At 33.8% G+C, this 144,179-nt stretch overlaps 7 protein-coding genes and 5 pseudogenes across 10 annotated transcripts; 5 read left to right on the forward strand and 7 right to left on the reverse strand.

Moving 5' to 3' along the window:
• Positions 1 to 10,383: 10,383 nt before the first annotated feature.
• On the forward strand, positions 10,384 to 13,413 carry LOC145954949 (uncharacterized). The gene is made up of 5 exons (XM_083069643.1): positions 10,384 to 10,514; positions 11,237 to 11,301; positions 11,376 to 12,217; positions 12,260 to 12,406; positions 12,502 to 13,413. Exons 1-5 carry the CDS (start codon positions 10,384 to 10,386, stop codon positions 13,411 to 13,413), a joined length of 2,097 nt encoding a protein of 698 aa, XP_082925769.1.
• Positions 13,414 to 15,861: 2,448 nt separating this feature from the next.
• On the reverse strand, positions 15,862 to 27,633 carry LOC109805083 (stomatal closure-related actin-binding protein 1). Of its 2 annotated transcripts, none has more exons than XM_020367032.3 (13): positions 27,385 to 27,633; positions 26,708 to 27,007; positions 26,378 to 26,506; positions 24,851 to 24,943; positions 23,636 to 23,776; positions 22,449 to 22,517; positions 21,611 to 21,694; positions 20,979 to 21,159; positions 19,003 to 19,119; positions 18,771 to 18,829; positions 17,480 to 17,611; positions 16,762 to 16,911; positions 15,862 to 16,190 (listed from the first exon to the last, which is right to left on the reverse strand). In XM_020367032.3, exons 2-13 carry the CDS (start codon positions 26,987 to 26,989, stop codon positions 16,146 to 16,148), a joined length of 1,482 nt encoding a protein of 493 aa, XP_020222621.1. In that variant the 5' UTR covers positions 26,990 to 27,007; positions 27,385 to 27,633; the 3' UTR covers positions 15,862 to 16,145. The 2 variants fall into 2 exon arrangements, with proteins under 2 accessions (XP_020222621.1, XP_020222622.1); XM_020367033.3 differs by lacking the exon at positions 27,385 to 27,633 and adding an exon at positions 27,215 to 27,356.
• A 5,869-nt stretch (positions 27,634 to 33,502) lies between these two features.
• LOC145949271 (putative disease resistance RPP13-like protein 1) lies at positions 33,503 to 34,729 on the forward strand. The gene has a single exon (XM_083069644.1). The coding sequence runs from the start codon at positions 33,503 to 33,505 to the stop codon at positions 34,727 to 34,729; it is 1,227 nt and encodes a 408-aa protein (XP_082925770.1).
• Positions 34,730 to 34,830: 101 nt separating this feature from the next.
• Positions 34,831 to 37,898, forward strand: LOC109805144 (putative disease resistance RPP13-like protein 1). The gene is made up of 2 exons (XM_029272764.2): positions 34,831 to 37,313; positions 37,516 to 37,898. Exon 1 carries the CDS (start codon positions 34,831 to 34,833, stop codon positions 37,123 to 37,125), a length of 2,295 nt encoding a protein of 764 aa, XP_029128597.2. The 3' UTR covers positions 37,126 to 37,313; positions 37,516 to 37,898.
• A 3,203-nt stretch (positions 37,899 to 41,101) lies between these two features.
• LOC145954284 (putative strigolactone esterase DAD2) lies at positions 41,102 to 43,365 on the reverse strand (annotated as a pseudogene). Its single transcript, XR_014431481.1, has 2 exons — positions 42,842 to 43,365; positions 41,102 to 41,657 (listed from the first exon to the last, which is right to left on the reverse strand). The product of XR_014431481.1 is annotated as a putative strigolactone esterase DAD2 (transcript).
• On the reverse strand, positions 41,102 to 45,881 carry LOC145954283 (pentatricopeptide repeat-containing protein DOT4, chloroplastic pseudogene; annotated as a pseudogene).
• Positions 45,882 to 53,794: 7,913 nt separating this feature from the next.
• On the reverse strand, positions 53,795 to 54,226 carry LOC109804932 (putative strigolactone esterase DAD2 pseudogene; annotated as a pseudogene).
• Positions 54,227 to 66,246: 12,020 nt separating this feature from the next.
• LOC145954950 (putative disease resistance RPP13-like protein 1 pseudogene) lies at positions 66,247 to 71,669 on the forward strand (annotated as a pseudogene). Its single transcript, XR_014431862.1, has 2 exons — positions 66,247 to 70,062; positions 71,250 to 71,669. The product of XR_014431862.1 is annotated as a putative disease resistance RPP13-like protein 1 pseudogene (transcript).
• A 4,940-nt stretch (positions 71,670 to 76,609) lies between these two features.
• Positions 76,610 to 78,652, forward strand: LOC145954285 (putative disease resistance RPP13-like protein 1 pseudogene; annotated as a pseudogene).
• Positions 78,653 to 85,854: 7,202 nt separating this feature from the next.
• Positions 85,855 to 92,511, reverse strand: LOC145954287 (putative strigolactone esterase DAD2). Its single transcript, XM_083068276.1, has 3 exons — positions 92,376 to 92,511; positions 91,304 to 91,775; positions 85,855 to 86,606 (listed from the first exon to the last, which is right to left on the reverse strand). Exons 2-3 carry the CDS (start codon positions 91,675 to 91,677, stop codon positions 86,162 to 86,164), a joined length of 819 nt encoding a protein of 272 aa, XP_082924402.1. The 5' UTR covers positions 91,678 to 91,775; positions 92,376 to 92,511; the 3' UTR covers positions 85,855 to 86,161.
• On the reverse strand, positions 92,482 to 94,887 carry LOC145954286 (pentatricopeptide repeat-containing protein At3g03580-like). Its single transcript, XM_083068275.1, has one exon. The coding sequence runs from the start codon at positions 94,730 to 94,732 to the stop codon at positions 92,624 to 92,626; it is 2,109 nt and encodes a 702-aa protein (XP_082924401.1). The 5' UTR covers positions 94,733 to 94,887; the 3' UTR covers positions 92,482 to 92,623.
• Positions 94,888 to 98,172: 3,285 nt separating this feature from the next.
• LOC145954952 (uncharacterized) lies at positions 98,173 to 101,025 on the reverse strand. The gene is made up of 5 exons (XM_083069645.1): positions 100,826 to 101,025; positions 100,521 to 100,649; positions 99,390 to 99,402; positions 98,744 to 99,229; positions 98,173 to 98,648 (listed from the first exon to the last, which is right to left on the reverse strand). Exons 1-5 carry the CDS (start codon positions 101,023 to 101,025, stop codon positions 98,484 to 98,486), a joined length of 993 nt encoding a protein of 330 aa, XP_082925771.1. The 3' UTR covers positions 98,173 to 98,483.
• Between the last annotated feature and the right edge of the window lie 43,154 nt (positions 101,026 to 144,179).

The following is a 144,179-nucleotide window of genomic DNA, read 5'->3' on the forward strand; positions in this document are numbered from 1 at the left end:
ACGCCCAACGATGGAGGGAGTTGGCGGCACAGATAGAGCCCCCGCTGTCGGATAAGGAGACGGTGTCCTTATTCATCAACTCGTTGACTGGTCCCTATTACGATAAAATGATAGGGAACACAACGACACTCTTCTCGGACATCATCACCATTGGGGAGAGAGTGGAACAAGGACTCAAAAGTGGGAAGCTGGCTAAGCCTTCCCAATCATATGAAGCTAAGAAGACCTTCGGGAAGAAGAAAGAGGGAGGAGTCAATGCTATAATCATACCCTCGGCTACTTTCACTTCGAAGTCGGGAAGATCGCAATTCACCCCTGTGAAGAAGTTTGATAAACTTCCGACCACTTATAGCGATCTTCTGCCGAAGCTAGTAGAAGCCAAACTTCTAGCTCATGTTCCACCAAGGAAGATCGACCCACCTTACCCCGATTGGTACAAGCCACAAGACAAATGTTTATACCATTCGGGGGCACCAGGGCATTCAACAGAGAAATGCCTAGCTCTCAAATACAAGGTCCAAAACCTTATTGATGCCGGGTGGGTCACCTTCGATTTGACAGCGCCCGACGTGAGCAAGAATCCTCTGCCAAAGCAGGAGTAGAGAGAAGAACAAGCCACGATAGGGCCCCTTCATTTTTCTCTTTTAGGGACTCATGATCAGTACCCGAGATCATGAGAACCTTTTCATGTAAATAAGGGTTTTTCTACAGTTTTAATACATATCAATAAAGAGGCATTTTTACTCTCTTTTTTGTTCTTTTCTCTCTTTCCTCATTAACATTAATAATTCTAAACCTAAACAGAACCAATAAAATAATTATGTCTGTAATTGTTCGCTCTGACCGGGATCCGAAAAGTTGAGGATAAATGGGTTGAGTTGGACAGTGATGAGGAGACCATTTCTCCGGATCTGCAAAGATTGCTAGATCAAGAAGCTCGTCAAGAGAAATTGGAGACCGCGAATTTGGGGCAGGGCCGAGAGATAAAAGAGGTCAATATTGGGACCCATATCAGTGATGAAATAAGGACACATGTTTCCGCTATGATTATAATAAAATCATTCTTCATTGCTTCTTTTCTTGCTTATAATAAAATTCTAAACCACATTATAAACATGAATGAGGTTAAAATCATCTTAATAATAATAAACCCGCATCATTCTTTATGTGGAAGTGTGTGTGACAACTTGGAGCACCTTCCCTTGGCCTCGACAAGTGCCATCATGGATAAAAATAAATCCTTTAAAATAAAAGAAGCTCGGCAGAAAACTCAAAAAGGGGACTGCGCAAAAATAAGAGCAAAAGACCCGCTAGGAATCCCACGAAAGGGTGACCTAGGCAAAAGTTAGGGTTACAAAAATAAACAAAAACAAAGGTCCGCTAAAACGCCACAAAAGGGTGTTTTAGGCAAAAATAAGGACAATCAAAAAAACAAAAATAAATCCATGATGGTACCATGAACCGAATTCAAAAAGAAAGGTTCAAAGGAAGCTATCCAAGTTGTCAATCACAACACGACTTTTTAACTTCATAAGTGTTTAATCAAACAAGCCTAAACACATAAGCCTACCTTGGCCATCCATTCTTACAAAAACCATTTTTGAAAAATAAATCCCCTCTAAAACACAAACTTCAGAACAAAAAATATCTTTCCTTTCTTTTCTCTCTTGTCCCAAATGATTTTAGAATAATCTAGTGGAAGCACGGAGAAATAAATCATCACTGATAATGGATCTAATCTGAACAACAAAATGGTGGAAGAACTGTGCCAAGAATTCAAGATCCAACACCATAACTCTTCCCCATATCGGCCAAAGATGAATGGGGCAGTCGAGGCAACCAATAAGAGCATCAAGAAAATAGTGCAAAAGATGGTTGTCTCATTTAAGGACTGGCACGAGATGTTACCCTTCGCTTTCCATGGTTATAGGACTTCTGTACGCACATCTACAAGAGCTACTCCATTCTCCCTCGTCTATGGGATGGAGGCAGTGCTACCCGTCGAAGTCGAAATACCTTCCCTAAGGGTAATCATGGAAGCAAAACTTTCCGAAGCAGAATGGGTTCAAGGCCGATACGACCAATTGAACCTCATTGAAGAGAAACGGCTGAACGCCATATGCCATGGTCAAGCCTATCAAAGGAAGATCAAAAAGGCTTTTGACAAGAAAGTCCACCCTCGAGTCTACCATGAGGGAGAGTTGGTAATGAAGAAATTGCTACCAACTCAAAAAGACAAAATCGGAAAGTGTGCCCCAAATCACGGAGGACCATACGTAGTAAAACGAGCCTTCTCAAGAGGAGCACTGATCCTCACAGACATGGATGGAAAAGAACTTCGATACCCAGTCAACGCTGACGTGGTAAAGAAGTACTATGCTTGAAGACGTTGCTTGCATAGGCCCGCTAGGATGAAAACCCAAAAAGGGCGTCCTAGGCAAAAGTTAGGGCAAAATAAAAAGCCCGCCAGTACAAGGGTACTAGCCAAAACAAAGGCGAATTTATCCCCGCTAGGATATGTCTTAGGCAAAAATTAGGGGCAAAAGAATAAGATACAAAAACAAAGCAAGCAACGGTCACTTGAATCGAAAACCGAAAGGCGGTTCAAGTGATTATCTTCTAGAAGCAAGCGTCTTGCAGCATCTACGCTCCTGGCTCAGGCATCTCACCCGAAGCAACTAGGGGAATGTAAAGAGCAACAATTACAGATATAATTGTTAAGCCCAATGTATATAGCCTACCCTGGCCAGCCATTCTTCAGAAAAACCTTCTGTATATCTTTCTGTAAAAACACTTGTGAATATCAATAAAATATCTATTCATTTTCTCTTCTCTCTTGACCATGTGATTATGCCTCTAAAATTGGTATTTCTAAAAAATTGTATGAAATTCCTTAATAATCGGTCAATAAAGAAAATTGGAGGGGTTCCTATAAAATCCATAATCTCCTGCATAAAAGGCTCACAAAAATATTCCCTCACGTCGATGACAGAAATTCCTCCAAGAAAAGGAGGATAGGGAGAGCCATTCATTTTTCTAAAAACATTAAATAATAAAACTTGCATTTGTGCATCACACACATTAGTTGCACATTCAAAGACCTTATCATGAGGCAATTGCATAAAATAGAAAAATAGAAAATTGCTTGTGTATGACAGCAGTCAACAAAAGCCGAAAACGAAAAAAGGCAAGGATACAAACAATACTCCTCAGTTTGTACAGAATAATTGAGCCTGGAGAGGCTTGCTGAAAAAATACTTCCTCAGAATAATTAAGCCTGGAGAGGCTTGCAGAAACAATACTCTCTCACCATACAGAATAACTGAGCCTGGAGAGGCTCGCCGAAATAATACTCTCACAGAATAATTGAGCCTGGAGAGGCTCGCCGAAATAATACTCTCTCAGAATAACTGAGCCTGAAGAGGCTTGCCAAAATAATACTCCTCAGAGACATTTCTGTACAGAAAAAGCCAAAACCAACAAAAGAGGCAAAAATACAGAAAAAGCCAAAATCAACAAAAAATACAGAAAAAGCCGAAATCAACAAAAAAGGCAAAAACACAGAAAAAGCCAAAATCAACAAAAAAGGCAAAAACACAGAAAAAGCCAAAATCAACAAAAAAGGCAAAAAAATACAGAAAAAGCCAAAAACGACAAAAAAGGCAAAAGATTTAGAAAATCAATCGCCTCCCACAGAATAATTAAGCCTGGAGAGGCTTGCCGAAATAATACTCTCCAAAAGACGTCTCAGCTCGCATTCTCGGGCTGAACAAAAAACAATACTCCCACAGAATAACTGAGCCTGGAGAGGCTCGCCGAAATAATACTCTCTCAGAATAATTGAGCCTGGAGAGGCTCGCCGAAATAATACTCCCCAGAGATATCTCAGCTTCCACTCACGGGCCAAATTCCCCAGTGAAAGCTATCAAAGCGAGATCAGCAAAATTCCCCAACGGAAGCATGATCCAAACAAAATATCCAAGTCAAAGGACTTAGACTTCCTCAGTGGAAGATAGCTTTCCAACTCAAACGAAGAGTGAAGCTAAGCCTGAAGAGGCTTTCTAAATAATACTTTGGGATACATAAGATCCCCAAATCCCCAGCCGCCTACTCAAGAGGCATTCCTACAAAAAAAAAAAAAAAAAAAAAAAATCAAAAGATCAATAATCATTCCCCAAGTGGAATCCGGCTCTTGGCCAAACATCAAGCATCAAGATGATCTGCCTAACAGAAGAGGCTAATCACAATCAATGACAAAATCCCCCAGCGGATAACAGCCTACACAGAGGCGACAAAACCAGAAAAACAAAAAGAGTCACCCGAATAAGGATAACCGGGATACTCCACCATCGTCGAAAGGACGTCAGCCAATCATAAGGCACCGCTCATCTCAGAAAGAGCATCTTCGTGTCTACACCCCAGGGAAACAGAAATTCCTCAATGGGCACCAACTATGCAAAGGAAAGTTGGGACACAAGAACCTATGAGTAACTGCACATCCCCTAGACGGATCCCTGCGTTATCCAGCCCTCAGTGGCACAAAAATCAAAAACAATCGTCAAAGCAGCATCGTGGACTGTGGAGACAAAATCAAAATCAACATCCAGAACCCTCAGTGGATAATAGCCTACACAGAGGCTACAAAAATCAGAAAAATCAAAGAGAGACACCCGAATAAGGATAACCGGGATACTCCACTTACGTCAAAAGGACGTCAGCCAAACATAAGGCATCGCTCAAATCAAGAAGAGCATCTGTGTCTATACCCCAAGGAGTCAGAAATTCCCCATGGGTACCAACTATGCAAATGCAAGTTTGGGCACAAGAACCTATGAATGAATGCACATCCCCTAGACGGATCCCTGCGTTATCCAGCCCTCAGTGGCACAAAATCAGAAAAACGTCGAAGCAGCATAGTGGACTGTGGAGACAAAAAAATCATCTCAGATCCCTGGAGAGGGTAAACTCGCATTGCCGAAGTGATCAGAAGACACGGACGCAGACCCTGGAGAGGGCAAACTCAGTTGCCTAGGTCATCAGAGACCAAACAAAGTCTGGAGAGACGGTACTCAAACAAAGTCTGGAGAGACGGTACTCAAACAAAGTCTGGAGAGACGGTACTCAAACAAGGTCTGGAGAGACGGTACTCAAACAAAGTCTGGAGAGACGGTACTCAAACAAAGTCTGGAGAGACGGTACTCAAACAAGGTCTGGAGAGACGGTACTCAAACAAGGTCTGGAGAGACGGTACTCAAACAAGGTCTGGAGAGACGGTACTCAAACAAGGTCTGGAGAGACGGTACTCAAACAAGGTCTGGAGAGACGGTACTCAAACAAGGTCTAGAGAGACGGTACTCAAACAAGGTCTGGAGAGACGGTACTCAAACAAAGTCTGGAGAGACGGTACTCAAAGAAAGTCTGGAGAGACGGTACTCAATCAAAGTCTGGAGAGACGGTACTCAAAGTCTGGAGAGACGATACTCAAAGTCTGGAGAGACAGTACTCAAGGTCTGGAGAGACAGTACTCAACCATCAGCGTCGTCAGAGGCACGTTGGTGTTCAACTTCCGGCTCGGGCGTCGAGTGAAGTTGACCCTGGAGAGGGTAAACTTAGCTACCGAGGTTGTCAGAAGCGCCGAGGTATGCAACAACCTGGAGAGGCTACTCAACAATTTTCCACCGGAAGACGCTACAAGTCAGAAGGTTGGCACATCACCCGGACAATTGGGTCAACTCCTTTACTTGTCAGCCGGTACACCAAAAGGCCGTCCGACTAAGTAAAGGGGGGGCAGCTGTAGACCCCTAAAATTGTCCGGGTCGGAAATAAAGCTTGAAGACTCTCGAAGACTGAAGGAAGATCAGCCAGAAGGACTTCCAGAAGGCCCAAGGAGGGTTCTCTATAGGTTTAGAGGTCTTAGGATAGCTAAAATAAGAAAAGTGGGAGGAATGAAGCCCAATACGGCCTCCCAGAGGTTCAGTACGGCCGTATTGAACATTTTGAACTTCAATACGGCCGCACTGAACTCAATACGGCCGTATTGAAGTTTCTGGACTTCAATATGGCTGCATTGAATTCAATACGGCTGCACTGAACTTCAATACGGCCGCACTGAACCTCAATACGGCCGTATTGAGGTTTTTTGAACTTCAATACGGCCGTATTGAATTCAATACGGCCGTATTAGTTCAAAATTTCAATGTTGACCGTATTGACCCTCATAAACCGTATTGAGCCTCTTCCCTATAAATATGACGTCAATGGGACGTCATTTTACACTTTTGGGCTGAGTTTTAACCCTCTTCTTGAGTATTCTGGGTTTTTTTGAGCAGTGCTCTGCCTAGAAATCACTCGGAGAGTTGATCCGACGAAGTTTTTGAGTTCTGAGCATTTTGCTTGAGTCTCAAACTAAGTCGAAGGGAAATCCATCGGATTTCCAAGTCAAAAATTATTTTTTAGGAGGGAGCGAGCGGTTTTGTAGAGGGAGGGAACGCCAAAACGCTTCCCAATTTCTGTCAAGATATATAAGAAAGCACGCTTCAAAGGTTTATCTCTTTAAAGTCCCTTCTTTTACCGCTTTCTGTGTGTACATATTTAAATTGTCATCATGTAGATAGTTAATTTACAATTGCTTAGAATAAATAGGGGTAATTTAGTAATTTCGTACTATTATTTTTAAATAATCTGTCATAGGGAACCCGAAAGGGGCGCTGTAGGGTGCTAACACCTTCCCCACGCGTAACCGACTCCCTTACCCGACTCTGGTTGTAATGGCCGAAGTCGATTTTTGAATCGATTGCCTTAAACCTCTTTTTCCAATGTTTTGAGTAAAACATTGGTGGCGACTCCATGAACCCTTCCTTTTATGAAAACCGCTAATCCATGGAGGGTCCCGCTTGGGATTAACATGGATTGGTGAGCCTTTTAATAAAATTGCTCGTTTGACAAGGTCTCAGTTTGAGAATAAGTCATTCTAGCAATCCATATTTTCAAACAAATAAAAGAGTCCAACCATCCTTCGCGAATGCCGAAAGCCCGTTTCGGGCCGGTGGCGACACCCAAGACTTCAATTTATAGGGATCAGCAGTGGGCCAGAACGGCCTGTTCTGGTTTCGGAATGGCCCGTTCTGGCCCAATTATTATGTGTAAATTTCGTACCCTGGAACGTCCCGTTTTGAAAACGGAACGGCCCGTTCCAGAGTAGAAAGTAACACAAATTTTCCTTTTCCAGAACGGCCCGTTCCATATTTGCCTTGTTTGGAACGGCCCGTTCTGGAATTGGAACGGCCCGTTCCACCCAAAATATTTAGTTGATTTCAGTTACGTTGGAACGGCCCGTTCTTATATTGGAACGGCCCGTTCCGGGGTTCAGAACGGCTCGTTCTGAGTTTTTTGAACGGCCCGTTCCGATTTTGGAACGGCCCGTTCCGGGCTACTGAAACCACCTTATTTGGCCTTTAGGCCTTCTGATGTCTTGTCTTGTTGTTTGCCTACTTCGGAAGCCCCTTCCCTTCGTAATGGAGGTCCATTTCTTTGTTTGTGTGCCCCCCGGACGAAATTGGGTGTCTACAAGGTAGAGCCTATATTATTATGGGAACACCCTAAGTTAATTATCTAGATAAGAAGTTTTGTTGAGTTGGTGGGTTACTATCGAAGATTCATTAGTTTCTCCAAAATAGTAATGTTTATGACTTAGTTTACTAGATAGGATTAGCCTCTTGTATGGGCGAATGCCCGTGAAGAAAGTTTTCAAGAGTTGAAAATGAAGTTTACTAATCATATAATGTGTAAAATGAATCTTGTGTAAGCTTACCTTTAGCTTAAAACTTTGTGCTTTTAGGTTGAAACTTAAAAAGACTTTGTGCATAAAGAATATTGATACTTGAGATGAACTAATATAAATCCTTTGTGTTCCTTGTATCATCTACACCCTTCAGTTTGTGTTGAAGTTTTTGATAAACATAATTATCCCCTCCCTCTTATGTGAATGTCTTAGCTTCACAATTCGGTATCAAAGCTCAATATTTTATGGGATTGACCATCTAACCATGCTAAAGGAGTAAATCCAATCATGGGGAGCAATGGAAAGAAAACTTCTACTCGAAGGAGTTTTTCCCACAAGGCCCTGAACATTTAATGGAGAAAACTACCATGTATTAGAAGATAAAATGGAAATGTTCATTAATTCCACCCAATATTAACCTTGGAGGATAATCACAAATCGATACATCTTTGCCTTAAAGCCTCAAAATGAGTACACTCAAGAAGACAATAATACTCTTCAGCTTAACACAAAGGATAGGTACACCTTGGCATGCTCTTTGTCAAGAACTAAATACAACAATTGCAAAAGAGATGTGAGGTACCAATGGGGTAACTCATGAGGGTTTTAAAGATGTGAACTTCAGAAGAGTTGTCACTCTTTAAAGACACTATGGGTTGTTCATATGAAGAAAAATGAAATAGTTGATAAAATGTTTGAAAGGTTCCAAGCTATTCTTGCCGGACTAAAATCCTTAGGAACTAAGTTCACCAAAGCTTAGAATAATTTAAAGATCTAAGACAACCTACTCACACTACAAGAATGTGGGTTATTAGTGTCGGCTTTTAACCGATTCTAACTTAAAAAAGCTGACTCTATCGTGTAATTAGCGTTGGCTCTGCGTCAACATAATGGCCTTCACTAAATTTGTTGACACTAAATATATTGTGTCAGCCTGACAAACGGACACCTCATAGAGACGGCTAAACCGACTCTTAGTTATCGTTAAAATATGTCGTGTTGCTTTTAAACATTAAATAAATTTTGTTTAGCGTTAGCCATAGAGACAATAAATTACAATATTTTTAAAAATTAAAATTAGTTAGTGTCGGCATTATCGACAGTAAATAATATTTTTTTTAAAAATGTATATTTTTAGTGTTAACAAAGCGGACTCTAACATAATTTTTTATATTATTATTATTTTATTGTCCGCTAAGTTGACACTTAAAGTCAGTTATGTTAGTTGGTTAAATTCGTAGAATAAGGTTTTTGTGGGCTTAACCGACACTAAAATTTTATTTTATTTTTGTTTTAGAGTCAGCCTAATAAGGGCTTGGCTGATGCTATGAGTAGTTTATTTTTTAATTTTAGAGTCAGCCTAATAAGGGCTTGGCCGACGCTATACCAATTTTTTTTTTTAATTTAATGTTAACCTTTGTTGTGTTTGGCTGATCATTCTTTAGTATCAGCCAATGCACATCAACAACCCGTGAGCATCACAGTGCAACTATTTTCTGTGTTGGAATACAGTGAGGTACAAATACAAAATAAGGAATTACACCAGCATGATTCAAACCTATCACATCTATTAATCTGTACGTAAGCTAATTCTTTTCCATCTTAGAACATTATTTTTAAGATCGTTATAGTATATGAATGCAAGTTTTGAAGAATTATTCTCACTTCAATTGAGATATAATTATATTTTAGTGCATGTACATATGGGATGTTGTAGTTTAAGCGCGTAGCATTCTAAACATTACTATTATCTACATGAAATTAAAGTACCAAAACTAATCAACTTTTGATTTCTCAAATTAAGTACCAAAACTAATCAACTTCTGATTTCTCAAATTAAGTACCAAAACTAATCAACTTCTGATTTCTCTTCCAGGATATTATCTTCAGTTGTTTTTCCTTGCAGTAGAAGAACCAAGTTTTGGTTTGGTAGCATTAACAGTAGTCCCAAGACCTACAATCATAAATGAAAAATACGAGTTTGCAGTTTTTACTACCATTATCATTACATAAATATTTCAGGACAGGGATGACAAGATCAAATAATAACTATAAGATGTTATGTATGGTTATGCGACTAAATTTTACTATTTTTTATATATTAATAACTATATATAAGGCATATAGGATGAAGTATTAATTTGTACGAGAGAATGAAAGAGTTAGAAAAGAAGAATGACAAACAAATGTTTAATGTTATCTTCTAATGAATTTGATACGCAACATTGTATTAAAAACCAATCTTGTACGCAAGTGAATCAGCTAAGTCATAATTGAAGGACTACAGATTTCAGGTATACTAGCTAGGCAAAACTTCTGGAAAAAAAAAAAAGAGTTTTATTTGCATTGCATTGGTTATGATGAGAAGCAAAAAATGAAAGCTAATAAAATTAGGAGCAACAGCCCAATAGAGTCAACTAACAAAGCAATACCAAAATTATTCATGCTATCTAACCTTTCCATATATGAATATATAAAATGGCAAAGGTGCCTCTAAAACCTCTAAGCTAATTATTTAAGATAAATTCATATAAGAAAAGGATAACTTAATTTAGCAAAACTAAACTTTCAAAATAATAACAAGAGAATCGTCAACCCCTGAAATGTTCAGTATAGTCTATTCTATTATATCTCCTATTATAGAGAACAACTTTGGAACTCCAGTAGTTTACCAGGAACACGACTTCATCATTTTTAGACATGCAGACAAGCAAAGGCATCACTATTATATGAGGTGGAAAGTGATGAATTAAAAGATGCTCATAACTCACCTTCAACAACTGAGTCCAAGATTTTCCAATGGAAACTAAACCCTAAACCCAATAATTGTTCATGCAGTATAAATTATTGCCTCTTCAACAGCCTACAATTTAGATCAAACATCATGATACGAGCAAGAGTTAACATTGGCCATTTATCAGTTGTATAAAAATTACAATGGTCACTCTCACACACAAACAAACAAAGGCATAAGGATCACATACAAGAAGGCCAACAGCTCCAAGTCCAAAGATGGCAGCAGAAGAACCAAGTTTTGGCTTAGCAGCATTAACAGTATCCTTATTAAGCTAGCAAACACCAAGACAAGAGATGCATATATAGGAAACAACCAGAGAACTTCAGATTTAACAAACTTAAAACAGTAAGCACCAGACTTGAACCAAGTGACCAAAATAGAAATAACAACTCCAGGGCAGCTCTAGGTCTAAAATCAGATAAAGAAAACATTTTATAACTATCAAATATGATGGAAATTAATACGTGAAATTTCTGTGTGTCAATTAATCTAGCATTTGCATCCCTATTATGTAAAGACAAGAGAGTAGTATAGCGGAAAAAATTCAAAGTTCACTTATTTTCATTTAAAACTTCATATTTTTACAAAACCATACAACAATATTAATTTAAATTTTATACATAATTGTTATTACTCTAAAATTCTTCTTATTCTTGCAGTACTCGTTTAGCACGCATTGATTTTCTGAAGTTCAATGGTGAAATGTCAATCAATGGATTTATCGGTGTGAAACATATTTTTCAATTGATTCAAGCCCTGAAGAGTATAAGGTAAAGTTAGCTATTGTTCAATCTGAAGGAAAAGCGTTACAATGGCACATTGCCTATGCTAAAATCGTAGGAACTGCTGTGTTACCCTCTTGGCCTCAATATACAAAGATCCTGATAGAAAGATTTGGAAATGTTTGTGATGACCCTATGTCAGAGCTGATGAAATTAAGACAAAAAACTATAGTTGTTGCTTATCATGAAGAATTTGATGCTGTGATCAACAGACTCAATTTACCAGAGCAGTATACCCTCAGTTGTTTTTTGGGAGGACTGAAACAAGATATACAAATGATGGTTAAAATGTTCCAACCAACCACAGTTCGAAAGGCATTTACATTAGCAAGGTTGTATGAATTAGCTAACACACAGCCTAATACAGTACCCTTTTCTTCAAAAACCCTTAGGCCTACCCTTGCACAAAAACCCCTAAACACGAACCAAATAGAAAAGATACCTACCACAAATTCTTTATTACCTAAGCCTAAAACACAAACCACCAGAACCCTGACTCCCACTTATATGAGTGAAAGAAGGGCTAAAGGTCTCTGCTATTTTTGTGACCAACCTTTTACCACAGAACATAGCCTCACCCACAAAAAACTACAAATACATGTCATGGAAATAGGAAGTCCTACTGCGTCCGAAGAAGAAGAACAAGAAACTGAGGAAGGAGGAATTGAGTCAGTTGAACCTCAAATATCTGTAAATGCCTTGACTGGTGTTCCATGCTTTAGAACGATGAGGGTGATAGGCTACTATAAAAAGAAACCTATCCACATTCTCATTGACAGCGGCAACACACATAATTTTCTTGATGTGGAGGTGGCTAAGAAGTTAGGGTGTAAAATTGAAGATCTTAAATCCTTACATGTAACTTAGTCTATTGTTAAACAATTTAAATGGACAATTCAGAATACTGCATTTTACTCTGACATGATGTTGATTCCGCTAGGGTGCTGTGACTTAGTTTTGGGCATAGAATGGCTAGTTACTTTGTGGGATATCACATGGAATTTTGACAAACTGAGTATGGAGTTCAAGGCACAGGGAAGAAAACATGTTTTAAGAGGGGCATCATCCTCTAGAGTATCTACAATCAAACGGCAACAAGTGAAAAAACCTTAGCTAAGGGTGTACATATATCCATGCTACAGGTTTGTGATGAAAACAATAGTCTTTTACACTCCCTAACAACTCATGCAGATTCGCAGTCCACCCCTGCGCCTATACAACAGTTGCTATCTGGGTTCCATGATATTTTTCAAGAACCAACTCAATTACCACCTATGAGGCAAGGGTTTGATCACAAGATACCATTAGTGGAAGGCAGTAATCCTGTCAACAAGAGGGCATACAGATATGCTAAGAATCAGAAGGATATTATTCATAGCCTGGTTAAAGATTACTTGAAGTCCGGAATCATCCAGAAAAGTAATAGCCCTTTTGCAAGTCCAGTTTTCTTGGTAGGCAAGAAAGATGGATCTTGGCGGTTGTGTGTTGACAATAGGGATTTAAATAAGGCTACAATCAAGGACAAGTTTCTTATTCCTTTAGTGGAAGATTTATTAGATGAGTTGCATGGTGCAACAATTTTTTCCAAAATTGACTTGAGATCCGGGTACAATCAAGTGAGGATGGATCCTATGGACATAGACAAGACAGCATTCCGAACACATGGGGGCCACTTTGAGTACCTAGTAATTTCTTTTGGGCTTACTAATGCACCAACAACCTTCCAAGGGTTGATGAATGAGATCTTTAAGGAATATTTGAGAAAGTTTATTTTGGTCTTTTTCGATGATATTCTGATATATAGTGACTGTTTGAACAGCCATCTGAGCCACCTCAAGCAAGTACTATCCACTATGAGAACATATTCATTATTTGCTAAGATGTCAAAGTGCTACTTTGGTGTTCACCAAGTAGAATATTTAGGCCATTTCATATCTAAAGAAGGTGTATCTACTGACCCAAGAAAAATAGCTGCAGTGCAGAATTGGCTATTGCCGCAAAACATTAAACAACCCTTTTTAGTGATGCAACCGCTTAATCATTTAGTTAGTTAAAGCTTATAAGTAGAAAAGCTCAAGTCCTGAGCAGAGTTAGTTTTTGTAAATGAATTCTTGTATCCTCTCTTAATACTCAAATCAATAATATTTCTCGGATTCCTTTCTTCCATAGGATTCCCTATTTTCTCCTTTCTTCCATAGGATTCCCTATTTTCTCTGTTCTTCGAATTCAATAAGAATTCCTAGTTCATACCTTTACACATAACACATGGCCACTTCCTCAATATACAATATTGATCCAGTATACAATATTGTCCCTTAACCTCAACCCCTAGTCCCCCACGAAACGTACAAAATTTAAAATCCAACACATATTAAAACAAAAATAAAAAATAGTAACTCAACAAAAAGAACATTTTTTCTAAGGTAAGTTTAGAGAGAAAAGTGAAAAATACCTTTGTTATCGAACTTAGGGTTTTGGGAAACTAGTACGATTTTGTCCGAGGAGAAGAGCCCGAGCCTCAATCAGGACCAAGTCAAGAGGTGAGTGTTGCTGGGAAGAGTGGCGAAGGTCGTGAGTGTTGCTGGGAAGGGGGCGTCAGCCACATTAGGACTTGGTTCATATTCTGCTTTTGGGAAGGGAAAATTTTACAAGCTAGGGCTCATTAAGAGTGAATACAGAAGGGGCATGAGCCATACTAAGGCTCACGGTTCATGTTTTTCTTCCGGGAAAGGGAGAATTGATGAGTTAAGGTAGATGAAGAAGGGGGCGTGAAGCACTCAGGCGCGGGTTCTGTTTAATGTGCGAAAGGTTTTACGAGTAATTTCGACCCTTTTCAGGTTTTATTATTATAATTAGTTTTATTAATAATTTTCAATTCTTTATGTCAGCTAAACGGACACTAATATTTAATATATTATTTTTTATAAAATAAACTAATTGACAAATGGGCTTCTTCCATAGATATAAATTTTTAAAAATATATAGAGTTCGCTAAACCGACACTAACATCTATTATAATATATATTAAAATAAAATTTATTATTTAGCGTCTGCTTTGACCGACGCAAATGAAATAATTACGAAATAAAAAAAATTACATAATTATAAATTTTTAAAAAGATATAGAGTTGGCTAAACCGACACTAACATCTATTATAATATATATTAAAATAAAATTTATTATTTAACGTCTGCTTTCACCAACGCAAATTAAATAATTATAAAATAATACAAAAAAATTACATTATTTTTGTTTATTGTCTGTCTACAGTTGCCTTAATCGACGTTATATGCGTCTGTTCCACGTCCGACGCTGTGTGGCCAACGCTACTTTCGTGCATTCTTGTAGTGTCAAGGTGTAGGAGTCCAAAGTTACTGGTAGCTTAGAAGCTCATGATCATTTGTGTTCATTAGATCGTTTGAATCCTTCAATCTACATATTTAAATTCATTGCTTGAAAAAAAAAAAAAAGAAGGAATTTTTTTTTATAGACACAATTCAATCCCCTTTTATATTTATACTATCTCCACAATTTGAACTAGAGGAATCAAACAAGTTAGGTCAATCCAATCTAATGAGACAACACATATAAAGTGAATTGGATAGGGTTGACATGAATTTTCAACGACCATTAATTCTTTAGCTTGGCCTAACTCATTGGCTCGACAACCTGGGCTAAATTGGCCCATTATTTTTTTCCTATTTTTACTTAATTTTTATAGAGAAAAAACAAAATAAAACATTGGACCAACCAGGTCTAGTAGGTTTTGGGGTCTAACAAATTTGTCTATCCTAACCCTTATGATTTGACCTAACTCTTACAATTTTTTTTTGAAGTCAATATGACGAATCATTTTTGACAATGCTAGTTTAAATTAGACTTAATTTTACTTTTACACTCCTTATAATTATCAATATGCAATTTTGATTCTTCATTTTTAATTACAAAGACTAGAACTCGTGTCCTTTACTACCAAAATCATTACTAAAACCACCAAGCTACTTAACTTTTATAATTATAATTTGAAGAATATATTATTTATAACATTAGAACTTGTGACCATATCTAATGTTAATCTAGTTTAAATTAATAAATAATAAATTTATTTAATAAAAATACTACATTTTAGTAAATCAATTATACAATATATTATTTAATATATTTTATAGTCTCTAAAAAATATTATAAAAAAATTACAAATAAAATAAATAATATAATATTAGTATATATTATTCAATATATTATTATTTTATATTGTATATTATATTGTATGCTACACTAACAAGTGGACTATTTTATAAAGTTTTAATTTAAATTAATTTTTTTCTGTTGTTTTTTAACTCTCTAACACCTAGTCAATGTTTGATTTATTTTATTCAAATATTGCCTTGAAGAAAATGCAGCTCTAGAGCATTGCATATTGAGGAAGTCTCACAAAAACCCCTGCCCACGAGATGCAAGTATCCAAATACAAATCCAATACAGAGAATTTTCACAGTACTTGGATCAATCAAATACAATCAATTAGCACCTCAAACGTATGCTGGACATAGCTTCCACCAATTCCATAATGTAAGCTCTAAAAATTTCATCAAGTGTCACTCACAAAGGCAAACAAAAACATGCCCTGGTGTTGGTGAAAGAAAATTGAATAAAGGAATTCAGACCTCGAGGTATGAATCCTTAGCACAATTTATCCAAAGGCATATTTCACTGTTACACACTTATAATACAAGGAAAACTCAAATAATTACAGTTGAGAAAATAATATTGAAGGAGGTCCAATTACGTTTCTAAAGGAGCTTTGTGATCAGGTCCAGCAAGAATAATCTGCATTAGAAATTTAGCAATGAGGCCCAATAAGTTACAAAAATCATAGAAATGAATGATGAGTGCTTAAATTCTAAAAGACATTAGTCTCATTTGACTCCTCTAAAATGCAGGGTGCACTTCAAAGAGTAAAAGTGTAGATGAAAGCCATTGATTGAAAAATTAACAGAGATTGTGATAAAATACATGCACATGTATAAAAATAAGAGTAAATTGTATCGATACCTCCTCATATGAGGTTCTGTGAGATTGCACACATCCATTACTTTTTAACATCTACAGTAACCTTATTTTCAGGAGTTATAGTGTAATGTTTTTCAAACAATTAAAGGTGTTAGTATAAGTGTAGAAAAATAGGTGTGTGTGCAATCTCACGAAACTAAGAGGAGTGTTTATGGAATTTACTCTTAACAATAATGCATGAAGCTGTTGAAATCTTAAGTGTTGCTTGTCAAATCATAGTAATCAAAAGCTATCATTCTGTACTTAACATTTCCAAAGTGCAACCCACTTTAAAATAGTCAAATTTGTCTCAGCATAAATCTAGTGAAAATAGTTTAGGGAGACATACATTACAATCAAATGCAAACCTCCTTGCAAGCATGATGGCTGCATTCCTCTCTCGCTCTGACTCAAAAGCTAATACAAAAGAAAGACCTTGCTTCGGTTGCCAAAACACTGCCTGTGCTGCAGCATTCCCACCTCCTCGAACTCCACAAAGCTAAAGAAAACAAAAACGCACCATATTTTAGTGTATAACAACAAACTAGACAAGGGAAGGAAAATATGAAAATCTTGAACAGAAAAAACTAGAGATATTTCACAAAAACAATGATAGCTAAATTGCTCAAGGTATATAGATTGCCAGATAAAAGGTTAAAAATGTATTTATCACTCAATAAATGTAAGGATCCTTTCCTTATTTATGACCTTTTTGGGTAAAATTCTCCGGAAGTACTTCTAGAAGAGAAAAATAAAAAGAAAAAAGGAAATAAGTTTTTTCATAAACTGAAACTAACTTATGCATAAACTAATTTGTAGAAACTCTCTTTCATTAACTTATCCAAAATCTTATTTTTAACTCATGCATAAGCTAAAACTACTAGCTTATAGATAAACTTATTTCAATTTTTCTTCTTATTTTCTTTCCTTGAAATGCTTATAGAAAAACTTACACAAACAGGCCCTTATTAAGACAACAAAAGCTGAAGAATGATAGAACAAGAAAAACTAATTTCTGAGTTGTCTCTGATAATTATCTATCACTGAGTGCCCACAATTTGAAATACCTGCATTGAACTAGAATAGTATTCTTTGGTAATTGTTGTCTTTCCTTTACAGAGCTTCATTCTCATCTTTCCAATATGAAGTACATGAATAGATTCAATTGGATTGTCTGAGCCAGTCTGAGTTACAACCACCTGCAATGTGTTAAATTAAACTATTATTATAGTCACTGAAGCTGACCATTTTCCAAAACTTCTAACATTGAAATTTTGACAAAGCAACACACAACTACAGTTTACTAAAACCAATGAATCTGATAATATTTTAGTAAAACTTGTTGCATTGAAATGTTAACGGAGTGCGAAACAACTATAATTAACAAAAATCAGACACTACTTCAAATTGAAATTCTTTTACAAGACTGGAGGGACATGACAATCATAACTGAACAACAAGCTCACAACATACGAGCACATCTTGTACTGATATTTTAAATATGATTGATGGTATCAAGGATGGCACAAGACAACTCAATCAAAGAGACTCATATCATGTCAAAGAACTATTACACTTCATAGTTTAAGCAAGTGATAATTCTCAAAATCAGACTCACCTGGTAAATCATACTTTGATGCATTGTCAAGGAATCTCACAACTTAGAAGGTTAAATTTAAAGTATTGATCCCCGAATTAAAGAAAATTGATTTTCAACAATAACACCCTCTAAATCTAAGAGTTGCTTGTTTTGCATTATGTTATCACGAGAATTACTTCTATAGAAGGCTCCTTTGCAAGAATCACAACCACAACAAAACCAATTCAACTAGTATCAACTTTAACTTTCTTCTATTAGCAAAACCCCCAAATAATTGTCTCACATCCATAATATAGTACGTAACACAAGGCAAAAAATAAACGCAAATTTGATTGTTGGTCAAGTTCCCATTACAAGCATAAAAAAAGAATGAGCTGTTGTTTACTTATGTTGGAATTAAATTATATGTTAGCATATGGGCCTGTCTATTAAGGATAATATTACATGGGCCCAGCAAGAGTGTACTACATCTGTATTTAATGCAATCTGAATAATATTAAATAAAGGAGTCAGAGGCCTGACAAATTGAGCCAATTTAGAAACTCTAGCTTTCTCTCACTTCTAAAAACTTAGGAGTACTTTATGCTCCACAATCACATGTTAAATGAGCTATAAAATAGATGTCACAATTAATGAATGACAAGCTTATATAACAACTCTAATAATTAAAATGACAAATTCAGATTGGTGGTTGCATACAATTAGCTAACTATCAGAGGAATAAAAACATAAGAGTAAAAAATATCATAATGACATACATTGAATTCAGTGTCATGTTTTCGCACAAGTGCCTCTACATAGGTTCCCAAACCAGCAGCTGAAAAAAAATTAAAATCATTTTAAGTTCAACTTCGTTGGCTAAAGAATCAACTCCATCTCTTTATATTGGTAATATAAAAACGTATAATTTAAATATAAAAAAGCACACAGAAATAATTCCTGTTAATGAATACTAAATCAAAAGAGTACTACTAAGCATGGGAACCAAACCTGGATCAATTGGACCAGTAGTTGACAATGTAACCTTCTGGCCTTCTGAAATAATATCAACTTGCAACATACGTCCAACATCAAAAGGTTCGGGAGCAAAAACTGATTTGGTAGCTCCTGATAACGGGAAAATTATATTACAAGATAGGCAGGGACAGAAAAGATTCTATATATGACATTTAATAAATCAATATTCCACCACAATGCATCCCGAATGGCATGCCTTATAGATTAGGCTCTTCCAACAGTTAAGACTAGCTAACAAAATGTATAATAGCCACAGAAATAAAGCCACATGCTATGAATTATAATGAATATAGTTGTATAACCAGAGACAATCAATGTAAACATCTACAATAACAAGTTTAACCAATGAGAATTTCACTTGGCAAAATCAGACTTGTCCATAGAGGCATGACAAAAAATTTGCTCCTTGAACAAGGGTATTGGTGATAATCTGAGGAACATCGAATTTGGGGAAGTGAATGGCAAAGCAGGTAGGTATAGGCGTACAGCTAATGTGGAGCAACTGGTGGTTGTTTCAGAATACTTTGGAAACACAGCTTCGTTTATCTTTTACTGGTGCAATATAGTTTTGCATGGAATCTATTATGCAGGGGTAAATGAAAACATGCTATAATTTATGTTCAGAAATTAAACATGTAGAGAGCAGCCAGCAGGTAACTTCACCTAAAGCTGAGATTGAGTGCTTCCTTACACCTTAAATACAGGAAAGCATATGATGCATTGTAATTGACTGGGATAAAGGAATTCACACTTGTGTTGTACTTGTCATCAGTAGATTTCAACCGTTTGCATTTAATAGTACATACTGATAGAGTAAATAATCAGTGTTATTATTATGGCATTGTACAATAGTTTTCTATACAGTCTGGTGTTGGTTATGTTTGTATGATAGGAGTCTCTAAGTTTAGAGACTAGAATGACATATTACAGATTTCATATCAGAAACCTTTTTGTCTCACTCTTGAATTCTTACACACATAGACCAGTGTGCGGAGCTTTCCAAGAAAAGATAAATGTCCCATTCAGCTAATTTCAAAGAGAATTGTTTTGATACGACGCAAAATAAAATCTGTTGCTTGAACAGTGATCCTTTTCCCATCTTGTTGTCATATAATTGCCTATTCCTTTTTCACTTTGAAGTTTGGAGACTTGCGTTCAGTTTATGGTTTACAGGGTTTAATACAGGAAGGTGGAACACTTGAGAAGCAACCTGATATACACAGAATAAGACAGTGACAATGTACGCAGATACTCCAAAGCTTAAAAGTTTATTTGTCAGAATAATAGTTTCAGCAAGTAGCAAAGGAAGTTGGACTCTTTTTTTTTTTTTATTTTGGAAAAAAGGATACTTTTCTTACTATAAAGCAATAAATATGATAATAATCATAAGTTGTTACTTGTTAGGTAACCCCAATTAGTTGGCTACATTACTTACTACTTAGTTAGGTGAGATAGTTTGAATGAGACCTGTTGCCTGAAAATAAGGGAGGTTGAGTGGTTGAGAGAGAGATCATTCATTTTGAGAAAGGATTGTACACTTAGAGAATGGAGAATGAACAGCGTTCTAAAATACCCTGAGGCCTGAGTACTCAAACAAAATTTATTCCTTTTTTCTAGTTTCTGATCCAGTTCCTATCAGATGTTTGTAGATATATTATCAAAAAGAGTATATCAATTTTATTTTGAGAGTACTTTGTATCAAAAAGAGTAGGTTAGAGGTTGCTTAATTTGCTATAATTCTATAAACACTATGGACAGAAATCTCATCAAAAAAAATGTTATGTTAATATTAATACCCAACCGTGGTATACCAGAAGTAGATAACAACAGTGCAAGTAATAAGTCAACTGATTTGCATGATAAACATTAAAGAAAAAGGAAATCCAACAGAAAATGTTAACTTCAAAAAGCTATTAATATTCAAAGTGCAAAACCTTTGGAATTTGTACCTGAAATAAATTCCTTTTTAGCACTGTCAGTTGATACACGATACCACTGAATTGAACATGTTGACAGTTCAGGGGCATGATCAGAACAAGGTTGAATTTGCAAATAAGAACCTAATGTTTCAGTTCCTTCTAATTCATATAAATGGGGAGCATTTTCCTCTCCTTTCTTTGTCCTTGCTATCTGAAAAGTGAAATGAAAGAAAATCAGTAGAATTTAATATGGAAGACAATCAAATTGCTCCTGAATTTTATCAAAGAAACATATCAATTACTTCAAACAAAAGTAAACTTTAATAATGATAAATTGATAACCTAACAATAACCATTACCACATATCTCACCTTATAGCCTCAAGGAAGGAATATGGAAGATTAGAATATTTTTTATTTCATTTTATTCATTATTGCCAATAAATGAAGCCCATCAGGTGAGAATTTGACAGTAAGATACTTGTGTGTGTATACAGACACAATCAACATACACATACTATACACACACATATTGCATACTGCAAAATAAACTATCACTTCCCAAAGTCTTTTACATCAAAGCAGTGTATTTCATAGAATCAGTCAATGGCAATAAATCACAATCACTTCAAAATGACATAAGTGATAAGATCATGGGCATACCTCCTTTTGTAGTCGAAGATAAAGTCTAGATTTCTCTGCAAGTTGAACTCTCAATGCTCGAAGCTCGTGTTCCATATCCATAACCTAAATCAATATATAAACAATGCATTTATTTCCTTCAAATTAAATAGCAGTAAAAAGTGTTGATATCATGAAAATATAATGAGGCTAAGAAAATAGTTGGAAGAAGGCAATTCTACACAGGAGAATAATATCAATAATGTATTGAAAAAATTACTGCAGCCAAAACAAAACACATTTCCAAAAATGCCCTGTTTATGGATCCATTCAACACCTTCATACTCAGATGTAATATCTTGCACTGATTCAAATTCTTTGTTGTTTCGCAAAATTTAAGTGGCCATACATCATTAGTACATAACAGTACAATCGACCAGATTAGTAGCTACTCTTTAAAACCAGAAAGACAAATAAATTGATGGTATAATACATACATACACAAGATAATTACAGTGCTTAAGAGGACTGGGATAAATCAAACTTTAACCAAATAAAGAAAAAGGGGCAAGAAAAATTATAATATAATGTACTTCACATACTGTATATAAATAGTAAATACAACATATTTTTCTTATATATCAAAAATTTCATCACTGCCTCCAACCTCTTTATAGTGAATAAGAAAACAAAGAGACCAGGCATACCATAATATGGTGGCATTAAGTATAGAAGAGAACATACAAAATACAACACCAATAAGTATTGATGAAAACTTAAAAAGTAGAGATGAGGTCAGGGAACTACAATGAAGAAAGAAGTTAAAATAATAACAATTGATCTATGAGAGATGAAATAAGAACAAAGGACCAAAGTATACCTTGCTTGGCTGATGCAGCATTTTGATTCTCCGAGCCTCTTGAACCTCCTTCATTAATTGTTCCAGGTCCTAAAGTTCCCATAGAACTAAATTTTGTTAAAATGAAAATTACTTAGTAGATACAGCACTGCAATATAAAAAGTTAAATATTTCAATGCAAGCAATCAGTATTATGATTAGTAATGAGTTTTTATTTGATAACTTCTTATAAAATAAAATAATGTACAAGAGAAAGTGAGCAAAAAACTAGAAGAATATTGAGAAAAAAATGGGGCAAAAGAATCAAGTTATGCATAAGACTGTTCAGTCTCTCCATACATCAGAAATGATGGAAACACATTTGAAACAGACATCAGCATAGCACAAAAGAGAAGCAATAAGCACTGTGACAAAGCAAACTATGGTCAAAGATTGGCCCTTAAAAAAATGCATTTTTTCCCAACTGCATACACCACCAGACATCTTATTCCAAAGGATAAGCCGCCCTACAAATGCAATCTAGAAATATATGGGCCACTAATTGAGTATTAATATTTATTCAGTAATGCAGTATAGACATTAGATGAAGACCCATGCCATACAGGGAATTTTAGATTTTCAAATGAGGTTGTCATAAGAAAACTTCCCCATGTTACGAGACAGTACAAGAAATTGAAAATACTCAGGACTTGAAACACACTCCAGAAGAAAGAGGGATTGAATCACACGCTGCCAAACATTCAGTTCTCTTCAAAAGTGAAAATTCCAAGAAAGATAAGATTACAATCATGAATACCAATATACTGTATTTTTCGTGATGAACAATGTAAAGAAGACAAAGATATAGACATGGAAATACCTCTAAGAAGTATTATGCCATACTAAGAAAACAAACAGAAATTTGGCACCCAAACATCATCCAAACCAAAAGAAATAAACAATGCTCTAAAAGAACTAGATTACCATCAGATAAATTTGCAAATAGAGGGCAACTGAATATTAAAGTTTAATTAACTAGTTGGAAATATCCACCAAGGACCTACCTCAATAAAGGACAAAATCAAACTTGAAGCAATTTATATTCACTGATAATTTTGTATATCATTAATTGTTTAAATTTAAAACAAAATAACAAATCTATTTGAATTGAAAATAATTGATATTAAGTCAGATGCACTTAACATTATGGCAGAAGGAAAGATCCAAACCTGCTTCCCTGAAACACGAGACATACTCTCATGCTCCTGAAGTGCCTCTTCCACTCTTTGCACTGCTGCCCTGGCATTTTCTATTTCAAAACGAGCAAAAGCTCTTTCCTCATTCACAAGTTTCTTAGCATCTTCAGAAGCCTACAAATGAATCTAAACTCTCAACAATGGAAAAAAGTTTCTTTTGTCACTCTGCCTTTCATAAATAATGAAGGATACATAATGCTAATAAAATGTTGAATAGACTTTGAGAGGTTTAGTTCCCTGGACAAATTAGGTAGGCAATAGACTGATAGACAGACAAATTTGCAGCACAAAACACTTTGTTCATTGCGTATACATTGTTATTTTATCATATGAAATAACTACAAATTTGCTACATGTTGATATTGAGATCACAAATACACTAAGATCATAACTGCAATACTCTAGTCTCTCTAAGACTCGGAAATATTATGCTCCTTAATACATGACACTTCAAAGTTTATGTTGTCCTTTGATGTCTGCAGTTGAAGCAAAGCACTTAGAGGTCTTAAATGAATGTTTACATAAATGCTATTGTTGGTCTTCTTTTGCAGCTGAGTTTAGAGCAAATAGCCAAATATAATACTTTCCTTCTTAAAAAACCTTCTTTTATTTAAATTTCTGCTTAGCTGCTTGAGGATTTATTAAATGCAATACGGATGGTGGTGCTTTGGACTTTCTGGGACATGTTTCTTGTGGTGGTATGGGATAGCTTGGGCACATTTTTTGGGGGTTTTGCATCTTATATTGGTATTCACACCGCTCTTTATGTTAAGCTAGTTGCGGTCATGATCACAGTGGAACATGCATATGAAGTAGGTTGGAATAGACCTTGGGTGGAATGTGATTCTATGTTGGTTTTAGCTGCTTATGATAATCCACAGTGACCTGGAGAATTCATAGGTGGTGGCTTAAATGTCTCTCCTTATGTGGTCACGAGGTTTTATATATCACACATTTTCAGAGAAGGGAATCAATGCACAGATAAATTTGCTAACTTTGCATTAGTTAATCGTTCAGTGTTTGTCTAGTGAGATTTTTACCAGCTTTTGTTTGGGACTCCTTTTTCCGTAATAGGAATGGATTTCCAAATTTTAGGTTGTGTTGATTCTTGCACCTTGATCTTTTTATTTAAAAAAAAAAAAAATCTGCTTATATCGCCCAAAAAAAAATCTAACAAGTTAACATCACCTGCTTAAGAAAATTTGTTAGCTTCTTAACCTCAGCCTTCTCTTGTATTAGTTCCCCTTCCCTTTGAGTCAACTGAACTGCTAGAGCTTCAACCTACAGAATGTACCAAATAGGCTACAGTTGATTAATCACAAATAAACTGATGCAAGAATAAATGAACTACAGAAGATTGTGACTTTTGCACAATAGAGGTGGAGCAATGAATCTATTATGTACATGAGAACATCAGATAATGCAAAGTTTAAGAAAAACTATCCTATTCATCCCTACCATGAACTCACCCTCTCCCTCCTCTGTATTTATTCTGACCATTCTTCACAGAAAAAATAAAAATAAAAATACAATGGCTCTGCAATCATGTTGAATATTTGTTATGAAAATCCTCAAGAAAACTAAAAACACTCAGAATAATACTTTGATGTATATTATATTATTATACAAGAATTATTATTCACTCCTTATTCACCAACTACACCATACTGTGGCAATTATTTTGCACTATGAAAGTTGCCAATGACCCTAAAATGAATCAGCAACTCAAAAATTAATGGGATAAGTTGCTGTACCCTAAAATAATCTATTATAAATACATGATGAACCTAATCAATGCTAACAAAAGACCGTGACTCACATATTAGGCCAACAAGAAATTGGTAAAGTAAGTCCAATCACTTATCAATCAAAATTGAGTTTAAAGAGCAGTCAACATTCTGAAGAAGTCTGACAATATGGAAGAAGTACTCACATCTTGGTGAACAAAAAGGAACTCTAGTAAGGACTATTGAAGAGATGCTAGTATCCTCAACTATCTCAAACATAAACTCATGCTCATACTTTAAGACAAATAATTATCTTCTCAAGCTAAAATAATTCATAAACCAATTCATTAGCCACCATCCACTACCTATAACCCAAAAAGCCTCTAAAATTTTGTTGCCAGATTGTAGGTGGTCTTCCCCGTTGGTCTACAATACTTTCCACTCAGCTCTCCTAGTCCTACAAATATGAATCTAATCATTCTAGATTATGTCTGTATTGTATAGCATAAAATTATATCAAATACAGTCATCTATGATTTTAAGCATTCATATCTTCTCATCACCAACTAGCAGTTAGCATTACATCACAGTTTTGTATTTTATTGTTTTCCACTTTACGCAATGGGATTCACACACAACCCTGGTGTCAAGCAAGAAAATGTTGCTATTTAGATGGATCCTTAAAAATGAAGAAAGAGCACAATATATGAAATTCTCGCATATTCCAAATAATATTTTTCCCTTCATTTTGTTTCTTAAACTTTAAGGATACAGACTAATTGAGCCTAAAAATACCCCTTCCCTCCCACTCCCCAAAGGAATTTAACTTTTACAGAGGATAAGGTACCTGTTGACTGCAGTATAATGAACATGACTTTATATTATAATATCTACTTCATATGAATTCTTTTTCAAATAACAGGATAAATATGAAAATAAGTTTGTTAGGTATAAGTACAAACAATGCACATCTAAAAAAGGAACTAACCATAGCAATAGCTTCCGCTACATCATCCTTGTTTCTTCCTGCCACTCTCCCTTTTAAGGATTGCAGTGCATCTCGGAGCTTCTTTAAAAGAACATGCTTTTCCAGTGAAGCTGCTTCTCTGAGTCTAGCCTGAATTTCAGCAGCATACAAGAAAGCTTAGTTATGATAACAACATGAAATTCTTTGCAAATTATGAGTACTTATAATTTCAAATGAAAATATTAAAAGAAAAAACAAATAATAGAATCCTCAAGTTGAAATGCCCCCAAAAACTAAGCATTACATTGGTATTAAAACAAAGTTAGATTTAAAATATAAAACAAGGATTACCTCTTCAGACAACTTGGCAGCAGCAGCCAAACCCTTCTCAAATTTACTGGCAAGATCGCGAACCGACAGACGTTTCTGCTGTTCCAACAGCTGTGCAGTCTCGCGTGCAACAACCTCCTTCATTGATAGCACTTTTGGATCATCCTTGGTCTCCATGATCTGATTGTTAGCTCCAATTTTGTAATTAGGAAACCGAAGGGAGGCAAATATTACATCTGCCGACACGGCTGGCACTGCATCCTTCTGCATAGTGTCCCCAAAATCACGGGTCATCCTCGTCATTTTCAGGATCTATTACCTCTGCCATTCACAATAAAAATGCAGTCTTTAGCAACAATAATTGAGCAGATTGCATTCCATTTAAAGCAGTGCAATGAATTTTCAAAAACTAACCAAAAGAAAAGAGGAACATTCACTCACAGATATGCATAAACAGAATAAAAAAACAACCAAAAGCATACCCCAAAATTAGAAACTAATAAATTGAGACACCACTACTCCACTCACCCCACTGAGCTTATTGAAATCAAAAGCAAAATCTGACAGCTGGTAACAATGAAACTAAACCCTAATCCTACTGCTTATAACATTTTTTTTTTTTTTACTTTTTTTTTCTCAAGTTGAAGCTATCAGGGAAAAGCTACCCAAAAAAAGACAAAAACAAAACTTGAACTTACAGATCATGAAATGACAAAAAATGGGTACTTGAGCTTGGGATTCTTAGATCAGATGCAAAGGGGTTGCTGAAATTTTGCTATCCACCAACAGGGTAGCAATGAGAGAGAGAATGTGGAAAGAAAGCTGGTAGCTTTGCTTTTTGAAAGGAAAAAGAGAATGGCGCCCCAGAAGGTGGCCCCTAAACAAGTTTGTGTTTTAAGTGTTAACGTTTTCGGTTGTAGTGTTTGCAATTTTCCATGTTGGATTCTCTCTTGTCCATGCCTTACTTATGCTTTAAACTCAAAACTCTTTGGCGGGTCCCAACCAACCCTCTCTTCGGTTTACTTCACCGTTTACTCACACTTCTTTCCACTGTTTTTTTTTTTTTTAATGAAGTCTTCAAGTTTTAAAAATTTGAGAAAACATACAAAATTAGTCCTATATTTGGATTGCAGAATACTATGATATTAATCCTTAAAATAATAAAAAAAATATAATATATTTTTATAAGTACAATTCACAATCATATTATCGATTTTCATTAGTTTAACCAGTATTATAGTTGGTCTTTAAAGTTTTAAATTCAAATTTTAAGTTAAAAAAATAATATTAAGAGAAATGAATTTATCACGGTGAATATTTTGAAGAGATTAGCCACTGGTCATAATCGAGAAGTTAAAATGAATGATTACTTTTATAAATTTTGATGGATATAATTATCACATTTTCTTACTTACTTTTTGGTCCAATTCTTTTTTCTCTTAAAACAATATAACAAATAAATATAGGGAAAAAAATCTTATAGAAAATTAAGGAGTTTAATTTTATATAAGAGGGGGAAAAATTAACTTTTAAAAATAAGTTGTGTGTATTATTGATTTCTCTCCCTCACCCGATCCAGGTGTGGCAATAAAATAAAACTTTTAAATTCATTAAGGACTAATTGGTTGTAATTTCAAAATCAAATTAATGCACATTATCACTTTCAATAATAAAATTACTTTTTGCTTGAAATAACACTTGTGGCAATCTTTTTTGTTTTATCCGTAATTATTATATAACTGAAGCAATTGGCTATTTGACTTGGCTTTGTTTAAAGAAAGAAAGGTGTTTTGAATTATTTTGTTGAAATGCATAATAATAATGTCAGGGAAAACTTCTCCAAATCATGAGTTACTATATTCTTCTGGAAGGTGTTGTTTTCATTGTGTATTCAAATTTCCTTGCACTTCTTGCTTTCAATCATCATCTATCCTCTATCATAAAGTTGTTACTTCGTTAGTACCAGATACTCTTGTAGCTTTCTCTCTCACTCTCCAAGTCCCTCTCACTATTAATTTCTTTCTTTCTTTTTCTATAATTTTTCCAACTTTACATGACCATTTTCACTTCATATTCAACTTGTTCTTTCTATATATAAAAAAAATATATATCTTTTAACAGGGAGCTCCGGGTTATTGGTAAAATTGTTGGATGATAAAATAATATCTTTTCATAAATGATTTTCAAGTATTATTATAAATTCAAGTTGATATATAATTCGCTATATATAAATTGATAATTTGTACTGTTTTTATTCTCCTGGTAGGATAAACTAGTATTTTAAAAATAAAATTATTTGAAAGTTCAAACATGCAATGTTGTATGAACATATTTAACATGTATAAAAATAATATACCATACAAAATTCTAGGGCTCGCATTCTTTTTTACCATTTGATAGAAGTATTCTCAAACTTCGTCAGGACTCTTTTTTTTTTTTTTTTTTGAACTTTAACTGTATTAAAGTTATTGATCATAACATTTTTTTTTTATTAAGTTCAGTATTCAAACTTGAAACCGAATTGTAAACTAGTTTTATTTCATAAAATGAAAAATTTTTGCAACAAACATTGAAACGATGTAAAATTATAATTTTCACATCAATTAAAAATATAAATAATGTTAAAATGTGTACTTTTCACATTAGTTAAAAACTTTCATTAATATAAAATGTTACATTTTTTACGGGTTAAAAACCTTAATAAATAGAAAGTGACACCTTTTAAATCAATTATATTTTTAATCAACATATAGAAATTTGTAATCTACAATAGTTATACTTATAAGTGATATAAAAGATTTTTATAATATTTTGTCTATTTTTAAATTCTAACTTGTACATAACAAAAATACAACAAAAGTAGACTGTGTATCTTCTTTAAATACTAAGAGCATCTCTAATGACTATTGCTTGGAAAGTTGCTTAATCCAAACAATAAATTCATCAAGAAAAATTTATCATTTGAAAGAATCCTACGTGGTATGAGAGATGCTTAAATTTTTCTTTGGATTGTTTGTATAAGCAACAATTGCTTAAATAAAATACTATTAGGGGGTGTATTAGATTAGGATTTTAAAGGACTTTTTTAGTTGAAAAAAGTCCTGTGGATTTTAAGACTTTGCAAGATTTTCATGACTTTTAAGATTCTGCAGGATTTCACAAGATTTTCAATCAGGATTTTAATGGATTATGCAAGACTTTTAAGTTAGGATTTTAATGGATTCTACGGGACTTTGTGAACTTTGTAAAATTTTATAAATTTTTTACATAGGATAAGAATTCAAGATTTTTTTTTCATACATTCAAATTTAAAATGAGTCAAATATAAAAATAATAATAATTTCTGGATAAATAATATAATAATTTTTTGTAATATCATGTCGTTCTAAATAGAATTCACCCACATATTCATAACTATATTAGTCCTCCAAACATTAGTATCTTTTCGCTCTTGCTCCCGTGTTTTAATAATAGACTCAAAACTATGATTTTCATTAACCAGTAATGTTGAAGATGAAGGTTCGTTCATTACTTCAATTGAAAATTCATCATAATGACATTTTTTTACGAAAAAAGTTATGTAGTTCCAAACATGCTAAAAATTATTCTAAACAACATTTCAAAATTTTTATAATTTGTGATTTAAAATATTTTATTTATAATTTTATAAATGATTAAAAAAAATAGTGGGACAACTACCCTACTCTCTTATAACTAAATATGTCCCTTCATTTTATATCGGTACTAAAGTAGAAATTTACAAACATCAATTGGGAGAAAAAGAAATATATCTGAAATTTGTTACAGGTACAAAATAATTTTTTAAATTTTTAATTGCTTTCAATTATTCACTCGTGAAGAAATATTTTTAGTATTAAATTATAAGATATTGTAATGTCTTATGTTAATTTTATTTTTTAAAATATAAAAATCCTAATTTCATAATATAAAAATTAATAATAAAAAAAGAAATAAAATAATTATTGTCATAAAAGGGGAAGGATAACAATAACAAATTCAAGAAAGGGAGAGAGATCGCAGTTTTTGTGCTGAGAGGGTTTTTCTCCCAATTAAGATTCATTCTTATCTACTTCTACTTACATAAACCCTAACTCAAAATTCATCTTTTACACACACACACAAACATATATATATATATATATATATATATATATGTATATATATATTATTCTAATAAATCTAAATTGATTACAAGGTCTTGAAGATCTATAGTTGATTATAATGATCATGATATCAATTTTAGCTTTCACCTTTCCTTTTTCTTGATGCGTGGTATAAAAAAAAATTACTACTTAAAAGTTAAAATTTCAAGTATTTTTTTTGTTATATAACTGAGGAACAATCTCAATTAAATAGAGCAAAATAGAACAAATCAATTAAAGAAAACGGAGAGAAAAATAGAGTAAGTTAATGACACTATTATTTACGTATAGAAGTTTCACCAAATAGGGAAATGGAATGGGAATAGTAGTACAGTATTATATATAAGTAGTAGTGCGGTATTATTAACAAGAGAAAAAAAATAGAGAAGACATGAGCATAGAAAAAAAAATGATGAAAAACTCACTTGAAAATTCTTGAAGCACTTGAAAAGTCACTTCAAACAATCCTCCAAAATCTTATGGGTTTGGATGGGGTTATTTTATGAATTTGATATTTATAGATACTACTAAAAAGTCCATCAAAATCCCTCTAATACAACAATCATTTAAAATCTCTATATTTTTTAATACCAATAGATTGTTTTTAAATTGTAAAAAGTCTCAAATGAATACCAATGAATTTTAATGGACTCTTTAAAAAATCTTGAAAATTTTGATTGAATACCATTGAATTATTTTTAAGTGACATAAAATTCTGATTGAATACCAATGGATTTTTTTACTAAAAAAAAAAGTCTTTTAAAATCCTATAAAATCCTAAATCAATACGCCCCAACCTCAAGGGTGTGGTTCAGCGGTAGGGTTGATCCACGCTTAAGCAAGGTCAGGTGTTCGAAGCTTGCCTTGTGTATGCAGCTGCGTTAAATCTTGGGGCCAGCTATCCCACCCTTTGAGGTGCCTCCAACGTAGCGAGGAGATTAGTCATTGCTATCGGCGGTGGATACTCCAGGGACGAACCAAAAAAAAAAAATCAATACGCCCCCTAATTTTTAACTGAAAAAAGAGGAAAAGGGGAAGAGAAGAAACTCAGCGACAGTGGAGACGGGGTTAATAGAAGCGTGGTGGTGACGAAGGTACGACAGGAGGCTTGGGAAGAAGAAAGAAAAGGAATAAGAGAGAAGAAAGAAGAAGAAAAGAAAAAGAAAGAGAAAGAGAGGCGTGGGAGAAGAAGAAAAAAAAGAAAAAAAAAAACCATTGGTGATGGTGTTAGAAGAAAAAAAAATTAAAAAAAAAAATTCGTCAATGATGGTAGAAGAGAAAAAGAAAAAATAATATTGAGTAAATTTTTAAGTTAAAAATTTATTATATATTTAAAATATTTTTTTAAAATTAAATAAAATTATTACTTGATATGTAATAATTAAAAATAATTTTTAATTTATATGTATCTTAATTTCAATGAAATTCAACATTAAAAAATTATAAAATATCAAATTCATTAGAATTGTTTGAAGAAATTCACTTAATAAAAAATAGAGTAAAATTATTTAATAGCAAACATCTTTAAAGAGTTGTTCCTATTAGAGATCTGTACTATATATTTATATACTAAACAATCTTTAGTGTACCTAAATACAATTCAATCTGGCAAGGACCTTGTTACCATAAGACCCAAATGAATGAGTAAACAACTCAAGGACGTGATATGTTAACCCATTTGGAAACTCCAATCGCCCTCCCTTAATCCATAGTACCATTTCCCCCCTTCTTGGGCCTTTCTCCCAACCTTTGTCTTTACCCTTAGATCCATGGCCATTCTTTTCTTACTGCCACCTCCTCCCTTTCCCTCCTTTATAAGCAAATAAAATATTATCACTATTCACCTATCTACTAACTTATAATGTGCATCCTATTTACAATGATACATACTATTGGTCAGTCAATATTTTATATCAAAAGAAATGGTTTACGCATTTGCATCACCGTGAAATCAAATCATTGACACCACTTTAGCATTATAATACCTCAATTCCTCATGAGTCACAACCATATCACCTTCAGCTTTTGACTAAAGCTTTAGAGTTCTTATACTATTTTCATAACAAGAGAAGAATTGCCCTTTGCTATAGTTGGAGAGGCACTTATCCCTGCTTCTGTGGAGATGCTGTTATACTAGATAGTTTCTAAAGAGTTTGGAAAATTTTCCAGCAGAATTTCTAGTATTAGAACAAGAAAAAGAAAAGTTTTATCCGTGAAATGGATAACATAGAATACCACATACTTGAATCGTCGAGTATAACAATTAACTGTATTATAATCAAGACATAATTGCTAACTGAAAAGTTTATTTTATTTAAAACAAAAAGTTACAATCAAAATGTTATTAGAATATATTTTTGCTTAAAGTATATGTTCTATATACAACATTTCGCAGTAAATAAAAAATATACAATCATGTGACTACACATGCAAAGATGCCATGCTGTCGGTCAGTCAACATTTAAGCAATAAAACAAATCCAAAATACATAGAGATTCACGCATTTAGAGTACTGCTGAATGTGAAATCAAAACATTACTGGCCATTGTTTATATATAATACATCAATTTCTCACTAAGCCGAGTCCCTATCACATTCAACAAACTAGCTAAAGCTGCAGAGTTCTGATACTATTTGCATAACAAGAGCAGAAATGGCCTTTGCTATGGTGGGAGAGGCTCTTATCTCTGCTTCAGTGGAGATCTTGCTGGATAGAATTACTTCTTCAGAGTTTCGAGATTACTTTGCCAACAGAAAGCTCAATGTTTCTCTCTTGGATGAGCTGAAGATAAAGTTGTTGTCACTCAATGCTGTGCTGAATGATGCTGAGGAAAAACAGATCACTGATCTTGCAGTGAGGGCATGGCTTGATGAGCTCAAAGATGCTGTCTTAGATGCTGAGGACTTGTTGGATGAAATCAACACAGATTCTCTGAGGAGCAAGGTGGAGGGAGAATCTAAAACCTTAACTACCCGGGTCAGATCATTACTTTCTTCTCCCTTTAATCAATTTTATAGTAGCATAAATTCCAAGCTTGAAGCAATATCTACAAGGCTAGAACATTTTGTGAAACATAAAGATATTCTTGGTTTGCAAAGTGTTTCCAGGAGAGTATCTTCCAGAACAGTTACAGATTCATTGGTTGAATCTGTTGTTGTTGCTAGGGAGGATGACAAAGAGAAGCTATTGAGAATGCTTCTATCTGATGAAGATGGGAAGAACAATCATATAGAAGTGCTGACAATATTGGGCATGGGTGGTCTTGGAAAAACAACCCTAGCTCAATGTCTTTATAATGATAATGCAGTGCAGAAACATTTTGATTTGACAACTTGGGCATGGGTATCTGATGATTTTGATGTGTTTAGAGTTACGAAGACAATTGTTGAATCTGTCACTTCTAAAAAGAGTGATAGTAGTAATTTAGATGCACTTCGGGTTGAATTGAAGAACAACTTGACTGATAAAAAATTCTTGCTTGTGCTCGATGACCTTTGGAATGAAAAATACAATGACTGGAATCATTTAATAGCACCTTTTACCAGTGGAAAGAAGGGAAGTAAGATCATTGTAACAACCCGACAACATAGAGTTGCACAAATAACACATACATTTCCCATATGTGAGCTGAATCGTCTAACAGATGAAAATTGTTGGTGTATACTAGCAAAACATGCATTTGGAAATGAAGGATTCAACAAATATCCAATGCTAGAAGAAATTGGTAGAAAAATTGCAAGAAAATGCAATGGCCTACCACTAGCAGCTAAAACATTGGGAGGTCTTTTGAGATCAGTTGTTGATGTAGAGGAATGGGATCGAATTCTGAACAGCAACTTATGGGCACATGACGATGTTACACCTGCTTTACGCATATAAGTTATCTTCATCTTCCGGCACATTTGAAAAGATGTTTTGCTTATTGCTCAATTTTTCCCAAACAACATTTGTTGGATAGGAAGGAATTGATTTTGTTATGGATGGCTGAAGGCTTTCTTCAACAAATTCATGGAGAGAAATCATTGGAATCAGTAGGTGATGAATGCTTTAATGAATTGTTATCTAGATCTTTAATTGAAAATGACAAAGCTAAACCAGAGGAAAAGTTTCGAATGCATGATCTCATCTATGATTTAGCCAGACTAGTATCGGGGAAAAGTTCTTACAACTTTGATGGTGATGAAATCCCAAGAACTACTCGTCATTTAGCATTTCCTATGAAATTATATGATGTCTCTAAAAGATTTGAGGCCTTGTATGAGCTAAAGTTTGTGCGCACCTTTCTACCACAGTCCCCATATGTATATTATCATTACTTAACCAAAAGGGTATCACATGGTTGGCTTCCTAAACTAAGATGTTTGCGAACACTGTCATTGTCAACATACAGAAATATCACTGAGTTGCCTGATTCAATTGGAAATTTGGTGCTTTTGCGGTATCTTGACCTTTCCTCTACTTCCATCAAAAGACTACCTGATGCAACCTTTACACTTTACAATTTGCAAACTCTGAAATTAGCAAATTGTAAATTTCTTATGCAGCTTTCAGGACAGATAGCAAATTTGGTCAATCTACGCCACCTAGATATTAGGGACACAAATTTGAATGAGATACCAAAACAAATATGCAAACTACAAGATCTTCGTACATTGACTTCCTTTGTTGTAGGAAGGGAAGACGGATTAAGGATCAAAGAATTAGGAAAATTTCTTTTTCTACAAGGTAACCTTTCCATTTTGAAGCTACAAAATGTTGTTAATCCCATGGATGCATTTCAAGCCAACATGAAGAAAAAAAAGCAGATTGAGGAGCTTACACTGAAGTGGGGAGAAGATCCACAAGATTCACAAATTGAGAAAGATGTATTTGAGAACCTACAACCATCAACAAATCTAAAGAAACTCACCATCAGATACTATAGTGGCACAAGCTTTCCGAAATGGTTAAGTGAGTCTTCGTATTCGAATGTTATAGTCCTTCGTATCAGTGACTGCAACTATTGCTTGTCACTTCCACCATTTGGACAATTACCTTCACTTAAGGAGCTTGTGATTCAAAGGATGGAAATGGTGAAGACAGTTGATGAAGAATTCTATAGCAACAATGAAAGATCCTCTTTATTTCAGCCATTTCCAATGTTGGAGAGTCTCCAGTTTGAAGAGATGTTAGAATGGGAGGAGTGGCTACCATTTAAAGGTGAAAATAGCGAATTTCCTTTTCCTTTGCTGAAGCATTTGAGTTTATCCGAATGTCCGAAGTTGAGAGGAAACTTGCCCAACCATCTGCCTTCATTAAAAGAGGTTAGTATCTCAAAGTGCAACCAATTAGAGGCAAAATCATGTGATCTACACTGGAACACATCAATTGAATCTTTAAGAATTAGTGAAGGGGGAAAAGGCTTGTTGTCTTTTCTTGACGAATTTTCGTATGAGAAGCTAAATATTTTCAAATGGGATAGCTTGTCGTGTTTGCCAAGAATGATACTAGGTGCCAATTGTCTTCAATGGTTGACTCTTAAGAGGATCCCCTCTTTGATTTCCTTCCCAAATGATGGTTTGCCCACGTCATTGAAATCACTTGAGATTAATTATTGTGAGAACTTAGAATTTTTATCTCATGAAACGTGGCACAAATACACATCACTTGAATCTCTGGAAATTAGGCATAGTTGTCATTCTCTTACGTCCATTACATTAGATTGTTTCCCTGCTCTTGAACGTCTAAGCATCATCTCGTGTCCCAACTTGGAAGTAATTACTACTCAAGGTGGAGGGCCTGCTCCCAAATTAATAAATTTTGAGGTCCGTTATTGTGAGAAACTTAGGTCACTTCCAGAACTGATTGATCTCCCTTCCCTTAAAGACTTAAGTCTCTCTAAGCTTGCAGTGGTAGGATCATTGGGTGCAAGGTGTTTGCCTTCAAGTTTACAATCACTGAGGGTTGATGTTGGAATGTTATCATGTATGTCTAAAGATGAGTTAGGTTTCGTATTCCAACGCCTCACTTCTCTATTTGAGCTTTGTATTGAGGGTGGTGGGGAGGCAGATGTTGTTAACATCCTGCTGAAGGAGCCGTTACTGCCCACTTCTCTCCAACGGTTGTCCCTTGAGAGTCTTGATGGTTTGAAGTGTTTGGGAATGGAAGGAAAAGGGCTTCAACATCTCACATCTCTCCAGTCTCTCTCCCTATGGGGTTTAGATGAATTGAAGGGAATGGGCTTCAACATCTCACTTCTCTTCGATACCTTGAGATCAGTTATTGTGGAAGCCTAGAGTCCTTGCCAGAAGATCACTTGCCATCCTCTTTTGAATTTTTGACTATAAGGAACTGTCCTTTACTAGAAGAAAGGTATCAAAATCAGAAAGGGAAATATTGGTCTAAGATTGCCCACATTCCTTCCATCTCGATAAAGGATGAAGTGATAATATGAGTGGTTGGATGACTAGAAATCATCGAAAAGGTAAAGCCTTAAATTATTTCCACAAAGTATGATGTCAATTTAATATCTCACTATACACATATAAACACGACTCTAACGCTTGACTGCTGAAATTATTATCTACATATAGATTAAAGCGGTCGTGAACTAATCTTATTGATAATTTTGATCTTGAAATTTTTACAAGAGATGAATATATTTTTCTTTTCCTTATTAAAAGCAGTTGGTAGCTGAGGTGGTGGGCACATGATATTTGTCGGTTGTGAAGGTTCCAAATTGCTCTATTAGTTGCATTGAATCAGCTTAACCAAACTCTACAAATTTCCTCGTTATCATTTGTAATTGGTCAAACCAAACTTGTGGTTTGTTGATGTTGAATGTTGATGTCCAATTAGTTAGTTTTCTTTCGATGAACTATCTTTGTTTGTAAAATTAGAATGTATTTGATTATATTTGTGATGTTGGTGTAGAATCATCCAATTTAATGCAAATTAGAAACTAAATTTTGTATTCAATCATTTCCTGATGACTAACAGTGTTTTTTTGTAATAAAATATATGTAAACCCTATTCTTTTGTCTTTGCTCCAAGTTGAATAGATATTCCAAAGAACCTATTTTGATTATAGTACTAACTTGCAAGCGATAGATTGATCAGATTCTTTTATTTACTGATTTTGAGTTTGTGATATATTTAATAAGTGATCAATGACTTGATTTCTTCTTTCATTTAGTTGCTGTAATTAAAGTCTTAATTTTATTTTAGAGCCCAGAATCATTATCAATAGTTGATAAATTTATTGTTATTAATTATTAGCTAGATATTAGTCAGTGTGGTGCACGGATTGATAAATCAATACATATAATATTTTTAAAATTTTGATATTTCATTTTAATTTGTTATATTCTTTTGTGTAAAAAAAGTGAAGTAGATTGATTTATAATTGTAGAATACATTCTCATGTATATGTAAAATTTTATAGAATAATCAATTTAATATGATAAGGTAACAAAAGATACATATTGAATTGACAGTTATATGTACGTTACTTTTAAAATATAATGATGACTTTAATTGATATTTCAAACTCTTAAAATAAAAAATTAAATGACACTACATTTGCAAAATGCTTATTTTGTATTATAAAATTATTTGAGATATCAATAGGATAAAAAATATATTGGATGAATTTTATATGTATTGATAATGATATTATAATACATCATAAAAAAAATTCTAGTAATAATGAACTATTATAGACAAATATTTATCATGCTTCAAATGATAAAATTTCATAGTATTAAATTAAATGATTTGAAGAATTAATTTAAACCAAAGTTTATTAATAGATTGTGTATTTTTTTTACTGGATATAAGTCTTTTAATTTTAGGTATATTATAAAATTATAAATTTAAAATGTAAATTTATCTTATTTATTCAAATTATATGTCCTCATTTCTCAATGCATCTCATTTCAAATATAAATAATTTATTTTCATTTTTATTCAAAATACACGACTTGATTAAATCAATAAAACATATATTAAAATTTTATTTAATTAGACAATTGCCAAAATAAAATTTTGAAATCTATAGATAATTAGTAACTGATAATTGTAAAATACATTTAGTTGTTATAATTGATGATCAGTAACATGTGGTTATAAATTACATTTAATTAACAGCCAAATATCAATAATTAATTTTATAATTAAAAAATTATTTTAATTGATATTAAATCAAATATGATAGTATTTTCTTCCAACAATGATTTTATTTATATGTTTCGAATATCCATCCCTGCTCCACTACTCCATTGTTGTATATTTATTGGTGATAAAATTTATTTTAGATTACAATTCCTGAAACATGAACATTTCTAGATAAAATAAAATTTATTATTTAAAATAGGACAAAAATTCCTCATTAAAAATAAGAAAGAAATCTCATAATGAATATATTTAATCATAATTTAAAAAAAATTATCTAACTTAAAAAATCTTATGCAACATAGATGTTAGATACTAATATTAAAAGAATTGAGGAAATACTCTATATAGAAAAATATTATTGTTGTATTAGGAATTAATACACATAATTTAATTTGAAAGAAATATTTATTTTATTCATTCTTTTCATGTGGTGTGTTAAGATAAAAATTAATTTAGAAACTTAATCTGAAGGAAGTAAACATATATATCATGTCAACATTGAAATTTGTTTGCCTCTGCGAATTTGTTGAGACACAATAAAAAGAAGTTTAAATAAGTATATTTATTTTACATTTAAGTATAATTGATTTAAGAAGGAAATGAAGATTACAAATCTAGCTTATTGGATGCTTGTTGCATGGAAAATAAATAATATTTTATTGTCCTTTAGCATATCCATCTTCATGTATCCCAAAATTTTATGGTCTCAACTATTCTCATATGATTCCCCTTTTGTAAAATAAATTATCAAATCTCAAATCATGTATAAGTAAAAAAAATTAAAAGCAAAAAAAAAAATGAAAGAATATATATCACTTTAGATTTTCTATGTATCGCAAAATTTGATGGCCCTAACAATTCTCATAAGATTCTCCTTCTTTTGCAAATTATGTTTGAGAAAAAAAATTAAGAGTGAGAAAGGAGGAAGAAAGAATATCACTTTAGATTTCCTATGAAAATTGCAATGTGAAATAAGAATTGGACAATATAAGAGTGAATGATTAAATAGGTTAATTTAGGTAAAAATTGATAATGAAAGGTGGATTTCTTATGTGTCTCAAAATATGATGGCATTGACAGTTTTCATAAGATTCTCATTCTCTTGCAAAATAAATTATCAAATCTCAAATCATATTTGAGAAAGAAAAAAAATTCAAAGTGAACAAGGAGGAAGAAAAAATATCACTTTAGATTGCTATGTGAAATAAGAATTGGATAACATAACAGTGAATGATTGTGAAATAAGAATTAGATAACATAAGAGTAATGATTGAATAAATTAATTTAGATTAAAATTGATAATGAAAGGTGGATTGAATAGAATAATTAATAAAAGAGAGATATAATAGAAAATTGTTTAAAAATTGACACAAATAAATTTCTTGAAGTGGCATAGGATAATCCAATCAATGATGTGGCAACATAACATTGAGTAACTCGACTTTTATTTTATAAATAAATTTCATAAATATTTTTAATTATATTTGACCCATTAATTCAACTAATGTCCTACAATTTTAAGTGTCCAAAATTAAAATATAATAAATATTTTGTTAATTATTATAATCTCATATCAAAGAACTTACATTATTTTATTTTTTCTAGAGAGTTTTTTATTGATAGATTAAGATAAATTTTTTTAACTCAAGATTAAGGTAATATTAGTCATTAGAAGTTCTCTATTAAGATTACATCCATGTGTGAATCATCAATACATGTAAATCAATAAATTATTCACAATAACCTTATAACAAAAATTAATTAAAATTAAAATTATAAAGAGACTTGATTATTATATAATCCTTATTATGATAATAAATCTTTAATTTTAATCAAATACCTTATCAGACCAATTATTTAATTTAATGAATACTTTATCATTAAAACTAAAATTTATTACATGATGAATACATATTTACACCCAACAGAACTTCCCATATAATAAACACTTCCACACAAGGCTCAATACCACATTGTATTTCTTGAGCATAGATCTCTTCTTTTTACTATTACACAATTTTCTCAATAGAACAATTGCCACATGTTATGACTTAGGCATATAAAAGGAAGCACACTAGTTTATTAGGTAGAAAAATCTCATTTAAATACACCTCAATTAAACTTGTTATTCTACTAATATGTGAACCTCTTGACCATACAAAAGGGATAGAAATTGATAAAGCTGAATTACATACCAAATTAACTCACTTAAATTTGTGCAGAGCCAAAGCCCATAACAGCCTTCAGCACATCAACTAACTTAAGATGTGCAGTTAGCTGAGGGAAATGGCCACTCATGTCTATGATCTCCAAAGTGGACATCCCTTTCATTTTCTCCTCCAAATAATTCCCTACGCTTAGTGGAACTGCCGCATCATTACTTGACTGGATGATAGTGCATGGTATCTCAACCTTTTCAAGCATGTCTCTGTAGTCACTGAAAAACACTGTTTTGGCTAAGGACACTGCAACTTCAGCTCCCATTCTTTTCAAGCAGTTTTGGAATTTTTCAACAAAGACAGCGTCATTTGGATCCACAGCAATAGGAGCATAGTATGAAACCCAATTTTCGTATTGAAACTCTATGTTTGATACCAATTCCTCAACATTTGACCTCTCAAAGCCACCTTTATACCCATCTGTATTTATATACCTATACGAGTAATGATATGATGTTATTTGGAAAATAATTCCCCCAAGTAAAAATGAAAATTCAGACATGTCATAGACTTTAATGTTTGATTCTAAAATTTAAGGGAAAAAACATAAATTAGATCCTTAATAAATATTTAGCAAAGGGTTCATATAGGCGTTGTAATGATTTAGATTTGTCGTGATTGGGTTTGAGTAGTAGGTTGGTTAGGATAAATGGGAGTCAAGCTGTTTAATTTGGTTTGGTTTACTGGTATAAGTTTTATGTGGGTTAAGTCGTCTCATGACAGAAGCATTTTCTTTATCCATTAATGGCAAATAGAGTTTATAAGTAGAAGTTCAAGCATACTTCAATGGTGTGGGATTTAATTTACTACGTATGAATATAGTCCAAATTTACGGTGGCAAGCATATTATGCAAAAAAGAAATGGATAAGTAGAGATGGTGGAATTCTCCTGCTGATGAAAACCTGATTAAAAATATAGTGAAGAACAGAGATCACACTTAAAAAATATTATAGATAGAAACACTATTTAGAAGGTAAAGAACTAAAACACACGAACCATTCATAGAGAGAAATTTAAAAACAAAAAAATATATATATAATCACATACTGTATACGCATTCCGTCAATATTTAATAGAAATGTTAGTAGAGGGGTTGTTTAGCACACTTCAAGAATCAAGATACACATTTTAAAAGGTAATTGATTAAGTCACAAATAGATCAAACCTCAAAATATTAATTTTTTTCTTCTAAATTTAACTTTTATACTATCATTGACCTAGAGAAGGCATTATATATCATATAATTGTAGTAATTGAGACTTAAAATATGATTAACAACATAATTAATGGATAGCATAAAACTTGTGTATTTTTAACGGAATTGGCCGGCATGGCCGGTTGTTTGGTTTTTAAAATGAATATATGTAACAAACTTCCAAATTAGAAAGTATATTTGAAAGTATTTGTTCCAAAAATTCAAGTCAACACATGGGAAAACAAAATGTAATGTTTTTCTACAGATCAAACAAAAAAAAACACAATATATATGTGTGGGAAAAATATTAACAGTAAATACTATTAAATAATAAAATTATATTAAATAAAATTCCAAACATACGTTAATTAATAACATTTTTTCATAAACAAATAATAGAAGCCTAGTAGTATAGAACTCACCTTGGGGAAGCAGTAACAAGAATGAGCCTCTTAAAAAGCTCAGGCTTTTTGGTGGAGGCAATGCAACCAATCATAGCAGACATGGAATGTCCTACAAAAGTGACACATTTGAGGTCCATCTCACCTATGATGGTGATTATGTCATCAGCTTAAGGTTCAAAGGATGTGTACTTGGCATGGTCATAGAGGCTCTTATCTGTCACAGCCCCAGAGAAGGGCCAATCAGAAAGAACTAAATTGAAATTTTCAGCTAAAAGAGGAACGATTTTGTCCCATATGGATTGGTCTGTTCCAAAACCATGACATAAAACTATGGTTTCATTGTCTGAACCTATGATTCTAGCATTCAAAGCTGTTGATAGGCTCTTTTGTGGTGTAACCATGGTTGTAATATGGTTCAATAAGAAGAGTGAGATATATCAAGTTGAGAGTGCCTTTGTTTAGTGCTCTCTGATCTTAATTTATAGTCCTTAAGAAATGGCTGAAATGTAAATAATTAAATACAAGAGATTGGAATGGTTAGAAACTCCTCTGTCAAGTGAGTATAATTAGTTATTGTGCAGCTATCATCAAATTTTAAAAAAATGATGGTAGTTTGACCCTGTCATTTTAAACAATTTAAATTAGTGAAAAAATTCTTAAGTGGGAAATGATTTTTAATGGGGTGGTTTGAGGAAATGTTGTCGTTTGAAAATAAATGTTTATTATCTTTACAAAATTTAAAAAAAAATAGAAAATAAAGTAATATTTACGCAATTAAAAGCAGCAACAAAAATATTTGACAAATGAAATAACCCTAAATATTTTGATCTACTATTTGTTCATTTTGATAACCCCACCTCCCCCATTAAATATACAAAATTTTGAAAAATTAGTAGGTTTAAAAAATTGACAACAAAAATATTTCAAAAAATGAAGCAATTCACCCCAAATTTTAGAGGATTCATTAAGTTAAAGATTTATGCTATTAATTTGACTTTCTACCTATATGAGGCAGTATATTTACGTAGTTCTATTAAATTTTTCTGTCCACATTGTGTGAGAGAAAAGAAATAGGACGATGCTTGCATTGGCCAAAAGCATGATGAAGTAGAAAGAGTTACCACATTCATTCCGGGGTGCAGCTGATAGCAAAAAGATGTAGTAGTAGTAGTAAGACAAAAGTGAGCCTATGATCCTTGTTGGTTATCAATCCAAAGGACGTAGTTGTAAGGCAAAAGTTATGAAATACACAAGTTCAAAATCCCATTGCACCAGGTGTCGTAACAATGTAAACACTGCCTTCTAAATAAATATATGGCAGTTATCAGGAAAAGGCTTCAATGGAGACCACATTAATATCCTGGCCTTACAGAGATAAAACATGCATAATCTTAATCGTGAAATAGACAGAAATCACACACAAACTTCCAGAGAAACTTTCATTATCTCAAATCCTAAAAATTTTCATCACATTACCTGAATGTACAACATACAAACTTATAATAAATAGGGACTGTAGTTAAACTGTGAAGGAAGGAAAACCAAAATTCAATTTGCTTATGCAACCAGCAAAATGCCTTTAACAGTATAATCCTTTAGATATTAGTCCAGCAACCTCAACAATTTCATTGAAGGACAATAAGCTCAGGCTTTTCCTACAAAACAAATTAACAAATATCTGATTTCCAAAAGTCATCATCCAGGCTATCTATTTTCTCACCAACAAGAAATGCATGCACCTGATCTCCGGTTTGAACCCAACTGCAACCAGGATTTTTCTTGGCCCCCCTTGACTTCATCAATTCCCTAACCTTGTTTGCCTCGTCCCATCTTTCAGCTTCTGCATACATATTTGAAAGGAGTATATAGTATCCACAGTGCTGGGGCTTTAATTTAAACAAATGTTCAGCTGCCCAGTGACCCAATTCTATGTTCCCATGAATCCGGCATGCTCCGAGCAGCGCACCCCATATATTAGTATCTGGTACAATAGAGAGGCCTCTAATAAGGTCTGCAGCTTCTCTCATTAGACCAGCCCTTCCAAGGAGATCAACCATACAAGCATAATGTGTATGTGCTGGTTCTATATTAAGATCATGCATCATCTTAAAGTATTTCCTTCCCTTCTCAATTAGCCCTCCATGGCTACATGCAGACAAAACCGCAATAAATGAAACTGAATCATATTCCACGCCGTCTTCCTTCATTGCTTCAAAAAGGTCGATTGCAGTTTCCAACTCACCCAGCATACCATAGCCCAAAATCATAGTATTCCAAGAGGCCACATCCTTGTTTTGGATACGGTCAAAGACCTTAGTAGCAAGATCTATTCGTCCACACCTGGTATACAAATCCAAGAGTGAGTTTGCCACAAAAAGATGAGTGTGAAAAAGCTTTCTCATGAGGAGACCATGGACCTCTTTGCCTTGTCTTATGGAAGCTAGATTTGCACAAGCTGATATAACACCCATGAATGAAACAATGTCAGGCGACATGCCAAAGAGTCTCATTTCTGAAAATAAACTTATAGACTCTGAGCAGTCATTTGTTCGAGAATAGCCTATAATTAGTATATTGTAGGAAACTTCGTCCCTGACAGAAATATTAAAGACATTTTGAGCGAGGTTTAAGCATCCACATTTTGAATACATGTCTGTCAGAGCATTAGAGACAAACAAATCACGAGAAGATCCAACCCGAATAATCCTGCCATGAATTTCTTTTCCAACATTTAGGAAACCTAATCTTGCACAAGCTGGAAGAACATTTGTGAAGGTAACATTGTTGGGGGTTTCTCCCTTTGCTTGCATTTGCCTCACTAGTTCTACAGCTTCAAACTCAAGCCTGTTCTGAGCAAAATTTGCAATCATAGCATTCCAAGATACTACGCTTCTGCCTTCCATTTTATTAAATATGATGGATGCTATTCTCGAAGATCCTGATTTCGCGTATATATCTATCAACGAGTTAGCAATAAAAATATCAGACTCAATAGCCATCCTTAAACTAAACCCATGGATTTGTTGGAGTTCAAGTGTGAAGTGAAGTTCCACATTGGTTAGAGTTGGGCATGTTGAGTAATATATAAGTGAGAAAGACCCACCTACCTAATGCCTTAAGGTTTTAGGTTATGTTGTGGTGTCAAGCTCACTTGTATGACTTACTCACTACCCATTGTGTGTGTGGAATGCTTCCCGGCGTTAAAAACTCTCCAACATTAGTATCAGAGCCGATGGTTCGACCAAGTGACTGGTGATCGGCTCAGACGAGTATTGGTTGGATCTAAGAGTGGGATCCTGAATGGAATTGGTAGGAGATCCAAGAGTAGGATCATCCCTTGTACTGAAAGTCTCCCTAGAGGTGTGGAGGACGTGTGTCGTTGAAGTGCAACGATAGTGCAAGTAAGGCCACCATTAAATACTCGTGGACGAAAGAAAAAAAGCTTCTGCTTGAGGAGGAGTGTGACCATGTGGAAGGGATTCACACTTGAGGGGGGAGTGTTGGAGTTCAAGTGTGAAGTGAAGTCCCACATTGGTTAGAGTTGGGCATGTTGAGTAATATATAAGTGAGAAAGACCCACCTACCTGATGCCTTAAGGTTTTAGGTTATGTTGTGGTGTCAAGCTCACTTGTATGACTTACTCACTACCCATTGTGTGGAATGCTTCCCGGCGTTAAAATCTCTCCAATAGGATTTCCATTCCCCATTTGAAAAGTCCTAATTCTCCTAATACAGGTAGCATACTAGAAATGGTGACAGAGTTTGGTCTCATTCCAGTACCAATCATCAACCTAAATACATCCAAAGCATCCATATATTTCCCTCTAAAAGAAAAACTAGTAATGATAGAATTCCAGGAAACCACATTTCTCTCATCAATTTCATCAAAAACTTTCTTGGAAGCCTTCTCACTCCCACATTTCTCATAAAACTTAGCATCCAAAGCATAAAACTTGTCCTTTTAAAGGAGTTGGCCGGCAGCTTGGTTTTTAAAATGAATATATGTAGCAAACTTCCAAATTAGAAAGTACATTTTCAAAAGTATTAATTGTACCAAAAATTCAAGTTAACATATGGGAAAGCAATTTTTTTTAATAATTATGCTTATTGTGCTTGAGTGGCATTCTGCAATTAATATACATCATATATCAAATACTATATGCACACAGTCTTCATTATTAACTAGATATTAACGCGTGCAACGCACGGGAAATAATATAATATATTTTGAAAAAATTAAATTTATATTTAATAAATTTTTACTAAAATATATATTAAGTAAATGCTATTTAAAATTTTAATAATTAACAGAAATGATTTTATAATTTTTAACAAATTAACGTTACATATTTATAATTGATTTGCGATTAAGAGACTCTGTTAGATTAATAGGTTAATTATTAAAAAAAAACTCAATAAAAATTATGTTTAAAAATAATAAATATTATACTTAATTGACTAAATAAGAATTAATCAATTTTTTGAGATATATAAAACTTGATTTACTTTCATATTAATTTTGGTACTAATTAGCAAAGAAAATTATGGTACTCTTTTATTTTAATGAAAATTTAGATAAAATATTAAAGCACATGAAATATATAATAAGTGAGTATAAGTAATGCAAAATTTGTCTCTTGAAAATTATAATTTTTTTCTACTTTTCAAGTATTTTCTTCTATGTGAAAATGCATAAATATGATAGAAATTCCTTTTAATTTTAAAAGATAGTTTAATGTTATTATTATATTTTAAATGTAGGACAAAAATTTAAATGATTATACATAAAATGTAATAAATGAATAAAATTAATGCAAAATAATAAATACAATAAATTATGCATAAAAATACTTAAATTATAAATCAAATCATATAAATTGATTTGATTTTCTGTCATCAAAAAATTATGCATAATACAAATTGATATAAAAGAAGAATAATTTTTATTAGCATTAATTTTTATAAGATTCTTATTTGACTGTATTTTAGCTCTATAATTCAAATTAAGTTTCATTGTAATTAAGCTAATTTCTATAGCATTGTATAAAAAACAATACTCATACAGATATGTTAATCTAATTATATGTGTAGGTACCATACTTTAAAATAGATGAAAATAAAATTATTTATAATAACTATTTAATTAATATAAATTAATTTAGATAATAATGTCATAATAAAATGAAATAATTATATTACAATATATATCGTGTAACTGCTATTTAAAATTTTAATTAATAGTTATATATTTATATTGATTTACAATCAAGAGACCCAATTTGATTAATAACTTGGTTATTGAAAAATTAACTCAATAAAAATTTTTAAAAATAATAAATATTATACTTAATTTGGTAAATAAAAATTAACTAATTGCTTGAGATATATAAATTGTGATTTACTAAATAATTTTATATTAATTTTGGTACTAAAATGAAATGGTTAATTATCATCACTATAAGAAAAATGATAAATTGCGACGGACAAATTGCGACGGTTATCTAGAAACCGTCGTCGCTTTGATATTGCGATCCTTCATACGACAGTTTTTCAAAATCGTCGCAAAATTGTTCAACATTGCGATGGTTTATCATAAACCATCGCAAAATTGGTCGACATTGCGACTGTTTATCGTAAACCGTTACAAAATTTGTTTAACATTACGACAGTTAATCATAAATCGTTGCAAATTTTTTTTAACATTGCGATAGTTAGTCATAAATCGTCGCAAACTTTCCAACATTGCGACGGTTTACTATAAACCATCGCAATCTACAAGAGAATTTTTTTATTAGAATTTAAAAGTTTTTTTTTGAAGTATTATGTATATTATCTTAGTGAACTTATATTTTATTGACAATTTTATATATACTTCCTTTAACATAAGGTACATGATTTTTTTTTCTTTATATAATTTCAAAATCATGACCAGAATATAAATTTAACTTTCAACAAACTTATGAATTTATCTTATATGTAAGATGTGTTAGAGTAAATAAATAAATATAATTATCATTTTATAACTTAATTTTTGAGTTATCAGATCACATATTATTGAATAATTTACAATGTTAAATTTTATAAATTTTATTTTAATGTCCATCTTTTTAACACTATTAAAAATTAAAAATAAATATGTTAAATTTTATAAAAATCCAGTTTAATTTATTTATTATATAAATATATTTTTAATATCTAATATATATTTTTAGATGATAATTTATTTTAAAATATATCTTATAATAACAATTCTAAATGGAACATAAATCTTCTGATTTTTCTTATTTTTATTTTTTTAATCAATATATACAATTTTACTATTTTGATTTTTTCAATCAACGTATACAATAAATAAAAAATACAAAAGATAGACATGCATGGTACAAATTTTATTTTATCAAAAAACTATTTATTTTAATATATCACATTATATATGTGAATATTAAGACACACACACACATACACACACACACACACACACACACACACATATATATATATATATATATATATATATATATATATATGTATACATATATATATTATAATTAAACTGTTTTAAAAAATTAATTCATTATTAAGAAAATTTTTATTACATGAGAATTAATTTCTTTCAAAAATTTGACAGATATCAAATAAATAAACATTTTTTCTTAATCTATATTTTTATTTTATTAGAATACAATTTTTATTTTTTAAAATATATTATTTTTTTAGATAAAAAATTATGTATATGTCAAATAGTAGTGGGGCCAAGTGCCCACTATTCCAAACGTGCACCCGTCCCTGTATATATATATATATATATACACACACACATATATATATATATATATAATATAGGGGTTATAATTATACCGGTGTAACTTTTACTAGGTATTATGCCGCTCAATAACTTTATATTAAATGTGAATTTTGTAAATCTAACCGTTAAATTAAAAATTCATATCACTTTATAAGTGTATATCAAATTTTGTTAAAATTGAACAACAACTGGAAGGTAATCAAAGTGTTTATATTTTAGTGTATTTTGAAATGAATATGTTACATCAATTTTGTTTTATAAAAATGAAGTATCAAATCATCTTGGATTAATATAAAGTTTTGTATATATAATCTATGAGAGATATGAACTTTCAATCTAACAGTTGGATTTACCAAATTCACATTTAATATAAAATTATTGAGCGGTGTAATATTTAGTAAAAGTCACATTTAATATATATATATATATATATATATATATATATATATATATGAGGGGGATTCTAATTACATTGGTGTAAATTTTACTAAGTGTTACACCGCTCAATAAATTTATATTAAATGTGAATTTTGTAAATTCAATTGTTAAATTGAAAATCTTTTACTCTTAAATCATATATACAAAATGTTATTTTAATTGAAGATGATTTCTTATAAAACAAAATTAAATCTGTCGAAAAATTTATATTTTCGATGAGAAAATTTTTGTAGGAAAAGCTATATTATTGATGGAATATTTCAGAAAAATTTATATTTGTCGAAAATGTAAGAACTGGTTTTAAATTTGATATGAAAATATTATGATATAATTAGATAAGATTTTAAGTTAGTATTTTATTAATGGTTGATAATTAAAAAAAAAAGGATAAATATATTTTTTGAATTTTATATGTTTGATTTAAGATAACTTACAAAATAACTCTTGGTAAAGTTATTCCGCTCAATAACCCATGATGTGTGTTGAATTTCATCGATCTAATTAGTTGTTAATTTAAAAGTTATTAAATTTTACTAATAATTAATATAAAAAAATTAATTAGTTTTGGAATAAATTATTTACTAATTAACAATATAATTGAGTCATTAATTATTTTAAATTATTTAACTAAAATCTTATTGACAATTTACTATATGATCTTAATATTTTTGTATAACTAATATCTAGTTTTAAATTTGATATGAGAATATTATATATAATTAGATAAGATTTTAAGTTAGTATTTTATTAATAGTTGATAATTAGAAAATAAATTAAGGATAAATACATTTTTTTAAATTTTATATGTTTGATTTAAGGTAAATAAATATATTAAATTAATTAATAGTTTATTTAAAATATTAAAATTTATTTTATAAGTATGTAATAAATAAATATTTATAATTTTATAAATTATATTATCATTATAAATTATAAAATTAAATAATTTAAATTATAATTTTAAATAGAAATAAGTAGATGTTAATTATAAAAGTAAATACATATAAATAAAGAATAACTAAATATATTATTATTATTATTATTATTATTATTTGTAATATAAAATTATTATATATTATTATTATAGTACAAATATGAGATTGTATATTTGAGGATGATTTAAATTAATTTATACTGACAACATACATATACATTTTGGTAGCTTACTCATCAGAACTTCACAGTTAAGCGTGCTTGACCTGGAGTAGTACAAGGATGGGTGACCTTCTGGGAAATTTTCCAGAAATTGCACAAGTAAGGATAAAACACGCTAAACAGTGACATATCGTGAAATAGAACCCTTGAGAGGCCAAATACGAGGATTGTTACATTAATAAATTTATTAAAATTAAAAAAATTATAATTTTCGACGGGTAAAAAAAGGGTCGTAATATTAATTTAGAGACAATTGGTGCGACAGTTGATGAAAGGGTCGCAATGTTAATATAGAGGCAGTTAGTGCGTCGGGAGCTTCAGGGGTCGCGATTCCAATTTTGCAACGGTTTGTGCAACGGTTCTGATAACTGTCGCAAAATTGCCTTGTGACGGACAATTCTGCGATGGTTCCCAAACTGTCGCAATGTTGTCTTTGTGGCAGTTCTAACCGTCACAATGTAGGCCATATAACCGTCGCAAAATTGTCATTTTCTTGTAGTTGCATGTTTAAATTAAAGAAAAATTGTAACAAATGTAAAAATGTAACAAATAACCAACCTACACCAAATGGAGAGACATTGAAAAAAGAAACACTAGTAGAAAATTAGGATACTACGACACCATTTTACTCGGACATACAAACACCCGACGTAATAAAAATGCGGTGGCATGGTTCGTAATTTTAGTTAAATTATTTACGACGGACCTCCTAGTGTCCAACGTAAATTTTAACATCTACGTCGGCTATGCATTGTGTATGACGTAAATAATCCACATCTCCGCCCCTTAAAATAAGCTTTACACTAGCTGGAGATTTGGAGATTTCAAAAATTTCCTTCTCCCGCGCGTTGTGTAAATCCCTCCGCCTCCTACTCCTTCGATCCATCCTTCCTTCTTTGGAGATTAATTTGGAGATTTCAAAATTTTTTTGACATTTCAGTCTCCATTCATATGGCAAATGGGTGAGGAAGCAAAACAGAAGAACAGAGAAGAGAACAACCAGTGAAACTTTTTTTCTTGCTTCCTTCCTTCCTTCTTGTTGACATTGTGATTTCCTAGTGAAACTTTTTTTCTTTCTGATGGTGTTATACTAAATGTGTATTTTGTACTTATTATGTGTGTTCCTTTTTATATTTTGAGTAGGAATAACCAGTGGCTGAAGCAAGCCTGAGGAGAATAGAGAAAAGAAGCCAGAGGAAAAATTAGAAGAAAAGCCAAGTCCGAATTGCAGAACGGGCCGTTCTCCACGCAAAACGGGTCGTTCTGCTTGGACAACGGGTCGTTCTCCAACCAGAATGGCCCGTTCTGCTTGTAGTCGTTTTTCTTTCTTTTTTTTTTTTAATTTTTTTAATTTTTTTACAACTTTTTACGTCGGACTTGGCATGTCCGACGTAAATTTATGTTGGTTTTTACAACCGATGTAAATTTACGTCTCCTGCTTCTACATCAGAGGTTTTTCCGACGTAAAACCCCAAAAATAACCGACGTAGAATGTATATTCTAAACTAGTGAAACAAATAATTATAGAGAATGTAACAAATGTGTTGCTATCAAAATAGGTAATAAAAATCTGAATCAATTATCATTCTATCTACGAATATAAAATTTCTTTATTCCTTGATTTAATGGAATCGCAATATAAATTTGTGATAAAGAATGTAATTCTTAATATTACAAAATGAAATTTCATACATTTATTACAGTGATACATTCAAGTTGTGTGAAAATTGTTTCTTCTAGCCATATGTTAGAGAACTTATAATGAAGGTCAAACAATACCTCTTTTTAATATAGACAAGATTGTAGTATCTACAAATATGATTTCAATACGGGGAGGAGGTTGTGAATGACAATGAAGAGGATGTTGATGCAAGAGACAATGTTGAGACAGGTGAGCTCGAGAGGGAAGAGGTTGATGTCAATGGAGGTGAAGGCAGTGGAGGAGAATGGAGGCGTTGCAATCCTTGAGAAGGAAGAAGTAGTTGTGAAAGGAAGGGGCAGAGAAAGACAATATTGAAAGGATTGACTTCATTGTGGAGAGTGAGAAACTCATAAACGAAAAGGAAAAAAAAAAGAGAAAAAGGGAGGAGGAGGTAGAGAGAGCTGATGACATTGACAAGATTGATGTCATTGTGAAGAGTGAGAAACTCAAACATGAAAAGAGAGAGAGAGGAGAAGGAGGAGGAGTGATATTATAGAGAGTGAGACTTTTAGGTTTTATGACTTTTAGTTTCTATAGATAGAGATATAGTAGAATAAGGAAAATATTACAAAATGACACACAAGCTTTTTCGTTGACATGACAGCACATAAGATTCATTTTAAAGTGATGTGTCGATGAGTGTAGCTCAATTTTTATATTATAAATAGAGAAATTATAAATGACGAAAAAAAAAAAGAAGGGAAGAAGAGATAGAGAGCCGACGACAATGACGGGATTGATGTCAATATGGAGAGTGAAAAACTCAAACACGAAAAGAGAGAGGAGGATGAGGAGTGATATTGCAGAGAGTAAAACTTTTAGATTTTATGACTTTTAGTTTTTATAGAAATATAGTAGAATAAGGAAAAGATTACAAAATGACACGTAATAGAAGTATAGAAGTATAGAAGTCACCTTGGGAAAGTGGTAACAAGAATATGAGCCTTTTAAAAAGCTCAGGTTTTTTGGTGGTGGAGGCAATGCAACCGATCATAGCAGACATGGAATGTCCTACAAAAGTGACACATTTGAGGTCCATCTCACCTATGATGGTGATTAAGTCATCAACATAAGGTTCAAAGGATGTGTACTTGGCATGGTCATAGAGGTTCTTATCTATCACAGTCCCAGAAAAGGGCCAATCAAAGAGAACTAAACTGTAATTTTTAGCTAAAAGAGGAATGATTTTGTCCCATATGGATTGGTCTGCTCCAAAAACATGACACAAAACTATGGTTTCATTGCCTGAGCCTATGATTCTAGCATTTAAAGTTGCTGATAGGCTCTTTTGTGGTGTCACCATGCTTGTAAATATAGTTTAATAAGAAGGAAAGAAAAGAAGAAGAATGAGATATAGCATTTTTGGTGCTGTCTGATCTTAATTTATAGTCCTTTCCTTAAGAAATGGCTGAAAAGTAAATAATTAAATACAAGAGATTGGAATTGTTAGAAACTCGTCTGTCAAGTGCCGTTTAATTAGTTATTGTGCAGCTATCGTTAAATTTAAAAACTAAAACTAAAATGATAGTAGTTTGACTTTGTCATTTTAAACAAATTAAATTAGTAAAAAAATCTTAATGGGGTGGTTCGAGGAAATGTTGTCTTTTGAAAATAAATTTCAATTATTTTTACACAATTTTTTAAAATAGAAAATAAAGTAACATTTATTCAATTAAAAGTAGGAACAAAAATATCTGACAAATGAAATAAACCCTAAACCCTATTAATTAATTTGAGTTTCTACCTTTATGAGGCAGTATATTTACATAATACATAGTTCTATTAATTTTTTCTGTCCATACTGTGGGATAGAAAATGAATAGTTGAAAGAATTACCACATTCATTCCGGGGTGAAGCTGATGTCAAGAAGATGCAGAAGTAAGACAACTTGTTAGTTATCAATCCAAAGGAGATATATAGTTGTAAGTCAAGAGTTCTGCAATACACAAGTTCCAAATTCCACTGCACTGGTGTCGTAACAATGTAAACACTGCCTTCTAAATAAATATAAGACCCTCATATTTGGTCTCTCAAGAGTTCCATTTCACGACACCTCACTTTACAGCGTGCTTTGTTCTTACTCGCACAATTTTTGGAAAACTTCTCAGAAGATCATTCATGCCTATATTACTCTAAGTTAAGCACGTTTAATTGTGGAGTTTTGATAAGATAAGTTACGGAAAAGTATATGCATGTTGTTAGTATAAGAAGTACAAATTAATTCATTTAAGTGATCCTCAACTATACAATCTCATACTTGTACTATCTCTAGATCCCTCTCATTCCGGTGTATCTTGACTGTTATAAAAATATAATAAGTATATTACCAATAATAATTATATTATATTTAATTAATCTTTATTTATATATATACTTACTTTTATAATTAACAATCTTCTTATTTCTATTTAAAATTAATATTATGATACAATTTAAATTATTTATTATAAATTTAAAAGTTTAAATAATAATTTATATGTTTTAAAATATTATTTTTATAATTTATAATGATAATATAATTTATAAAATTATAAATATTATTTATTACATACTTATAAATTAAATTTTAACAATTTTAAATAAATTATCAATTAACTTAATATATTTATTTATCTTAAATCTAAGATATAAAATTAAAAAAATGTATTTATTCTTATTTTTTTTTCATTATCAACCATTAATAAAAATACTAATTTAAAATCTTATCTAATTATATCATAATATTTTCATATCAAATTTAAAATTAGATATTAGTTATACAAAAATATCAAAGATCATATAGTAAATTGTCAATAAGATTCTAGTTAAATAATTTAAAATAATTAATTTTTCAACTATATTGTTTGTAAATAATTTATTCCAAAACTAATCAATTTTTTCTATATTAGTTATTGGTAAAATTTAATAACTTTTAATTTAACAATTAGAACAATGAAATTTAACATATACCATGAGTTATTAAACAGAGTAATTTTTTCAAGAGTTACTTTGTGAGTTATTTGATTCCTCCTCCTCCTCCTCTCTCTCTCTCTCTCTCTCTCTCTCTCTCTCTCTATATATATATATATAGATATTTAAAATTTTATTGATTCTTTTAATATATGATTGTCAATTTTAATCATTTTTATTGTTATCGAACAAAATATTAAACATTTCTAATGAATGCAATTTTTGATAGATTATTAAATATTTTTGACAGATCAAATTTTTGACAAACCATTATCTGTTAAAAACATTCTATCGAAAAATTTTGACTTAAGCATCTGTCAAAACTTTTTCGTCAAAAATTCTTACATTTTTGACAAATATAAATTCATCAAAAATATTTCATCGATAATATAACTTTTTCTACGAATTCTTTTTCATTGGAAACATAAATTTCCGACAGATTTGTATCTCTTAGAAATTACCGACGGATATATCCGTTAGAAATATAAATTTTTCGCTAGATTTGTATTCGTCAAAAATTATCTATTGGAAATATAAATTTTTCAACAGATTTGTATCCATCGGTAATATAATTTTTCCTACGAATTTTTTTTTGTTGAAAATACAATTTTGTTTTATAGATTTTGTAACACCCCAGTTTTTATTTCATTTTTTATTTATTTTAATTGAGGGTTTTTGTAATTTCATAAAAGTATAAGGATGATTTAGTAGTTCAGAACAGGCTGTTCCGGAATTGGAACGGGCCGTTCCAAATTACCAAATTGTATGTGAGTTAATAGCCCAGAATGGGCCGTTCTCAAGTTGGAACGGATCGTTCCAGACTATTAAAAATTGCATTAAACTCGAAGTGGGAACGGGCTTAAAACGGGCTATGGCAGTTGTGAGAAATAAATGCACACCAAAACGGGCCGTTCTGGTTTGGGAACGGGCCATTCTGGGTGTGATTTTTACCCATGATTTTAGGTTCCAGAACGGGCCATTCTAAATTTGGAACGGGCCGTTCTGGCGAAGTCTGAGGCCTATAAATTGAGCTCTCTGCCACTCCCAAAAAGCACACCTCTCATTTTCTGATTTCTTTTCTTCTGCTCTCTCTTCTTTTCTCTCTCCTTTCTGCTTTAGACCGTGGGGAACCCAACGAGGGAGACCAACCAGATCCTGTTCAGCTTCTACATATCCAGGTACGGGGGAAAAAGGGATTATTTGTATGCAAAGTTACATGAGGGAATTGGGTAGAAGAGGAAGCTCGTAGGATTATGAGTAATTTTATAATTATTTCTATTTGAGGAATTAATGATACCACTAGATTCTGTATGTATTGAGGATTATGAATATATGTTTAGAATGATGATTTGGGAGAGAGAACGAAATTATAGAAAATTGCCTGTAGGCTAGGTTTTGGAAAAATTGGATTATTTCTGTTTGAGAAATTGATGATCCCATTAGATTCTGTATGTGTTGAGGATTAAGAATATATATTTAATTTGTAAGAATGATAATCTGAGAGGGAGAACGAAACTGTAGAAAAGTTCTTGTGAGCTAGGTTTTGGGACAATTGGGGGTTTTACCGTTACGTTGAAATTATATAAAATTGGTAACTCCGTTAAGTATTATATTAATTTATGAATGTTATTATATTACTTGATAAAAATTGATGATTTAAATGTGAATTGATGGATGTGTATGAAACCCATTATTTTGGACTTATTTGATGTGTGTATGGTATTGAGCTATGAGATGAGATGTTGTATGGATGTGATTATGATTGTGGTTCCTCACACTAATGACTAGGGATGGCACGGCCCCTGGGTAAGTGATGCTACAGGGAGGGTGTGACCCTGGCATGGAGTGGGATGAGTAAGACAGTTAACACGTATTACTTATGTCAAATATGGCAGTCCTGGCATAGGGTTAATTGTAATAGATTGTGTGGATTGTGATGTGATTGTGGTTCCTCACATCAATGACCAGGGATGGCACGACCCCTGGTTAAGTGATGCTACAGGGAGGGCGTGACCCTGACATGGTGTGGGATGAGTGAGGCAATTAACCCGTATCACTTATGTCAGTTGTGGTGTGGCCTTGGCATAGTGTTAATTGTAAGATTGTGTGAATTATGAATGTGAAAATGATAATGTTAATTGCAAGATTTGAGATAAATGGGTGTGATTGCGAATTATGAAGTGAAAATGATACATGATTGATAGAGTTATGATATATAGAAATGCTTGTAAATATTTCATTATGTAATGAGATTACATTGTTATGTGTTTGTATGTGCTTTACATATGGATGTTTTATTTTCTTACCGTACAAATTGTGGATGTTTTAGGTGAGGAAGATCTAGCTACGAGTGGCATCTAGAATGCCAACGGTTGAATTGTGGGGATGCTTTGATATTGTGACGTCGGGGCAGAGGATTTTTAAAACATAGGTTTTATATGGATTTGGAAATGTAAATGTTATTTTTGAAAATAATTTGTAAACTCTTGCATTTTATTTTTATTATTGTGGTTATTGAATAATAATTTTGAAGATTCTCATGTGAACCCTTTTACCGAAATTGAAAAAATTATTTGTAAGTTTTCATTATATGTGTTGGGGTAGTAAGGGTGTCACATTTAGTGGTATCAGAGCAGGTCGATCCAATCGGCCGTGAGTTATGAGTCTACTATGCTTGTTTGGTAGATAATTGATGGAATAAATTGATTGTGGAATTTGTTGATGTGTTAGTGCAGTGATTGATTAAGTTTGTTGTTTACTTATAGTATAATTGTTAACTTTTCTGGAGATCAGAAAAGTAATGGCAGGAGGTAGGAACGATCGTGCAATCGCTGATGCTCTACAAGCAATGGCTCAGGCTCTTGGTAATTTGAACCAACGACCAGAGATAGATTAGTTAGAGAGATTCCAGGGAAATAATCTGCCAAGTTTCCGTGGGGGTTATAATCCTGATGGAGTTGCTGACTGGATTTTTAAAGTTGAAAAGATATTCCAAGCTATGGGATGTCCTTTGATACAGAAGGTGACTTTGGCTGCCTTCATGCTTTCCGGAGAGGCTGGCATTTGGTGGCAAGGTGTTTTGCAAAGAATGATAGCTGCAGGTACTCAAGTGAACTGGGAGAATTTCAAGCAACTATTCTTGGAGAAATACTTTCCCCGAGATGTGAGACATAAGAAGCAGGTAGAATTCCTTGAGTTGAAGCAGGGAGAAAATTTTGTGGCTGAGTATGTGACTAAGTTTGAAGACTTGGTTAGATTTTGTCTTATGTATGATGGTGTGGGCAATGAAGAGGAAAAATGGGTGAAGTTTGTGAGTGGTCTTCGAGCTGAGATTAAACAAGTTTTCAATTATCAAGGGATCACTCACTATCATGAATTGGTTAACAAGTGCCGAGTATATGATGAGGACAGTCGTGCTAGGGTAACTCATTATAAGAGTGGAGGTCCCATGAAGAATAATAAGTTTGGTTCATCTAGTAAGGGTAAGCCTTACACCAAGTCTGTTGGAGATTCGAATTCTAAAGTGAATAACCAAGGTTCTTTGCAACAAAGGAGTCAAGCTCCAATGACTAGCCAAACTTCTAGAGGGGGAAGTATTGGTTCTGTTCCACACAACAATTACTTCAAATGTGGGCAGCCAGGTCATAGGGCAGTTGAGTGTCGGACTCAAAGAGTTATAATATGCTTCAAATGTCAAGCGAAGGGACACAAAGCTAGTGAATGCCCCCAGAATAGGAAAGAAACAACAGATGTTGGAGGAAGCGCTAGCAAACCTAGAGCGACAGGAAGGGTGTTTGCCTTGAGTGGTGCTGAAGCTACTCAATCCGAAGACTTAATCCAGGGTATGTGTTTCATCAATGGAACTCCTCTAATTGTTTTGTATGATTCTGATGCGACTCACTCTTTCATATCACATGCATGTGTGTCTAAATTAAAATTACTTGTTTCTTCCTTGTCTTTTAAATTAATAGTAGAGACACCAACTAGTGGTTCAATATCTACTTCTGATGTCTGTTTAAAGTGTCCTTTGATTATTGATGGTAGAGATTTCATGGTTGACTTAATTTTTTTCCTCTAAGTCAGCTAGATGTTATTCTGGGTATGGACTGGTTATCTTCTAATCATGTCCTTTTGAATTGTGCTGATAAATCTATTGTTTTTGGTGAGCCTGTTGAAAAAGTGAGTAAGGATTATTTGACTGCCAACCAAGTTAAGGTATCTTTACGAGAAGATGCCCAAGTGTACATGTTGTTAGCTTCTTTGAATTCTGAGACTGTGACTTTTCGAATGTCTTCTCTGATGATATGTCTAGCTTACCACCTACAAGAGAAGTAGAGTTTTCCATAAACTTAGTACCAGGAACATGACCTATTTCTATTGCACCTTATAGGATGTCATTCGTAGAGTTAGTGGAGCTTAAGAAACAAATAGAAGACTTGTTAGAGAAGGGGTTTGTGAGGCCTAGTGTATCACCTTGGGGAGAGAGAACGAAATTATAAAAAAATGTCTGCAGGCTAGGTTTTGGAAAAATTAGATTATTTCTGTTTGAGAAATTGATGATCCCATTAGATTCTGTATGTGTTGAGGATTAAGAATATATATTTAATTTGTAAGAATGATAATCTGAGAGGGAGAACGAAACTGTAGAAAAGTTCTTGTGAGCTAGGTTTTGGAACAATTGGGGGTTTTACCGTTACGTTGAAATTATATTAAATTGGTAATTCTGTTGAGTATTATATTAATTTATGAATGTTATTATATTACTTGATAAAAATTGATGATTTAAATGTGAATTGATGGATGTGTATGAAACCCATTATTTTGGACTTATTTGATGTGTGTATGGTATTGAGCTATGAGATGAGATGTTGTATGGATGTGATTATGATTGTGGTTCCTCACACTAATGACTAGGGATGGCACGGCCCCTGGGTAAGTGATGCTACAGGGAGGGCATGGTGTGGGATGAGTAAGACAGTTAACACGTATCACTTATGTCAAATATGACAGTTCTGGCATAGGGTTAATTGTAATAGATTGTGTGGATTGTGATGTGATTGTGGTTCCTCACATCAATGATCAGGGATGGCACAGCCCCTGGTTAAGTGATGTTATAGGGAGGGCGTGACCCTGACATGGTGTGGGATGAGTGAGACAATTAACCCGTATCACTTATGTCAGTTGTGGCGTGGCCTTGACATAGTGTTAATTGTAAGATTGTGTGAATTATGAATGTGAAAATAATAATGTTAATTGCAAGATTTGAGATAAATGGGTGTGATTGCGAATTATGAAGTGAAAATGATGCATGATTGATAGAGTTATGATATATAGAAATGCTTGTAAATATTTCATTATGTAATGAGATTACATTGTTATGTGTTTGTATGTGCTTTACATATGAATGTTTTCTTTTCTTATCGTACAAATTGTGGATGTTTTAGGTGAGGAAGATCTAGCTACGAGTGACATCTAGAATGCCAACGGTTGAATTGTAAGCATGCTATGATATTGTGACATCGAGGCATAGGATTTTTAGAACATAGGTTTTATATGGATTTGGAAATGTAAATGTTTTTTTTGAAAATAATTTGTAAACTCTTGCGTTTCATTTTTATTATTGTGGTTATTGAATAATAATTTTAAAGATTCTCATGTGAACCTTTTTACCGAAATTGAAAAAATTATTTGTAAGTTTTCATTATATGTGTTGGGATAGTAAAGATGTCACAGATTTGTATCTGTCACAAATTATCCATTAATTAATTTATATTTTTCTTATAGTGTGTAGAACATTGTTGAGAGATTGCTAGAGAACTTTTAAGCATTGAGTCCTACAATAACTTCTACATTAAGGTATTAAAAGGATTGATCTAAACTAAACTATCTATTAACTAAACTGAATTATAGAAACAGTTCATCTAAATTAACTAAATTATAAAATATATAGTTCAGGAAAACAGCTAAACTATTTTATAATTTAATAAACTATATTTCTAAAAGATCGAATTGTACTATAATTTAAACTTAACTGAACTCCTTTTTTACTATAGATTTAACTAAAGTACATTATAAAAAAATATTTCAAATTAACTCATTCTCAAACTTATACTAACACACTAAAATGTGTACAATCCGGTTTCATTTGGATAAACTAAATTCTTTAAGAGGTACATAAACAAAGCAAATTAAAATATAAAAAAAAATTTAAAACTTTAATAATAACTTTCTAGCGTTGAATAATTTGATTTATAGTCAATATATTTTAAATAAAAGTTTAATTTTAATACATTGCTTAAATAATTATTCAAAAGATATATATCTTAATTATTTATGTTAATGTATAATTGGATAACAAAACTTTAAAAATATTTAAAATATATAATCTTATTTATAATTAAAAAATCATTATTTGTGCAGATTGAATACAATAATTATGCAAATGTTATTATAAAAAAAAAATTGTGACTAAAGTGCACTAAATTACATTTTATAGTTGTTAAATTTAAATTTAAAAAAACTTTTAAATTGGATAACAATTTTTTAAAAATATTTAAAATACTTGGTCTTATTTATAATAAAACCATTACTTGAGTAGATTGAATATAACATTTATGAAAAAGTCATTATAATAAGTTTTTTCTTTGTAACTAAAGTGCACTAAACTGCATTTTATAGTTGTTTAGTTTTTTTAAATTTAACTTAAAATATAGTTTAATTTGGCTTTTATAAAAAGTAATTCACTTTTTTTAATATTTTAGTTTAATTTAATTTTCAAAATAGTTGTATGAATACCCCTGCAATAAACAGTATTATAATCAAGACATAATTGCTAACTTAAAATTTTATTTTATTTAAAAGAAAAAGTTACAGTGAAAATATTATTAGAATATATTTTTGGTGAAAGTGTGATTTTATTTAAAATCAGAACCAATAATAATAATAATAATATGAATTTTTTTCTCACTTCCCCGCATCTTAGAATCTTATTACACAAATGAAGTATGAATTTCAAGACATCATGAAACTTTAAACTGAGGTATATATCATTAATAGATAAAGAATTGTTTAAAAGGAAACTATAGCTAAATTTCATCTATTGATTCAATCCTCAGTAACATCATGAATAAGTTATGACAGTCAAACACACTTCGGTCAGCAATGATGAAATACACCCTAGCTGTCTCCCAAGAACTATTACTTCTCTTTAGTTTTCCCTTGATTTTACAAACCTGTAGATTTCCCTACTTCCCTGATATATGACTTTTTAGAAACTAATTAAGCAAACACAATATTGCATAATTGAGGTATCCGTAATCATACACCAAGAAGCATCAAACAAACGGATTGAGGTATGAGGTGTCCAGTTTTAGGAATTCATAAATGTACACAAACTGTATAATTAACTCTTTGTAAATTTAACTATTAATTTTTTTTCTGCATTTCACTGTATTACTAGAATTGTAATTTCCATTTAATTACCACCAAATCTCTTTATGTCACCTGATAAACAGTTTTGCTATATTCATGCATCTGTTTGTTTGAAACAGGATTTCTTCCCTGGTTAATCCAGAAGAAGTATACATGAAAAATTCGAAATGCAGAGTGGTTGGATGGTCACATTCAAGGAAATAAATAAACTATTATTACCATTTCTCTTAAGTTGCTCTCTCTGATTCATCCTATAAGCAAATAAAATATTAGCACTATTGAGGTATCTACTAATTTAAAATGTGCACCTTATTTACAAAGATACATACTATTGGTCAATCAATATTTTTTATAAAAAGAAGTGGTTTACGCGTTTGCATGACCGTGAAATCAAATCATTGACATCACTTTAGCATTATAATACCTCAATTCCTCACGAGTCACAACCATATCACCATCAGCTTTTTACTAAAGCTTCAGAGTTCTTATACAATTTTCATAACAAGAGAAGAATTGCCCTTTGATGTAGTTGGAGAGGCATTTATCCCTGCTTCTGTGAAGATGCTATTACACTAGATAGTTTTAAAGAGTGAAATGGATAACATAGAATATCACAAACTTGAACCATCCAGTATAACGACAAACTGTATTATAATCAAGACATAATTGCTAACTGAAAAGTTTATTTTATCTTAAAGAAAAATTTACAATGAAAATGTTATTAGAATATATTTTTGGTTAAAGTATGTTTTATATACAACATTTTGCAGTATAAAAAATATACAAGCATGTAACTACACATGCAAAGATGCCATACTGTCGGTCAGTCAACATTTAAGCAATAAAACTAATCCAAAAAGAATAGAGATTCACGCATTTTCAGTCATTATATACTATCATTGACCTAGAGAAGGCATTATATACTATCTAATTGTAGTAATTGAGACTTCAAATATGATTAGTCACATAATTAATGGATAGCATAAAACTTGTGTATTTTTATAGGAGCCGGCCGGCTGTTTGGTGTTTAAAATGAATATATGTAGCAAACTTCCAAATTAGAAAGTACATTAATTTGAAAAGTACTGTTCCAAAAATTCAAGTCAAGACATGGGAAAACAAGTTTTCTTTTATTTTTTTTTACTTTTATTTTTATAATTATGCGTATTGTGTTTGAGTGGCTTCTTGCAATTTATGTATATCATATATCAAATGAGTACTTAATTTCCATCTTCATTATTATCAATGTAATGTTTTCTACAGATTAAAAAATATATTATATATGTATGGGAAAACTATTAAAAGTGAATACTATTAAACACTCCCTCCATTTTCTATTCATAGTCATTTTTTTTTTCATTGTCACTTTACTAAAATTAATGACTTATTAATTTTTTTTCTTCACATTTTTACCCTTGATAATTAATGTATGTTTACTGAACAATGTGCCTATTTATTTCTAATATTTACCTATTTTTTTTCCAACTACCTATGAAAAGTTAATGTTATATTTAAAAGGGTAATATGTTTCCAATGAAATACTATAAAAAAAAATAGAGGGTAGAATAGGAAAGTAAGTAATAAATATTTTTGAAAATTAAAATATCAATCATTTCCTTAAGTCTCATGCAAAACCTTAAACGACTAAGAATAAAAAACGGAGGGAGTAAGGTTCAAAGGATGTGTAATTGGCATGCTCAAAGAGGCTCTTATATTTTAGCACTAAATTTTCGCAATTAAATTAATAATATATGTTTTATTATAAAATTTAAAAGACTGGTATTAAAGAGAATTTTAATATTGTGATATTATTTTAATAAATTATATGAGATTATTTTAGAATATAATTTTTATTATTATTTTTGTTTTTATCGTTAATATTATTATTAAGTGAGGAGAAAAAATAAGTAAGCAAACTTATGTTATTGAGGATGGGTTAAAGTGAGGAGAATGAGTAACATGAAGTAATCAACATCACAAAACTAATGTCAAAATACTGTCGTCAAATTATCATGCATATGTATTACTATGGTCTTTCAGCCTAAAAAAATTAATAATTTGACATATCTGATTCTTAAACCAAATTCTGAATTAAAACTACACTGTTATCAGACCTGAATACACAAAATTGAATTATGAATTGCAAGACATCATGAAACATTAAACTGAGGTATCATTAATAGATACAGAATTGTTTAAGGGAATAGCTAAATTTCATCTATTGTTTCATCCTCATTTACATCATGAATAAGTTATGACAGTCAAACACACTTCAGTCAGCAAAAGCTGTCTTCCAAGAACTATTATTTTTCTTTAGTTTTCCCTTGATTTTACAAACCTCTAGTTTTCCCTACTTATTATTTATTAATCAATTAATCCTTTAGTTCATTGTAAATATGTTAATTAATTTAATTATTGAATATACTGTACTTCCCTGATATGACTTATTAGAAACTAATTAAGCAAACACAATATTACTGTATTACTGTATTAACTATTAAAGTTTTTTTGCTGCATTTCACTGTATTACTGGAATTCTAAATGCTTTTTAATTACCACCAAATCTCTTTATGTCACATGATAAACAGTTTTGTTGTATTCATGCATCTTTTTGTTTGAAACAGGATTTCTTCCCCGGTTAAGCCAGAAGAAGTATACAATGATGAAAACGTCAAAATGCTGAGGGTACGGTCCCTTTCTTAAGTTCCTTTCACTGAGTCATCCTATGAAATTACTATTGCATTTTTCTGTTTTCTCAACGGAAGCAAATAAAATATACTATTGGTCAGTCAATAATTTTTATTAAAAAAAACAGAGTTGTTAACGCGTTTACATCACCGTGAAATCAAATCATTGACACGATTTAAGCATTATCATACCTCGACTAATCACAACTAAATCACCTTCAGAGTTCGTATAAAATTCGCTAAACAAGAGAAGAAATGGCCTTTGCTATGGTGGGAGACGCTCTCATCTCTGCTTCTTTGCAAACCTTGTTGGATAGGATTACTTCTTCAGAGTTTCGAGATTACTTTTCCAACAGAAAGCTCAATGTTTCTCTCTTGGATGAGCTGAAGATAAAGTTCTTGTCACTCAATGTTGTGCTGAATGATGCTGAGGAAAAACAGATAACTGATCTTGCAGTGAGGGCATGGCTTGATGAGCTCAAAGATGCTGTCTTAGATGCTGAGGACTTGTTGGATGAAATCAGCACAGATTCTCTGAGGTGCAGGGTGGAGGGAGAATCTAAAACCTTCACTACCCAGGTCAGATCATTACTTTCTTCTCCCTTTAATCAATTTTATAGGAGCATCAATTCCAAGCTTGAAGTAATATCTACAAGGCTAGAACAATTTGTGAAACATAAAGATATTCTTGGTTTGCAAAGTGTTTCTAGGAGAGTATCTTCCAGAACAGTTACAGATTCATTGGTTGAATCTGTTATTGTTGCAAGGGAAGATGACAAAGAGAAGCTCCAGAGAATGCTTTTATCTGATGAAGATGGGAAGAATAATCATATGGAAGTGCTGACAATATTGGGCATGGGTGGTCTGGGAAAAACAACCCTAGCTCAATGTCTTTATAATGATAATGCAGTGCAGAAACATTTTGATTTGACAACTTGGGCATGGGTATCTGATGATTTTGATGTGTTTAGAGTTACGAAGACAATTGTTGAATCTGTCACTTCTAAAAAGAGTGATAGTACTAATTTAGATGCACTTCGGGTTGAATTGAAAAACAACTTAAGAGATAAAAAAATTTTGCTTGTGCTCGATGACCTTTGGAATGAAAAATACAATGACTGGAATAATTTAATAGCACCTTTTACCAGTGGAAAGAAGGGAAGTAAGATCATTGTGACAACCCGACAACATAGAGTTGCACAAATAACACATACATTGCCCATATGTGAGCTGCAACGTCTAACAGATGAAAATTGTTGGTGTATACTTGCAAAACATGCATTTGGAAATGAAGGATTCAACAAATATCCAATGCTAGAAGAAATTGGTAGAAAAATTGCAAGAAAATGCGATGGCCTACCACTAGCAGCTAAAACATTGGGAGGTCTTTTGAGATCAGTTGTTGATGTAGAGGAGTGGAATAGAATTTTGAACAACAACTTATGGGCACATGACGATGTTACACCTGCTTTACGCATAAGTTATCTTCATCTTCCGGCACACTTGAAAAGATGTTTTGCTTATTGCTCAATTTTTCCCAAACAACATTTGTTGGATAGGAAGGAATTGATTTTGTTATGGATGGCTGAAGGCTTTCTTCAACAAATCCATGTAGAGAAATCATTGGAATCAGTAGGTGATGAATGCTTAAATGAATTGTTATCAAGATCTTTAATTGAAAAAGACAAAGCTAAAGCAGAGGAAAAGTTTCGAATGCACGATCTCATCTATGATTTAGCTAGACTAGTATCGAGAAAAAGTTCTTACAACTTTGATGGTGATGAAGTCCCAAGAACTACTCGTCATTTAGCATTTCTAAAAGAATATTTTGACGTCTCTAAAAGATTTGAGGACTTGTATGAGCTAAAGTTTGTGCGCACCTTCCTACCACAGTCCCCTTATGGATTTAATTTTTACTTAACCAAAAGGGTGTCACATGGTTGGCTGCCAAAACTAAGATGTTTGCGAACACTATCATTGTCAGAATACAAAAATATCACTGAGTTACCTGATTCGATTGGAAATTTGGTGCTTTTACGGTATCTTGACCTTTCCTCTACTTCCATCGAAAAATTGCCCGATGTAACCTTTACACTTTACAATTTGCAAACTCTAAAATTAGCAAATTGTAAGTTTCTTATCCAGCTTCCAAGACAGATAGCAAATTTGATCAATCTACGTCACCTAGATATTAGGGACACAAATTTGAATGAGTTACCAACACAAATATGCAAACTACAGGATCTTCGTACATTGACTTCCTTTGTTGTAGGAAGAAAAGATGGATTGAGCATCAAAGAATTAAGAAAATTTATTTTTCTACAAGGTAACCTTTCCATTTTGAAGCTACAAAATGTTGTTGATCCCATGGATGCATTTCAAGCCAACATGAAAAAAAAGCAGATTGAGGAGCTTACACTGAAGTGGGGAAAAGATCCACAAGATTCACAAATTGAGAAAGATGTACTTGAGAACCTGCAACCATCAGCAAATCTAAAGAAACTCACCATCAGATACTATAGTGGCACAAGCTTTCCGAAATGGTTAAGTGAGTCTTCGTATTCTAATGTTATAGTCCTTTGTATCAGTGACTGCAACTATTGCTTGTCACTTCCACCATTTGGACAATTACCTTTTCTTAAGAAGCTTGTGATTCAAAGGATGAAAATGGTGAAGATAGTTGATGAAGAATTCTATAGCAACAATGAAAGATCCTCTTTATTTCAGCCATTTCCAATGTTGGAGAGTCTCCAGTTTGAAGAGATGTTAGAATGGGAGGAGTGGCTACCATTTAAAGGTAAAAGTAGCAAATTTCATTTTCCCTTACTGAAGCATTTGAGTTTATCTGAATGTCCAAAGTTGAGAGGATACTTGCCCAACCATCTGCCTTCATTAAAAGAGGTTAGTATCTCAAAGTGCAACCAATTAGAGGCAAAATCATGTGATCTACACTGGAACACATCAATTGAATCTTTAACAATTCGTGAAGGGGGAAAAGGCTTGTTGTCTCTTCTTGACGAATTTTCGTATGAGAAGCTAAATATTTTCAAATGGGATAGCTTGCCGTGTTTGCCAAGAATGATACTAGGTGCCAATTGTCTTCAATGGTTGACTCTTAAGAGTATCCCCTCTTTGATTTCCTTCCCAAATGATGGTTTTCCCACGTCATTGAAATCACTTAAGATTAGATGTTGTGAGAACTTAGAATTTTTATCTCATGAAACGTGGCACAAATACACATCACTTGAATCTCTGAAAATTAGGGAGAGTTGTCATTCTCTTATGTCCATTACATTAGATTGTTTCCCTGCTCTTGAAAATATGAAAATCTCTGGTTGTCCAAGCTTGGAAGCAATTAGTACTCAAGGTGGAGGGCCTGCTCCCAAATTAATAAATTTTAAGGTCCGTGATTGTGAGAAACTTAGGTCACTTCCTGAACTGATTGATCTCCCTTCCCTTAAATACGTAAGGCTCTCTAAGCTTGTAGTGGTAGCATCATTGGGTGCAAGGTGTTTTCCTTCAAGTTTACAATCACTGGACGTTGATGTTGGAATGCTATCATGTATGTCTAAAGATGAGTTAGGTTTCGTATTCCAACGCCTCACTTCTCTATCTGATCTTCGTATTAAGGGTGGTGGGGAGGCAGATGTTGTTAACATCCTGCTGAAGGAGCCGTTACTGCCCACTTCTCTCCAAGAGTTGTCCCTTGAGGGTATTGATGGTTTGAAGTGTTTGGGAATGGAAGGAAAAGGGCTTCAACATCTCACATCTCTCCAATCTCTCTCCCTATGGGGTTTAGGTGAATTGAAGTCGTGGGAAGGGAATGGGCTTCAACATCTTACTTCTCTCCGGAAGCTTGATATCCGTTATTGTGGAAGCCTAGAGTCTTTGCCAGAAGATCACTTGCCATCCTCTCTTGAATTATTAGAGATATTTGTTTGTCCTTTACTAGAAGAGAGGTATCAAAATCAAAAAGGGAAATATTGGTCTAAGATTGCCCACATTCCTGCCATCTCGATAAATGGTGAAGTGATAATATGAGTGGTTGGATGAGTAGTAATCATCGAAAAGGTAAAGCCTTAAATTATTCCCACAAAGTATCATGTCAATTTAATATCTCACTATACACATATAAACATGGCTCTAACGCTTGACTGCTTAAATTATTATCTACCTATAAACTATTTATTTCAAACCATTTTTTGTTGTAATTGTGGTATATCGGATTTTGGTATTTCATTATGCTTAAAATTAAACTAAATCAAAATGGATTTATCAGAATGAATGGTAATTCATGCTATTAACTGAAAACCTATTTGTTAAATTTAGTAAATTGTTAAGAGTTGTCCACAAGTTGGATATAATGTCATTTTTAATAAGGAGTTTAATATGTTTTTATTTTCTCTCTAAATAAGGTCACGTTCACTTTTAGTTCCTCTAAATTAGAATCTCATTTTAATCTTTTTATTTATGAAAATGTATTTTGTATTGTATGATTCTTATTTTTAAAAGCGAGAAAGCAAAAGAATATGACTTTTGTGAATAGTAGGAACTGCAACTCACATTTTTATAAAACGAGGAATCAAAATGAGATGGTTTATTTTGAAGAGACTGAAAATGAATACTTCTATATTTATAACATATTTAATTCTTTTTTCAAAGTTTTGGAAATTTATTTTCCAACTTGAAACATGCTTAAGTAGATAAATCTTTAATTTAATTAAATTTTGACGTTTTGCTTGTCTCAAGAGATAGTAATATGATTTCTTGATTTAGATTGTTTGTAAAGTGGAGTATAAGAACAATTATATATTTAGTTTAAATTTGATTCCATTTAATTATGTTTGATTAATTAGACTTTTCTGGGTATGGTTAAATCACATAGTGAGAGATGTAAGTCTGAGGTAATATAAAGTCAATTTGATGAATAAGGGGGAAAAAAAGAAAGAGAGAAAAAAAAAAAAAAAGAAGGAAGTGCAACAATGTGTAAGTGAACCCTTAACTTTATTGAGTAGATTGGATAAATTAAGGAAAGAAAACAATGGAATCAACTTTCTAATTTCTTATCTTTTAAAAAATAGAAATTCCATCAAATACTTACAAAACTCAAATGGAGTTTCATTTGATGAAGTCGATTACTATCTCTTCTATAATTTAAAATTTGTTATTGAATAATGTAGTGTTGAGCTGATTTTATTAATAATATTGATCTTTAAATTTTGATGAGATGACAATATTTTTTTTCTTAATGAATACAGTTGGTAGCTGAGGTGGCAAGCTAGTAATATTTGTCGATTGTGAAGGTTCGAGCTTGTTCTATTGGTTGCATTCTTGTATCTAGTTCAATCTCATTGTCATTTGGGTTGTCTTTCAATCATCTTAATCAAACTCTACAAATTCCCTCATTAACATTTGTAATTGGTCAAACTAAATTTGTGGTTTGTTGATGTTAATGTCCTGTTAGCTAGTTTTCTTTCACTGAACTATCTTTCTAAAACTTCAATATATTGGATTAGGATTGCAATATTGGTGTTGAATCATCCAAGTTTATTCAAATTAGAAATTGAAATTTGTTGAATCATTTGATAACGGTTTGTTAGCAGTGTATTCTTGTAATAAAATATTGGTATGTAAACTTTATTCTATTGCTCCAAGTTGAATATTTATAATTTACGATAGATATGTTCTTTTGATTATAACACTAACTTGGAAGTGATAGATTGAAGCTATCATATTTGCTACTTTCTGGTTTATGATCTTGTTGAATATATAGTCTTGAGTTCACCTGTACTACATGATCGAATATTTTGAATGAGAATTAAATATGTTGTTAGTTTTTAATTTTTTGTCAATTTTTAATTTTGATCTTTTTAAATAAATTTTTAATAATTTTTATTTTTAAAATTTTTTTATCAATTTTTATTTTTAGTCTTTGGACATTTTCAGTCTCAGTAACATTTTGATTCTTAAAGTCTAAAACTTTTGTATTACATGGTTGAATATATTGTTTGATAAGGAGGTGTAATTCCTTCTTACCAAACTCGACAGTTTAGGAATAAATTGAATCTTTTAGTTGCGATTTCATGTAAGTACAAAATTGAACTCCAACTCCAATATTTTGAAGTTTTAATATTAAGCTTTATTGATAATTTAAAAATATTTAATAATTTAAAAATAATTTTGAAGTATTTAATAATTAAAAATATTTATTGATATCTTTTACATATTGATAAAGTAGAGAAAGAGTTAGAAGAAATAAGAGAGAGATGTGGGATGACATAAAGACGTGAAAGAAAGTGTATAGAGAGAAAAAGCAAAAAAGAGGGATGGATGGTAGAGAGATAAGAGAAGGAAGAAATAGAAACTGAGATGGGAAAAGAAAAAGAAATGTGAGAGGTGATGAACTAGGCATGGCTATAGGGTGGGTCGGATATAGGATTTATGATACTCGTCTTTGTCTCCATGGTTCAAATTCATTCTCGTTTCCGTCCACATATCTGTCAAGTATATAATTTTTGTTTTATTCCCGTCTTTGTCAAATATTGGGTATACATGTATTCATACTTGTCTCGTACCTTTTAAAATTAATTAATTTTTCTCTTTGCAAAAAACATACACAATATTTTTAATTTATCTTTTTCCATTATATTACAATTATAATTGAATTATTTGTCTATCTTATATTTTAATCAAGAGACTTCTTAATAATTAAACAATCACAAATGTTTCACATTATAATAAGCAATCACACATAATTAAATATTAAAATTCTTTAAAACAATCAAATTGAGAATGAGTATTAAATCGAGGATGAGGACAGGGACGAAGATAGGGATAGGACGGGTAAGTATATACTCATCCCGATCCTTGTCACGGATTTGGGTTTTACTCGTATTTGTACTCATACCTGGTCAAACTGAGTATTCCTCATCAAAGTCGAGACAGATTTGAGTATTACCCATATATACAAATTTATTTGTCATCCCTACCAAGAACTATAAGGAGGGGAGATAAGTGATATAGAGGTGTCATGAGAGAGAATGAGAAAGTATGATATTTTGTGAAATTTGAATTTTTACAATTTTAAGTAATCAAAATGCTTTTAAAAAATTATTAGAGTTTAAATTTTTTCTTATTATTTTAGCTAATGTTCACTAATTTGGTACTCTAACAAAATTGTTGACCGATCCCGTTAAAATAACATTGTATTTTATTTCATGCTTGTATTATTTCTTTTTCTATTGATTTTGTTTATATGGTTGACTTTTCATTCAATTGGTTTGCCTTTTCACTATTCTAATTTTGAGTCTTTGGATTTCTCCAATGTCGTACAAATTACTCACATTTTCTTTAAGAAACGTTCTTCCAGCAAGTTGCAAAATCTCACTACTTAAACAATGCAATCTTCTTTAGGTTCCATTTTTTTATAAAAGCAAGTTGAGCATCACAGTTAATGTTGCTTTAATATATTCAATGTCCTCATAATATATATATATATATATATATATATATATATATATATTTATATTTATATTTATATATTAGATTATGCTTTTAGTCTTCTAAAAATTGGATTCATTCGTTTAGTTCCTCAAAATTTATTTTCTTGCTTTGAACCTTCTAAATTTACATAATATTTGATTTAAATCTTTTTTTAACATTGATTAACTTTGTTGTCAATAGTAGATCACTTAAATTGCTAAATCACCATTAATTTTATTTTACATAATTTTTTTTAATTTAAAATAGTTAAATTATTTTAAGATTAAATTAAGTCTTAGAATAAAACTAATTTAATTTTACACTCCTTTTACTATTCATCCCAAACCAAGGCGGATATGTATCTTTTGAAAGTGATTATGCAGTGCAAAATCATTGAGGGCACTTAAAATTTACGACAATATTAGAGTTGTGATGATTTCTATCACATTTCATTTATGTTAGGAAGGAAATGAATTGTTGACATGAAATTTATTCTTTAACTTTGTAACTTGTCGTGTGATGCTTTTTATGTAATTTTGGGATTGAAATTTGACTGCACAGGAATTTGTTTTGTAAGCAATGAATGGATCAAGAAAGTATGTTGAAAGAATGAGAGATTCTGTGGAAAACAATGTTAATTTTCTTATAGTTTAAATAAAATATTTATCCTTAATCTCTATTGAACTTCTCTTTTTTTCTCAAAACATTCTTTCTTGATCCATTTATTGTACCTGTTCTCCACATTGAAAAAGAAGAAAAAACAAAAAAAAATGAAACTAGATCACGTATTCAAATAATTAACTATTTTTAAAATAAAAAGTGATTTTTCATGTCATATAAAATTAATGGTGATTAGAAAGCTAACGTGACTTTTTTTTAACAATGTCAAAAAAGAATTGAAAATAAGTATTATGCAAATTTAGAGGATTAAAAGTAAAAAATGTTTTTTTAAGGACTAAAAATAGTTGAGTCAATTTTTGGAGGAGTAAAATCATATTTAACTCATATATATATATATATATATATATATATATATATATATATATATATATATATATATATATATGAACATAATAAATGTATGTGAAGTTATTTTTAAAGTGAACAGATCATATCTCTCTCTCTCTCTTTATATATATATATAGAGAGAGAGAGAGAGTTTAAAAATAACTTCACATACATTTATTATATTCAATAATTCATATCTTACATCAAGTTTTAATAATCCAAATGTTGAATTTAAAGTTCTTAATATGTAAATTAAGTCTATAAATTTTTAAAAAATTTAAAAACTATTTGATATTTTATTTTATTAATTCAAGTGAATGTATAAAGTATTTTTATGATTATCTGTTAATTTGAATTAATGAGATTAAATATCATAATTTTTAAATTTTTTAAAAATTTACAAACTTAATCTATTAAAATTTTAATTCTAACAACTAAATCATTAGAATTTAATATAAAATATGAGTCAATGAACGAAATAAGTCTAGATAGACTTGTTCTTGAAATAAACGGATCCTTTATATATATAATATGGACTAAGCTTTTTACTAAATAACCAAATTAGATTTGGAGAAAGATACCATGAATATAAAGCTTATTAATTCAAGATATTGCTTATTGTTTGACATAATTTCGTTTTTGGTGGAAGAAGTGAGATGTTTCCTTAAATACGATTCAATATCAATTGGGTCATTCATTATTAGCATAATAACCTTATAATTAAGACAAGACTGAAAACACCGTTTATAAGACAGTGATCACTTTCCTTTCGAATCAATCAAGGGAAAACAGCTACATCCCAAATATTTCATTATTTCATAGTAACAACTTGCAAAGAGAAGCATATCAATTGAATAAATTTTTCCTGGCTGATGCAAAGATGACAGCGTGGAAATTTTTGCACATTGGTCCTCTTGCCTTCATTGCAATATTTTGTTGGCAATGGGAAATGTCGGAGTTACATCAACAGGTACCTAGGGTACGCAATACAACATACACAGAATTAGTTTTTGTAATATTTTAATATTAGTTTGTATGACAGAAAAATGTCTTGGAAGATTCAGAATTGGGAAATTCATCCTAAGGGGTGTGAAGAATTGGGACTGCTCAAAAAAGTTCACAATGGAACTCATTATTATCTAGTGACTTGCAAAAGAGAGTATGTAAAGTGTAATTATGACTGCTTAAAGAAACATCTTTCACTTTTTAAAGCAGTAACATTGATTATGTTTTAAGGAGACATGTACAACATGTACAGAAAATTGACAATTTTAAAGAGTCGTTGATAAAAATACTTATCAGGTTGTAATGATAGGATATCAAGACCATGTGGCATGTGTTTGTAATTTAATTTTCGAATGCTTTCAGTTCTTCCTTTTCCTATATACATCTAGTCAAGATAGGCACACACCAAGCTCAATAAAGCTTAACGTGAGAAGGTGTATTGGAAAAAATCCAAGTCTTCCCTATCCTAGTTAAAAAGGGTCTAGTCCAATAATATTGAATATGAGAAAATGTATTGGAAAAAATTTAAATCTTACATCGACTAGAAATAAGACTCTAATAACGAGTATATAAGTTAGAGACAACTCTCACCTCAAACTAAATTTGTAGAGTTGAATTAGGCTCAAATCCACTTTAAGAGCATGTAAATTCAAACTTGATGATGCATAACACATAAACAAGCTATCATATGGTGGATGAAAACATGTATGGATGACTTACACGACAGCAAGATATTTGATGCACAGTGGGAGGCTAAAATGTTACTAATAATTCAATATGGTTTATTTAAAGACAAAAAAGTGTAAAGAAAGATATTAGATTCTTGAGTTTAAAAAATGAGTTAAAGTGAAATGGTAAAATATTTTTAATAATTCAAAATGGTCTTCAATTGACATTCAAAAAATTAAAAACAATGTATAAACTTAAAATGTTTTGAAAACGTGGGTCATAAGTAAATGCTTACTTAGACAACTAATTGGGATTTTGCAGTGTGAAACTCATTCTTTATGTTGGTAAAACCTCATTAGGCACTACAATATACTCATCATCTTATCAAAACTAAGAGAGTACTGTGATCTAGATATTTATACCTGAATATTTTCCAACTTTTTGAGGGCAACTTTCAGTGGTTCTGTCATTACACAGTATTTCTGGAGAAGTAAACCAGCAGCCTCTTTATCACCTTTGGCTTGAATGGTGAGATCAAATCATTGACACGAATTAAGCATTATCATACCTCGATTACTCACAACTAAATCACCTTCAGAGTTCGTATACAATTTGCTAAACAAGAGAAGAAATGGCTTTTGCTATGGTGGGAGACGCTCTCATCTCTGCTTCTTTGCAAACCTTGTTGGATAGGATTACTTCTTCAGAGTTTCGAGATTACTTTTCCAACAGAAAGCTCAATGTTTCTCTCTTGGATGAGCTGAAGATAAAGTTGTTGTCACACTCAATGTTGTGTTGAATGATGCTGAGGAAAAACAGATAACTGATCTTGCAGTGAGGGCATGGCTTGATGAGCTCAAAGATGCTGTCTTAGATGTTGAGGACTTGTTGGATGAAATCAACACAGATTCTCTGAGGTGCAAGGTGGAGGGAGAATCTAAAACCTTCACTACCCAGGTCAGATCATTACTTTCTTCTCCCTATAATCAATTTTATAGGAGCATCAATTCCAAGCTTGAAGTAATATCTACAAGGCTAGAACATTTTGTGAAACATAAAGATATTCTTGGTTTGCAAAGTGTTTCTAGGAGAGTATCTTACAGAACAGTTGCAGATTCATTGGTTGAATATGTTGTTGTTGCAAGGGAGGATGACAAAGAGAAGCTACTGAGAATGCTTCTATCTGATGAAGATGGGAATAACAATCATATAGAAGTGCTGACAATATTGGGCATGGGTGGTCTTAGAAAAACAACCCTAGCTCAATGTCTTTATAATGATAATGCAGTGCAGAAACATTTTGATTTGACAACTTGGGCATGAGTATCTGATTATTTTGATGTGTTTAGAGTTACGAAGACAATTGTTGAATCTGTCACTTCTAAAAAGATTGATAGTACTGATTTAGATGCACTTCGGGTTGAATTGAAGAACAACTTAAGAGATAAAAAATTCTTAAGTTGCACAAATAACACATACATTTCCCATATGTGAGCTGAATCATCTAACAGATGAAAATTGTTGGTCTATACTTGCGAAACATGCATTTGGAAATGAAGGATTCAAAAAATATCCAATGCTAGAAGAAATTGGTAGAAAAATTGCAAGAAAATGCGATAGCCTACCACTAGCAGCTAAAACATTGGGAGGTCTTTTGAGATCAATTTTTGATGTAGAGGAATGGAATAGAATTCTGAACAGCAACTTATGGGCACATGATGATGTTACACCTGCTTTACGCATAAGTTATCTTCATCTTCGGGCACATTTGAAAAGATGTTTTGCTTATTGCTCAATTTTTCCCAAACAACATTTGTTGGATAGGAAGGAAATGATTTTGTTATGGATGGCTGAAGGCTTTCTTCAACAAATCCATGGAGAGAAATCATTGGAATCAGTAGGTGATGAATGCTTTAATAAATTGTTATCTAGATCTTTAATTGAAAAAGACAAAGCTATAACAGAGGGAAAGTTTCGAATGCATGATCTCATCTATGATTTAGCTAGACTAGTATCGGAAAAAGTTCTTACAACTTTGATGGTGATGAAATCCCAAGAACTGCTCGTCATTTAGCATTTCCTATGAAAGTATATATGATGTCTCTAAAAGATTTGAGGGCTTGTATGAGCTAGATTTTGTGCGCACCTTTCTACCACAGTCCCCCCAATATGTATCTTATTCTTACTTAACCAAAAGGGTTTCACATGGTTGGCTGCCAAAACTAAGATGTTTGCGAACACTGTCATTGTCACAATGCGAAAATATCACTGAGTTGCCTGATTCAATTGGAAACTTGGTGCTTTTGCGGTATCTTGATCTTTCCTCTACTTCCATCAAAAGACTACCTGATGCAACCTTTACACTTTACAATTTGCAAACTCTAAAATTAGCAAACTGTAAATTTCTTATTCAACTTCAAGGATAGATAGCAAATTTGATCAATCTACGTCACCTAGATATTAGGGGCACAAATTTGAATGAGATACCAACACAAATATGCAAACTACAGGACCTTCGGACTTTGACTTCCTTTGTTGTAGGAAGAGAAAATGGATTAAGGATCAAAGAATTAGGAAAATTTCCTTTTCTACTAGGTAACCTTTCCTTTTTGAAGCTACAGAATGTTAATGACCCCATGGATGCATTTCAAGCTAACATGAAGAAGAAAAAAGAAAATTAAGGGGCTTACACTGGAGTGGGGAAGAGATCCACAAGATTCGCAAATTGCAAAAGATGTACTTGAGAACCTACAACCATCAACAAATTTAAAGAAATTCACCATCAGATACTATAGTGGCACAAGCTTTCCAAAATGGCTTAGTGAGTCTTCATATTCTAATGTTATGTTCCTTCATATCAGTTACTGCAAATATTGCTTGTCACTTCCACCATTTAGACAATTACCTTCTCTTAAGGAGCTAGTGATTGAAAGGATGGAAATGGTGAAGATAGTTGGTGATGAATTCTACTGCAACAACGAAAGGTCCCCTTTCTTTCAACCATTTCCAATGTTGAAGAGTCTCGTGTTTGAAGAGATGTTAGAATGGGAGGAGTGGCTACCATTTGAAGGTGAAAGTAGCGAATTTCCTTTTCCTTTACTGAAGCATTTGAGTTTATCTGAATGTCCAAAGTTGAGAGGAAACTTGCCCAACCATCTGCCTTCATTAAAAGAGGTTAGTATCTCAAAGTGCAACCAATTAGAGGCAAAATCATGTGATCTACACTGGAACACATCAATTAAATCTTTAAGAATTCGTGAAGAGGGAAAAGGCTTGTTGTCTCTTCTTGACGAATTTTCGTATGAGAAGCTAAATATTTTTGAATGGGATAGCTTGTCGTGTTTGCCAAGAATGATACTAGGTGCCAATTGTCTTCAAAGGTTGACTCTTCATGATATCCCCTCTTTGATTTCCTTCCCAGATGATGGTTTGCCCACGTCATTGCAATCACTTGATATTAGATATTGTGAGAACTTAGAATTTTTATCACATGAAACATGGCACAAATGCACATCACTTGAATATCTGGAAATTTGTTGTAGTTTTTATTCTCTTACGTTCATTACATTAGATTGTTTCCCTGCTCTTGAACGTCTATACATCATCTCGTGTCCCAACTTGGAAGCAATTACTACTCAAGGTGGAGGGCCTGCTCCCAAATTAATAAGTTGAGGTCCGTGATTGTGAGAAACTTAGGTCACTTCCAGAACTGATTGATCTCCCTTCCCTTAAATACTTAAGTCTCTCTAAGCTTGCAGTGGTAGCATCACTGGGTGCAAGGTGTTTTCCTTCAAGTTTAGAATCACTGACGGTTAATGTTGGAATGTTATCATGTATGTCTAAACATGAGTTAGGTTTCCTATTCCAACGCCTCACTTCTCTGTCTGATCTTTATATTGGTGGTGGGGAGGCAGATGTTATTAACATCCTGCTGAAGGAGCCGTTACTGCCCACTTCTCTCCAACATTTGTCCCTTGATGGTTTGAAGTGTTTGGGAATGGAAGGAAAAGGGCTTCAACATCTCACATCTCTCCAGTCTCTCACCCTATGGGGTTTAGATGAATTGAAGTCGTGGGAAGGGAATGGGCTTCAACATCTCACTTCTCTTCGATACCTTGAGATCGGTTATTGTGGAAGCCTAGAGTCCTTGCCAGAAGATCACTTGCCATCCTCTCTTAAATTATTGAGTATAAACGAATGTCTTTTACTAGAAGAAAGGTATCAAAATCAGAAAGGGAAATATTGGTATAAGATTGCCCACATTCCTGCCATCTCAATAAATGATGAAGTGATAATATGAGTGGTTGGATGACTAGGAATCATCGAAAAGGTAAAGCCTTAAATTATTTCCAGAAAGTATCATGTCAATTTAATATCTCACTATACACATCTAAACACAACTCTAACGCTTGACTGCTTAAATTATTATCTACATATAGATTAATTAAAGCGGTCTTGAACTAATCTTATTGATAATTTTGATCTTGAAATTTTTACAAGAGATGACAATATATTTTTCTTTTCCTTATTGAAAATAGTTGGTAGCTGAGGTAGTTGGCACATGATATTTGTCGGTTGTAAAGGTTCCAAATTGCTCTATTAGTTGCATTGAATCAGCTTAACCAAACTCTACAAATTTCCTCGTTATCATTTGTAATTGGTCAAACCAAACTTGTGGTTTGTTGATGTTGATGTCCAATTAGTTAGTTTTCTTTCGATGAACTATCTTTGTTTGTAAAACTAGAATGTATTTGATTATATTTGTGATGTTGGTGTAGAATCATCCAATTTAATGCAAATTAGAAACTAAATTTTGTATTCAATCATTTCCTGATGGTTTACTAACAGTATTTTTTTGTAATAAAATATATGTAAACCCTATTCTTTTGTCTTTGCTCCAAGTTGAATAGATATTTCAAAGAACCTGTTTTGATTATAGTACTAACTTGCAAGCGATAGATTGATCAGATTCTTTTATTTACTGATTTTGAGTTTGTGATATATTTAATAAGTGATCAATGACTTGATTTCTTCTTTCATTTAGTTGCCGTAATTAAAGTCTTAATTTTATTTTAGAGCCCAGAATCATTATCAATAGTTGATAAATTTATTGTTATTAATTATTAGCTAGATATTAGTCGGTGTGGTGCACGGATTGATAAATCAATACATATAATATTTTTAAAATTTTGATATTTCATTTTAATTTGTTATATTCTTTTGTGTAAAAAAAGTGAAGTAGATTGATTTATAATTGTAGAATACATTCTCGTGTATATGTAAAATGTTATAGAATAATCAATTTAATATGATAAGGTAACAAAAGATACATATTGAATTGACAGTTATATGTACGTTACTTTTAAAATATAATGATGACTTTAATTGATATTTCAAACTTAAAATAAAATATTAAATGACACTAAATTTGCAAAATGCTTATTTTGTATTATAAAATTATTTGAGATATCAATAGGATAAAAAATATATTGGATGAATTTTATATGTATTGATAATGATATTATAATACATGATTAAAAAAAATTCTAGTAATAATGAACTATTATAGACAAATATTTATCATGCTTCAAATTACATGATTTGAAGAATTAATTTAAACCAAAGTTTATTAATAGATTGTGTATTTTTTTTACTGGATATAAGTCTTTTAATTTTAGGTATATTATAAAATTATAAATTTAAAATGTAAATTTATCTTATTTCAAATTATATGTCCTCATTTCTCAATGCATCTCATTTCAAATATAAATAATTTATTTTCATTTTTATTCAAAATACACGACTTGATTAAATCAATAAAACATATATTAAAATTTTATTTAATTAGACAATTGCCAAAATAAAATTTTGAAATCTATAGATAATTAGTAACTTATAATTGTAAAATACATTTAGTTGTTATAATTGATGATCAGTAACATGTGGTTATAAATTACATTTAATTAACAGCCAAATATTAATAATTAATTTTATAATTAAAAAAATTATTTTAATTGATATTAAAAAAAATATGATAATATTTTCTTCCAACAATGATTTTTATTTATATGTTTTGAATATCCATCCCTGCTCCACTACTCCATTGTTGTATATTTATTGGTGATAAAATTTATTTTAGATTACAATTCCTGAAACATGAACATTTCTAGATAAAATAAAATTTATTATTTAAAATAGGACAAAAATTCCTCCTTAAAAATAAGAAAGAAATCTCATAATGAATATATTTAATCATAATTTTAAAAAAATTATCTAGCTTAAAAAATCTTATGCAACATAGATGTTAGATACTAAGGGGGGTGTATTGGATTAGGATTTTAAAGGACTTTTTTAGTTAAAAAAAATCCTGCGGATTTTAAAAGACTTTGCAGGATTTTCATGACTTTTAAGATTTTGCAAGATTCTACAAGACTTAAAATCAGGATTTTAATGGATTCTGCAAGACTTTTAAATTAGGATTTTAATGGATTCTGTGGGATTTTGTGGAGTTTTGACATTTGATAAGATTTAAAAAAAATTATACATTCAAATTTAAAAAGAGCCAAAGATAAAAATAATATAAAAAAAAATAATGTCTAGATAAATAATAATAATAATTCTCTATAATATTCTATCCTCTTTTTATAGCATCCACTATCAATTGTAACAATTCATCGGAATCATCCTTAATCCAAGCTTCATAGTTTTCTTTCTCTTTTCATTTTTCTTTATTATTTCCTTGTGAATCTCCCATTTGAATTACTAAAACAATATATGTTAAAAAATAGTTATATAAATAATTACGGATAATAGACAAAATCAATAAAATTATATTATTATTTTTAGAAGCACACCATCATACAAGATCGAATATATTTTTGCTATCCAAATGGATCAAATACCTCAGTTATTATAAAAAAATGTAAAAATAAAAATATAGAAACATAAGATAATTTTTTATATAAAAAAATTAGTATATTCGATACTGAAAAAATATTTAGATATATAATTTTTTTTATATAAACAGAAGTATTTAGATATAGAGAATATATATATATATATATATATATATATATGATAATTTTTAACGATATTTATAAATATAAATTATTCTAACAAATATTTTAACAATATTTTCTTTTTTAAAAAATAAGTTAATGAAGGCATAAATCCTAAACCCTAAAAAATTAGATATTGCAATGTCTTATGTTAATTTTCTTTTTTTAAAATATAAAAAATCTTAATTTCATAATATAAAAATAAAAAAGAAAAATTCATAGTAAAAAAAATAAAATAATTGTTGAGTCATAAAAGGAGGAGGGATAAGAGTAACAAATTTCAAGGGAAAGAGAGAATTCGCAATTTTTATGCTAAGAGGGTTCTTCCCCCTACTAAGATCCATTTTTATCTCATTCTACTCACAAAAACCCTAACAAATTCATCTTATATATATATATATATATATATATATATATATATTGTTGAGATTATGATATCAATTTCATCTTTCACCTTTTTCTTTTCTTAACGTGTGTCATAAAAAAAATTACCACTTAAAAGTTAAAATTTCAAATATTTTTTTGTGTTATATAAAGGAACAAATTCAACTACATAGAATAAAATAAAGTAAGTCAATTAAAGAGAACGAACAGAAAAATAAAACAAGTCAATGACACTATCATTTACATATTAGAGTTTCACAAAATAGGAGAATGGTATGAGAATAGTATTATATATGAGCAATGAACAATAGTGTAGTATTATTAGTAGAGAAAAAATGGAGAAGACAGGAGCATAGAAAAAAAAGATGAAAAACTCACTTGAAAGTTCTTAAAACACTTGAAAAATCATTTCAAACAATCCTTCAAAATCCGATGGGTTTGGATGGGATTGTTTTATGAATCTGGTATTTATAAATAACACTAGAAAGTCTTTCAAAATCCGTCTCACACAACAATCCTTTAAAATCCTTAAATTTTTGAATACCAATGGATTGTTTTTAAGTTGTAAAAAATTTCAAATGAATACCAGTGGATTTTAATGGACTCTTTAAAAAATCCTAAAAATCCATATTGAATACCACTGGATTGTTTTTAAGTGACATAAAATTCTGATTGAATACCAATGGACTTTTTTACTCAAAAAAAGTCTTTTAAAATCCTACGAAATCCTAAACCAATACACCCCCCTAAGATTAAAAGAATTGAGGAAATAGTCTATATAGAAAAATATTATTGTCGTATTAGGAATTAATACACATAATTTAATTTGAAAGAAATATATATTTTATTCATTCTTTTCATGTGGTGTGTTAAAATAAAAATTAATTTAGAAACTTAATCCGAAGGAAGTAGACAGATATATCATGTCAACATTGAAATTTGTTTGCCTCTCCGAATTTGTTGAGACACAATAAAAGGAAGTTTAGATAAGTATCTTTATTTTACATTTAAGTATAATTGATTTAAGAAGGAAATGAAGATTACAAATCTAGCTTATTCGATGCTTGTTACATGGAAAATAAATAATATTTTATTGTCCTTTAGCATATCCATCTTCATGTATCCCAAAATTTGATGGTCTCAACTATTCTCATATGATTCCTCTTTTGTAAAATAAATTATCAAATCTCAAATCATGTATAAGGGAAAAAAATTAAAAGTGAAAAAAATGAAAGAATATCACTTTAGATTTTCTATGTATCCCAAAATTTGATGGCCTTGACAATTCTCATAAGATTCTCCTTCTTTTGCAAATTATGTTTGAGAAAAAAAATTAAGAGTGAGAAAGGAGGAAGAAAGAATATCACTTTAGATTTCCTATGAGAATTGCAATGTGAAATAAGAATTGGACAATATAAAAGTGAATGATTAAATAGGTTAATTTAGGTAAAAATTGATAATGAAAGGTGGATTTCTTATGTTTCTCAAAATATGATGGCATTGACGGTTTTCATAAGATTCTCATTCTCTTGCAAAATAAATTATCAAATCTCAAATCATATTTGAGAAAAAAAAAATTCAGAGTGAACAAGGAGGAAGAAAAAATATCACTTTAGATTGCTATGTGAAATGAGAATTGGATAACATAAGAGTGAATGATTGTGAAATAAGAATTAGATAACATACGAGTAAATGATTGAATAGATTAATTTAGATTAAAATTGATAATGAAAGGTGGATTGAGTAGAATAATTAATAAAAGAGAGATAGAAAATTGTTTAAAAATTGACACAAATAAATTTCTTGAAGTGGCATAGGATAATCCAATCAATGATGTCGCAGCATAACATTGAGTAACTCGACTTTTATTTTATAAATAAATTTCATAAATATTTTTAATTATATTTGACCCATTAATTCAACTAGTGTCCTACAATATTAAGTGTCCAAAATTAAAATATAATAAATATTTTGTTAATTAGTATAATCTCATATCAAAGAACTTACACTATTTTATTTTTTCTAGAGAGTTTTTTATTGACAGATTAAGATAAAAAAATTTAACTCAAGATTAAGGTAATATTAGTCATTAGAAGTTCTCTATTAAGATTACATCCATGTGTGCATCATCAATACATGTAAATTAATAAATTATTCACAATAACCTTATAACAAAAATTAATTTAAATTAAAATTATAAAAGACTTGATTATTATAATCCTTATTATGATAATAAATCTTTAATTTTAATCAAATACCTTATCAAACCAATTATTTAATTTAATGAATACTTTATCATTAAAACTAAAATTTATTACATGATGAATACATATTTACACCCAACAGAACTTCCCATATAATAAACACTTCCACACAAGGCTCAATACCACATTGTATTTCTTGGGCATAGATCTCTTCTTTTTACTATTACACAATTTTCTCAGTAGAACAATTGCCACATGTTATGACTTAGGCATATAAAAGGAAGTACACTAGTTTTAGGTTGAAAAATCTCATTTAAATACACCTCAATTAAAGCTGAATTACATACCAAATTAACTCCCTTAAATTTGTGCAGAGCCAAAGCCCATAACAGCCTTCAGCACATCAACTAACTTAAGATGTGCAGTTAGCTGAGGGAAATGGCCAGTCATGTCTATGATCTCCAAAGTGGACATCCCTTTCATTTTCTCCTCCAAATAATTCCCTACGCTCAGTGGAACTGCCGCATCATTACTTGACTGGATGATAGTGCATGGTATCTCAACCTTTTCAAGCATGTCTCTGTAGTCACTGAAAAACACTGTTTTGGCTAAGGACACTGCAACTTTAGCTCCCATTCTTTTCAAGCAGTTTTGGAATTTTTCAACAGAGACAGCGTCATTTGGATCCACAGCAATAGGAGCATTGTATGAAACCCAATTTTTGTATTGAAACTCTATGTTTGAGACTATTTCCTCAACATTTGACCTCTCAAAGCCACCTTTGTACCCATCTGTATTTATATACCTATACGAGTAATGATATGATGTTATTTAGAAAATAATTCCCCCAAGTAAAAATGAAAATTCAGACATGTCATAGACTTTAAATGTTTGATACTAAAATTTAAGGGAAAAAACATAAATTAGATCCTTAATAAATATTTAGCAAAGGGTTCATATTGGCGTTGTAATGATGTAGATTTGTCATGATTGGGTTTGAGTAGTAGGTTGGTTTGGTTTACTGGTATAAGTTTTATGTGGGTTAAGTCGTCTCATGATAGAAGCATTTTCTTTATCCATTAATGGCAAATAGAGCTTTTGATAGCAGCCTAAGTGCAACCAAAGGAAGTGGAGAAAAACGGGCTAAAAGAAGCACTCAGAAGCCCAGTTGGCATAAAGATTATGTTTTTAATTAAAATAGTTGACCCAATTTCTATCTTATAAGCTCAATTATGTTTTAGCATAGTTTAGTTTTTCTTTCAAAAAAAAAGTTAGAATAGTTTTATCAACTATTGGGCCTTGGCTGGAGGGTGCTTGTTACCCTAATTTTCAAGTTGTATTTATTCTAACATGATGAAATGAAATGAAGAAGAGATTATTCCCTTTCTTTTGGTAGCTGTAGTGTTGGGAGATTTGGTCTATCTCGAAGCAAGACCTTGTTAGGAAAACTGCAATTAAAATCCTAACAATTTTGGTGCTTTCATCAATGCCTCCTCGGAAGGATATGGACGAAGCCTTGGCAGCCTTGTCCGACCGCATCACCACATTGCAACAGCAACAGGAGACCCGTTTTGAAAATTTTCAATCCCTAATGGACGCCAGGTACGAATCCATCAATGGCATCCTAGCTACGGTTGTTGAAAAGCTGGCAGCTGTTCAACCCTCCTCTTCATCCACTATTGATAATAACCCCCCACCTCCCATTACTAATCTCAACAGCCCTGGACCTGAGGGTTCTACTCCCCATAACCCTCCACCTCCCTTTCCTTCTTTTACCCCAAACCCGTTTTCCACCCCTTTTACCCCTCCACCTTTCACCACTATACCCCGTCAATTTTCCCCACCTAACCATATGAATGCTTTTCGTCCTCCCAAATTGCAACTTTCTCATTTTGACGGTTCCGAACCCCTTGATTGGTTATTCCAGGCAGAGCAATTTTTCTCTTACCATCAGATTCCCATTGAGGCCCGTTTGTCTATGGTTGCTTTTTATATGAAAGGTGACGCTCTTTCATGGTTTAAATGGATGCTCCACAACCAACAGCTCTCTGATTGGCATGCTTTTGAGCGTGCTCTAGAGCTCCGATTTGCCCCCACAGGATATGAAAATTTTAGAGCTGAGCTTTTCAAATTACGCCAACATACCACTGTCACTGAATATCAACAAAGGTTTGAGAAAATTTCTAATAGGGTTTTTGGCCTTCCTCCTGATGCTATTGTAGACTGTTTTTATTCTGGCCTTCTACCTGAAATTCAACGTGAAGTTGCTATCCTTAAACCCACCACCATTTCCCAATCCATTGGTCTCTCAAAACTTATTGAAGCCAAGATTCGCGACTCCGAACCCAAAATTCCTCTTAACCGCCTCCCACCTCTTCCACCCCCACCTGACATCACTACTTCACCCTTGCCCATTAAACGCCTTTCCCCTACTCAACTCCAAGAACGTAGAGCACAAGGTTTGTGCTTTAACTGTGATGCAAAGTATCACCCTGGTCATAAATGCCAACCCCCAAAATTTCTCCTTCTTATGACCGATGACCCTGCCCCTGACACTCAAACCCTATCACACACTCCATGCCCCCTCACCGACGCTCCTCATACAGCAACCCCACTTCTCTCATTTGACACGGGCTGATGCACCTATTCAGGACTTTGTGGACAAAGTCCTTGCAAATGGGCCCGGTATTGATAGCAGCCTAAGTGCAACCAAAGGAAGTGGAGAAAAACGGGCTAAAAGAAGCACTCAGAAGCCCAGTTGGCATAAAGATTATGTTTTTAATTAAAATAGTTGACCCAATTTCTATCTTATAAGCCCAATTATGTTTTAGCATAGTTTAGTTTTTCTTTCAAAAAAAAAGTTAGAATAGTTTTATCAACTATTGGGCCTTGGCTGGAGGGTGCTTGTTACCCTAATTTTCAAGTTGTATTTATTCTAACATGATGAAATGAAATGAAGAAGAGATTATTCCCTTTCTTTTGGTAGCTGTAGTGTTGGGAGATTTGGTCTATCTCGAAGCAAGACCTTGTTAGGAAAACTGCAATTAAAATCCTAACAATTTTGGTGCTTTCATCAATGCCTCCTCGGAAGGATATGGACGAAGCCTTGGCAGCCTTGTCCGACCGCATCACCACATTGCAACAGCAACAGGAGACCCGTTTTGAAAATTTTCAATCCCTAATGGACGCCAGGTACGAATCCATCAATGGCATCCTAGCTACGGTTGTTGAAAAGCTGGCAGCTGTTCAACCCTCCTCTTCATCCACTATTGATAATAACCCCCCACCTCCCATTACTAATCTCAACAGCCCTGGACCTGAGGGTTCTACTCCCCATAACCTTCCACCTCCCTTTCCTTCTTTTACCCCAAACCCGTTTTCCACCCCTTTTACCCCTCCACCTTTCACCACTATACCCCGTCAATTTTCCCCACCTAACCATATGAATGCTTTTCGTCCTCCCAAATTGCAACTTTCTCATTTTGACGGTTCCGAACCCCTTGATTGGTTATTCCAGGCAGAGCAATTTTTCTCTTACCATCAGATTCCCATTGAGGCCCGTTTGTCTATGGTTGCTTTTTATATGAAAGGTGACGCTCTTTCATGGTTTAAATGGATGCTCCACAACCAACAGCTCTCTGATTGGCATGCTTTTGAGCGTGCTCTAGAGCTCCGATTTGCCCCCACAGGATATGAAAATTTTAGAGCTGAGCTTTTCAAATTACGCCAACATACCACTGTCACTGAATATCAACAAAGGTTTGAGAAAATTTCTAATAGGGTTTTTGGCCTTCCTCCTGATGCTATTGTAGACTGTTTTTATTCTGGCCTTCTACCTGAAATTCAACGTGAAGTTGCTATCCTTAAACCCACCACCATTTCCCAAGCCATTGGTCTCTCAAAACTTATTGAAGCCAAGATTCGCGACTCCGAACCCAAAATTCCTCTTAACCGCCTCCCACCTCTTCCACCCCCACCTGACATCACTACTTCACCCTTGCCCATTAAACGCCTTTCCCCTACTCAACTCCAAGAACGTAGAGCACAAGGTTTGTGCTTTAACTGTGATGCAAAGTATCACCCTGGTCATAAATGCTAACCCCCAAAATTTCTCCTTCTTATGACCGATGACCCTGCCCCTGACACTCAAACCCTATCACACACTCCATGCCCCCTCACCGACGCTCCTCATACAGCAACCCCACTTCTCTCATTTGACACGGGCTGATGCACCTATTCAGGACTTTGTGGACAAAGTCCTTGCAAATGGGCCCGGTATTGATAGCAACCTAAGTGCAACCAAAGGAAGTGGAGAAAAACGGGCTAAAAGAAGCACTCAGAAGCCCAGTTGGCATAAAGATTATGTTTTTAATTAAAATAGTTGACCCAATTTCTATCTTATAAGCCCAATTATGTTTTAGCATAGTTTAGTTTTTCTTTCAAAAAAAAAGTTAGAATAGTTTTATCAACTATTGGGCCTTGGCTGGAGGGTGCTTGTTACCCTAATTTTCAAGTTGTATTTATTCTAACATGATGAAATGAAATGAAGAAGAGATTATTCCCTTTCTTTTGGTAGCTGTAGTGTTGGGAGATTTGGTCTATCTCGAAGCAAGACCTTGTTAGGAAAACTGCAATTAAAATCCTAACAGCTTTTAAGTAGAAGTTCAAGCATAGTTCAATGGCGTGGGATTTAATTTACTACGTATGAATATAGTCCAAATTTACGGTGGCAAGCATATTATGCAAAAGAGAAATGGATAAGTAGAGATGGTGGAATTCTCCTGCTGATGAAAAACTGATTGAAAATATAGTGAAGAACAGAGATCACACTTAAAAAATATTAAAGATAGAAACACTTTATTTAGAAGGTAAAGAACTAAAACACACAACCCATTCATAGAGAGAAATTAAAAAACAAAAAAAATATATATAATCACATACTGTATACGCATTCCGTCAATATTTAATAGAAAAGTTAATAGAGGGGTTGTTTAGCACACTCAAGATACACATTTTAAAAGGTAATTGATTAAGTCACAAATAGGTCAAACCTCAAAATATTATTTTTTTTCTTCTAAATTTAACTTTTATACTATCATTGACCTAGAGAAGGCATTATATATCATATAATTGTAGTAATTGAGACTCAAAATATGATTAATCACATAATTAATGGATAGCATAAAACTTGTGTATTTTTAAGGGAATTGGCCGGCATGGCCGGCTGTTTGGTTTTTAAAATGAATATATGTAGCAAACTTCCAAATTAGAAAGTATATTTGAAAAGTACTGTTCCAAAAGTTCAAGTCAACACATGGGAAAACAAAATGTAATGTTTTTCTACAGATCAAACAAAAAAAAAACAATATATATGTGTGGGAAAAATATTAAGAGTAAATACCATTAAATAATAAAATTATATTAAATAAAATTCCAAACATATGTTAATTAATAACATTTTTTCATAAACAAATAATAGAAGCCTAGTAGTATAGAACTCACCTTGGGGAAGCAGTAACAAGAATGAGCCTCTTAAAAAGCTCAGTGGAGGCAATGCAACCAATCATAGCAGACATGGAATGTCCTACAAAAGTGACACATTTGAGGTCCATCTCACCTATGATGGTGATTAAGTCATCAGCATAAGGTTCAAAGGATGTGTACTTGGCATGGTCATAGAGGCTCTTATCTGTCACAGCCCCAGAGAAGGGCCAATCAAAAAGAACTAAATTGTAATTTTCAGCTAAAAGAGGAACGATTTTGTCCCATATGGATTGGTCTGTTCCAAAACCATGACATAAAACTATGGTTTCATTGTCTGAGCCTATGATTCTAGCATTCAAAGCTGTTGATAGGCTCTTTTGTGGTGTAACCATGGTTGTAATATGGTTCAATAAGAAGAGTGAGATATATCAAGTTGAGAGTGCCTTTGTTAAGTGCTGTCTGATCTTAATTTATAGTCCTTAAGAAATGGCTGAAATGTAAATAATTAAATACAAGAGATTGGAATGGTTAGAAACTCCTCTGTCAAGTGAGTATAATTAGTTATTGTGCAGCTATCATCAAATTTTTTTTTTTTAAAAATGATGGTAGTTTGACCCTGTCATTTTAAACAAATTAAATTAGTTAAAAAATTCTTAAGGGGGAAATGATTTTTAATGGGGTGGTTTGAGGAAATGTTGTCGTTTGAAAATAAATTTTTATTATGTTTACACAATTTTTTAAAAAATAGAAAATAAAGTAATATTTATGCAATTAAAAGCAGCAACAAAAATATTTGACAAATGAAATAACCCTAAATATTTTGACCTACTATTTGGTCATTTTTACACCCCCCCTCCCTCCCCCATTAAATATACAAAATTGAAAATTTAGTAGGTTTAAAAAATGAAGCAATGTCACCCCAAATTTTAGAGGATTAAGTTAAAGATTTATGCTATTAATCTGACTTTCTACCTATATGAGGCAGTATATTACATAGTTCTATTAAATTTTTCTGTCCACATTGTGTGAGAGAAAAGAAATAGGACGATGCTTGCATTGGCCAAAAGCATGATGAAGTAGAAAGAGTTACCACATTCATTCCGGGGTGAAGCTGATAGCAAAAAGATGTAGTAGTAGTTGTAGTAAGACAAAAGTGAGCCTATGATCCTTGTTGGTTATCAATCCAAAGGAGGTAGTTGTAAGGCAAAAGTTATGAAATACACAAATTCAAAATCCCATTGCACCAGGTTTCGTAACAATGTAAACACTGCCTTCTAAATAAATATATGGCAGTTATCAGGAAAAGGCTTCAATGGAGACCACATTAATATCCTGGCCTTACAGAGATAAAACATGCATAATCTTAATCGTGAAATAGACAGAAAGCAAACACAAAACCGCATAATGTGTATGTGCTGGTTCTATATTAAGATCATGCATCATCTTAAAGTATTTCCTTCCATTCTCAATTAGCCCTCCATGGCTACATGCAGACAAAACCGCAATAAATGAAACTGATTCATATTCCACGCCGTCTTCTTTCATTGCTTCAAAAAGGTCGATTTCAGTTTCCAACTCACCCAGCATACCGTAGCCCAAAATCATTGTATTCCAAGAGGCCACATCCTTGTTTTGAATACGATCAAAGACCTTAGTAGCAAGATCTATTCGTCCACACCTGGTATAAAGATCCAAGAGTGAGTTTGCCACAAAAAGATGAGTGTGGAAAAGCTTTCTCATGAGGAGACCATGGACCTCTTTGCCTTTTCTTATGGAAGCTAGATTTGCACAAGCTGATATAACACCCATGAATGAAACAATATCAGGCGACATGCCCAAGAGTCTCATTTCTGAAAATAAACTTATAGACTCTGAGCAGTCATTTGTTCGAGAATAGCCTATAATTAGTATATTGTAGGAAACTTCGTCCCTGACAGAAATATTGAAGACATTTTGAGCGAGGTTTAAGCATCCACATTTTGAATACATGTCTGTCAGAGCATTAGAGACAAACAAATCACGAGAAGATCCAACCCGAATAATCCTGGCATGAATTCCTTTTCGAACATTCAGGAAACCTAATCTTGCACAAGCTGGAAGAACATTTGTGAAGGTAACATTGTTGGGGGTTTCTCCCTTTGCTTGTATTTGCCTCACTAGTTCTACAGCTTCAAACTCAAGCCTGTTCTGAGCAAAATTTGCAATCATAGCATTCCAAGATACTATGCTTCTGCCTTCCATTTTATTAAATATGATGGATGCTATTCTCGAAGATCCTGATTTCGCGTATATATCTATCAACGAGTTAGCAATAAAAATATCAGACTCAATAGCCATCCTTAAACTAAACCCATGGATTTCCATTCCCCATTTGAAAAGTCCTAATTCTCCTAATACAGGTAGCATACTAGAAATGGTGACAGAGTTTGGTCTCATTCCAGTACCAATCATCAACCTAAAAAGATCCAAAGCATCCATATATTTCCCTCTAAAAGAAAAACTAGTAATAATAGAATTCCAGGAAACCACATTTCTCTCATCAATTTCATCAAAAACTTTCTTGGAAGCCTTCTCACTCCCACATTTCCCATAAACATCAACCAACGCATTTCCAACCTTTACATGGCCTAACAAGCCAACCTTCAAAGCATAACAGTGCACAATTCCCGCCATCACCTCGTCCTCAGTTTCTGCACACACCGGCAGCACACTGACAACAGTAACCAAATCTAGTTGAATCTCCGGCACAGCCGCAACCATGGCTCTAAAAGACTCGAGAGCCTCCTTATAAAACCCATGGAGAGAACACAAGCCAATAATGGTATTCCACGACACCTTATCCCTTTCAGCCATTTCATCAAACACCTTCATTGCGTCAGCAAGAAGGCCACAATTACCATAAAAGGCCAAAAGGGTATTCCCAACAAAGACATCCCCATCAAAACCAAACTTAAACACAACCCCATGAACCTCCCTACCCTTGTGAACCTCCCCAAAATCAGAACACCCCTTTAGGACAAAAGGGTAGGTGCACTCATCAGGCTTAACACCAGCACGAAGCATGGTGTTATAGGTGGTGAATCCATCAAAGACACGAGCAATGGAATTGGCACGGATAAGAGTGTTCCACAAGAAGGCAGTGCGGGAATATGGAACAGTGTGTTGGAAGAGAAGAAGGGAAGCAGAGGGGTGGCCAAAGGAGGCATATTGGAGAATGAGAGAGGCACAGAGGGAGACACTGCGGGGAAGGAAGCCATGGAGAATGGCAAAGGCGTGAACTTGCTTGATTTGGGAAAGGGTGTGGCAAAGGGTGCAGAGTTGCAGAAGGTTGCAACTGTGAGAGAAAGTGTTGAAAGTGGAAAAGAGTGAAGAAAAGTGGGTGTTTTTTGTGAGAGTAGTTATTATTGAGGGTCGTTTGAGTTTGAGAATATGGGAACGGAATATCATGGAACAGTCTTATGCTTTTCATGTTTTGCCTCAGTGATCAACTCAAACCATCAGCATATGTTTCACTCTTGCTTGTGTTGTTTTTTATTTACACAAATCTCACTGAGTTACTCTGTGTCATATTATATGTCTGATGATTCAGATACTAATAAATTACGAAGGCAGATTGTGCTCACCTCTTTTATAGTTGTCGTATAAAGCAATCCTTATAATGAATTTGGGGTAAATTTTGTTTTTATCACTCCAAAATACATCGATTATTATCGAAATTTAGCTGTAGTGTATATAAAAACGTAGGAAGTGTAATGAATTGATATCTAGAAAGACCGCGTATAAATCTTAAAAGTAAAAATAAAAACAAAAACAAAAAAAGTTTTATGCATGAGATCTTAGCCATTTAAATTATTTAATTTCTATAAAAAACACTAAAAACTATTATTTTAAAATTAGGGATGGATAAAAAGGAATTCACTGTTAACACTAGTAGAAAAATAGTCTTTTACGTCACTATTTTCTCGTCGGTCAAAACAAAAACCGACATAAAAAAGATGCAGTGACATTTTTGTAATTTTTGTGGACTTTTTTTACGTCGGACTTTATAAGGTCCGACGTAAAATGTAAAATCTACGTCGAAACTATTTTATGTCTGACGTAAATTTTATATTTTACGTCGGACTTTATTATATCCGACGTAAAAAAGGTTTCACCTTCTTTAAATAACGTGCTAAGCTGGTAGCTAGGTTGGTTCTCTCCGCTAAAACAAGGCTTGAAGCCTTTGAAAAATTTTGCAGATTTGCGCCTTTTGGAGCTCCACTCCTCCTTTTGCTTGCGGCACGACTTTGGCTTCCACGACGACGGCGAGCCTGTCATTCAGGATTACGTTTGTGAGAACGGTACGTTTCCTTTTCCCTTTTTTTTATGTATTTTTTATTTCCTTTTCCCTGTTTCCATCTTCACTACTATTTGTTCTTTTCTTCATTTTTTTTAATATTATTATTTTAAATTTGTTGGTGGTGAGTCAAATGCGATTTCATAGACGGAGAGAACCAACCTACCAGGTTAGTTGCTCGGATGACTAACTCATACCCGCGTTACGGAGCTGGCTCTGCACCCTCTCATTTCTTCTGCATCTGGAACGGGCCATTCTGGAAGCAGAACGACCCGTTCTCCATTCAAAACGACCTGTTCTCCTTGCAGAACAGGCCGTTCTGCTTAGAGAACGGGTCGTTCTGTTTGCACTCGTTATTTTTTTTTAATTTTTTCACTACTTTTTTACGTCGGACCTTGGTTATGTCCGACGTAAATTTACGTCGGTTTTACATGTGGATGTAAATTTACGTCTCCCGCTTTAATGTCGGTAACTTTTCTGACGTAAAAAGCTCAAAATAACCGACGTGAAATACCTCTTTTGTACTAATGTAAATTCCAATGCAGATAATACATTCATATATCAATGGTGTGGGAAAAAGATAGACACTAGAAGGGGGTTAAATAAGTATCTGTCGAAAAATTGTACATTTTCAAATGTATAAAGTAGTATTTGCAACAAAAGAAGAGTTACACGACATTTTTATACTGGTTACCAAATTGAATTTTACTAACTTTCAGCAAAGTTACAAGTATTATTTTACTAACTTACTTATAGTTCAAACAAATGTTCTTTGACTAATCTTTCCAAGCTACTACCCTAGTATTTTTTTACGGGCAAACCTTTGCAAACTCAACCTCAAGTATTCTTCTATAAACAAGTCTCTCCAGGCTCAAATTCAAGTATTCTTTTACTAACAAGTCTCTCAAAGCTCTATCTTATAACAATGGTTACGAAGGTATTATAAGGTTGCAGTTATCATCTCTACTAGACATGATTACAACAATCATTTAAGTACAAGAAAGCTTATTTTTAAAGGATATTATAAGAGAAGTTCTATATTTACACTTGTATTTTGTATACTTGTATCTATGTTTTTCTCTTTTGTTTCTTTTATACTCTTTTTTTTTGTCTTCTAAGTTTAGAGCTTTTTATATAAGAGTTAATCATTCATACACTACCAGTGTAAAGTTTTTTACGCTGGCAACCAATCATATCTTTTAAATTATTTTATTTTATTTTTATTTCATTAAATAAGCAACTGACATGACACTATTAAAAGATATGATTGGTTGCCAGTGTAAAAAAACTTTACACTGGTAGTGTATAGTTGATTAACTCTTTATATAATGGTTTTAAAAGAGATGACCGTTGCATCTTTTTAAATTTGATTCATAGAATTATTTCGTCTTACTCCTTCATCTGATCTTTAGAGAGAGGAAGTATCTATTGGTGCATTAAATGTTTTAATTAATATCTTTCACTTAAATTTATTCATCATCTTTGATAGATCAAGCTACTTATTAAAGTAGGATAGTAAAGTGAGAGCAACAAAAAGCAAAGTCAACATTGAAGTAAGAATGCAGTCCTTTTTTAGTTCTTTTTGGGATCTTTGTCATTTGTTCTGCTACTCTTCATACTTTTACACACTTTTAATAGAACGAGTTCCAAGATAATAGTTTTCAATATATTAAAGTATAAAGCATTTAATTGAACATTTAAAACTGATTAGTTACAATAAATAATGATCATTAATTTGTATACTTCGTCTTATAGACACTACTTTGTCTTCCTTAATCTAAAACAATGACTTTTATGACACATTTTCTTACTAATAAATATAGTATTATTTGTTATCATTAAAATTTATAAGAAAATAATATGAGAGATCTAAAAATCACCTTTTGACTTAACAAATTGACATTTATTCTATATATCCAGATCTCATAATAATAAGAATATATTTGAAAACATTAATAATCTAACATTTCAACTGGTTTTTTTTAGGAAAAAAATATTATAAAATAAGTTGTATGTTAAAAACAACACCTTAAATTTGTAAATAGTTTTTTCTTTAAAAAAAATAAATTAGTTTTAAGAATCTAAAAATTTGAAGCTTATGACAAATTCTCGATAGATTTTTCTCCCTTTAAGCTAATGTACTACATAAAATTATTATTATTATTATTATTTTTTGTATTCAAATAAAATTAATCATCTTAAAATCATTTATCAATTTACTTATCTGAACAAAATTTCATTTTAATTATAACAATAAATGATTATTTATATAACCAATTATTAAAATAATTTAATTTTGACAACTTTTCTATCGCACTCTAATATTAATCAGTTACCCACGAAAGTAGAAGGCAACAATAGGTAAAGAGCAGAAGGAAAGGTGAAGCAGCTTGTCATTCCATAACTTTTTCCCACTTCCCCTCAATGTTAGTTTCTTATTACAAAAAGTAACCATTAGGAGCTAGCTAAAGTATTGCAATAGCAAATAAATATAATCCAAAACAACTTCAAAATTAATTTAATATTATGGAATATACCTTAATGTATGCATCCCAATCCAAGTCAGTTGCAACAACCATCTTCCGTTCCTCATCCCACTCAAATCTCCCTTGAGAGAGCATTTCCTTCAAAAGGCCATACTGTTTCTTCCATGTTTTCAACCGGCTTATAATGTTTTCTTTTGTTATATTCAGGCCAAATCTCTCATTTAGAACATTTAGTGCAGCTATATATGCTGAGGTCTTGAAATTTTTCTCAAGCTTGTTTCCCAACATTACTTGATTGAATAGCAACTCTGTCAAGCAATGATCCATCTCATCTGTCCATGACACATTCTTTCCTTTTTCTTTTGCAGAGTTGGTTCTACGGCAGTTTGTCTCTTGAACCTCCATAGTTTGTAGTCATATCCATATTAGCACAAGCATCATTCGTGGAACTATCTGGTGGATCACAATGACCTATAATTATGCACAATTCGTCACAGTTTCTGATAATTCGCCCTTTAAGAAGCCGAGCATCAGGATTTTTCTGCTCCAGCAATGTAAACTTATTATAAGCTCCAGAATAATATCATTATGCAATAAGAAATGTCGGAAAAAAATTAAAAGTAGGTTTACATGTACCTTTATATATTCATTCCATACAGAATCATTTGCAATGACCATTTTTTGCTTCTCGTCCCATTCAAAGCCGCTCTGGTTCATAAGTTCCTTCAGAATATCATACTGTTTCTTCCATGTTTTAAGGCGGTTTTTAACATGTTCTTTCACCAAATAAAGCTGAAACTTTTCATTAATAACCAACACAGCTGCTTCAAATGCAGCAGATTTCAATTTGTAGTCAAATTTGCTTCTGTTACCTTGCTTTATTTGCTGCACAAGGATTTCACTAAGGCAGCTGTCCATGTCACATCTCCATCTTATTTGCCTTCCTTGATCTTTAACATTGATATCATAGTTAACTGGACAGACACTTAAAGCCTCAACTGGCTCATCACAAGGCTCAGATTCATCCCAATGCAAAGGCTTGTTAAAATGGCCAAAGATAATGCAAAACTGATCATAGTTCTGAAAAACTCTACCTCGGAAAGTCCTTGCATCTGGATGTGTCTGGCATGATACGGATAATGAGTAACATGAAGTCATCAACATCACAAAACTAATGTCAAAATACTGTGGTCAAATTCTCACGCATATGTATATTCTTTCAGGCTAAAAAAATTAATAATTTGACATCTGGTTCTTAAACCAAATTCTGAATTAAAAATACACTGTTATAAGACCTGAATACATAAAAATGAAGTATGAATTTCAAGACATCATGAAACATTAAACTGAGGTATCATTATTAGATTAAGATTTGTTTAAAAGGAATAGCTAAATTTCATCTATTGTTTTCATCTTCATTAACATCTGTTTACGACGGAATTCGTTTTAAGGGTTCTTTTTATTTAGACTAGCACACAACGTGTTTCAATTTAGGTACTTCACTGTATGATCGTGCTATTGAGAACAAAGAGTAGAATGGAAGATTTTAATAATTACTTGTTTCCAAATATTCTTCAATAAATACCAACAAGCAACATTTATGCACGTAAATAATAATGTGAACAGAATGAACGATACATATATTTCCAATGCAGATCATGGTTCATAATTTTTAAGCATTACAACATCATCAGAGTTTACACAACTATAAAGTACATGATTAAAAGAAGAAAAAAGACTACATTAATCCTAATCCTAAAAAGAGAAAAGAAATGTGGCCGAGAAGTGGTCATACCCAAAGATAATTCCTCGCGCAGAAGCCATGTGTGCAGGCAGAGAATGCTTGAAAGTTAAAGTTGAAGTATGAGTTTTCCGACCCCTGTTATGGTCTGTAGTTCTTGTACTTATAGAGCAATCAAGAGCAGTTAATTTTTGTGCATGTACTCCTGTGATTCACAACCGCTATCCACTATGCCTGCTACGTGGTCTAGAGTTATAACTTCCTTTAACCGCTCTTCCCACGTGTTCGATTGATCTTTTGGTAACCGTTCTGGCTTGGCTTAACTACCCTCCTATCCTAAAAGAGTCAACTCTTTCACTATTTTCGAGTGGTCCCTCATTTCTATTCGACTCTACCTCAAACAATCCCATACGGTATTGATTGTTTTCAACGTGTTTTCGACTATTGAGTGCCTTTTGTTCGACCTTATCTCGAGTACTTCCATGTGGGGTAGGTTATAAATTCTCAGCGTGTGATCTGTTTCTTAGGCGACACTCTCGATCAATGTTTCGAGTCCCATAGTTTTGAGTGAGCCTAACAAGTGCCCCCCTAGGAATTCGACTTTGTTATATGTATCGATATAAAGAGAGTCGAATTCCTGTATATTTATTCAAAGTAAGTTTACTTGGGGACCTTCTTTCGACGATGTCATATTCTGGCTCATTTCTGGAGTCGCATTTAATGTATATGACCGTTGCAGCGATATTGACGGCAGAGACGGCGCGTGTTTCTATTTTTACTGTTACCAAGATGTGTTGGCGGCTGTTATGATTCACTCACATTAAATTTTAAATTCACTCAAATAGGCCCATTATACTTCAAGCCCATTAGTTTGTCTTTCTTTATCCTTTTTTACCCTAGGGTTAAAATTTCTCATTGCTTGTTCCCTTCGCGCCCAAGTCTTCCACTCTCCCTTTTTTCTCCGGCGAGCTCTGAACATTCTTCTCCAAGTTTCTTGAGCACTCTTCTCCAAGTTTCTTGAGCATTCTTTTCCAAGTGTTTCAATGGCTTCCTCTGCCGCATCCACCTCTGCTGCCGTAGCGTCCACTGCTTCTCCTAATACTCTCTCTACTTCGTCCCCAGTTCTTATCACCACGACATCTCCTATTATGACTACTGCTGCTCCGATAACCACCATGGCCACTGCCACCGCTACTCAAGGCGTTCCTTTGCTAATGGCTAATGCTCAAGCTCGTAAGGTCAAGGAAGGTGATGATACCTTCATTCCAATCCCAGGCATGGAAGAGGCTAGTTTGAAGATATATCAATCTCAGGTACTTCTCCCTTTCACCTTAGAGAATGGTTCTATTCATGCATTTCTTGGTCCTTTCGCTGGTCAAAACACTAAGAAATTTGGTAATACCCTATTACCTGAAGACTCTGCCACTCTACCTTTCATTTACTCACCAAAGATAGACCTAAACCTTTTTGGGGATACCACCAAGATTTTTAGAGCATTCCCTCCTGTTAAAGAAAGACACCTCTCTTGGTTAACTCGTGTAGAGGCTTCTATGTCTTTAGAATGGAAAGAAACAGGAATTTTTGAATTTATCCAACTAGCCAAATTCGACCTCCACCTTTTCGACTCTCAAATGCTCCTTTCTGCTATCTTTTTCTGGAATAGAGAGACTCGGGCTTTCGAGTTTCCTTGTGGCTTCATCTGTCCGACATTGCTCGATGTAGCTGCTATAACCGGGTTAATGCCTATTGGAGAAAGATTTCATCCTGATGCCTTTGAAGAAGAAATTTCGATTAAGGATATTTCAATTTCTTGGGACAAAAAGACCTATTTGGCTTTCATTAATGCACATATGGGGCAACCTGATACACCTGTCTCGCCTTCAGAGCATATTGCCTTCCTTATGTATTGGTTGTCAACATGTGTTTTTTGCACTCCTTCGCTTCAAGTTCCAAAATATTATTATGTCTTAGCCCAGGCTCTTCATTCGAAAAAGAAGATATGTTTAAGCAAACTTCTTCTGGCTTCTCTCTACACTTGTCTTGACGAGGCTTCTGAAGGTCTTGGTCGAGAATTTGGGCCTCGAAATCTTTCAGGCCCGTTATGGCTACTTCAACTTTGGCTAAATGCGATATTCGAGAAGAAACTTCGTTTGCCCTTGACTCCAATTCCAATTTGTGAACTTGAAGGGGCTCGTCTAACAACCCTCACCCCTCGAAAGCGTCTGGTGGATAATTTTGAGAAATATGTTAGAGCTATCCTTAGTTTCACCGATTTTACTGAAGACTTAGCCCCTTTTATTCGACCAAATTTGATAGGTCCAACATGGCTTCGTCAAAATAATCAGGTTGGCAATATAAGTCCAGCTTCAACTAACATATGGTTTGGATTCTTATCCTGGGATGTCATCATGTCGGGTATGAGGCAAAAAGATGTCAGACTTTATCCTTACCAACCCCAACTTTTTGCTCGACAATTTGGGCTTTGTCAAATGAAACCTCTTCCCCTTCGACGCAAAGAGGGTATTGATGCAGATATATGTGTCGAAAAAGGGAATTATGATGAAGTACTTAACTTTATTCTTCGCCCTGGCACCCAGCTCAAGATCACCCCACTCTCTTTTTCTCCTTCTTTCTTCGTTTCGAAATGTTATCTTCGATGGTGGTGTTATTATATTGTAGATAAGCTCATCGATTTTGATAGCTTTCTGAAGAAGCTGATTAATTCTCCTCTCTCTTGTTCGCAGGGGCCTAAACAACCAGGTACTTTCAAGAATCAGCTTATAATTTATCAATTCGAACAGTTTCTTAAAGTTTGTTATCGACCTGACAATGTGCATCGAACCATCTTCGACGCTTCGGTATCCTTATCGAAAATGGTACAACGGAACATCCGCTCAAAAAAGGTAATAAATCCTCAAGGTAAAACTGATTTCGAAAAATTCTGTCCAAAGCATATACCTCCTTTTCCAAATGCCCTCTTTGGTCTTGTTAAACATATATCTCACCCTCCCTGGGTGAAAACACTCGACCCGTTTTACCTTGAGCGCAAAGAAGTTCCTGTAAAAAACAAAGTTACCTACGCGAGATGTTCCGTGTACGATTTTCCTCGAAGCAAATGGTGGCCATTATGTTGGGTCAATAATGTTAACCCCCTCCTGGTAAATGTCTTTTCGCCTAATTTTTCTTCGAGTTTGACTTAAACCGACCTCATCTCTTTTCTCGAATTCTACAGCTGCCATACCTCAGCGTGTTCCACAACATGCTGATCCAACTCCTAACTGGGAGAGTGATGATGAGGATAAAGAGGTATCGAAGAAGGGTCGAAAGAGAAAGACCGCTGCTGATAAAGTTTCTTTACGTTCCAAGGTACAGTTCGTCCTGATTTTACTTTTTCCAAAACTTCTAACATTTCATCTTACTTTCTCAAACTTTTACTCCTTCAGAGTATTGAAACCTCAAAGAAACAAAAAACAGGTCCAGACAGTACCAAAACTGTAAGTAAATTAACTCGAATATAAAGGTTATTCCCTTGCTCGTATCTCGTAATCAAATAATCATCTTTGTTTTCAGGTTTCAACTACAAAAAAGCAAGACAAAGGGAAGGGAAAGATGATCATTCCTCTACCTAAAAAACCTCCACACCCTTCTGGCGAGAAACTGCTCAAAGATGCCATGAAGTCTGTCCCGAAGGTATTTTGACTTTTACCTTCATTCATACTTCTTTTGTACCTTTAACTTTTCTAACACCACCTTAATAGGATGTTGAGATTATCCAGCTCGACTCCTCTCGAGAAATTTCAAAGGATGCGTCCCCTGTTATTGTAGCACCCCAACAGGTTCACTTTCTATTTAAATCTCATTCAAATTGTTTTATCGAATTTTGCTCTTTACCCTATAATTTATTTTGCAGTTGACTAACCCTCAACTAGATATTGCCACCATGGCTTCGGTTCTAGCTTCGATAGAGGTTCCTTCCCAGGTTAACGAGGACAAAATTCCTCAATCGGAACCTTTGTTGAGGGAGGAATCTGAACAAAAATCCGCCCAAGGTGAAGACTCTTTCACGCTCCAACCCCCCTTGAGTCCAAACAAGGGTATATTTCTTTTAACTCGATGCCTTTATTATGATTCTGGATAACATAATCTTATGTCTTATTCTTCTTTTGCATAGATTCGACTGAATCCCCGAAACCTTTCACGACAACTTCTCCTTCCACTCAGAAGGGTGCTACCTCTTCCGTCCAAGGTCTCTCATCTATACCCTCTCCCGATCTGGACTTGATGAGCTTTTTTAACGATGAGGATGAAGATATTAACACTATCTTCGAGGTCTTGGACAATTGGACAAGTGGCCCTTCTAAATCAGAAAAAGAAAAAGGAACGATCTTCAATAAAGTTTCTGAGACTCCCTCCTATCAACCTTTGCTTGATGCTTTTCGTTCAAAAGCCTATGTCGAAGACCTTGACCAAGCTTTTCTTCATCCTGAGTTCAAGACAGAAGTTGAACATATGGTCGAAGATTTGCTATCTCATTCGGATCTTCCTCCCGAGATTCATTCCGAATTACAAGAATTTATCAAACCCTTCAGCCTTGCCTGGAATCTTCGAGCTCAATGGTCCACTACTTTTCAGGAAGTGTCTCAAATTGAAATTGAGAACGAAGATGACCGTACTAAGCTCAAAAATCTCAGGGAAGAGCTGATTTCCATTAAGAGCTCAACGACGGAAATGATTCTGTCTTTACAAAGATTGCAAAAAGAGGAGGAAGATATAGAAATAACCATCAAGAGCCTTCAACATGAATTAGACAAAACCCGCTCGAAGAAGGATGGTATCAAGGTTCAAAGCCAAGATATCAAGCAACGTCAAATATGTCTTAAAGATGAAGGCAAGGTCATATCTTCTCGACTAGCAAAGGCTTTAGAACAGAAAAAACACTTGGAAGCACAATGCGTCGCTCGAAGACAAAGTCTAGACGCAGCTTATAAAACCTTCAAAGATTTTAGAGCAAAGTTTTGTAATAATTAGAGTTTCTTCCTATTTTTCAATCTTCTAATTTATGTTTGGCCTGTATCAAACAATTACTATTCTATTCTCTCATGAAAATGTTTCAAGTATTTTCCATTTATGACTTTGCTTGTGCTCGAGTTATTCATCTCTTTAATTACATACGCATTTTTTGAATATACTTGCTGGACTACAAAGGGACCTTCCCAATTATATGACCACTTCCCCAAGTATCGAGATTTTTGATCTATGGGAAGGATAACTTTTAATACTAAGCCCCCAACTCGAAAGCGTTGCATTCTGACCTTCTTATTATATGCTTTCTCGACTCTTTCTTTTTGTTGCATAAGATTTTGCAAAGCAATTAATCTTTCTTCTTCTAAAGAAATCAACTCATCATACATTAAATTCCAGTAATCCTCCACAGATAACTCATTTTGTTTCTGTATGTGAATTGATTGCAAGTTAATATCAATAGGAAGAATAGCTTCATGGCCATATACTAACTTATATGGAGTAGTTTTCGTGGCATCTCGAGGTGAATTCCTATAAGCCCATAGCACTTGAACAAGATTTTCGTGCCAACTTCGTGGTTTATTTGATATATGTCTTTTGATTAACCCAATCACCACTTTATTAGCAGCCTCGACTTGACCATTTGCTTGAGCATAATATGGTGTTGAAGTTATTAACTTAATCCCCCTCGACTCTGCATATCGAGCAACGTTTCGACCTGCAAAAACTGTGCCTTGATCAGTAGTGATTGTTTGAGGAATCCCAAACCTTGTAATAATATGATCTTCGATAAAATCAATTATGTCTTTTTGCCCGACTTCTTTTAAAGGAATAGCTTCAACCCATTTTGTAAAGTAATCTATAGCCACCAATATATATTTGTGACTTTTCGACGAAGGTGGGTGTATTTGTCCAATTAAATCCATTGCCCATCCTCGAAATGGCCAGGGTTTGATGATTGAATGCAACTCACTTGCTGGTGCTTTTTGTATGGGTCCATGTCTCTGACACTCTTCACAACTTTTCGCGAATTCAATACAATCCTTAATCATGGTTGGCCAATACAAACCTTTTCTCGACAAAATCCACTTTATTTTCTTTCCAGCCTGATGCGCTCCGCAAATACCTTCATGTATCTCTGCCATAGCTATATAACTTTCATGACTTCCAAGACACTTAAATAAAACTCCATCGAAACCTCTTTTATATAATTCATTATCTAACAGTACATAATTGAGGGCTTGGAGTTTAATCTTCCTTTCAACTTTCACATTGGGATTTTGCAAGTATTCAATCAATTTGCTCCTCCAATCTTGTTGACTCAAAGATGAAGGACCCATGTTCAATATTTCTTGATGATCTGCCCATTCACTTTGTACATGCGATAGTTTCTCCAAACATTTCTTACTTACCTTATATCCTGAAGCAATTTGAGCTAACTCATTTGCTATAGTATTTGAACCTCGAGGAATATGTTGTAATTCGACTTCATCAAAAATGTTAAGTAATTGCACGACTCGAGTTCTTAATTCAATTAACTTCTCATTTAAACACTTATACTCCTGTGTTAATTGTTTGATGACTAATTGTGAATCACCTCGAATCAATATATTTCGAGCTCCCAACTCCACTAGTATTTCGAGTCCAGTTATCAACGCTTGATACTCAGTTTCATTGTTCGAATACCTTTTGTCCATTTCAAATGACACTTTGGTTGGCAATCCTTGAGGGTTTATAATTAAAAGACCTATTCCAGCACCTAACGCATGCTTGGACCCATCAAAATATAACTGCCAAGGTTTTGTGGTTAAGTATAAATTATCTTTTGTTTCTTTCAAGTGATCAGCGAGAAAATCCGCAAGTATTTGGCCTTTAATTGCTTTTAGTGGTTCAAAAATGAGCGAATATTCGGTTAATGCAAGTGCCTATTTACCAACTCGAGAATGTAAAACAGGTTTACACAACATATACTTAATCACATTACTTCGACAAAATATTACAACATCACGAGTCCTAATATAGTACTTCAACTTTGTACAAGCAACATATAAACTTAAACATAATTTCTCTAAAGGAGAATATCGGATTTCTGCTCCTACTAACATTCGACTTAGATAATAGATGACCCTCTCAATACCATTGTCATTGTCTTGCGCCAGCATGCCCGCAATAGTCGAATCGCTAGCTGAGATATACAACTTGAGTTGCTTTCCTTTAGAGATTGGTGCGAGTACTGGAGGGTGAGCTAAGTAAGCCTTAATTTCCTCGAACGCTCTCTGGTGCTCTTCATTCCATCGAAATTCCTGCTCCTTTCGTAAACGCAGCAAAGGAGAGAACACTTTAGTTTTACCAGATAAATTCGAGATAAATATCCTCAGAAAGTTTACTTTACCTAAGAGAGATTGAAGCTCTTTCTTGTTCGATGGAGGCCTGGTCTCCCTGATGGCTTTAGTTTTGTTTTTATCCACCTCGATCCCCTTTTGGTGTATAATAAATCCTAAGAATTCACCTGCTGTAACACCAAAAGCACATTTCAGTGGATTCATTTTCAAACCATGTTTTCTCATTCTCTCGAAGGCTAGTTTCAAATGATATAAATGGTCTTTCTTTTGTTTTGAGCCAACAATTATGTCATCAATATACACCTGCACAAACTTACCAATCAAATCATGAAAGATTAGGTTCATTGCTCTTTGATAAGTCGCACCAGCATTTTTTAGTCCAAACGGCATCATTACCCACTCGTACATGCCCAATGCACCTGGACATCGAAAAGCAGTTTTCAACACATCATTAGCTGCTATATAGATTTGATTATATCCAGAATAACCATCAAGTAAGCTCATAATTTCATTACCTGCCGCAGCATCTATCATGGTCTCAGCAATAGGCATAGGATATTCATCCTTGGGCGTTGCTGTATTAAGATCTCGAAAATCAATGCATACCCTGAGTTTTCCATTCTTTTTAATCACAGGTACTACATTCGAGACCCATTCAGGATATCTTGAAGTTCTAATGAACTTTGCTTTTAATAATCTCTCTATCTCTTCTTTGATTTTCTCGATCACTTCAGGTGCGAACCTTCGAGGATTTTGCTTAATGGGTTTCTTCCCGGGTATCATGGGTAAACGATGTTCCACCAATTCTCGATCTAATCCTGGCATTTCATCAAAGTCCCATGCAAAACCATCTTTATATTCATGCAATACTGGAATTAATTCCTCTTTGAATTCTCCTTGCAAGAACTTGCTAATATATGTTATTCTTCGTTCTTCGACCGTCCCCAAGTTAATTTCATCGAAAGGATCTTGGGATTCCAATTTATACTCCTCCTGTATGGACCTTTCAAATCCTAACGGTGAATCATCGAAGATACAATCTAGCTTTGATGCAAGCTCTTGCCCCTCAATTTCGCCTTCTTCTCCTATTTTTCAATTTTGTTTTCCCCTCGAGACTTGTTGATCTCCTTGATTTTCGACTTCTTGTTTTTCTCTTTTGCTCGAGACTTCTTGGCCTCTTTGTTTTTCCATTTTTTGTTTTTCTTCGGCCCAAATGGCCGTACCTTTTTAGTTAACTTCCAAGCACTCTTCTTCACTTTCCACTTCCTCGGCCATATTGGCCGTTTGATTGGCTATGTAAGCCGATATTCGAGCTAAAAAGCTCGAATAAAGATCTTCATCCTTCATTCTTCGGGTGGAGCCGAATCCTTATCGGCTCGAATCACAAAACCCTTCCTAACATCCCAGCAAAAGGTTTTCTTAATTCCTTCTTCTTCGTCCATCATTCCAGAGTTGTGAGCATCGAAAGGCTTGGTCTTCGCGAAAGCTGTCAACTGTTGGTCAGCAAAATACATGCCTACTTCATAAGTTTTCTGATCAGCCTCAAGGACTTCTAGTCCTTCGTCATCATTCCAGAAAAAGATTTTCTGATGCACTGTCGAAGGAATAGCACCTACTCCGTGAATCCATTCTCGTCCTAGCAGAACGTTGAAGTTTGCCTTAGAAGGCATCACTATGAACATAGTAGTCCTCTTCACACTCCCAATCTGTACATCGAGTAGAACCATACCTTCAGGGTTTGAAGACTTCCCTACATAATCAGAAATCATTATATTGTGAGGTTTTAGGTCAGTCGAGGATTTCCCAAACCTCTTCAACATGGTTTTAGGCAGGATATTCACAGCTGCACCCCCATCCACCAAGACCTTATTAACTTCTTGCCCTTCGATCATTAAGGTCAGCAAGAGGGGTTTCAGATGACTTTTCATTTCTTCCGTGGGGGAATCGAACACAGCAGAATTAAACTTGAGAACTACCCTCGAAATTTGGTTCACCCATATTACCTTGGACTCATAATTAGGATCCTCGAAATAATCTTCTCGATAAACATCCTCTGTTCATTCACGGCTTCCATGGCCTCAGCAAACTCAGTTGGCAGAGTGGAAACTATACCACAAATGTCTTCTAAAGAATCCTCGAATCCGCTTTCGAAACAATCTGTGATCATGTCTTCATCTTCCTCTAGAAATTTTTGAGAGGATTCCCCTTTTGGAGGTACTGGAACCGAGAATCGGTTTCCCTTGACCCCTTCGAAAGTGGCCTTTCTCATTCTTTGCTGTCTCCTCCACTGAGTCTTGGTCATGTTGTTAAAAGGTTGTCTAAAACCACGTCCATATCCCCCAGAATTAACTCGACTAGGCCCTGTTATAGAGTTTAGCATCTTCCCGGGCACTCCCTGCATCGGGTGAGCAGTCTGACTCATGACTTGTTTTCCTTGACCCATGCCTCCCAACATTAGTCTAGGTGGTGCATTCCATTTTCCCACGGGCACATTTGCATTAGGCACATAAGTATTGCCAAATCTAGAAGAATTATACATCTCCATTTTTCCCACAGGAGCATTATATTGAGGCATGTGAATTTGCCTCATATTTAATCCTGCCTTCGACCCTTCATAAGTCTTGGCCCTTTCACGTAGCTTCTCAGCTTTATAGCTTTTCAGCATTTCCGATTCTTCGAAGGCCTTAGCAGCAGCCCTGTCAAAGACGGCACTGCATCGAGGACATAACATGACCTCCTTGTCTGCTTCCTTCTTTTTCGATAAGAACTCGACTAAACTGTCTCCCTCCTTTGGGTAAATAGATCCCTGCTCCTTGGCAAAGTCCTCCATTAACTCCTCGAGTTTCTCATCAGAGATAGGTTTGATGTTTTCATCCTCTTCCACAGTGACATCCACCATGTTGACTCCCAAAGAGACTGGTTCAACATATCCAGTGTGAGCAGCAAATGGGTCTGTGTCAACTTTCATGTCTTTTTCCTCGAATGCAAGACGACCATCAGTAATCGCCTTTTCGATCAAATCCCTGAAACGTATGCAATTATTAGTCCAGTGACCATACATATTATGATATTTACAGAACTTCTTTCCCTTCCTTTGCTCGAATGGCGGGATTTTATGATTCTCTGGAAGAATAATTTGTTTATCTTTTAATAAAATGTCAAATATTTTTTCTGCTTTAGTTATATCAAAACTATACTTCTTATTCGAATTCCCTTCCATATTACCTCCTGGTTTTAGAATTTGACATTGGTACGTAGGTCCAGGGCGTAACTCTGCCAAATTAATCTCGAAATCTTCACTCGCAACTTCATAATTAGAATCTTCACTAAACTCAGAATTTTCTAAATATGCTACCTTTTCTTTTCGAACAAATTTATCGAATTTCCTCAATCTTTCTTTCTCTAATTTAATTTGTTCAATCCTCCTTACTTTCTCAGCAAGTTGGGCCATGTCCCTCAATTGTTCATTTACTAATTTCTTGCGTATCGAAAAAGCTAACCCTGTTGCTGCAATTCTAACTAATTCATGTTTTGGTATGTTAGTATAGCATCGAGATTTTAATTGCCTGAACCTATTTAAATAGTCATCTAATGTTTCATTATTTTGTCTTTTAATGTTCATTAGATCGACTATACTGACCTTTGTTTCCTCTCTAAAGAAATGCTCATGGAAACTACCCTCTAACTGTACCCAAGTATGTATCGAATTAGGAGGTAAAGTAGTAAACCAGGTAAAAGCATGTTTGGTCAATGAGCTCGGGAAATATTTCATTTTCAAGTATTCGTTATTAGCCAAATCTCCACATTCGACCCCATACCTAGCTATATGTTCCACTGTTGACTCAGTTAACTCTCCTGCAAATTTCGAGAATTTTGGGACTTTCACTCCACGAGGTAGTTCTACCTGTGTAATATAATCAGGGAAAGCTGACACAAAATATGGGCGTTCATTTCGACCTACATCGAATCCATGTCTGTTCAATATCCTTTCTACCATTTGATCTAAATTATCATGATGGTTCCTATTAGGTCGAACTATGTTCTGAAAATTTCCATGCCCCCCAGGGTTTTCTGTATCGTTCAAGTTTACACTCATTGCTCTCGAAGGAGGCTCATTACCTAATTTATCCCCTATTTTGTTTATCAGCTCGTAAAGGGGGGTCATAATGTTATGCATCTGAGTTGACAACAAATTGACCATGTCATGATTACTATGGTCCATCTGCTGTCGAAGGACCATCATTGCTTGATTACTGATGCCCGTGGGTATGTAACTACCTTGTCGAATTAACGAACCTTCTTGACTCGTCCCTACATGCTGATATGGGTCTTGCATGACAAAACCCAAACCATTTGGCCCAGGATTATATCCCTGTGGGGATATATTCATTTGTGAATTAGGCCCTATAAAAGGCATCGACATTTCGACATACGCAGGTTGGGTACTTCGCCAATTAGGTGGCATACCCCAAGGGTATTCTCTAGTAACATTTACCAATTCCTGAGTGATATTATTGTGCCTAGCATGATTTTCGAGTAACACAGGAGGAGACCCTGCCCCCCGGGTCACATTAGTAGCACTATCTAGATTGGGATTAGGCTGTTCTACATCTGCATTATTATGGTTTGCATTCAAATTATTAGGCGTAGACATAGTTCTCCCACTCCTTAACCTCATGCAATTCACACACCTAAAACTAGTCCAATTATGTTCTGAATTAAACATGTCCCACCGGGCGTGCCAATTTGTTTACGGCAGAATTCGTTTTAAGGGTTCTTTTTATTTAGACTAGCACACAACGTGTTTCAATTTAGGTACTTCACTGTATGATCGTGCTATTGAGAACAAAGAGTAGAATGGAAGATTTTAATAATTACTTGTTTCCAAATATTCTTCAATTAATACCAACAAGCAACATTCATGCACGTAAATAATAATGTGAACAGAATGAACGATACATATATTTCCAATGCAGATCATGGTTCATAATTTTTAAGCATTACAACATCATCAGAGTTTACACAACTATAAAGTACATGATTAAAAGAAGAAAAAAGACTACATTAATCCTAATCCTAAAAAGAGAAAAGAAATGTGGCCGAGAAGTGGTCATACCCAAAGATAATTCCTCGCGCAGAAGCCATGTGTGCAGGCAGAGAATGCTTGAAAGTTAAAGTTGAAGTATGAGTTTTCCGACCCCTGTTATGGTCTGTAGTTCTTGTACTTATAGAGCAATCAAGAGCAGTTAATTTTTGTGCATGTACTCCTGTGATTCACAACCGCTATCCACTATGCCTGCTACGTGGTCTAGAGTTATAACTTCCTTTAACCGCTCTTCCCACGTGTTCGATTGATCTTTTGGTAACCGTTCTGGCTTAGCTTAACTACCCTCCTATCCTAAAAGAGTCAACTCTTTCACTATTTTCGAGTGGTCCCTCATTTATATTCGACTCTACCTCAAACAATCCCATACGGTATTGATTGTTTTCAACGTGTTTTCGACTATTGAGTGCCTTTTGTTCGACCTTATCTCGAGTACTTCCATGTGGGGTAGGTTATAAATTCTCAGCGTGTGATCTGTTTCTTAGGCGACACTCTCGATCAATGTTTCGAGTCCCATAGTTTCGAGTGAGCCTAACAACATCATGAATAAGTAATAACAATCGAAGGCTATAAAATGCACAAAAATTATAGACACAACAGTTGAATACTAAAATATAGCATAGGAATGATAAATCATTCTGAATTCTTGTTATGTAACTAGTTTAAATGAGTTCAATTTTTAGAAAAGACCATGAAAGTGATTGTGTGAGGGAATCAACGCCTTGAAACTGCCCAATGATATTTTGTACAGTCAAACACACTTCAGTCAGCAACGATGAGATATCAAACATTAGTTTTCCCTTTTTTCATCAACATATCAGTTTAGCTATCTTCCAAGAAATAATAATTCACTTTAGTTTTCCCGTTTTCACAAACATATCAGTCTTGAAAAAAAATTATATTCTTCATTGTTAATCAAACATTTTCTCTTTCAATTTATTGTAAATCTATAAATGAATTTGCTTATTGAATATATTGTACTTCCCTGTACATCAAAAAATATCAACATGAGATTTGAGAAGTTTCCTATGCACCTGATGTGATTACAGGCACACAATTATATGCATATACTACAATTTCTCTTCCAAAAAATACTTTTTGAAATCACTTTATTGTAACATTATTAAAATGGTTCCTTTCATTCTAATGCTGCTATTTCATAAGTGGAATCTGTAAAAACATCAACTGAATATTCGAATTCAACTTCTGTGTTAGTTTTTGAATTATCAAATAGTAAAAACTTATTTGATTGGTAGAAGGAATGGGGAGGCAAATTTATAATGATAGGCTTAGTTGAGAGAAAAACTAGTTCAGAGGAATAGTTGAAATAGATTTGAGTAGTGGAAATGACTTACTAGTTGCTTGGTACAAATGTTGAGTACATGGCCTATTTATAGGCCTCAACACATCATTCATGTTTTATGTAGAAAACTCTAGAAATATCTATTCTAGAGTTTTCTATCTATATGTAATTATCTACATAATTCTAGAGTTTGTATCATCTAGTAGTTACTAGCATACATTTATGTATTTTCTATAATGATCTAGCTTATTCTAGAAGTTTGTATCATATTTTAACACTCCTCCTTGGTACAAATTTCTTTAACTCCTATCATAGTGCGAAACTGTTCGAATCTTGTTCTTGGTAGTGCCTTTGTGAATATGTCAGCAACTTGCTCTTCAGTCTTACAATACTTCATCTTAATTTCTCTAGTTGTTTCTGCTTCTCTGATGAAGTGATATTTAATTGCAATGTGTTTTGTCCTGCTATGATGTACTGGATTTGTTGTCATTGCTATTACTGATTTATTGTCGCAGTAGATTGTAGTAGGCCCATCTTGTTGTTCTCCCATTTCTGCAAGTATTCTTCGTAACCAAATTTCTTGACTTGTAGCTTCAACTGTTGCAACATATTCTGCCTCTATGGTTGATTGTGCAACTGTTGCTTGCTTTTTTGATGCCCAAGAAAATATTCCTAATCCAAGTGAGAAGGCATAACCAGAGGTGCTCTTCATGTCATCTACCGATCCTGCCCAATCACTGTCGGTGTATCCGAGCAAACTTGAGTTGGTCATTGTTTTGTACCAAATACCAAACTCCTTCATGCCTTGTAGGTAGCTTAGAATTCTTTTAGTTGCTCCAGAGTGAATTTGGCTTGGTTTTTGCATAAACCTTGATAAAAGGCTTACATCATACATTATGTTTGGTCGTGTGGCTGTTAAATATAGTAAGCTTCCAATCAAACTTCTGTAGCGAGATGCATCAGCATCTGGTGCTCCATCATCTTTCTGTAGCTTCTCCTTTTTCACAAGCGGAGTAGTGACAGTCTTGCAACCACTCATCTTAAACTTCTTCAAGAGAGCTTTAGTGTATTTCTTTTGACAAATGAATATCCTTTTCTTCTTTTGACTTACCTCAATATCAAGTAAGTAGTTCATCAAACCAAGGTCTGTCATTTCAAATGTCTTCATCATGTCTTCTTTGAATTCTGTCATCATCTTCATATTGTTCCCTGTGTAGATAAGATCATCTACATATAAGGAGACAATGAGAGTGTCATACTGACCTTGGGTCTTGATGTATAGTGTTGGCTCACACTTACTCCTCCTGAATTCATGATCGGTGAAGTATTGATCTATTCTACTATACCATGCTCGAGGAGCTTGCTTCAAACCATATAAAGCTTTTCTGAGCCTTAGTACTTTGTCTTCATTTCCCTTGCTTATGAAACCTTGTGGTTGCTCTACATAGATCTCTTCTTGTAGTACTCCATTGAGAAAAGCGGACTTGACATCTAACTGGAAGATATTCCATCCTTTTTCTGTCGCAAGAGCTATTAGAGCTCTAATTGTATCTAGGCGTGCTACTGGGGCAAATGTCTCGTTGTAGTCGACTCCAGGTTGTTGTGAATAGCCCTTACTTACCAACCTTGCCTTGTGTTTTTGTATGGTGCCATCCAGGTTGAGCTTTGTCTTGTAAACCCATTTTACCCCGATGATATCTTTGTCTTTTGGATAGTCTACTAAATCCCATGTGTTATTTTTCTCAATCATTTTTATCTCTTCTTCCATAGCCTTGACCCATACTTGTTTCTTTGATGCTGCTTCAAAGCTTTCAGGTTCAAGTATGGCCAAGTTGCAGGTTTCATATATATCCTTTAAGGATCTAACTCGTCTTGGAGTAGACTCTGGTGATGGAGTCTGTTGTTGTGGAGGAGAATGAGGCTCACCTGGGACTTCTGTAGTTACTTCTTTTGGTTGCTGAATTGAGATAGGAATGTTTTTCTCTACTTTCTCATCATTCCAATTCCAAGTCGCATTTTCATCAAATTCAACATTTCGACTAATAATCAGCTTCTTGGTTTGCAAGTTATAGACGCGGTAGCCTTTTGACTGTGTGCTATATCCAAGGAACATGCCTCGTACTGTCTTGTCTTCTAGCTTATGCCTTTTCTCTTCTGGAATGTGTATGTAGCAAATAGATCCAAATACCCATAGGTGCTTTGCTGATGGTTTTTTCCCACTCCAGGCTTCAATCGAAGTCTTATCTTTGATTGCCTTAGTTGGGCATCTATTAAGTATGTAGACAGCAATATAAACTGCTTCAGCCCAAAAAGTGTTTGGTAATCCTTTCTCCTTGAGCATCAATCTGGCCATCTCCATTACTGTGTGATTTTTCCTTTCAGATACTCCATTTTGTTGTGGAGAATATGAAATTGTAAGTTGTCGCTCAATGCCTTCATCTTCGCAGAATTTATCAAACTCATGGGAAGTGTATTCTTTGCCACGATCACTTCTAAGTACTTTTATTTGTTTGCCACTTTATTTTTTGACAAGGGTCTTAAACTTCTTGAAAATACCAAAGACTTCTGATTTTGCTTTTATGAAGTAGACCCAAGTCATTCTAGAAAAATCATCTATGAAGAGAATGAAATACTTGTTGTTATGGAGTGATGACGTCCGCATTGGTCCACATATATCTGTATGGATCAGCTCCAACAAGTCCTTTGCTCTCCATGCTTTGCCTGTTGAAAATGGCAGTCGATGTTGCTTGCCAAGGAGACATCCTTCACAAGCTTCACTATTCTCTTTTAGGCATGGGAGATCTCTCATCATATTTTTTTTGATATAATAACTTTAAGGCATGCATATTAAAGTGGCCAAATCTTGGATGCCACAGCCATGAGTCATCTACTTCTGCTTTCATGACAATGTTAGGGCCTTATCTCAGGCTTATAGGGAAACTTCTATTCCTCTTCACCATTTTTACTCGGCCAATCTCTAGTTTTTTATTGTCATATATTTTACATGTCTCCTTCGAAATGGAGAGTATAACCTTTCTCCATCATTTGGCCAATGCTCAAGAGATTTTCTTTAAGATTGGGAACTAGTAGAACATCAGTAATAAGTCTCGTACCTTTCTTCGTCTCCACCATAACTGTGCCTTTGCCTTTTGATTCAACGACAGTGTCGTTCCCCATTCGAACTTTCACCTTAACGGATTCATCAATATCCTTGAAGATGCTTGCATCTTTGGCCAATGTGATTCCTGCAGCCGCTATTCAAGTACCAATTTCCACTTGTTTCACTATTGGAATCTTGGCTAGCATAGAAAAGATGTTGCTCACCATCTTTCTCTTCAGCAAAGTTTGCTTGATGCTTATTTTGTTGCGACAATACTTCTCCACATGTCCAAATTTTTTGCAATGGCGGCATTGTGGCTTTCCACGATATTGACAGTCTTTCTCGGCATGATTTGTTCTCTTACAAATGCTGCATGGAGGATATTCATTCTGATAATTTCTAGAATTCTCTTTATTTCTAGAAGTTTCTCCATTATTCCTTTTATCTTTATTTTGAGACCGTAATTTGAGCTTTGATTGAAAGGCATTTTCAGTTGAGTCTTCATCATGCGTATTCAACCTTTGCTCATAAGCTTCGAGTGACCCCATCAACTCTGTTACTGATAAGGTAGATAGCTCTCTTGTTTGCTCAATTGTTGTCACAATTGGATCATATTTACAGGGAACACTAATTAGAATTTTCTCCACAATTTTCTTGTCAAGAATATTTTCTCCATACGCTCTCATTTGGTTAACTATTTCTTTTATCTTATAATAGTAGTCCTTTATAGTCTCAGATTCCTTCATATTTAACAATTCAAAGTTACGCTGTAAAGTTTGTAATTTTACGGCACGTACCTTTTTACTTCCTTCAAACTCCTCCTGCAGCGTAGTCCATGCTTCTTTGGTTGTTGTTGCACCCATTATTCTCGAAAAAATTGTGTCGGTCACAACTTGTTACAAAATGAATAACGCCTTTGAATTCTTTTGTTTGTTCTCTTTTAACTCCTTTTTTTGAGCTGCAGTAAGGGCTGAGGTGTCTTCTGGAGTAGAAAATCCTTCTTCTATTGTGTCCCATAAATCTTGGAAGGTGAAATATGTCTTCATTTTTGTACTCCAAAAATCATAATTTTCACCATTAAAAATGGGAATAGGGATAGATGATGGTTGAATGGTGTTATCCATGGATTAGAATTTGTTTTTCGAAAGTGGGTAGAATATTGGGAAATTTTTTTTGGAAGTAGTGGGGTAATATTTCTACGCCCAGTAGATGACCGAACATAGCTCTGGTACCACTGTTAGTTTTTGAATTATCAAATAGTAAAAACTTATTTGATTGGTAGAAGGAATGGGGAGGCAAATTTATAGTAATAGGCTTAGTTGAGAGAAAAACTAGTTTAGAGGAATAGTTGGAATAAATTTGAGTAGTGGAAATGACTTACTAGTTGCTTGGTACAAATTTTGAATACATGACCTATTTATAGGCCTTAACACATCATTCATGTTTTATGTAGAAAACTCTAGAAATATCTATTCTAGAGTTTTCTATCTATATGTAATTATCTACATAATTCTAGAGTTTGTATCATCTAGTAGTTACTAGCATACATTTATGTATTTTCTATAATGATCTAGCTTATTCTAGAAGTTTGTATCATATTTTAACATTCTAATTATTATTGCCTAATTTTGGAATAGGCCTTTATTCACCAAGAGGAGAGAAACTTAATTAATAGGGTAGTGTTGGGTATCATTATTATCTGTGTTGTATGATTCATGATACGTTACACACAATTCAATTAAAGCAATTGGCGATGAGAAACGTTGAGCAAATTAATTTGATGCTTGAATCGCAGATGAATAGCAAGAACAGTTTGCTTCAGTTGAATATGACAATTTTGGCACATGTAGGTCACACACCAAACCAAGACGGGTCATGCACAACCTGGTTCCAGAAAACCAAAAAAAAATGTTTTCTTATAATATATATATATAAAAAAGCTAGAAAGAGAGGGAATAGGTCAAATGTTTCCCTTCAATCAGACCCAAGGTAACCCATTGTCTCCTTGTCAGGTTTCCTAATCATTTTTCTTGTCTTCTTTCTACTCTTCTTTGCCCATCCTTCAAGTCTTTTACTCTTCTTTGCCTCTCCCTATTGGTGTGTGTGTGTTTTGACTTATAATATGATTCTTTATGTTAAAATGTCCATAGATTTATGTTTTTCAATTATTCACACTAGTGCAAAAAAGGGCTATTACGTCACCCAATTTACGTCGCAAACTGGAAACCCCGACGTTGTAAAAACGCGGTGGCAGTTTCGTAAATATGGGGAGACTAATTTACGTCGGACAAGGGGGGTTCGACGTAAATTAGCAAAACCACGTCGCAGCTTCTAGTGTCCGACGTAAATTTACGTCTGACCAGCACTATTCGACGTAACCTTTCCACTAAAATACACAAAGTTACATTTTTCATTCCCGCGCGTCCCACTGTTTACGAAAAACATTCCTTCTTCTCTCAGTCTCTAAGTCTCCAAGTGCCTCTGTTTCCATATTTGACGTTTCTAAGTGTCTAAGAGTCTGCACATTACACGTTTGAGGTTAGTTTCTTCTCTACGCAAATTTTTTGTTTATTTTCAACTATTTGTTCATCTGGAATGGGCCATTTTGCAAGCAGTACGGGCCGTTCTGCTTAAATTTTTAGTATTGTAAATTGTTGATCTGGAACGGCCCGTTCAGATTTTAGTACAGGCTACTCCAGATGCATTAAAAATGGACTTTTTTAGGCATTGACCTTTAGTTTACCATCGTATTAGTAGAAATATTTATGGATATGACATTACATTTGGTGGGTATGACATTAACAAATATTGTTTCTATACAAAGACAGAAGATGACAAAAGTAGAGTACAAAATAGTGGGGTTACAATTCAGGCTGAGGCTGTGCACTTTGCTAGTTCTAAAGATAAAAATCCCATTACAGCATCCATGAGTTATTTCAGAGTCATACAAGACATATGGGAAATTGATTTTGTTACGTTTAGAGTGCTTGTGTTCAAGTGTAAATGGGTTGATGGCAATACGGGTGTGCGGATAGATGATTTAGGATTTACTTTGGTTGATTTGAATAAGGTCGGTTATAAGGATGAACCTTTTATTATGGCATACCAAGCAAGACAAATTTTTTATGTTAGGGATCCATGTAATGAGAAATGGTCAGTGGTCCTCGAAGGAAGAACCATGCATGGAACTCACGAAGATGAGTCTCTAGATATGCATGAAACACCGTCTTTCTCAACCAGATCATTTGGTCCTATTGCGGACAATGAAGTGGACGAAATACATGCTATTAGAAGTGATCATGATGAAGGAATATGGGAAAACATTCAACCTAATAGGTTTCTGTTTGTGTATTATTTGTTTTTATTAGTTATTTTGTTGCTATATTGTTATTATCTTTTCTAATTTATTTGTCTATTCAGTTAATTCATTGTTTTAATAATGAGAGTTTAATTTTTTCAGGATTATGGAGGATTCTGGGTCTGGTAGTGGAAAAAGGGAAGGTAGATCAGTCACTCGATTGTCTGGGTTGACAGCTGGACCCATTGCCAAGGAGAGGACACCGGTTGAGGTGGATCCTCGTTATGGCAAGGCATCACGCCCAAATGCTACCAAGTTTAAGAGCTATTTGGGAGTCCTAGCTCGACGACATGTTTCTATTATCATTCCATCATGGGATGACGTTCAGGAGGCTGACAAGAACCTCATGTGGCAGGATATTCAGGTATATACTTTCACAATTATTATATAACTTCAATATTATATAACTTAAATATTATATAACTTAAATACATTATTTATTATTTTTTGTTATTTTCATAGCAAAATTTTGACATTCCCAACACTGAGGTCATGAGGAGGAAGATGTTATCTGCCCTTGCCACCAGGTGGAGAGACTTCAAGACTTTCTTGACTCGGGAGTATGTATTTGGAGAGCGACAAAATGAGACTCCCTGTCTAAAGTACCAGATCACTGATGAGGAGTGGATGCAATTTCGTGCCACTCGATTGAAACCTTCTTGGCAGGTTAATTATTGATAACTCTTACATTGACACAAATACTTAAGGTATATTTTAATTAATCTCATTTTCTTTTTTGTATTATTGCAGGCCAAAAGAATAGCTGCCCAAGAACGACAGAGCAAGAATGATGCACCCCATCTATTGTCAAGAGAGGTATATGAAAGAAAAAAAAAAGAAATGAAGAAGGTTAGGGCAGAGGCAGCAGGGGTTGAGTCTGCTGACCATGTGGAGTCACCTCCCCGTCATGAGATGTGGATAGCAGCCTGGAAAAAATCAAATGGGCAAATGACTTCTGAGTCTGCAAGGGTCATTGCTGATAAAATAGTAAGTAAAAATATACAAACTAAGACTCTTCATTTCAACTCATTTAATTCATAAGTGTAGTTTAGGGTATACTTATTGTTAATATGTTGCAGGAGGGTTTAGTTGAGCAGACCACTCAGGGCTCATTTGTTTCCATGGTCGGGATGATATCCTCACAACAGCCATAGGAAGGCCAGAGCACGCAAGCCCTGTGCATGGTGTTGGTGGTTCTTGGAGCCATCGAGATTTCTTTGGTGCACATCATCGAGGAGCACTATTGACTCTTGCAGTCAAGAGGCTATGCAGAGAATGGAGATGTAGTTTGAAGAGAAATTGAAGAACATTCAAGAAGAGTTTGAACAGAAGTTTGAACTTTTGGCTCGTTCTCAGCAATAGACTGCAGTTGCTCATGATGGTGTTCGAGTCAGCACTAAAGGGCGTTGTGCTGCTCCAGATCCCTCATCGAAACAGACTCACACTGATGTACCAAACCAGTGTGAGTTATATGTTGATGATGACCCCCCACGGTTAGTGGCTATTGGCCGAGTATTTGAGGGTGGCTCAACCATCCATGGTGTTCCTCTACAGCCAGACTAGACACGGGTTGTGGTTGACCAAGTTCAAGATGCTGCTGCTCCAGTGCCTTTGCCCAATACAAAGGTTCAACTAGTGGGGCAAGCAACCGGCACATTCTTAGCTTGGCCAAAACGTTTGGTCATGCCGCTTTCAGCACGGGCAAAGGGAATTATATTATTGCTCTTTTATATTCTTATAATTCTATTATTGTTTAACTAATTTTGATTATTTCTTTAGGATTTTATCAATCTTGGTAAGGAGGTCATGAGAGAACCTCTTATTGATCATGTTAATATCGCAGAAGCTAAGGATGATCCCATATCTAAGCTTCTAACCATATTACCACGATTAAAGAAGAAGCCAATTCAATTGCAATGGGACATTAGAGTTTTTGGAGTTGATAGCTCTGATGTTCCACTATACATATCCCTGCCTGATGCATTAGAGATTGTTGGGGAAAACATCTTGTTAAATATATCTATCATACAGCTGTGGGCCATGTAAGTCATATTTTCTTTTATGAGTCTAAATTTACAATAATTACATTTAACTTATAATAATTATTTGTGTTAGGTACATGGACAAATTGACTGTGGAGCAAGCACAAGCACAAGTATATGGATTTATTGAGCCTCAATCCATCCAAAAATCAGGAAACACTCAGGTCCAGATCCAACAATATATGCAAACATGGATGAGTGACTCAGGAAGAGATATATACATGGCTCCATACATTGATGGGTTAGTTTTTTAATTAGTTTTTTAATCATGGTAATTTTATAACTAATTTGTTTGTCATACAATGTAGGTCTCATTGGTAGTTAATGGTAATCATTCCTAAGGAATACACCGTGGTGTGGTTTTGTATACTACATCGAAAACCAAGCCACGAAATTAAATGCCAATTACAAGGGTAACTAAAATTTTTCATTATGTGTTTAAAACTGTAATTATATATATTGGCTAACATCTGTTTTTATTTCAGTTAATTAGAATCGTGTCTGGAGCTAATCTTTTAAGCGGAAGAAGTAGATCATCAAAGACATTGTACTTCATATACCCTAAGGTTAGCAAATTAATTAATACAGGCAATAATATTTAAATTTATTGACTTTGTAAATAATAGTTATTTGTTTCTCATTTTAGTGTAATAAGCAACAAGACTCGTTTGAATGTCGCTATTACATCATGTATTGGATGAGAACCATAGTTTCTGCGGGTATTACTGATTCTTGGACGCAGGTAATTCATATCAAAATTTATTTAAGTATATTTACCTTTAGGATAATTAACATTGCATATTAATGACACTTAAATTAATGTTTCAGGTCTTTCAAGATCCATCTCCATTGCCCGAAGATGAGATCATCAAGATAAGAGAACAATGGGCAACTTTTTTTTCTTCAAAGTATATATTAGTTAGATTTCTAAGTTTAGTTAGTTAGATATTATGTTTCTAGTTTGATAGCATTGACAAACATGTTTTATAGCTTTTTTTAGGATTATAGGATTTACATTGTCATAATTTATGTTTTTTTAACATTTATATATTATTTGCTTTCTCATTCAATTTTGAAATATAATTTAAATTTCTATTCTAGACTGCCAGGTTTAGGTTTTATATTCTGGACTGCCTGGTTTAGATTTTATATTCTGGACTGCCTGGTTTAGGTTTTTATATTATGGACTATATATGCAAGTTTTGGGTATATCAATAAACAACCAAAATGTAAATAAATAAAAAAAATGCAACAATTTACGTCGGACTATACCTTGTCTGACGTAAATTTACGTCAAACCTAGCACAGGCCGACGTAAATTTACGTCGGACAAGGTATAGTCCGACGTAAATTGTTGCCTCATTTTTCCCTTTTCAAAGCCCTTTTTTTACGTCGGCAACAAGGTATCTCCGACGTAAATTTACGTCGTCTTTTAAAGGAAACGTAAATTTACGTCTCTTGTATTAACATCGGAGCCTTTCCCGACGTAAAAGCCTCAAAATATGCGACGTAAAAGACCCCTTTTGTACTAGTGTCGTCAAGTATTTGTGCTTTTTGTCTTTTTTAGTTGTATTTGGCTATGTTTTATTATTGATCATGAATCTTGTGATTCACAATATAGTTTGATTCACGATTCCAAAAATAAACCTTTTGTTTGAATGGTGACTGAGAGGACCACCTGAAGGTCAATGCAGAGCATCAAGGACCGAGAAGAAAGTTGGCGTCCACTTGCAAACACTCTGACACTCAAGTCAATATGGGGTTTAATAGAGTATTAGTGAGGAAAAAAAAGGGCGTGAATATACTTAGTGATGTTTCAAGGTTTTTATAGGCTGATGCGAGCAATCATTTAAGTGAGAGAAAAGATTGTTATCCAAGTAGGCAATTTGTTTCGGGATGTGCCACAATTGAACAAGGTTGTTATGTTTTTCGTGAGTAAGTGGACATATAGATGACCTAAGTCGGTATGTGTGTGACTAAGTCGATCTTTGTCTACCATGGATGTGATTTTACTTGGGTTAGCTATATATAGTATAGGTCAGTTGGTTGTCGAGTGTAGGCTTGTGAATCCCTCGACCTCTTGGTAGTTGATGCCAGGGTGTGTACCTGTTAGGCCTAAAGTGACCTCCAGAACACCTTCCGATTCACAATTTGAATCTAAATTCAATGCCATGTTTGGTATCTTTTTTGTCATCATTTGTCAATTAGTATGTTTTAATAAATATGAAAATGACACCTTGTTTTCACTATGTTTCTTGTTTTTGAGTATTGTGAATGAAACAGTGAAAACAAGAAAACATTTTGTGAACTTTTATAGACAATAAGTTTACTGTAGCTTCATTCTTCCCCAACTTCTTTTATTTTTAAGAAAACATCTCTGTAGCTTTAACAGAAATAACAGCCTAGTAAAATCAACTTTCAGCTGCCGATTTATCTTTCATGATTTTAAAAAGTCTATATAGGATCTACTTGGGCAAATAGCTTAAATTATAAGCATTTGTGTGTAAGTTGTTTCCGGTTTTTTGGCCCAGTTAAATTAAAAAAAAATACACAAAATAAATTTAAAAAATAACAAATTACCGGAATAGGTAATTTTTTAGATGTAGGATGCCACGTGGATGAGAAAATGCAGGGGGGATGGGCATTTTTCAGAAGAAGCCTCTCCCCCATGAGCCTTGTATGGGCCCACGTGGCCCATGTCTGACGTGGAGAAGAAAGAGCAGGGGGAGGCGTTTTTTAGATGGAGCCTCCCCCCAAGCGCCATCTATGCACGTTCTAACACATGGCAATGCGCCTCCACCCTAGGCGCTATATATGTATTGTACTTAACACCCCCCCCCCATGCGCCATCCTAATCTGTACACATGTGGCGCCCCAGCCCGAGGAGGCGCTATCAAATTCAAACACACCAATAATACTTAAAGTCTACAACGTGTTATTGGATTTTGCAAAAGTTTACTACGTTCGGTGGTCTAGGAGTGCTATCATATTTTATTTGGTGGTCCAGGGTAGTGCAAGTGAGTAACATATTTAAATTGTTGTAATTTTTAATTTTAATATTTATAATATATTGTATGCTGATTCAAAGATAAAATAGGGTAGTGTAATAATTTTTTTTTAAATAGAAATGGTCAATACGTATGTTATATACATGGAACGAGCCGTTCTGAAAATGAACGTTTTCAGAACGGGCCGTTCCGGATGCTAAAGTCATGAAGTTTAGGTACAATAAGAACGGGTCGTTCCAAAAGTAGAATGGCTCGTTCTTATTGTACTGATGATTTGTTATTTTTGGCTCAGGAACGACCTGTTCTAAAACGAGAACGGTCCGTTTCGGAACTAAAATTTACAAGTAATGAGTGCAATGAGAACGGGCCGTTCTGAAATCAGAACGGCCCGTTCTAGATCCTAAGATAACACACAACAACTGCAATGAGAACGACCCATTCTGGTTTCAGAATGGGCCATTCCAGTGCATCATATAAAATTGATATTTTTATTGAAAAATTTATATAATTTGATTTTTATAATTGAATATATGTATTTATTGCAATGTTAAAAATTATGATATTATACTGAATATTATAAATTTTAGAATTTGAAACAATATTAATGGAATATTTATTTTGTTTTATATTTTATCAGAAATGTCTCGTAGAGGAGTAGATTATGTGCCTGATAGTGACGAAGAGGAAAACATTGTTCGATCGGAGGAAGAATTGGCAAATGAGCAATTGTTGTCAATAATGAGAAGTGTTATGGCAGCTAAACAAGATGAAGAATCTAGAGAACAGGAGCCATTGTCTCCATTGTCACCCCCCTACACCAAAACTTGGGGATGACAATGATGAGGAGACATCTAGTGCACGTGACATTGGCCGTCTTATTCCTGGACCAGCTGGTTTGGTCCAAGCTACTATGAGGAACAGGGAATCCAAAAATCCCTTACCAACATAACAGTTCTTGTCTGATCTTAACGGACCTGCGATGATGGTGTTCAACTCTAACCCATGGCATTATGCAATTCATTATGTGAAATCTAGAGGTTTGTTGAGCATATTAAGTTTCATGTAGGTAAAATTAATCATGAAAATAATGTTATTTTTTTGTTTTATTAACAAAAGAGCTACCAGAAGTGACAACATTGATTAATATCAACCACAATTTAGAAAGAGTTTCAACAGTTGTTGCTTTTGTGGACTCTATGACCCCAACTGGAAGGGGGAATTATACTATTAATTTAAAGGTATGGTTAGTGAATTTTTAATACATTAAAAGAAATTGTTTTGTAATTAATTATAAATATTTATTTCAGGACCCAACTACAACGATTAGTGCAAGCTTATTACATTACAAAGTTAAGCAACACCAACAATATGGGGAAGACATTATTGTGGGGTGTGTGTTAGTTCTGAAACAGGTAATATTTGTTGTATAATATTAAATTATATTTTATTTATGTATTGAATTGAATTTGTTTTTTTTTTTCTTCAGGTTGTCGTGTTTGCCCCCAACTGTTTCTGTAGTCCTTACTTCCTGAATATAACTAAAAATAATGTACAACGGGTGAGTAGTGTTAGTCAAATATAATTTATTGTCTAACTAAATTGTTTAACAAATGTATGTTACATTTTTTGCAAGTTATTCCGAAGGATATTTGATTTAATGAGAAAAAATATTTGTAATTTAGTTTTAGGTTTATTTCTAATTAGGATGGTTGTAATGTAATGTTTTATGTGGATTGTAAAATTAAAATTTGGACAATATTATTATTAAATATTTGTAAAATTATGCACTTCAGTTAATAATATGCATTTCTTGTTATTGTTTTGTAATTGTGTAATGAAAAAAAATGGTTAAATTATGCACTTCAAATTTTTTTATTATTTTAGTTAGGCTCTATCTACCTATAAATATAAGTGTGTGTGTGTGTGTGTGCGTTTTATGTTCAGACAGTTGAGAAAGAATAGCCTTTGAAGTTTCTCTTCAACTTAAGATAGAAATATTGTAGTAGTGATTTCAAAAAATGGCTTCAGCAACAGTGTTTGCTCTTGTGTTTCAAAATGTTCAGATATTTGAAACTCAGCACAGTCTTGATTATGCCATACAAATGCCATCTAGTGGAAAAGTTATCAAACTTAACGAAGACATGAGACCTGTTGATTTGTTGAATGAGGTACATAGGAGGTTGATCAAAGGGGATAGCAAACGCATAAGTCAACTTCATTATCATTGTCTAGTTAAATACGAAGAAGGAGGAAAGCAATATACTCCATATCCTTTAACCTATGATGAAGATGTGGCATTCATGTTTCACAGATTTGCAAAAGACCCGAATGAATTACCACTGGATTTGTTTGTTACTTTTGAAGATCTGGAGCCTCAACAATTGCAGATGTGGAACATGGTCAATTCATTTGAAAGACAACTAAACTTCATGTAGGTTACCGTATACGTTAACAGTCAATGTTAACTTTGTTAAGTTATAATGTTTAGTTTTGCAAAGAACTGTGTTATTTGTATCGTTGTTTATTTTGTTAACAGTCAGTGTTTAGTTAGTTAAGTTCATGTTGTTGTTGTCGTTGTTGTTAAACAATACTTAAGTGTTTGTTAAAGTTTAAAAGTGTTGTCTTAATTTGAATGTAGTACTAAAGTGTTGAAGTATGAATAATATTTACGTGTGTGATTAAGAAATGTGATAATATTTTCGTTATAATGAAAAATAACAATTGAAAATGTAAAGCATAAAGTAGGTAAAACTAACGCTTAGATCGCATCCACAAAATGAATGGTGTAAAGAACGGCCTTGATTACACCGACTAAATGAACGATGTAGATCATCTTGATTTTGTAATGAACATTGTTCATGGGTCAGAAGTTTTGTCTACTAGTAATAGGGGAAAAGAACGACCTTGATCACACCGACAAAATGAATGGTTTAGATCATCTCGAATTTGCAACAAACACTGTTCATGGATCAGAAGTTTTGTCTCCTAGTAGTAGGGGAAACGAACGGCCCTGATCGCACCAATAGAATCAACGGTATAGATCATCACGAATTTGCAACAAACACTGTTCATGGGTCAGAAGTTTTGTCTCCTAGTAATAGGGGAAAAGAACGGCCCTGATCGCACCGACAGAATCAACGATGTAGATCATCTCGAATTTGCAAAAAACACTGTTCATGGGTCAGAAGTTTTGTATCCTTGTAACAAGGGAAACGAACACCCTAATCGCACCGACAAAATCAACAGTGTAGATGATGTCTTTCGTAGACACATGTACTGTTCATGGGTCTATAAATATACCAATGTTGTTAAAAATATTTCAGCATCCAACTTATTTGTGTTTTGTTTGTTTTGTTATGTGATTTGTTGCATAGCTATTGTGTTTGTTATTTAGTTTCTGTCAAATTTCGTTTAAATCATGTCTTTCATTTGTGTAGTGTTATTACAATGGTACAATTAACCAAACTGCTGAGGGTTGTTCATTCGTGGGTAGTCATAAAACAATACGTATTAGTCGTGGTATTGATGTTGAATATTTAAAGAATAAAATTCATGCAAAGTTAAATCTTAATGTTAATCAAATTATCTCCAACATACAATGTAGATATTTGCATTCTCTTGATCCTGTATCATATGAAAGTGTTGATGTATGTGATGATGAAGATCTTGAGTGTATGTTTGATAGCTTTGAGAGACAATATAAAATGAATAACATTGAATTGTATGTTCATGTAGATGTGGTTGTGCCATCTTCAATTCATTTGAATGAAACTCAAACAACCACTAGTCATCATGACTTCGAACAAACAACATCTTATTCGACAAGTAACATCCCTAATTTACAACCCACAAATGTTCCAATCTCACCACCAAGAAATCATCCTGACTCAAACATTGATTTTGAGACAAACTTGAGTGACGATGATATCAATCTAGGACAAGGTGATCAAGCCGACGATTTGAGTTCATCTGATACAGAGGATGAAGAAGATGTCAATGCAAACAACAATGTGAGGGTGCAATCACCATATGAAGTTGAACCTCCCCAGCCAACTGAAACAGGTTAATTTCAAGTTCTAATATTTTGATAATTAATATGGGTACTTACTTAACATTTTTTTTCCATGTAAGACCCTCAAATAATTCATCCACATTACAGTTATATTGACTGGAGTCTTGGAGAGTTGGCGACGAGCTGTATATTGGGCTTCGTTTTCACACAAAAAATGATGTACAGATGGTTGTTAAACATTATTCTATGAATGCACATCAAACTTTTGTTGTTGTTGAATCTGGCCAAAGAGTTTTGTTTGTCAAATGCCCTAACAGCAATGAAGGTTGTCCTAGGAAACTAAGGGCAATTATGTCTAGTAAATTGAACAACAAATAGGTCATCAAGAAATGGGGCAGGAGACACACATGTATTAACCCGATGCTATCTCAAGATCACAACAAATTGGACTCTGAGTTCATATGTTGTCATATATTAGGTAAGTGCATATTTAACTTTGCACTTAAAAATTATCATATCACTTATTCTAACATGGTTAACATTTATTTGTAGGTATGGTTAGGGAAGATGCTTCCGTTTTGATTTCTCTAATTCAAGAAAGAATTAGTGAATAATTCAACTATAAGGTGTCGTATCGAAAGGCATAGAAAGCCAAACAAAGGGCAATTGAGAGGGTTTATGGTGACTGGAGTGACTCATATGATCTTCTACCAAGGTGGTTGGATAGGATGGTTGAATGTTGTCCTGGGTCTGTGTATAAACTTGAAACCACTAAGTATGTGTCAAAAAATATAGTGGATCCAAATTTCCATCAATTTCATCAAGTCTTTTGGACATTTAAACCAGCATGTGATGCCTTCAACTAGACTAAACCCATTATACAAATAGATGGGACATTTTTGTATGAAAAGTACCGAGGTACATTACTGATCGCTACGACACAAGATGAAAATGCTCGCGTGTTACCACTTGCATTTGCAATAGTAGAAGGAGAAACATTAAGCGATTGGTCATGGTTTTTGTCAAACATTCGTCGCTATGTTACAAGAAAACAAGGTATTTGTTTAATAAGTGATTGAAACCAAAGCATCAAGTTAGCAGTGGCAAATGCCCAAGGGTGGCAACCACCTCAAGCATATCATGTATATTGCATTCGACACATCGCTAGCAATTTCAACCACCGATTCAAGAATACTAAACTTAAAGAAGAATTGATTTGAGTTATTGTTTTTTATATGGTCTACTATTAAGTTTAATTTTATAAATATTGATACATAAGCTTCATATATGGACACATGACAACAAATTTGTCTGAGGCAGTCAACAAAGTCCTTAAGGGTGCACGAAACTTGCCTATAATTGCGTTAGTTAAATGCACATATGCTAGGTTGGTGGAGTACTTTCTTCAAAGATTAGGTCAGGCAAATGCTGACCTTGCTCTTGGTAAATGTTACTGTCAAAAATTAATGGATGCTATGGAAACAAATCAAGAACAAGTAACCTCTCATTTCATTCACATGTATGATTATGAGTGTACAAGATTTGAAGTTGAAGAAATCTTCAATGCAATAACACAACGAGGTGGGAAGGTTTTTAATATTTTTTTAACTGAAAAAAAATGTGAGTGTGGTGCTTTTCAGGCATATAGATATCCATGTTCACATGCAATAGCAGCTTGTGCACACGTTCGTATAGATCCATTAACTTTTGTTGATGCCGCATATACTAACGAATACATCAAAGCGGCATATTCAAGTCAATGGTTCCCACTTGGAAGTCATGAAAATATTGAACCTAATAATGGACCTCGTATAGTCCTAGATGAGACAATGATACGTGCAAAGGGACGCCCAAAATCAACCTGCATTAGAAATGAAATGGATTGGACTGAATCTCAAAGGAGATATCGATGTGGACATTGTAGGCGTGAAGGGCAATAATAGAACTAATTTCCTTATGTTGGCTGAAGATGTTATGAATAACTCATGAAAAGTTTGTATTTTGCTGTTTATTTAAAGAATAAAATTCATGCAAAGTTAAATCATATGTCAATTGTGGTTCAATTAAACTGTTCTGTTATACAATGAAATAATCACAACAACGTTTATATTAACTATTACACAATAAAAAAAGAAATTAGTTCTTCAATCTATTCTCCTAATCTCTGGAGCATGTAACCAAGTTGTCCAGTGGCATATCAACTGTAAAAAAAATTCAATATCAGTGAACTAAACATTTAGGTAAACAAAAAAATTTACAAGGATCAATTATGTTTAAGTACTAACAACTTTTTATTCAAATTACCTATTCATTTCTCCGCATGTGCTGCTCATGGGGACTTAGTATACATTGGCGTTGTCTATGGCGAGCACCACGATCGGGGTCCCTCCAAACTACCTCATCACCATCTCCCTCAGGGCTTCCAACTTTCGCTGCTAATGTTGTATTAAGATCATGCCCTAAGCCTAGATGTTGGGAAGAGGTACCCCCACCAAAAAATCCTCTTATCGGAATAGAGGTCCGTCCAAATCAATAATCCGGATAATCCATCCAAGGTGCTGATGGAGAGATCATGTGTGGAACATATGGACTATGTGTAAACTGGGACATACTACCACCCGGCATGCTCGGGACATAACCCATCGATGTCGCCGGGAAATTAGCTGCACTAGACGCTGCTGGTGTGTCAAACCCAACAGATATGTCTTGTGCACTACCATACACATATTGTGTGACATCTGCATCCGGGGTCAATGTAGTCGGATAATATGTTCCTGTGGGTGGCTCAGTCAGAGCAACTGGCATCTGTAAACCCTGGTGATCAACTCACCTTCGTCGATGACTTAGCCCCTTTCCTTCTTGTTGACCTGCCCCAATGTGCTCCACCTGAACTGCGTCTGGTTGTGCTAATGTTGCAGCTGGAGCCAGTGTAAAAGGGAAACTCACCCTGCTCACCTCGTCTCGCAACTGCAAGTAGTGGCCGATCCTCTCATGCATCATGGTAAAATCGAAGGAATCCCTATGTTCTTCACTGGTACCATGATACATGTGCTCCAAAACATCGGTCTACAAATAACATAACAAATATCATCAGAACACTAAATTTGTAAATATGTCACAAGTAATTATTTAAATACATCCCTAGATTTGTACTCACCGCATATCCTTCCTTTGCACTAGAAGGAGAAATCCATCATCTTGTATGTTTCCTGTACCACACCATGTATTCTGAGCTATTGCTCAAGTGTGGTGTATCACACGTAGCTTGTACCCATACACGATGAAGTCGTGATTGCCACTCCTGCACAAATTGAATGTGCATGCGTGACCAGTCCGTGTTATCCTTGCCTCTCAAGGAAAGATCATGCAATTTCTCCAGATGAATAGGAGGTCGCAGGAATGTGTTGGATCATCCCAAATTGTCGCATGACACGATCAGCGTAATGATACTCAACGATGTGGAAATTAATCAATGGGACTGTTGACCTCCATACTTGTGAGTCCTCAAAATAGTAAGGAGGTAATGTAGGTAGTAACTCCAAGTATGGTTGCCATAGAAACTGCAAAACAACATAACAAATAAGTAGTTAGCAATTATCATTTATAATAATAATTTTTTTTATATAAATCTTCAATAAAATATTATAAATTAAGACTTACATCCTCTCTTTTTAAATGGTCAAAATACTCTCTATACTTCACAATTTTATCTTTTGATTCCTCTCTAGGTTTATGCAAGGCATAATTCCACTTGTTATAAAAACAAAAAAAAAAAACCATTAATACTTCAATATACAAATTAATTCTAAATATATTTATTCTTAAATCGATCATGAGTAATATAGTTACTAACCTTGCCCCTAGAGGAACATGAAATGTAGATAAAGGTGGATGAAGTGGTGCAAGAAATGGAAACCGATACCATGCCCATAATTGCACTAGAATACCTGAACCACCAATTTTCTTGTGATCATAATTCGTGCACACGCACAACTCCCTGTACATATTCGCCAGCACGCATGACCCCCAACTCATTTGACCACAAGCATCCAAGTTTTCTAGGAAACTCAGATATCTGAGGGATACAAAGGAGCTAGAGTGATCAGTTAATAGATATCCCCCAATCATGCGTAAAATGAACGCTCTAGTATAGTGTTCCAACTATTCCTAGCTATGTATATGCTCAGAAATATTAGAAAAGTGTCGGTCAATCCAGCTCATCCTCAATCGACCGCCAACAAGCATTGACTTAGGGGGTGTCATGCCAAGAAAGCGGTCCACAAGAGCTCCCCAATCCATAGTTGCGTATCCAGTAATGGGTGCCCCGAAGATCTTCAACCCAAGTAACATTGCAACATCCTCCAACATGATAGTACACTCGTCGAAGGGCATGTGAAACGTGTGGGTCTCTGGTCTCCATCGCTCAACTAACACAGAAATCAAATGATTGTCAACAGGAAAGTAACTGATCTGCGCCACCCCCATAAACCTAGCCCTCTGTAGAAGATCCTGAATAGCAGTTGGAATCTCAACACCACACAACTCTGATTGTGTTGCTCTCCTAACCTTCAAAACCCTATTTTCAGCTCCATTCCATATATGCTCAGATATATGGAATGGTTGAAGCCTTAATAACGAATCGTCGATAGGTCCTGCATGAATCATCTGTGTAGACATCCTGATATAATTAAACAAACAAACAAAGAAAATATTAAACTTAAACAGCACATAACTTATCAATTTTCTAAATGCCTAAATGCCTAATTTAATCCCTCATAATAATTAAAAATTTTCAATCGAGTCCCATACATATGTCGTTGTCCTCGTCCTACTCATCTTCATGAGTGCAATGAGAATGACCCATTCTGAAACCAGAACAGGCCGTTCTCATTGCACAAAAGGTGTCTTAAATTGGGTTCTGGAACGGCCCGTTCTGAAAGCAAAACGGGCCATTTTGATCCCTTTCATTTTTTAGTTACGCAAGCAACCAGAACGGCCCGTTCTACTAACAGAACGGCCCGTTCCAGATCCAAAATAAAAACCAATATATATGTTCAATCAGAACGGCTCATTCTGATTACAAAATGGGTCGTTCCAAACCCAAAAACCATAAACGAATCAGCCCATTACATTTTCAAATTTAATATTTAATTCCAAATTTAAATAAATAAACTACAACTCATACCTAGATAAGAACGTGCAAGAAAATAATTTTGTGGTGCGAAAAAATTTCTCAGGGCGCAAGGGGTAGAAGCGTTTTCTCAGAGCGCAAGGAGTACAAGCATTTTCTCAAAAACAAATTTTACCCTCTCAGCACTCACCTTTAACAGAAAATGGAGGGGAAGGTGTATAATATGGTGGCGCCTGGGGTGTAGGCGTAATATGTATAATATACATAGCGCCTAGGATGGAGGCGCATTTCCACGCGGTAGAACCTGCACAGATGGCGCTTAGGGGGGAGGCTCCATCCGAAAAATGCCTCCCCCCTGCTCTTTCTTCTCCACGTCAGACATGGTCACGTGGGCCCATACAAGGCGCATGGGGGGAGGCTTCTTCTGAAAAATGCCCAGCCCCTATGACACCCTCTACCCCAACATACATATACAGTAATTGTATAAAATAAATAAAATAAAATACAATTCTTCAACATAAGACAATCAAAACGCCAACAACATAAGGGTAAAGAGTTCACATTCATAAACTTAATCCAAATAACATGTAGAGAAATTACAAGGAAATGAAACTGAGTTTTTTTTTTCAAAATGATTTAATAAAAATAACATCCCAATCTAATCCTATTATTATGTCCCGATGTCACATGTCCTATCAGAGCAAATCCCAACATAGAAGCCTAAGCTTCATCACCAACATCCTCAGCCTCATGCTAATAATAACCTGTATGACAGTTAGAGAAAACAATACAAGAGAAAAGGGAGTGAGAAACATCTCACTCTAGCTCACAGTGTAGAAATATATGCCAAATAGCCAAACAAAAACAAAAACAAGTATAACATAGATAAATTAATAATAACATCACACCCATCCAAGACATAAACCATTACATTGTCATATAACATTAAGAATGCATATGCATGGACACGGACTACATATTATCATGCATGTGGCGCCAGTAAACATCACATGGCATATTGCCGCTAGCAATACACGAAGAGTAGTCTAGGAGTACATGCCGGGTCACACCCTCTACGCACTCTCACTAGAAGGATATACTTTTAGAGTCTCGTCGGGATAGCTAAGCCGCGCAAGATACATCCCATGCACACAATGGGCGAGACTGGGACTTCAAAACCGAGCTATCCCCAAGGACTAATCCCCAAAGCTTTTACACTAGGGGGCCTTCTCTGGCGGTGTATTCCATTTCGTACCCTTAAAACACTTATGCAAATGATGCATGTCAATCACGACTCTATGCATTCTCATATCACATTATCATAACCCATGGTCATTTCACATCATCACATTTCGTCATCACATTTCATTATCACATTCCATATCTCATGTCTCAATCACATGTCACATTATCTCATCATATTCACAAAGCCTCCACAGAGCACTTTAATTTATATCAAAACTCGTTTATTTATAAAATTAAATACATATTTACACTATACATCACACAAGGAACGTAACAGAACATTCAAAAAGCAAAACAGAAAACATTTATATTTTGCCTGTTTTCTCATAGGGTTTCCCGTAGAAACTCACAGAGCACTCTAAATCATATCAAAACATATTTATTCTCAAAATTAATCACATACTTACACATTACGTTCAACAAGGAATACAATAGAGCAATCAGATAGCAACAACAGAAAATATTTATATTTTGTCTGTTTCTCATAGGGTTTCTCATAGGAACCCATAGAGATCTCAAATCATACAATTAATTGCATATAAGAAAAATAATAAGCAAAACAGATACAATTGGGAGAAATCCCTCATACATGAGCATACAAAAATACAACAAACACAGGATTGGGGGCCAATCCCACTACCCAGCATACAATCCCACACCCAGAGCGAGGTTTTTCACTCCCCCCTTACCTGGATGAGCAGAAGACGAATGGTCTTGGTGTGATCTAAGATCGTTCCTGAGTACTCTTCCTTAGAGCTCTTTGTTTCTCCTCTTTTTTTTTCCCTAACCCCTCAGAATGCAAATGAGGCAGATAGGGTTAATACTACCTGATTCCTTTCTTAAAATTAATCTATTGAGCTGGGTCAACCCAACCTATTTTCCTTCTCTTCTAACCCACTTCTCTTTTTCCCCAAAATAATTAAATAAAATAAATACATGTATATTATAAAATATTTTTCGTCTATAATAATAATATATTTCTAACCCAAAATATAATAATAAAAATTTCAATAACGAAATATCATATAAAATCAACCTTCTCTTAAAACATATAAATATTTATTTAAAAATACTAATAAAAATATTTATTTAATACGTACAAAATAATTGTCCAAAATAATAATTATTTAAAACGTACAAAATAATATTTCTATTTAATTATTAAAATAATTATGATCAAATACCATATAATAATAATAATAACAATAACCTTTTTGAAAACTTGGGTGTTACAATACTCCCCTCCTTTTAAGAAATTCGTCCTCGAATTTCTGAAATGAAGAAGTTCGACTATGACTCCTTCATTAAACTCAAGATTCTTCCTAAACTTCCTAGGCAAACTCACAACAAAGTCTAGACACGTTATCTCATTTCCAAACAGGGACATCTAAAGGTTACAAAAGTCCTAAAAGGTTTCTGATGTTCTATCTTAGACTTCTGGAATACTACACACGAGTCCACAACTTCCTCTACTCCTATCATCACCTGAGATCACCATGCTTCCGCTACGCCACTCTCATACATGTAAATAGCTCCTAAATGGATGCTAAGAGTACTCTTTTGTCCTTCCTCTAAGATCATCTCTTAATTCGGGATTACTAGGCACCCAAATTTTGTTCTTGCACCTCAAAACAACGTCGATTCCTACTCAGAAAAGGTTACCTATACTCCTATCAATCTTCTTCACTTAGTTCACTAAGAAAGGATCTGACTCCTGGGCTTTTTCTAATCTCATCCATTAATTCACTAGTCACTTTCGACATACTCAATTCAATGCTTCTAAGGGTAAGCTCACACATCAAGCTTAAGTCTGTAAACTCTTCAATCAAATCCAACCTTAAGTCATCAAAGACAATAGATGAAAGATCATCCTACTCAAGGTATCTGCCATAATATTAGCTTTTCTTCTATGATCCTCTTAAAAGATCAACCACCTAAGCATAAGTGCACTAGGTACACATACTAGATCTCAAAGTCTTACCACTTCATCTATACCCGAGATAAACACTTATCCATTATCTTGTCCTATAGCCTCATATCTTATCACCAAAATGAATCAACAAATTATGTTCCTCCAATTTTCCTTTAACAATCCACTAGTTATTCGAGTCATACCTAGTCTCACACTACTAAGGATAACCTCATAAGTCAAGCTTAAATCCCTAATTTGAACTAAAAGATCCATCTCTCTAATCATAAGGAAAAGCAAATATAAAGGTTTCCTACTCAAAGCATCGATCACCACATTGGCTTTACCTAGATAACAACTAAGATTAAAATCCTAGCCCTTAATAAATTCTAACTATCTCCTTTGGTCAAAAGATATTTAAGACTCTAACAATCATTAAATACCTCAAGCTTAGAATAATATAGGTAGTGTCTCCAAATCTTAATGTAATATCATAACCACTAACTCATAGATAAGGTAGTTCCTCTCATGAATTTTCAATTTCCTAAAAACACAAGCTACTACCTTTCCTTCTTGCATCAACAATGCATCCAAATTCATCTTATAAGTACTACTATATACCACAAAAGGCTTACTAAAATCCAATAATATTAACACTAGTCAATCTTGCCTTAAGAGTTAGGACTACTCTCATACTTACTATCCCACATAAAGACAATACTCCTCTCCTAGTGAATGCAGTTAAGGGCAATGCTATCTTAGAAATTTCTTCAATAAATCTCCAATAATAATAAGCTAACCTCATAAAACTCTTATCTCACTAACTTGCTTAGATATCTCCCCACTTAAACACAACTTCTACCTGAGACAGATCCATGTTTACCTCAACTGGAATTTACAGGAACTAGAAAACTTATCTCATACAATAAAAAAAATAATAATAAAATAAGATAAAATAAAATAGTAATACTTAGATAACTTAACATACAACCGTCTTGGATATATCTCCACCCTCAACTACAATATGATCATATCACACCCTAAGATCAATCTCACTAACCACATGACATTCACCAATTGATCCCTAAGGTCATCTATCCACATATCAACATACATTCATATTAAATCCTATTAGAATACCTACTTTAAACCTTCAAATATACCATCCATAAGCATGTACATGAACAACCCTTACCACATAGTATCATACAACCTTAAGAAACCTCTCAATCCACATGAAAACACCCCAAAATATCTTAACAAAACTAATTCTTATCCTTGCATTGTCTAATGATTAAAAAATATCATGACACCATACATATCCCTTCAACCACGATCAAAGAAAATGATACCTAGAGATTTATACTCATCCAAATGATCTCAAAACTATCTCAAAAGAAATCTAAGAGAATAAGCTACAACTCCTATGAAGACATAAGATTCTAAAAAGATCATCTTCGTAGCTAAAAATTTCAAAAACCGTAGCAGATATATTCAGCGCTTACAGCTAGACCTTTGATCACCAAAGTAGCTATAACTTGAGTTCTAGACCTCCGTTTTACCTGATTTCAGTTCCATTAGAAAGATAACGTCCAAGGCTACAACTTTTGTGAAGACCATAAAATCTAAATCTGTCAATATGGTAGTCATAATGGCACAACAAGACTGCAGCGAAAATATCCTCTACACCAAACAGCAATAGTATATCAATGTATTTAATCCCACAAAAATACCTCAACCCTTCCAAACTCACACCTCAACTTCATAATCAAGCTTTCCACTACAATCCTAAACCAAAACAGCTCACTTATTCAATACAAGAGCTTAGAAAATAAAATTCACATGCTACCTAAACCATGAAAGGTTAACATACAACCATCAAACTCTAGAAATCATCAACACTTCAATCTCTCCTTAAGAATACCAAAACTCCAATTCTTAACATACATCATCCTTGGATTCAATCGCTACAACTATACCTTTCAAAAATTCCACCAATCCTAAACTCTTAATACACTAAAACAAAAATCAATGTCTTACCCAAAGCTAAGACCTCAATAGTTCCTACAATATTAGCACAATATCTCGTCTACCACTACTCGCACATATGCTTGCAATACAAGCGATATCACTCAACCACTACTTCTTACGTAAGCAAGAAGTATCAAACAAATAAGCAATCATAAGAATGAAGAAGAGCAGTCATAATGGTATTAGTTAACACTATCATGACTATCATTCCTCTAATTACAAAATAACTTAACAAAATCAAACTCAACAATATCAACACAAGAAGAACATCATCATCATCAAAGCAAAACATCATCGTAGAACACAACAAACAAGACACAGTCAGAGTACACAACAGAGTCGTGATAAGTACATAACTCACGGCCAATTGGATCGACCTGCTCTGATACCACATAATGTGACACCCTCTACCCCAACATACATATATAGTAATTGTATAAAATAAATAAAATAAAATACAATTCTTCAACATAAGACAATCAAATCTCCAACAACATAAGGGTAAAGAGTTCACATTCATAAACTTAATCCAAATAACATGTAGAGAAATTACAAGGAAATGAAACTGAGTTTTTTTTTTTCAAAATGATTTAATAAAAATAACATCCCAATCTAATCCTATTTATGCCCCGATGTCACATGTCCTATCAGAGAAAATCCCAACATAGAAGCCTAAGCTTCATCACCAACAACATCCTCAGCCTCATGCTAATAATAACCTGTATGACAGTTAGAGAAAACAATACAAGAGAAAAGGGAGTGAGAAACATCTCACTCTGGCTCACAGTGTAGAAATATATGTCAAATAGCCAAACACAAACAAAAACAAGTATAACATAGATAAATTAATAATAACATCACACCCATCCAAGACATAAACCATTACATTGTCATATAACATTAAGAATGCATATGCATGGACACGGACTACATATTATCATGCATGTGGCGCCAGTAAACATCACATGGCATATTGTCGCTAGCAATACACGAAGAGTAGTCTAGGAGTACATGCTGGGTCACACCCTCTGCGCACTCTCACTAGAATGATATACTACCAGAGTCTCGTCGGGAAAGCTAAGCCGCGCAAGATACATCCCATGCACACAATCGGCGAGACTAGGACTTCCAAACCGAGCTATCCCCAAGGACTAATCCCCAAAGCTTTTACACTAGGGGGCCTTCTCTGGCGGTGTATTCCATATCGTACCCTTAAAACACTTATGCAAATGATGCATGTCAATCACGACTCTATGCATTCTCATATCACATTATCATTTCCCATGGTCATTTCACATCATCACATTTCGTCTTCACATTTCATTATCACATTCCATATCTCACGTCTCAATCACATTTCACATTATCTCATCATATTCACAAAGCATCCACAGAGCACTTTAATTTATATCAAAACTCGTTTATTTATAAAATTAAATACATATTTACACTATACATCATACAAGGAACGTAACAGAACATTCAAAAGCAAAACAGAAAATATTTATATTTTGCCTGTTTTCTCATAGGGTTTCCCGTAGAAACCCACAGAGCACTCTAAATCATATCAAAACATATTTATTCTCAAAATTAATCACATACTTACACATTACGTTCAACAAGGAATACAATAGAGCAATCAAATAGCAAAACAGAAAATATTCATATTTTGTCTGTTTCTCATAGGGTTTCCCATAGGAACCCATAGAGATCTCAAATCATACAATTAATTGCATATAAGAAAAATAATAAGCAAAACAGATACAATTGGGAGAAATCCCTCATACATGAGCATACAAAAATACAACAAACACAGGATTGAGGGCCAATCCCACTACCCAGCATACAATCCCACACCCAGAGCGAGGTTTCTCACTCCCCCCTTACCTGGATGAGAAGAAGACGAATGGTCTTGGTGTGATCTAAGATCGTTCCTGAGTACTCTTCCTTAGAGCTCTTTGTTTCTCCTCTCTTTTTTTTCCTAACCCCTCAGAATGCAAATGAGGTAGATAGGGTTAACACTACCTGATTTCTTTCTTAAAATTAATCTATTGGGCTGGGTCAACCCAACCCATTTTCCTTCTCTTCTAACCCACTTCTCTTTCTCCCCAAAATAATTAAATAAAATAAATACATGTATATTATAAAATATTTTTCCTCTATAATAATAATATATTTCTAACCCAAAATATAATAATAAATTTCAATGACAAAATATCATATAAAACCAACCTTCTCTTAAAACATATAAATATTTATTTAAAAATACTAATAAAAATATTTATTTGATACGTACAAAATAATTGTCCAAAATAATAATTATTTAAAACGTACAAAATAATATTTCTATATAATTATTAAAATAATTATGATCAAATACCATATAATAATATAATAACAATAACCTTTTTGAAAACTGAGGAGTTACAGCCTCCCTGCGTTTTCTCATCCACGTGACATCCTACGTGTCAAAAACTACGTATTCCGGTAATTTGTTATTTTTTTAATTTATTTTGCGTATTTTTATTTTCTTTTTAATTTAACTGGGCCAAAAAACCTTTGTTTCCATATTTGAAGGTAAAATAAGAATAGACTATTTTCATATAAGTTGCAAGTTATTTTCAAAAGCTATCCTAAAGAACTTAATGAAATAAGCTGACAACAACTAATGGACATATCATAAGCTATTTTGATAAGCTCTCTCAAACACTTATAGTGTGTTTGGATGAGGAATTTAAATGGAGTAATTCAATTATTTGAAGAATTTCAAATTCTTTGAGATGAAATATCTTGTTTGGATGGAGAATTTATAAGGAATTTGAAATTCAAGTATTTGTGAAATTCCTTGAAATAGTAGAATTTCAAATTCTTCTAAAAGTAAGAATTTGAAATTCCTCATATTTTTTTTTATATTTCACTTATATATTTTATCTTATCTCTTATCTCTTCATATTTTTAATTATTGAATATTCAAAAATATTTTTAAAATTATTAAATATTATCTAATATTAATTTTAAAAATTATTAAATATTTAAAAATTAGCTAATATTTATTTTTATAAAATTTAATTTAAGAATCTTGTTCTTACCGGATTTTGGTCGTGGGGGTGATCCGTCCAGTAAGATTGATGAGCCTCCTTCGCTGGTACGCTGGTGTTCCAAAATGGGGGTGGTACCTGCAAAAGAGACTCCGATGCTAAAGTTAGTTCTTGTGTGAATGATAGTCTCATATATATAATGCACGTACCTTTGTGTAGATTAGGATTTTATTGGGCCTTAAGCCTGAGATAAGATATGCCATGATGTGATATATTGTGATATGATGTGGCATAATTAGCGGGCAGTTTTGGTCTGGGACGAGATCCCCGGGTTCGGGTGTGATCCGTCCAGATGCCGCGTTCTAGGTGCCGGGCTGACATCGCTCAGTGTATGCCCGGGGGTGTCTTTGTGTTGTTGGTCCGAGCTGGGAGCCCGGGCGTGAAATACGGTTAGTACACTAGCCCCCCCAAGCTCCGAAGATCGTAAGTCAAGGAGCTGAGACCGGGCTTGCGCGTGGCTTTTCCGCATGCGCTGAGGGGGTGCCATGCGCTGCGACTGTCCATTTCTGGAACGTGTGAGTGACGCATTGAAGGATGCGACGGTTATGTGATGATGTCTTGTAATTAATGTGCTGTCAGGCGTGCCCTTTGGTTGGCACGTGTCCTGGCGGTTTTGAATTTTGGGGAGAGGCTTTTCTATTTCTCGCGCCTCTTCCCCCTTTCACTTTACTTTTCTCGTGTTTTTTCAACTTCTTCCGCATGTTTCGTCTCCGTTTGCTCTCCCTTTCCTTTTTCTTTTTCTTTCTTGCGCTTCTTTGGGTTTTCTTAATGGCTGGTGGTCATGGCGGTGGTTCTTCTACCTCTACTAGGGGTAGAGTGCGTGGCAAGGCAGTGGTTGCTGGGAAAGGCACCGCGGAGGGAAGAGGGATGCCTTCGCCCGGGGATTCGGAGTTGGGCCTTCCTGGCTATGAGTGGGTAAAGCGTGAAATGGCCAGATTTGCAAGTGTTTTTGACTCGAGCTTGGAAGTTGATGCGCTCTGGGAAACGCACAGGATTTGTGATCCCTCCATTTCTCAGATGGTCCGCCTAGAGCCGTGTTCGGCTAGTGAAGGTGTATATATGAAAAGGTCCGTCGACCCCCCCTCTTTCTACGTATACCAGAGTTTCTTCCGGGATTTGGGTGTCTGTCTTCCTTTTACGCCGTTTGAGTGCGACTTTCTGAACTACATCAATGCAGCCCCCAGTCAGCTGCACCCCAATAGCTGGGGTTTTCTGAGGGCGTTTGAGGTCTTGTGCGCGGTTCTAGGGATGGAGGTATCCCTGCAGGTTTTTCTCTCCTTCTACCAGTTGAAGGCGGGTGCTCCGCCGTACGGGACTTTGCCCTTGAATGGGGGTAAAGAGGGAGGTTTATTTACTCCTTACTCCCAATCGTATAAAAATTATAGGCAGGAGTTTTTTCGGGCTGCCAAGGTTTCCCCTCTACTGGTGTCGTGATCCGTCTGGGTTTCATGGGGTGGACCCTTCACATCTATCGCCGTCAGAGACGGCTGCTTTTGATGCCTTGAAATCTCTTCCTCGCCCGCTGGATTGCAAGCTCATCCTGTCACTTGAGCATTCGGCGCATAGAGAGAGAGATTTGGAGGGTGAGGATTTTTGGTATTTCGTTTACATGCTAGGGTTAGATGC

This window comes from Cajanus cajan, chromosome 2, assembly GCF_000230855.2.
Source record: "Cajanus cajan strain Asha chromosome 2, NIPB_CcT2T_4, whole genome shotgun sequence".
NCBI lineage: Eukaryota > Viridiplantae > Streptophyta > Magnoliopsida > Fabales > Fabaceae > Cajanus > Cajanus cajan.

Bases quoted from the DNA above. Each gene is read 5' to 3' on its own strand.
- LOC145954949 (XM_083069643.1), top strand. From the start codon at position 10,384: ATGTTCAGTATAGTCTATTCTATTATATCTCCTATTATAGAGAACAAC. The intron at 10,515-11,236 runs GTGGAAAGTGAT...TTATTCTTGCAG, and splicing joins AGGCATCACTATTATATGAG to TACTCGTTTAGCACGCATTG. The intron at 12,407-12,501 runs GTTTTAAGAGGG...TCCATGCTACAG, and splicing joins AGGCACAGGGAAGAAAACAT to GTTTGTGATGAAAACAATAG.
- LOC109805083 (XM_020367032.3), bottom strand. From the start codon at position 26,989: ATGACGAGGATGACCCGTGATTTTGGGGACACTATGCAGAAGGATGCA. The intron at 21,160-21,610 runs GTATGCCCATGA...TTCACTTTTCAG, and splicing joins ATCTTCGACTACAAAAGGAG to ATAGCAAGGACAAAGAAAGG. The intron at 16,912-17,479 runs GTATTTCAAATT...TGTTTTCTTTAG, and splicing joins ACTATTCTAGTTCAATGCAG to CTTTGTGGAGTTCGAGGAGG.
- LOC145949271 (XM_083069644.1), top strand. From the start codon at position 33,503: ATGGCCTTTGCTATGGTGGGAGAGGCTCTTATCTCTGCTTCAGTGGAG.
- LOC109805144 (XM_029272764.2), top strand. From the start codon at position 34,831: ATGGCTGAAGGCTTTCTTCAACAAATTCATGGAGAGAAATCATTGGAA.
- LOC145954287 (XM_083068276.1), bottom strand. From the start codon at position 91,677: ATGGTTACACCACAAAAGAGCCTATCAACAGCTTTGAATGCTAGAATC. The intron at 86,607-91,303 runs GTGAGTTCTATA...TTACTCGTATAG, and splicing joins CTTGTTACTGCTTCCCCAAG to GTATATAAATACAGATGGGT.
- LOC145954286 (XM_083068275.1), bottom strand. From the start codon at position 94,732: ATGATATTCCGTTCCCATATTCTCAAACTCAAACGACCCTCAATAATA.
- LOC145954952 (XM_083069645.1), bottom strand. From the start codon at position 101,025: ATGGTGGTTATCGGAGCAGCAGTAGTCATAATAGGAGATGTCGTGGTG. The intron at 100,650-100,825 runs GTTCAGAGCTCG...GAATCATAACAG, and splicing joins CAAGAAACTTGGAGAAGAAT to CCGCCAACACATCTTGGTAA. The intron at 98,649-98,743 runs GTACATGTAAAC...TTGCTGGAGCAG, and splicing joins TATGGAATGAATATATAAAG to AAAAATCCTGATGCTCGGCT.